The sequence below is a fragment of the Acomys russatus genome, chromosome 8 (genome assembly GCF_903995435.1).
Source record: "Acomys russatus chromosome 8, mAcoRus1.1, whole genome shotgun sequence".
NCBI lineage: Eukaryota > Metazoa > Chordata > Mammalia > Rodentia > Muridae > Acomys > Acomys russatus.
In genome coordinates, this window is record NC_067144.1 from 64,287,462 (window position 1) to 64,431,640 (window position 144,179).

At 39.2% G+C, this 144,179-nt stretch overlaps 1 protein-coding gene across 1 annotated transcript; it reads right to left on the bottom strand.

Moving 5' to 3' along the window:
* Positions 1-5,840: 5,840 nt before the first annotated feature.
* Positions 5,841-103,677, bottom strand: Cyyr1 (cysteine and tyrosine rich 1). The gene is made up of 4 exons (XM_051150166.1): positions 103,239-103,677; positions 97,445-97,547; positions 18,898-19,055; positions 5,841-6,903 (listed from the first exon to the last, which is right to left on the bottom strand). The coding sequence occupies exons 1-4, from the start codon at positions 103,309-103,311 to the stop codon at positions 6,734-6,736; spliced, it is 504 nt and encodes a 167-aa protein (XP_051006123.1). The 5' UTR covers positions 103,312-103,677; the 3' UTR covers positions 5,841-6,733.
* Between the last annotated feature and the right edge of the window lie 40,502 nt (positions 103,678-144,179).

Here is a 144,179-nt window from a genome sequence, read left to right on the forward strand (position 1 = left end):
TTTTCTTATACCCTCTCTAGAGTCCCCAAAATTAAACTATCTTCAGCTGGGAGAATCAGAGCATGCCAGAGCACACATGAGGCACATAGTCTGTTGCTGTGGACAATCTGAAGCAGCACCATTAAAACAAAAACATATTTACAGAACTGCGTTTCAAAGGAAGCCAAAACTCTCACTACAGTGGGCCTTCACTTCCACCGTAGAAGGAGTTTCAAAACCCTGTGATTCTCATCCTGTTGGCATTCTGTACTTTACTCTCATTTGCTTGCTTCATAGAGAAGCCCAGATAGTACAAAAGTGAAGGTGGCCGCTAGTCAATAGTCAGTATGCCTAAGAGATTCCTTATCCTAGTGTCTTTAAGGAACTCATTCATGTCAACAGCTATGCCTGGGAGAGATCTAGAAGCAGACTTCTTTAGTTGTGCATTGATTCAACTGCAGACTGGGCGATCTCCTGAGCCAGAACCTAGAGTCCTGATCTGGTAAAGTGGAGATATGAATCCTGTTTTATGCTATGTGTTTCATGTGATGTTTTGTTTCACAGCCATAGATAATTGTATCCTTGATTATGGAAGTAGCCCAGCTTTCAGAGGGGCACAAAGTTGGAAAGTAAATCTGTATATACATTAATGTCTGTGTGACAGTTGTCCTTCATGTATAGCTTGTAATAATGTAACAATACAGTAAGGGTGATATTCATCACATTTTGAAAGACAGTGGTGATATATGTATTTTCCACACATACAGAGACAGGGGCAGGGGGAGGCAGAGTTCAGAACATATAGTTAGAACATGGTCGAATCTGAAATAAAATCAAAGTATCTCCATCTTAAAGATGGTATCATTTCTCAACATGAGATGGACAGGGCTGAAAGTAGCCTGCCTGAGGATCTCTTTAGTCATCTAGATCACTTTTCTTTCTTGGAGATCCTGACAACTTAAAGCCTAACACAGTGGCATTGACCATCATGAAAATGTAGCCTTATACCTTACAGATGGTGTCTATAATCAGTTAATGAATATTTCACTTTCTAAGCAAGCCTGGATTAAGGTCCTGGCAATCCATACACACATCTGTGGTGATTAGCAAGGCCTCCTGTGACTTTATAATCTGGTGTTACATTGTTTCAATGAAGATAAAAAAATGAAACAACAAAATGCCATGGACAATGAATATATGCAACAAAAAATTAAAAACAAAGAGAAATAATAGCATATAGCACTCCAAACTTTGATATTGATATTGTCTCCTGGGTGTTAGACCTACATCATCTACAACCAAGCTTTGTCAAAGTGAGCTTTGCTAGAAAAAGACAAGATTGGAGTAGTGTAGATGTGGGACGTGTGTTGTTTTTGTTTGGTGGAAAGCAGCAGATTACAGAAACAGAAGGAACAATGTGGCATTGCACAAGGTAAGGCTGGCCTTGGATGTTCCTGTGGTGTGTAGAGCTGAGCTGGCAGTTGTAGAACTGATTTGACTCTGAGAAGAGACTGAGGTTGTCTGACCAACTCCTAAATGAGAGCCATAGTCTGTCTCTGGCCATCAGCCCATTAGCATTTGCAGTAGCATTCCCATCTTCATTGGAAGGAGTTGAGAAGGCATGGCTGCTCATGGGGCCCCTGAACAGTGCAGCCTGTTGGTATTGAAATACTATCCCAGCATTATCAAAGAGCAAAAGTTAACAAGCTCTCTAGTTGGAAGTGATTGAGTTCTTTAGAGTCTCCCTGTTACCATAGTTTTCATTGATCTTTCTAGTGCATTGTTGTCCAGAATGGCCAACAGCAACCACATCACTCGAGATGGGCTAGTGGCACTGAAGAAAAATTTTCACTTGACTTAATTTCAATAAATTTAATTCTAAAAGCACAGGTTTCGAGCTGCTATTTTATTACATCTCTTTAAAATTTAATTTTAGTTCATAAGGATAGGATATTTTCCAAGTCTCAGGCTCCAAACTAAAAAATTTTCACATATTCATCCAATTTTCAGAAAACCCATTGAGGCCCATTATATCGTTCACATTTCTTAGAGCAGAAATTTAGCCATGAGAGATAAAGTATCCTATCTCAAATCACATAGGTGAGAGTCAGGATTAAAAAGTCAGTGTGGCCCCAGACCTGTTTCCCTGTGCAAAGAAAAAGGCTTGTTCAGCAGCAATAGAACAGAAGAATAATGACACATGACAGTTAAAACACAGTTCTTGTTATAATAAGTTCTTTCATTTTATTGCTCATTGTAAACAATTTAGACATAGCAAATGTTAGTTCTTAAATAACCACAACCCAAATTTTTACATCAAATATTGTTTTCCTCTAATATATATCACTTGTGGAAATAATCAGTGAACTTAGACATCTATGATATATTCATTCATGTTATTACGACACTAATAAAATCAGTAAAATTGTTCATCTAATGTAAATATATAGATTTGTGCTATGCCTGAGGGGAAGCCATGAACGATGCAAAGACAGGTGGTGTGGACAGAAATGGCTCCCTTGCAGGCAATATTTATAGAATGTTGGAGGCATGTGGTGGATGTACATTAGTGTGAAGATGAGCATTCCATTTCAGCCGGACTTGCCTCTCTATTTTTCTTTAGGAACATTTAGTGCATTTGCAAACAGCATTCCCAAACCACAGAGACTTTGGCATTGTGCATTATAGCTGCAGCTTGGTGGAAACTAATCACATTTGCAGAAGAAAAATAAATTAAAGCCTTTACACTGTTAACACTATGCCGATAAATCATGTGGGGCAGGGAGCTTCTCGCTAGAATAGCCAGGACTCTTGAACGCATCCCATCTTCTATGCTAAGATTATCTTATCATTGTCTAAGCCTAGGACGTCACTCAAAACAAATCTTGCCTTGACATCTTCTGTAGACCACGTTCCATCGGAACCACACATTCCTAATGTAGATAACTGATACAGCAAATATCACTACTCACACGCATTAATCTTCTCAAATACAAGCACAGATTCCATAACTTATGCTGTAAGATATTTCTTTTGGCTATTTATCAACTTTCTTGGTGTCATTTTGGAATGCTCCTGAGTTACAGTCATGACATTAGATTGTGTGTTTCAGGTTTCCTTTTTAGCGTAACATAAAGGTCTTATCATCAATCTCTAGTGTTCAGCAGTTTTAAACTGCACAAAAGGACCAACATAAAAATATAAATGTTAAGGTCACTTGCAATAGAACATGACACATTTGAATTTTCTATTGACTGTCTTTCCATTTAAAGGTAATCTTTTCATACAAGTCTGTACTTGGGCGATAGGCAACAGGGGTGCTTTCTTAACTTGGCTGTTAATTACCTAACTGTAGAAAAGAATAGATTAGTTACAGTTTATAAAATGGAAAGAAATTGGCTATTACATTGGAGCATATTTATGTAGAAAGAAATCATATTTTATTTCCCTCTTAAAAATATCTGATGTACATAGTCAAATTATGGCATTTTATTACTCATCTAAAACCCTGGGAATATTTTGTTTCTCACTTTTTATTCCACAGTTGGAGCAACCTTCATCATACCTGTGACTAGGTTTATAGGAGTGGTTAGCAATGACTATGGGACTGTAGCTCCCAGAACCCGTTGAGTACCTTTGATCTTGTTTAAATAGTCAGATTAAATGAATAAGATTCATCTACTGCATTTGTTACTGGAGATACAGTTGGTCACTTCACACCTAGATGAAACATAAGCAAGAAATTGATGTTCAAAGGACTAATCTGTTATTCATTTTTAGGGCTTCTTTCTAGGATATTTCTTTAATACACAGCCCAATTTTGTTTGAATCTTGATGGAAAGGATCTTCACAACACTATAATGTGTATATTATAAACAGTAATGCTGCAACCATTTTTTTTAAACAGACATACTTTAGAAAAGGTGTGGGCTTGATGTTCTGTCCATACCAGTAGCATGTCGATGTCACCCATGAAGCGGCTTGGTTTTCTTGTAAATCCAATTTCACAAGAGAATCACATGGATACTTTTTGGTTTTCTAGGGCACATTAAAGTTTATATGTACTCCAGTTTATTAAGTGTCTTCAAAACAATGTATACACCTCATCAAAATAGTTTATTGCTGAAAAAATGACAACTAGCCCCAGGAGCTCTCAGCAGGTCTGGTGGTGATGGTGAGAGTTGCTTAGTGCTTAGGCTGGTGGCTGCTGAAGGAAGAAGACTGTTGATTCCTTAAAGGAAGATGACAGTGAAGCTGAATGGGTTGAAAATTTTCTTCATGAAAGGGTTCTCTGCAGCCTGTGATGTTCTTTGGTGGCTTTTAATGCACAGTATATCTTCCTTACAATTTGTAGTCATCACTGTTCCTGCTGCTGACTTATCAAGTCACCTAAAATGCTCTGAACTCTTTACTATTCTACCATTGCTGCCCACAGCTCCTTTCACTGGAAGTATATTTCACCTGAAGAAACCATTTTTCATTGTGCACCCATGAGACAAAATTGTTCATCTGGTAGTGGTGTTGTGAGGTGTAGCAATTGAGTTATACCTTGGAGTTCCTTCTCTAATTCTAGTTTTTTGGTGGGTCTACTATCTCTGTTGGTACCTCATCCACCAAAGCCTTAACACCGCCAAAGTTATGCATGAAGGTTGAAATCAACTTCTTCTAAATGCACATTAATATTGATAGCCTGACTTCTTTTCACTAATCATGTGTGGTCTTAATGGCATCAACAACAGTGAGTTCTTTCCAGGCTGCTTCCAATTTACTTCATCAGGCCCCAGAAGACCCCATGTTTGTGTCAGCCATGACCTTATAAAAGGCAGTTACTAAGAAGCACGTCTTGAAAGTTGAAGTTTACTGTAGTCTATGAGACACAGAGTGAGTTTGGGATCATTAGTAAACAGGAAAATATCTTTGTCTCTTTGTACATCTCCATCTGAACATTTGGTTGATCAGTGCAGTGTCAATAATCAGTAAGATTTTGAAAGAAACCTTGTTTTTTCCCTGAGCAATAATAGGTCTCAACACTTGGCTTAAAGCATTCATTAAACTCCATTGAAAATAGGCTTGGTTATTCTCCTTGTACACTACAGGCAGAGTAGATTTAGTAATTCTTAAGAAGACTTTTTGACTAGCAAATGAATATTGAACAATGGCTTCATGTGAAAGTCACCAGCTGTGTTATTGTTGGCACTAACAAAAAAGCCAGGCTGTCTTTTGAGGCTTTAGAGTAGGGATGGGTTCTTTTCTCTGGCTGCGGAAGTTCTAGAAGGCCATGTCTTTCATCAGTAGGGTCTTTCATTTATATCAAGACTCTGGTTTACTGCAGCCACCTTTATGTGTGATCCTAACTATGTCTTTGGGAGAATGGGCTGCAGCCCCAGAGTAAGGCCCACTGCTTCACTTTGTATTTTGATGCTATAGAGGTAGCTCCTTTCCCTCACTTCAGGACCTGATCTCCACTCCCTTCACATGTTGACATTTCTTGTACACCTCTACCAGCCTTCGAGGAATGAAGAGAATTAGGTCCCAGCTTAGGAGTGAGCTTTATGACTTGAGGAAATATGGCTGTTTTTATCTGCTCCCTACACTACTGAAGAGTCCTCCTTAGAGACTGTTGGGACCCTTCTCTCTTTCTTTTCTATCGTTCATGTGTTTGGAGAGAGCCATTTTTAGTTTCCTTCACAAAATCCTCATTTGTGTTTACAGCTTAATTTATGAGCTGGTATAAGAAGCCAGCCTTTCAGCCTGTCATGCCAGATTTGAACATGCCTTTTTCACGAAGATGAACTATCTCTAGCTTTGAGTTTAAAGCAATAGACACATGATTCTTTTTTCAGCTTGAATACTTGAAAGCATTGTTGGGCTATTAACTGGCCTAATCAATACTGTTCTTGGTATCGGGAGAACTGAGAGAGGAGGGGATGGAGTTTTTCAGTGGAGCAGACACAGTACACATGATATGTATCAATCTCCCAAGCTCACTGTTCTACTGTGAGCAGAGTTCATGACAACCCCAAACAAAAGACGGCTGTAACAACATCAACAATTACTGATCACAGATCACCATAACAGACATAATAACAACAATAAAAACCTTGAAATACTGTGATGATTACCAAAATGTGACACAAAGACAGGAAGTAAGCTTTTGCTGCTGAGGAAGATGACATTGTGTGGAGCAAGGTTATCACAAACCTTCAATTTGTAAAACGTACAACACCTGCAAAGTGCAAAAGAGCAAAGTGCAAGGAGGTGAGGTATGCCTGTGGCAAAGCCCAAGTTTTCTTCTGGCTACTTCCATCCAGCGCCCCAAGTGGTGCCAGGCACAGAGGGGCTTCTAAGGCACTTAATACATATTTGTGGACAAATGAAGCAATGACTTACTCTAGTCCTTCTAAAAGTATATGGAATAAAGCTTTTTCCTGATGTGGATCAGGCTGTTATCTGTTCTTTATTCCAGGTTCAATACTGAAATCTCCTTCAGCTAGTCCTAAAGCAGCATGCTTGTCAGATGGTCTGCCAAGTGCACTGCTTTAATCTGAGTGTGCTTGGGTGGATCAGTAGATCACTCAATATGTGACTTCCGGGAACCAAGCATAATTCTCTAAAAGGGAGGGTCAGTTCTGAGCAGGGTGGTAACCCGCTCCACATGGGCGTTCTGCATGAGATATTATCTGACTCTAACCAGTAGACAATTATTATTTTTTGCCTGTTTCTAAATTGAGACATTTTGTTCTGGGTAAAATTGCTAATCGGCACATATTCCATTCTGGGAGGAGGAATATTTCCTTAAATTGCCAGGATAAGGAGGGGGTGGAGAACGCTGGGCTGAAGCTTGTGGGGTTGGAGAGTATGGTGGAGGCAGGTCTGTACAGTATTCCATCTCGTGGTGGTCATAAGTATAGGGGGGAGGTGCCACTGAAAGAGAAAAGGAGAAAAAATCAGGCAATCAGTAAATATCTCAGTGACTGCATGAAGCCATTATTGCTAGATACTTGGAGAGGGGAAATACTTTTCGCTTGCAAAACAGTATTTGTTCAGAACGTGGGCAGGTATGACGGAACAGGTGAGTTCTCTGGAAGGCACTGCCCTGGATGAGGGTGCTCGGAGTTGGGGGATTAGGGAAAGTCCCTGGGAAGTATGATGCTGAAGGGACAGAAAGTGAAGAAGCAGAGTGGCTAAAAGTACAGAAATAGAACAGTTGTGTATTTCAGCAGGAAAAGTGGGGAAAAAGAGAAATGAAAAAGGAGACCGAGGACTTCCCCTTGGTGGGGAGGCCTGGTAGCACTCAGAGAAATAATAGGAAGGCTACCAAGATGAGACTTGATAGGCTGTGACCATATGGTGGGGGAGGAAGTCCCCTTCTGTCACAGACCTAGGGGAGGGGAATAGGGTGAAAGAGGGAAGGAGGGAGAAATGGGAGGAAACAAGCAAGGGGATAACAATTGAGATGTAATCTAAATAAACTAATTTAAAAAAGAAAAAAAAAAGGAAAAATATATACCAAGCTGAGAGAGAGAGAGAGAGAGAGAGAGAGAGAGAGAGAGAGAGAGAGAGAGAGAGAGAGAGAGAGAGAGAAGAGAGAAGAGAGAAGAGAGAAGAGAGAAGAGAGAAGAGAGAGGGGAGAGGGAGAGAAGAGAAAGAGAGAGGAAAAGAGAGAGAGGGAGAGACTAGGGAACTGGATTCCCTGTCACCATGCTGGGCTTGTTGTCATGGGTAGAGAAAATGACGTGGCATTCTTAGAAAAAAATTGTAAAATTTATTTCTTTAAAATGATTCATTGCATACGAACACAATGCTGTTTAGTTCATACAAATACACATTGCACATTGAGCAGGCTCTTCCCATAGGCTCTACCCTCCCCTTTTCCCCACCCATCATTATTCTCCCTCATTCTTTGTTTGATTTCTACTTTCATGTCATACATGATTTTAGGTATTTATATAAAATATAGGAACCACAAATGGGAGCACGATGTCTTTCTGAGACTGGCTGAATTCCCTTAGTGCGATGTTCTCCTGTCACACCCATTTTGCTACAAACAATGTAATCTCAAGCTCTTTTGTGATGGAAGATGATCCCATTGCATCTGGGCCACATTCTGTCCCCTTCTCTTTGCTGGACACAGGCTGGTTTCATAACTATTACTGTGAACAGTGCTGTAGTAAGCATCGGGCTGTACATAGCTTCCTGATACTTAGGAAAGTAGATTAGTAGTTGTGCTTTGGTGATAGTACTCTCTCAGCAGAGAGGACACAGGCAGACTGAAGATACGAGAGGTGATGGAGCAGCACACAAGAGTATTCAAGTACTCTCATGACAGCAAGGAAGGAATATTCATAAAACACCAAGTGGCTGAGTCTGTAAGCCACCGGAAAAGTAGAAAGGAATAAGAAGGTGAAAGGAGAGGTAAAATTATTGGGCATGCAGAAGGAAGGTTCTAGAATTTTCAGGATAAACAAAGTTTAGGAATAGAAATGGAGGATATCATTTTCTAAATCTTATTTGAAAAATCTGTCTTAATGTCATTTACTACTTGTCAGTGCATTTAATAGTCACATTGACTATACTTGATTGTGACTTCTCCTGGATACCTATTTTGCACTGATCCTAATTCTGTCTCTAGGGGAGGAGAGAGGCATCTGTGAGCTGAAATTCATCTATGTCTTCATGATGAAAATCCAGAAATAAAATCATCCTCAGGGTTCAAATCCTATTTGGGGAGTGACAGGCCTTAACTGGTCACCGCGAATGTAGCACGGATCCTAAGACTAACGTCACAATAATGTGACTAAATTGCCAAGTTTTCAACATTGCAATGACAGCAGAGAACAGCTAGCATTTCAACAAAGTATTCTTCCCCCAAGGGCCTAACAGTTCTGATAAAAACAGGCACATGCATGTATTAGGTCTAGACTACTACAAACAGAAACGATGTTTCTGCTAGATTTCTTTAGTGTGCCTCTCTTTACCAATACATGTTAAGAGTCACATACTGATCTCAGTATAGACAGAGGATGTGAAGAAAGAGATTAAGTAACCAGAGAAAAGAGAAATATGGATCCACCCTAGTGCAATTCAAGTTTCCAGAGAGCCCTGCTCTGCAGATAAGACACCTCTTAGTGGACCGAGGGGACCGATGTCTTTTGACAGGGACCTGGTCTATGTGAAGACATCAGCAGAGATGCTCACAGCTTCTTTAGCTCTCCTCTAGAGGTGCCTGACTTGTAAGATCTGTTTTCTGTGACAAAATGGAGTAACTCCTATGGAGGCATTCACATTCCCTCTGGATTTTGTGCCCAATTCCTGGGCTCTGTTAAATATAAGAGGGAAGACACAAATATTTACAAAGTGTTTCATGCATACCAAGAAAGGAGGGCCTACAGCCTTCACATGAAACTGGGACGTCCCAGCGGTCTGGGCTGCCCCACCACACTGGTTCTTGTAAACAGGTAATTCTACCTTGTTATTAAGCTTAAGTTTCTCCTGCCTCTGGCACGAAGAACCCAGACTAATTTCACCCACAGACAGCCTCCACCTCTTCCTTTTTCACAAACCTATGGTGTGCGTTTATGCATCCTTGACAATGCATTTAGGCTTGGCTCTGGCACGACTTGAGCACTGCTGCCAGACAGTTGGGTCAGAATCCTTGTTTCATGTTGCTGTGAGTTGAATTTCAGCTGTAAAACAATGGTCTTTCATTCGCAGATCCTTTGAACTCTGCTGAAATTGCAGTGATGCTGGAGAGTGGTGCTCTGAGGATTCCTCATCATGAAAGTGCTGTTTCTTTTGCAGTAGTGTCTCTGGAGGGCATGTCTGCAATAGCTCTGTATAGTGGACTGGGTTACGTTTCTTCGTGACAGTAAGGTCTCATAAGTAAATAGCTGTTCAAGGTATCAGTTTTGGAATTCCTGATTAACCCTAATTAGTTAAGGGGTTTTGTTCTTTTCAGTTGGGTACATAATTTCTGGAAGATGCATGGATGCCTTTCTAGAGAACTTGTGTATCTGATATTCCAGTTCTCTGATGTAAGAACTGCAAATATGCTGTTCATCTTCAATGGCAGATACATGTATCTATAATATTACAAGCCTGATGTTGGCCGTGATGGTGTACATTTGTAATCCCAGCGTTTGAGAGACTGAGGCAGGAGGATCTCGATTTTGGGGCCAGCCTGGAATATAAACTTAATTCCAGGTCCCCCCTATATCAAAAATGACTAAATGAGTGAGTGAGTAAATAAACAAACAAATAGATACTGAAAATATGAAATTCAGAGAAGAAATGCAAAGATTTCAACAAATTCAAGTACTGTTCCAAAATATGCAGAAAATATGGATGCAGAAAAAAATCATCCTGAGCTTTGTCATTTTGGTCTGTAGTCACCAGTCACGCCCATACCTCTGGTCATTTGTGCATTTACACTCTTGTAGCCACATATAATGGCATCATCTTCATCACTGCACAGGATAGTACTGCTTATATTTCTGTGTATTCTTCCTGAAATTTTATTATTACTGGGTATATTTTATTCTACTTTATATTTACTTACTCTGGGGTTACCACTTTTATTATTATAAACAACTGACAAATATGTTCTCACTGGAGACTTTATTGTTCTGACTGATTTGTTTGGAACAAAAATTTTAAAAATCTGTGTTAAACAGTGCTTAAGTGTTTTTATTTGTGGTGTGTTACATGGTGAGCCTATTTACAAAAGAATTATGAAAATTTCTACAGATACCAGTATGGCACAGGCAGGCTGTCATATTAGAAAATTCATAAATAAGAAAAGATAGTTATCTTATCCCATCATTTCTCTGATCAAGGCTGGGAGTTACAACATCTATATTCTGATTTGGTGCTTGAAATTCAGACTGGGTAATTTATGTGTTTATTCACTTTTGTTCCAGTCTGGTAACTTATAAATTGGACTCTTAAAGTTAATAATAAGTAAAGAAACAAGTCTATAAATTACATATTTTCATTTTAAGAATAGTTTGTCAGTTGGGTGTGATGGAACACACCTTTAATTTCAGTAGATAGAGACAAACAGATCTCTGTGAGGTTGAAGCCAACTTGTTCTACAAAACCAAACATCAAAAAAGAATAATTCATCATGGTTGCTCATTTTACTACATAATTTTGGACATTTCAAAGTTTAAAAGTTGTATATAACAATTTTTTCACCTTTATTGTTCTGCTCTTTGTAGATATAAAAATCAACCTTTTTTCACATATCTAATTCATAACCATTCTATTTCTGAGTTTACCCTCTCTTATTTTATATAATTATACTTTTTTGGATACAGGACATTGATATAAAGTATAGTATGATCAGAATCCTATCATGTAGCACAGATCCTTCTGGCTCAGTTCTCTGAGTACTGGGACTACCAAAGTGTGGGCCACAGTTTTGTATTTGGTAGATGTTGTAGTAAAGTTTAATTTTCTTCTAAAGTTTTAATCTTTACTAAGCCAAATATCTAAATGTAGCCTATTAAATAATACTCAAAGTTCATATTATTATGTTTCAGTTAGAAAATGGACTTGTTAATCTACTTGCTCTGTCCTGTGCACCAGGTATGTCTGTTTATACAGTAGCAGTTTATCTTATTTATTACTGATTTTAAATAGATTTAGTATCTTATTGGACTCTTCAATAGCATTGTGTGTGTGTGTATGTGTGTGTGTGAGAATATGTATGTATGCACATGTGCTGTCTATATGTGTGTATATGTTGCATTGTATGTATGTAAGTCATTTATGTACTCATGAAAACTTTTTACATACATTTTTTAGTTTTGTTGTTGTAAGCAAGTTCTACTTTACTCTGTGCTCCTGAGCCCTACCCAGATCAGAAAGTTTACACAGAAGCCCTGAGTGGCTGGCAGGATTTGCACTGCCCCACCCTCTGACGCACCACTCAAACACGGCTGTTTTTCTTCCACAAAAGGCCAAGGTGCTAAAACATATTAGAACTCTTTGTTCCTCTTCCTTTCTGATAACATCAGGACTAGTCGATCATGTCCTGCATCCTTGTGTCACTATTAGAAGGACAATCTCCTAGGACATCCTTCATTTTAGACTCATAACGAAGGACGGCTTTCAACTCTTAGTCTGCCTAATTTCCCAAGCTCCCTTGACTCAATTTGCTGCGGGCTAAGTGGAAAACAAAGCTGGCCTTAGCAAAGTCCCAGGTGTCTCCTGGTTCTTCAATCTTTCAGCTCCGTTCTTTTCTAACGTGTCTGCTTTGTGGTGTGTGCCTGCACCACTGTGGGTGTAGATCAACTAAAAGTGTCTCTTTCTCAGTCACTGAGACAGATTATTTTACTAGGACTGGAAACTCACCAGTGATTGGCCTAAGCTAGCTGGTTAGCTAGCCAGGTAGCCTAGCTTGGGATCTTAAATGTACCCTGCCATCGCCAGCCTTTTACCTGACTACTGGAGACTCAACTCGGTTCTTCCTGCTTGAGCAGCAAGCTCGCAGTCAACTGCCACATCCTGAGAGTGCCTCTTTCTCACAGAAACATGAGCCATGGAGAGTGTATTTGCTGTGGGATCAGAATGTTTTGTGTTTGGGGAAGGACGAGGAATGTGAGACTGCTATTTTAAGGAGATGGATATGAACAATAGCTTCACATTTGCATCTAATTAAAACTTCGACTTTTTTTTCCATTGATGAGATGGCTCAAGGAGATCAAGGTCACTACTCCATGAGCCTAGGAATTAAGTTTGATTCCCAGGACCCACAAAAAGCTGCAAAAATAGAATTAGCTGTGTGGAGTTGTTCTTTAGCATCCACATGTGAGCTGAGATACAAGCACCCACAAATGTCACACAAAAACCCACAGAAGTCATGGTGATGATAATAATAATATTAATAGTAATAATAAAATATTTAAAACATCTAATTTCTCTCCCAAAAGATGTCTTCCTCTGCCACACTATCAAACTAGAGTTATTTTCCTCCTGCTCCCTACAATCTGCGGGGCAGGGACACGTCAAAGCCATTCTTCAAACCATTATCTATTTCGTCTTGAAATGTCTGAATTCTTTTGTACCATACAAGCCATGGAATTCTATTTCTTGTATCTTATAGATATCTGTAACCCTTCCTGACCCAAATATGTATTCACCGAGGACTCAGGAGAGGGTCCACATTTATCTGTCCATCTCCAACATCAACTACCACTCCTGCTCACTAAAATGTCCACGTGAGCCTGCCTCACATGCCTATGACATTTATGCTTTGCTTTATCATTTCCTCCCCCTTGTAACGATCAATTATGGTAATATTTTGCAAATTTTTATCTTTAAAATATGATTCTTTTTATTTTTCTAGAATGATTCCCAACATATCGAGGGCAAATTAAACAACTGAAGTTTATGCCACCTCTTTTTTTTTTTTATCTTCCTGTCCTTTAGCACCTGGTATTTATGCATCATTATTGAAATTATTCCTTTGCATCTGTGTCCAGGCTCTTACATCTTTCTGTCCCTATGGTAACCATGGTGTGAGGATGGCTGAAGAGAAATATTTGTGGGTCTTCTTATGCTATCAGGCTGTCAGGATATGGAGCCCTAGGAATTGTAATTACCCCCCAGGAATCTCTTGCTGGAAGCACAAGGCTGAAGCCTGATCTCAGCCAGAAGAGGAACTTGTCTCTGTGGAGTCTGAGTGACAAATTGTGATGTCACCTTGCAGGAGAGACAGAGCCAAGACAAGAATGGGTCAGTGATGTGATGGGCAGGACCACACCTTGGCCAGGACTGCCCAGCTGTGTATACGTCTTGCCCTCTACTTATATCTAAGCCTCATGTCAGATGCCTAAAGATAGACTGAAGGGGACATGGGAGAGATCCCTGGCTCCCTTTATTTGTTCCTCTGCCCAGTGTGGTCACGACGGATAGATATTTTTGTTTTGCTTTTTGCTACTGTCTGCTTAATTGGCCCATTGAGGACTGGTGGCTGAGCATAGCTTGTTAGGGCTGCCAGGACAGGCAACTGCTCTGTACGTAACAACTCTAGCAACATGGCTGCCCAGCAGAGCCGCGGCTCTGATAAAACCTAACACTCTAACTACTCTGTATCTGTACCATGCAGACTGATCTCACTTTAAAGCACTGAGATGTGTTGTCAGTGGGTTGGTGTTGCTCAGAGAGCCTGTATCACACTAGGCATTTCACACATCCCACTTTCTGAGGTTGTTTTCTTCACTCTCCTTCACCTCAAGCATATCCTTATCTCTCGGAAGAAGATTGGGTGCTTATTTCACAGAGAGAATAGGAACAAACAGAAGAAAAGACTCTCATATCTGATGACCAAATCCAAGCCTCTAAGGGAAGGAAAGTAAACCACTCCACTTGTACATGGGATCGAACTCTGTCTCATGCTTAGACTCTGCTACCTAAAAAGTAAAGCCATCATGGTGTGTACAGGGTATGTATTTGAGCACACGTGTGCTAGAGCACTCACATGGAGGTCAGAGGACAGTTTACGGAGCCAGTTCTCTCCCAACTTTATGTGAGTTGAAGAGCTTAAATTCAGGTCCTCAAGCTCTTCACACACTAAGCCACCTCTCCATCCAAGACTTGGACCTTTGATAATGGCTCATGCCCTATATAGTCACCAGCTTCCTCTTTTTTATTTTATATATTAATTGCTAAAATACAAAACACCATGAACTACAGTTCTCTATGAAAAAAATGTTTTCTTGATCCATTTTAAAGTGAAAGTTAAAGAAAATTGTACTTACTTTTCTACTTCCTCACACAATATGTATGTGGTGGTTTGAATGAGACACCATTGTATATGCTGACAACATGATACAGAGTAGTTAGAGTGTTAGGTTTTATCAGAGCCGCGGCTCTGCTGGGCAGCCATGTTGCTAGAGTTGTTACGTACAGAGCAGTTGCCTGTCCTGGCAGCCCTAACAAGCTATGCTCAGCCACCAGTCCTCAATGGTTACAGGGAAGGTTTTTATTGTAGATATCAGAGAGAACATCCATAGGCATTTGGAAGAGTCTAGAGAGAGAAAGAAATAGACTGGACTGGCCAGCAGACTGGACATACCAGGGCTATCATTGATCAGAGAGAGAGAGCAGTAGGGGATAGAGAATAGAAAAGTCATAGTGAAAATAGCAGGAGCAGAAGCCTAGAGAACAGCAGGGTTATAAGAAAGTTGAGGAGCTGAGGAAGGGGGGGGGCAAGCTCATGAACTGGAGGGACTTTAGGGTAGAGGAGGAGGGGAGAAGTCTTAGGATGGTCACATGGACTTGAAAACACACAAGTACATGTTCATTGGTGAACTATATATCATTTTTGCTGGAGGTAAGGGGAATAACTCCTTTTGGTAGATGGCAACCAGCCTGACAATTTCCCAAGAAATGCTGCCTCTTATCTAACCAGCAGAAGTCCTCTGGTAATCCAGGCTGATCTGGGCCAAACTCAGTTTTGGACAGGTGAGAGAGTTTGCCCATTTTAAAGGGGTATACCTTGAAAATGACAATGTCCCTGTCCCCAACAGTTTCTGGCATTTGATTATGTGTTCTCCAGCTGTCTGAGAGGCTTAGAACATGTGGTCTTGCTGGAAGAAGTGTGTCACTGAGGGTAAGCTTTTGGGTTTCAAAGCTGCTTGTAGCTATCAGTACACTGTCTCTGCCTCTTGTTTGTTATTGCTGCCATGATTCCCTGATATGACGATGCACTCTTATACCTCTAAAACCATAGCCCCAAATAAGCCCATAGTGTTCTATCACCGAAATAGAACAAGTAACTATTACAACATACAACAAAAACTTCTATCTGCAGCATCGATTTTGTATGCGTAATTCACACAACAACAGAAGAAGTTTTGAATTCTGACTGCCAGGGTGGTATCTTGTTCATCACTGTGCCCATTTTGTTTTGTTTTGTTTTTTTTTCTAGTGTGAGTTGTATCTTTAAATTTACTATAGCACTATTTTATACAGCATATTTCCAGTATAAATTTTTAGCAGAGAACAAATTACTCTTTTCTTCAACATTACTTTTATCTATTTATTAGTGTTGTTGTTGATTAATTTTATAATGAAAATAATATAGTATATTATAATTTATTTTAAACATTATTATTACTGAGTGTGTGTCTGTCTGTGTGTGTGTGTGTGTGTGTGTCTGTGTGTGTGTCTGTGTGTATGCCATGGTACAGTACATGTAGAGGTCAGTTGGCAGCTTTCAGAAGCCTCTCTTGAAATTGAACTCAGATCACTGGGCTCATTTGGCCAATTCCTTCACCTACAGAGGCAGGTTGCCTGCCCAGAAAGTGCCTAAAATATGAGTGTGATTTCTAAGGAAGCATGGCAAGAACTCAACAGTCTTCCACATTCAGTGCACATGTCTGTAGCCTACCCTCAGTGTGAGTATAGAGGGACAGACACAGTGACTTCTTTTTCTTTCCTTTCAAAAATGTGTGCAGGTGTTTTGCCTGCATACATGAGAAACCACTGACTTTGGATCTTCAGTGAGGTAAATTATGTGCCTTTGGAAGATCCTTAGTACAAATGTGTGACATAATTCAACATCCACCTTTAAGGGAAAGTTGCTATGGCAACTTTTTTGAGAGTAGATACCAAGGGTCAAGCATTAGGTGCTGGGAGGTGTTAGGATACTGCTGTAGTTGTGGAGGTGAAAGCTAGCCACGTGACTCTGTCTTAGTTTCTTTTCTATTGCTGTGAAGAGACATCATGACCAAGGCAACTTATAGAAGAAAGAGTTTATTGGGCCCTACAATTTCAGAGGGAGAGTCCATGAGCATCACGGTTGCGAGGGGGACTATTGCAGCAGACAGGCAGGCATGGCACTGCAGCAGTAGATGAGAGCTTACATCCTTATTTGCAAGTTGGAGGCAGAGAGACAACTAACTGGGAATGGCTAGGCTTTTGAAACCTCAGAGCTCACATTTAATGATACACCTCCTCCATTGAGGTCATACCTCCTAATTCTTCCCAAATAGTTCCATTAACTGGGGACCCAGCCTTCAAATATATGAATCCTTGGGGTCCATTCTCATTCAACCCATCACAGACTTCCACCCAGGAAGTAACCACGTCTATCTTTATGAGAAGTAGTCAGATGCACAATATGTTTTAAAGGTGGTGCTGAGAACTGTTCCTTGCAGATGGCATGTAGCTTTAGGTCAGAGAGAAGAAACAAAGGTGACTCCAATGTGTTGGTCTGAGAGCTAGTAGACTAGAAAAGCTTCACCCTTTGTGACGAAGATTGTAACTGAGGAACAGAGCAAAGATGAACTATAGGTTGTGAGGGGAGAGAAGATGAGAAATGTAGCTTTAAGCATGTTCATTTCTACATAGTGACTAAATATTATGATGGAAATGTCCAATGAGTGCTGAGATAAAAATAAATCTTAAACTCCGAAAAGCAGTTTGGGAACAGCAGTATGTAACTCTGGGAAACATCCGCATACAATTTCTTCTTCTTCTTCTTCTTCTTCTTCTTCTTCTTCTTCTTCTTCTTCTTCTTCTTCTTCTTCTTCTTCTTCTTCTTCTTCTTCCTCTTCCTCCTCCTTCCTTCCTTCCTCCACCACCTCCTCCTCCTCCACTCCCTCCCTCCTCCATCTGTCTGTCTCTCTCTCTTTTCTCATGTGGGCAAAATGACACAGCCATAGAACAGTGGATACTATGTGGAAGAAGACTCAAGAGTGCGTGGATATGGGAGAAGACAGAACAAATGGAAAAATTTTTCTACACTCATCTGAAGTGTGTTTCTTCATGTTGAAGCAAATAAATATTAAAAAAGGAAGCATTGACAGTGGATGCACTTAGAAGTGTGTGTGTTGTTCCTTTTCTTATGGGACTGAGAGAAACAATGAGTATGGATGAGAAAACAATATCCTACAAAGTTATCAATTTAGAAATTGTTCATCATATCATTATTGTTGTGAATATTTTAATTTTCCATTATTTTTGAAATTTTCATACAGGTAGACAATAAAATATAATCTTATTTATCCCCTTTTATCACTTCAACTCACCTACAGCTTCCCAACAATTTCCCTCCAAAACATCAATTCTTTCTATTCTTTTCTGATAGTGTACTAAATTCCAGCTAGCTATGGCTATGGAAAAACTGAAAGTGGCCACATCCTCAAAGAGAATGTGTTTCCCTGTCTATCAACTCCCAATTGCTCCTTGGTAAGGGCAGGAGCCTGGAGATCATCTAGCCATCTGTGTGTCAGAATTTTCACTGATATTATCCAGATTTATTGCAGCTGCTGTGAGTTCATGATGCTGCTTACCTTTTATATGTTTTATGTTGCATACAGAAAGTGACATAGATTCTCTAACACAAGATGAAGGGTTTTTTATACAGAATTTCATGTATACATTCAATGTATGCATATGTAGAAGTTCTAGCAAATTTTCAGCATGTACTTGTCAAATTATTAATATATCACCTTTGCCCTTTGTTAAGAATTTTAATATTATGTGGAAGCTATATTTCTTGCTTAACAAGGGCTATAAGAACCATTTCCAATACTTCCCCAAGAGACATATGTACCTACTGCCTCAGAGGCCAGATTATTGAGATAGATTGCACACTTTCTCTATAATTACTTGTCAGAACTCATTGGTAGGTAGACACAACGAGTGTGAATTTTCTATTTATCTTCATTCTGGCTGACTGGTGATTGTAGCTAATGACACAGTTATTGAGAGTGTGACTATATACTAACATATTCTTTTTACCAAGATCTTTGTTCAAAGCTACAGCTTCAATCTATCCTTATTTGGGAATACTCTAGAAAATCGGGAACTATTTCAATGAGAGTTCTTTTACTGGCTCTTGAAGGAGTAGAGCCTGACTGACAAACCCATCTCATTTTTTGAACAGCAAACCATGTTGCTTACCAGGATAGGAGGAGATGGTGTTTACATGGGCTGTTCTGATGACTCCCACCCGGGTTCCCCGGTTGTTCTTCATGCACATACAGATGCATATGGCAATTCCTGCAATGACCCCCATGATGAACACGATTCCAAACACAATGCCTGCAATGGCAGTGCCCCTGAGGAGGAAAACAAAAGCACATCTGCGTCAAAGATCTGAAAGGAGTCTCAAACACAGCTCAAGGTTCTCAGCAAAGTGTGTCTTTGCCATCATGCTTAAAGGAAAGTGTTTATCTAGAGAACCCCTTGAATTAATAAAGCAAATGGGACTTTTTTGTTTTTAATTTTACATAAACTTTAATGTAAGGAAATACTTGTTTTGTCAAATTTATGTAAGAAAATATTAACTAAAGAAATAAAAAGAAATCATAGATAAAACAGTTAGCTGAATCTCTCTCTCTCTCTGTCTCTCTGTCTTTCTTTCTTTCTTTCTGTCTGTCTCTCTCTCTCTCCCTCTCTCTCTCTCTCTCTCTCTCTCTCTCTCTCTCTCTCTCTCTCTCTCTCTCTCTCTCTCTCACACACACACACACACACCTCACAAGAAACCAGAGTTATCTTTTGAAACAATGGTAAGGCCATTTATCAAAAGAGACAAACCACAAGATGAAAATGAAGCAACAGAAAAATTCAACTTCTCACAACCAAAACAATTATCACGTCCTTAAAAAAAATTTTTTTTTAGAAAAGCGTTGTCCAAGATATGTTTCTACCAGCTGTATCAATTCATCTCATTTGCCTGGATCTGCGACTTCCCAGTTCAGACTGACCAATGCAGTGCATGGTTCATGCATGTGTGCTCTCTGCAGTATCTGTTATATGTCAGTACACCAGAATAGACTTAATTCAGAAACTGCCTTTGTCAAACAAAATGAAGCATTATTTGCAGGAGAAGCACTACTGAGAGACTGCGAGCCCTGCTTCTTCCACTTTGGGGTTCAGCTACAAGACTGGAGTACAGCTTACAGACTTACATTGCCATTGAAGTCTTTGATGCCATAACTTTGAATTTTTATGTGTGAAAGAGTCATCGATTTGTTCAGGGGTAGGGAAGTGTTTACTAGGCATCTTGAGTTTATTTTGGTTCTTGGAAAGGGATGTCTTGATGGTCTAGAAGTGTGAGTTATCTCCTCACTGTGCAGAATCATCACAATGTGAACGACCAGATTCCACTTCACACCCCAGTCCTTTGCTGCTATCCACTGTGCTTCTTATGCATTAAAGCACATTTCATGCGTTTTCAATACTAAGTAAAGTTGAATGAAACTTAAAGAAATATAAGTTGCTATAACATTAAATGGTCCAGTTGAATAAACATGTATGGGATAAAACATTTACATATACACTGAAAAATGATTTTTAAAATCTCACACTTTAAAAGATTTTCTGAGAATTATGAATTGATAGTTGGTGCAAATGGTCTTTTGTATTTCAACAAGTAAGAAAAATTGAAAGCCTGTAGGGAATCTTTGTATAGTACATTGACAAACCCTCCATTCAGATTCTTGCTTTAAAATTTCATACAGTTGGAGATGGAGAGATGGCTCAGCAGTTAAGAGTGCATAATTCGAGGCGACCTGAGTTTGGTTTCTCGCACCCATGCAAGGAACCTCAGAGCCATCTGTAAGATCAGCACTCACAGACACCCACCCTGTTACAGACACACATGTACACACACACACACACACACACACACTTAAATTTTTTAATTCATAAATTTATATTAATCGTAATCTCCACCGATAAAATAGTGATCTAAAATAATAATATAAAACCATTTGGCTATGTACTTGAACAGCAAAAATATGCATATTGTGCAAGGAGAACATTTGTTTCAATGAGAAACCTCAAGTGCAACAATTAAAATGCTTCATATAATAAGGCAATTTCCCCCCATAAAACAAAGAAGACCAAATGCGCCATCTGTGCCCCTACCCCATACACACAGCGGCTAGAACAACAAATAAACATTCCCATTAAATCCAGGACTAATGTCAGCAAAGCCTCTATTTCCACGATGGCTAATGGTTTACCCGAGAAACCATTAGCTCATGCAACAAAAACAACTGAAAAATATTGCAGAAGATACTCAACATTACTTATGTACAACATGGTCTGTAGCATCAATTTTTTGTCAGTGGTTTTAGAAGTGGTTCATTTTTACCAAAGTGAAGAACCTGACTGGGCAGTGTCGTTTCTCACGGTGCTTCCCTGGAAACATAGCACAGTAATATGTGCACGAACAACACAACAAGGATGCTCACCGAAGTGACTGCAGTGCAAGGGGCATGATATTCAACATGTCTAACGTCCTAATGATATTGTGAAGAAGAACACAAGTATAAACATACAATATCAGCATTAGCAGGATAACTGCAGTTCCCTGGGAGGAGAAGCTGTATCTTCATGAACTAAGTTTTTAAATGCATAGCCTATGCATTAAAACCTATTAAATACATAACATAATGACTTGTAAATAAGGGACAATGAAAGCATTTTTCCATTTTCTAATTTGTGCATTGCACCAATAGCTACCATTTTCAACTTTAAGATTCTTTTCTGGAAATTATTGTAATCCTATTTCTCTTTATCATTTTAATTGATTTTTTTCAATTTTATCTATATATTGCACCCTTTGCATGCATATTTCCTTCATAATAATTATGTGTCGTTAAAATTGCTATCAATACTTATATCACCACTGACTGCAGTGTACCCTGCTGGGCCAAGTAGAGTACTGTGGTAAACTTAGATTTCTCTTACAAGCCATTTTAAGGAAGTTCTACTGGTTCCATTTCTCTGTGTATGTACCACTGTAATTCTTTCCCCTGCCCATGGTTCCTTGAAATCTTTCCTGCAATTAACATTAACTTTCACTTTCAAGCACAGTAAAAAATACTCATCGGGTTTGTTCTGTTTCCATGGAAATCTCCGAACCATTCCCGGGTCTAACTCAGGTCTTCTGAATCGAGAGCTTTTCCGTTTAGACCTGGATTTTATTTTTATTTATTTATTTATTTTTGCTTCTTTTTTTTTTTTTTTTTTTTTATTAATTTATTCTTGTTACATCTCAATGTTTATCCCATCCCTTGTATCCTCCCATTCCTCCCCCCCCCCCATTTTCCCATTATTCCCCTCCCCTATGACTGTTCCTGAGGGGGATTACGTCCCCCTATATATTCTCATAGGGTATCAAGTCTCTTCTTGGCTACTTGCTGTCCTTCCTCTGAGTGCCACCAGGTCTCCCCCTCCAGGGGACATGGTCAAATGTGAGGCACCAGAGTACGTGAGAAAGTCGTATCACACTCTCCACTCACCTGTGGAGAATATTCTGACCATTGGCTAGATCTGGGAAGGGGTTTAAAGTTTACCTCCTGTATTGTCCTTGGGTGGTGCCTTAGTTTGAGCGGGACCCCTGGGCCCAAATCTGCCTATCATATTGTTCTACTTGTAGATTTCTAGGACCCTCTGGATCCTTTTATTTTGCTGTTCTCCCATGCGTCTCTCATTTAGAGTCCCAATAGGATGCCTTCCCCTCTGTCCCAGTTTCCTGGTAAGTGAAGGCTTTCGTGGGACATGCCCCTTGGGCTAGTATGCAGATATAAGTGAGTATATACCATGTGATTCTTTCTGCTTCTGGCTTAACTCACTCATTATGATCATTTCTAGCTCAATCCATTTATCCACAAATTTCGGGAATTCCTTGTTTTTAATAGCTGAGTAGTATTCCATAGTGTATATGTACCACAGTTTCTTTATCCACTCTTCTACTGAGGGACACTTAGGCTGTTTCCATGTTCTGGCTATTATGAATAAGGCTGCTATGAACATGGTTGAGCAAATTTTCTTGTTGTGTGCTGGAGCATCTTCTGGGTATATTCCAAGGAGTGGAATAGCTGGGTCTTGAGGAAGCCCTGTTCCCATTTTTCTGAGATAGCACCAGATAGATTTCCAAAGTGGCTGTACTAGTTTGCATTCCCACCAGCAATGAAGGAGTGTTCCTCTCTCCCCACATCCTCGCCAGCATGTGGTGTCGCTTGAATTTTTGATCTTAGCCATTCTGATGGGTGTAAGATGGAATCTCAGAATTGTTTTGATTTGCATTTCCCTGATGACTAAGGAGGTTGAGCATTTCTTTAAGTGTTTCTCAGCCATTTGATACTCCTCTGCTGAGAATTCTCTGTTTAGTTCCAAGCCCCATTTCTCAATTGGGTTATTCGGTTTGGTGGTGTTTAATTTCTTGAGTTCTTTATATATTTTGGATATTAGACCTTTGTCAGATGTAGGGTTGGTGAAGATTTTTTCCCAGTCTGTAGGCTGTCGCTTTGTTCTCTTGACAGTGTCTCCCGCCTTACAGAAGCTTCTCAGCCTCATGAGGTCCCATTTATTAATGGTTGACATTAAGGCCTGGGCCGTTGGTGTTCTGTTCAGGAAGTTGTCTCCTGTGCCAATATGTTCCAGGCTCTTTCCCACTTTTTCTTCTAAGTGGCTTAGTGTCTCTGGTTTTATGTTGAGGTCTTTAATCCACTTGGATTTGAGTTTTGTGCAAGGTGACAAATATGGGTCCAGTTTCATTTTTTTACACATAGACCTCCAGTTAGACCAGCACCATTTGTTGAAGATGCTATCCTTTTCCATTGAATGGATTTGGCTTCTTTGTCAAAAATCAAGTGACCATATGTGTGTGAATTCATATCTGGGTCTTCGATTCGATTCCACTGATCAACCAGCCTGTTGCTGTGCCAGTACCATGCTGTTTTAAGTACTATTGCTTTATAGTACAGTTTGAGATCAGGTATGGAGATTCCTCCGGAGCATCTTTTATTGTACAAGATTGTTTTAGCTATTCTGGGTTTTTTGTTTTTCCATATGAAGTTCAGAATTGAACTTTCAATGTCTTTAAAAAATTGTGTAGTTATTTTGATAGGGATTGCATTGAATCTGTAGATTGCTTTTGGTAGGATGGCCATTTTTACTATGTTAATTCTCCCGATCCATGAGCAAGGAAGATCACGCCATCTTCTCAGGTCATCTTCAATCTCTTTCTTCAGAGTTTTGAAATTTTTTTCATACAAGTCCTTCACTTGCTTAGTTAGGGTAACTCCTAGATATTTTATATTGCTTGTGGCTAATGTGAAGGGTGTGGTTTTCCTAATTTCTTCCTCTGCAAGCTTGTCATTTGTGTATAGGAAGGCTACAGACTTTTTTGAGTTAATTTTGTATCCAGCCAATTTGCTGAAGGTGTTTATCAGCTTTAGGAGTTCTCTGGTGGAGTTTTGAGGGTCACTTATGTACACTATCATATCATCTGCAAACAGGGATAATTTGACTTCCTCCTTTCCCATTTGGATACCCTTGATCTCCTTTTGTTGTCTTGTTGCTCTGGCTAGAACTTCGAGTACTATATTGAAGAGATATGGAGAGAGTGGGCAGCCTTGCCTTGTTCCCGATTTGAGAGGAATTTCCTTGAGTATCTCACCATTTACTTTGATTTTGGCTATTGGCTTGCTGTATATAGCCTTTATTATGTTGAGGAAAGTGCCTTGTATCCCCGATCTCTCTAAAACTTTAAACATGAATGGGTGTTGAATTTTATCAAATGCTTTCTCTGCATCCAAGGAGATGATCATGTGGTTTTTTATTTTCAGTTTGTTTATATGGTGGATTACATTGATGGATTTCCGTATATTAAACCATCCCTGCATGCCTGGAATGAAGCCTACTTGGTCATGATGAATGATATCTTTGATGTGCTCTTGTATTCGTTTTGCAAGTATTTTATTTAGTATTTTTGCATCTATGTTCATAAGAGAAATTGGTCTGAAATTCTCTTTCTTTGTTGAGTCTTTGTGAGGTTTAGGTATCAATGAGACTATGGCCTCATAGAATGAATTTGGTAATTTTCCATCCATTTCTATCTTTTGGAGTAGCTTGAAGAGTATCGGTATTAGCTCGCCCTTAAAGGTCTGGTAGAATTCTGCACTGAAACCATCTGGCCCTGGGCTTTTTTTGGTTGGGAGACCATCGATGATTGCTTCTATTTCTGTAGGGGAAATGGGACTATTTAACTTGTTTATCTGTTCTTCATTCAACTTTGGCAAGTGAACTTGATCAAGAAAATCGTCCATTTCCCTTAGATTTTCAAATTTTGTGGCGTATATGCCTTCAAAGTAGGATCTTATGATTCTTTGAATTTCTTCAGTGTCTGTTGTTATGTCTCCCTTTTCATTTCTGATTTTGTTGATTTCAATACTGTCTCTCTGCCTTTTAGTTAGTTTGGCTAATGGTCTGTCTATCTTGTTGATTTTCTCAAAGAACCAGCTTTTGGTTTTGTTGATTCTTTGGACTGTTTTCTTAGTTTCTAATTTGTTAATTTCAGCCCTGAGTTTGATTATTTCCAGGCGTCTACTCCTCTTGGTGTTTCTGCTTCTTTTTTTTCTAGGGCTTCCAGTTGTGTTGTTAAGATGCTTATGTGCGATGTTTCCAATTTCTTTTTAAAGGCACTTAGTGCTATGAATTTTCCTCTTAGCACTGCTTTCAATGTATCCCACAAATTTGGGTATGTTTGTTTCTTCATTTTCATTGAATTTCAGAAACTCCTTGATTTCTTTCTTTATTTCTTCCCTGACCCAGGTGTCATTTAGCAGAGAGGTGTTTAGTTTCCACAAACGTGTAGGCTTTTTGTTATTTCTGTTGTTGTTGAATTGCAGCCTAAGAGCATGGTGATCTGATAGGATACAAGGTATTATTTCAATCCTCTTGTATCTGTTGAGGCTTGCTTTGTGACCTACGATGTGATCAATTTTGGAGAAGGTTCCATGGGGTGCAGAGAAAGAAGGTGTATTCTTTCTTGTTTGGGTGAAAGGTTCTATAGATATCTGTTAGATCCATTTGACCCATGGCATTGGTTAATGATGTTATTTCTCGGCTTAGTTTCTGTTTCAATGACTTATCCTTCAGTGAGAGTGGGGTGTTGAAGTCTCCCACTATTATTGTGTGGGGATCGATGTGTGGTTTAAGCTTTTTTAGGAGATCTTTTACATATGTGGGTGCCCTTGTATTGGGAGCATAGATGTTCAGAATTGTGATGTCATCTTGGTTGACTTTACCTTTGATGAGTATGAAGTGTCCTTCCTCATCCCTTTTGATTAATTTTGGTTGAAAGTCTATTTTGTTCGATACTAAAATGGCTACACCTGCTTGCTTCTTGTGACCATTTGCTTGGAATATTTTTTTCCAACCTTTTACCCTGAGGTAATGCCTTTCATTATGGGTGAGATGTGTTTCTTGGATGCAGAAGAATGTTGGGTCTTGTTTATGTACCCATTCAGTTAGTCTGTGTCTTTTTATTGGAGAATTGAGGCCGTTGATGTTGAGAGATATTAATGACCAGTGACTGTTAAGAGTCTTAATTTTGATGTTGTTTCCAGTCGAGCGTTTGTGTAGTTGTGTTTTTGCCATGGGATAGTTATCTATTTCCTGGGTAGTTTGGTTGTAGCTTGACCCTTTGGGATGGAGTTTTCCTTCTAGTGCCTTCTGTAAAGCTGGGTTTGTGGATAGGTACTGTTTGAATTTGTTTTTGTCATGGAATATTTTGTTTTCTCCATCAATGGTTATTGATAATTTTGCTGGGTAAAGTAGTCTGGCCTGGCATCTGTGTTCTCTTAGGGTTTTGCAGGATCTCTGTCCAGGCCCTTCTGGCTTTTATGGTCTCTGCTGAGAAGTCAGGTGTAATTCTGATAGGTTACCATTAAATGTTATTTGGCCCTTTTCCCTTGCAGCTTTTAATATTTTTTCTTTGTTCTGCATGTTTTGTGTTTTGATTATTATGTGGCGGGCAGTTTTTCTTTTCTGGTCAATTCTATTTGGTGTTCTGTAGGCCTCGTGTATGTTTATAGGCATCTCTTTCTTTAGATTGGGGAAATTTTCTTCTGTGATTTTGTTGAGAATAGTTTTCTGGGCCCTGGAGTCTGATGTCTTCTCTTTCTTCAATGCCTATTATCCTCAGATTTCTTCTTTTCATGGTGTCCTTAATTTCTTGGATGTTTTGTGTCAGGAGTTTTCCAGATTTGGCATTTCTTTAATGGTTGATTCAATATCTGTGATTGTATCTTCTAGCCCTGAGATTCGTTCTTCCATCTCTTGGATTCTGTTAGAAAAGCTCACCTCTGTGTTGCTCGCCTTCTTCTCTGAGGTCTCACGTTCTCGTTTTTCTTCTGTCTGTGTGTTTATCATTGAATCCATTTTCATTTTCAGATCTTGAACTGATTTTTTGATTTCTTTCATCTGATTTTTTGTATATTCCTGAGTTTCTTCCATTGCCTCTTTATAGGTCTTCAGAGCTTGAACCGTTTTAGTTATTTCTTTCATCTGGTTGTTTGCATTTTCCTGCAATTTTTCCAGTTCCACTCTGTGTGCTTCTTTTATGTCTCTCACCTGTTTGTCTGCGTCTTCCTGCATTTGATTACGAATTTTTATTTGTTTCCTCCATGATCATCCTCATTACTAAGGATTTGAGGTCATTTTCTTGTATTTCCGTTGTATTTGAGGTCTCTCTGGGTGGTTTTTCTTTGGATAGCTGGAAACTGGAGACGCCATGTTGTTTTGGGGTTTTTTGCGTATGCTTTTTCATTGTCCTTTAGACATCTTGCCGTCTTTTTTTTTTGTTGGGTAGCTTCTCCAGAGTGAATGGAGGGTGGTCTGACAATAGATTCACTTGTTTTCTTACGATTTCCCTAGGCTGGCGAGCTCAAAGCTTCACTGGTGTGGATTGTTAGGAGGTTAGCCCTGTTGTTCTGGTCTCTCACAGCCAGTGATCCTCAGTCCCCCTCTGCTGTGGATCTGCAATTGGTTCTGGGTCTCTGAATGAGCGTTGGGTCAGGCCAAGGTATCCACAGCCTTCTGTGTTCCCTGCCAAGTCCAGCCAGGAGCACTGGGACCGAACCACGGGCAGAACTCAGCTAGATTCCTCAGGGCCTGAACCACTGCAAGCTCAGCTAGGGATTTTGGGCCCAAAATGCACACAGGGGTCCAGCCAGAATTTTTGGGCTGGGACTACGCACCAAGCTCCACTAGGGCCTTTTGGCCCAAAGTGCGTGCTGTGGTCAGTTATTGACTCAGGGCCCGAACTGACCACCAATCTCAGCCAGGAATTCTGGATTCAAACTGCACACTGTGTCCAACCAGAGTCTTAGAGCTGGTGGAACCGAGAGCTCTGTCCCAGCCTGTGCCACAGCAGGAGAACTGCGACTGCTCTGAGTTAGCGCCAGTGGTGGAACAAGTGCTCCACCCGGACTTGTGTCACCGCAGGGGGAGCTGCCGCTGAGCTGAGGTGGTGCCTAGTGTGGAGCAGGCGTGCTCAACTAAGCCTGCGCCACAGCAGGGGAGCTATGGCCACGCTGAGTTAGTGCCTCAGGCAGAATTGTTTGCTGGGCCGGGCCAATACCCGGGACTCTGGGGCCGAACTGTCCGCCGAGTCCAGTCTGGGTCCAAAGGCTCCACGTGACCCAAATCCTGCCCCGAGTCCCCTCTCCCGCAGCAATTCCCACCAACCACCACACCAATCGCCTCCACCGGAAGGCTATGAGCTGCAAACCTCAGCCGCCGCTGCTGGTGCTGCTGGTGCTGCCGCCTCTGCCGCTGCCGCTCCGATCAGAGAAAAACCACACTCCTCCCATGTGCAGGGGCACGCAGGTCCTCCGCACCCTGGTCCCTCCGAACCGTGGAGCACTCCTGCTGCCGTGATGTTTGGACCTCGGTGTTCCCGGCTCAGAAATCTGTGCAATTCCCTGAATTGTTCACTGGAGCCTCCAAACGCGGTCCACACTGCTCGCCGCCATCTTGGATCCTCTAGACCTGGATTTTAAGTTCTCAGTTTCAGGACCACATTCCTGAGTGGCTTCTTATGGAGGGACTCAAAAGGAGGGTTGGGTGGCTGAAAATGGCTTTATAGTATACCTTCCCTGGGGCAAAGGTAGAGGCAAAGAAGTTGTTCACCTTATGGCAGCCAGAAAGCAAAGTGAAGAGAAAGCAGAAGAGGTTAGAGGGCTCTTTTGATTGCTTAATTTGATCTCTCATGTTTAGTGTTCCACTCAATGGTCTGGTCATCCATGAATCCTCCCAGCTTTGTTTTGGATGTGGCAACAGTGTTACCGAAAGGCACGTGAAAGGGTACGTGTGCTGGGAGCTTGGCCACTACTGTGGGATGTGAGGAAGTAAAAGGAGGATCCTTGTGGGAGGTGGTTACGTCTTTGAAGGTGTACCCAAAGATAGGATTCATGGAGGTTCAGCTCCCTCGGGATTCATCTTGTTTCTTCCTGTAATTGTTCCCTCGCGTGCGTTCTCGTCAGAGTTTCAGTCACCCTAATGTGACAGACACAGCCAGATGGGGTCTTGATAAAGGTAAAGCCGTACTGTTCAGACTTCTGGCTTTTAAAACTGTAAGATAAACAAGCCTTTGTCTGTCTGTTTGTTTGTTTCTTCTTCCTTTTCTTTCTTTTATAAAAGCATTTGTGTTTTGTTATAGAAATAGAGACTGATGAACTCCTCTACTTTAAAAAAAAAAAAAAAGGCTTCTAAGCTTAGTGTGCAAGGCTGGAATTTGACAAGTGAGACATGTAAACTCAGTTTTTGTGTCTTTTTCTTGATTTGCTTTTTCCTCAGAAAACAGTTTTTTTTTTCTGTTTGTTGTTGAAGAAGATGAATCTGACTAAAAACATTCCCTAAAGCTTTAATTTTTTTTTTTTTTTTTTTTTTTTTTTTTTTTTTTTTTTTTTTTTTTTTTTTTGCTAAAAAGGCTTGAACTTTCACAGAGTCCTCAAGCTTTTGTTCCAGAGACCCTATCTTTTGCTCTAACCTGATTGCTGCCTTTTAGGTTTAAAAACCACGTTTTCTAGCTACCTTCTAACTGCAGCTTGGTACCTCAGATGAAGTGTATAGCCTCTCTTTGCCTCAGTTTTGTCATTCTCAAAATGACAGGCAGCTAGGTACTTATCAGCCTTTTCTGCCAGATTTCTTGTCAGGAATTTGTGTTCACAAACTCATTTGCCAGATAAGTAGATTCCTACAGCCAGCGTGCTTTGAGAACTTATCACACATCTTCTATGATTACCTCATAATTTCCACCTCCAAGCAGGTATCCCACAAACCAAAAAAGTTCGAATATCGATACATGTGTGGCGTAGTGTATGTCAGTATCAGAGACAGCCTTGTGTCCTGAGAATATGGATGTTTCTACAGTGGGGATGCTAATATCTCCAGGTTACCCAGAGACCAGTAAAAAGCCCTGGTTGCTTCAAGCCTGTTCTTGCACTAATTGACTCTCATCTGCATTTCTGAAATCCTTAAATGCTCTGAAAAGTGAAAGTGCAGACAACGGACCTAAACTTGTGTTACTCAAAGACACTCTGTCTGTAAGATTCTCCCCAACTCACTTCAATGCCACCGAGGTGTCCAACACACTCTTATTTCTTACAGGAACTTTTCACTTTGTTCTTGAGTTATGAAGACTGAATGGGAGGCAGCTCTGGAAATTTTCCTATTAGCAATTAAAAACGGTAGCGTTTAGTCATTTATTTCTCTGCAAAGAGAAAGATTTGTCAGAGGAGGTAATCTGAAGGAAGATATGAAAAGTTATCTGGAAATCTCCTTTGTATTATAATTTTCCAGTTTTAAATATGATTAACCTGCAGGGTTTAATTTATGCTCCTGAAATAATCAATGGCTCAATTATTTAAGCATAGAGTTCCAAAGTCTGCATTTTTGCAAGCTGTTAAGATATCAAATTGGGGCAAATTTATATTCATTAGTCATTCTTTTTTAAACAGAAGAAAGTGGGAAATGAGTTGCATTCTGTCTTTTTGTTGACAGCTCTGGCAAAAGTGCATCCTCCTAAGGTCCCGTGGGTTGCAGTAGTATGCTAAATGAGGTTGGTGAATTTTTCTAGATTAAATCATGATTTTAGTGTCCTTGATCCTTTGCTACCCATTAGCAATTGTAAATGTGCCTAAGACACATTAAGGATAAAATTTATAACACCACTTATTTTGCTATTAATTAAAAGAAAGAATAAACACGCAGCACTTTTCTGTATCTAAAAACTTGGTCAGGAAAGAGAGAAGCTTTAAGCCTGGGAAGTTCAGCATCACTGTGCCTTGAAGAAACATTTAGGAAAGTTTTTTTCTTGTAAAATTGTTTGGCAAGGTAGGCATATTTCTTGCTCCTTTAAATTTTTATTTTGGAATAATTATAAATCCAGGGAAATTGTAAAACTGATAGAGAGGTTTGGTGTGAGCTTCACTCACACACACATATCATATATGCATATATATGATTAAAAAATTTAAATGACAAGAAAGCAGAGAAAGAACTATTTGGAAAGAGAAAAGGAGGCAGTAGGAGTGGAAAAAGGATGATGGAGGGTGATGAGGGTGGATGTGGCAGCATATATACATTGTATATATCATATATACATTGATATGTACGAAGGATACCTCAAACACGAAAGATGCTCTGAAAGTGCCACCTCTCCTCCCTAACACTTTGCTTTCTGCATCTTTCATCTGACTCTTTCTGGTAATAACCAATAACAACAGCACACACTAACAACAGCAGGTAAGTGTTCTCTTGAGTCCTGTGAGCTGTTCCCACAAATGCCCAAGCCCCACGGTGGGAGAGTAGGATGCTTCCATTTTGTAGTCCAGGCACAGTCAGGGCTGGTAACCTGAGGACTGGAAATTTGCACCTGACATCTGAGGTGGGGAAACGTTTATGGGACTGAGTATTTACCCCGGGGAACCAGAAGCTAATTCTGATTAGTTAATATTGCAGTGGAGTGACATGGTAAGACAACAGGGAATGGTGGCACATGGCCCCCTCCACATCTAGAGTGGAGGCTGAGGCAGGAGGAGGATCAAAGGGCAGGGCCTGCCTGTGCTGCATAGATGAGTGAAGGCAGCCTGGCTGACCTCGTGAGACTTGTAAGCAAAAGGCAGCACTTGGGCAAGCTCAGGGAAACAATTCCTTAGCACGTGTGAGGCCCTGAGTTTACTTCCCAGTAGTGTGTGTATGTGTGCGTGAATGTGTGTGTATGTGCATATGTGTGTGTGAAAGCAGAATAGAAATGCTTACACTTCTTTTTTTATTTATGTTAAAATGAATCTTTGTACATTCAAGTAAGTATCAAGCACCTGTGCCGTATTTCTATCAGTAGACGCCATTTATTGATAATGAAAGGAAAAAAAAAAAAAACAAAACAAAAAAAAACAAAACCAAAAACCTAGAACAAAATAATTGATTAAAAGTTTGTAACAAATGACAATTCATAATCAAGACCATAAATGTATTTTAGTGGCTCTGATTATAATAGAAAATTTGTTTATAACAAGCTTAGAGATGATGCTTCTTACTCCCAAAATAGCTTTCTCTGTATATAATAAAATTGGATAATACATTGTTGTGATAATAGTTACAGTATACTTTCTTTTCCAAGCTCAGCTTCACCACAGCAATTTAGTATAGATACCTTGACACAATTTTTCTATTAAGTGATATTTATGTAAAATAGTAAATATAAAAAATTGTGTAATATTTTCTTCCCTCTCTGACATGACTCAATTTGCAGATACATATTATAATACAGCATAATTCAGTATTTATGGTTATTCTGTGTAGTAATTTAATGACATCAATCACAATGAGGCAGGAAAGTAAAACAAGAAGCCATAGAGAAGTAAAGGCCTACACGACAATATGAAGGATCAGAAATGATTTCTGTTAGGAGGAACCTTTCACATAAACATAAGAATTTCGAAGACCTCCACAGCTGTTGTGAGAATCTTTTCTAGGAGTGTAAGCTGCGTGTGGAAGGAGGCGGTGGCAAGGTCGGGGGCTAGACAAAAATCTACCTTCCTTCCTAAGTCCCCGTGACAAACCACATAACAATCTGCCCAGAGTTCACTGGGAGAATCAGTGTGTTTATAGAATTATTCCTAGCGCAATGAGTGAGGGGCTGGGGATGGGAGCATGGGAGACTGTCAAGCAGCCACATGGGAGGCTCTGAATCCAGCGTGATTGACAGCGCCCCTGTGGCTGGGCATACAGAGCTCTTTCCCTTGTTCTTCCCAGCCTGTTTACTTCTCTTCCCTCTCAGAGACCACGTGCCTTCACCTGATTTGACAAAGGGCTGTATATATGGATCAGGTTCCTTGACTCTTCCAATCTGTCCTCCTATGAGGGAAAGCCGAGAGTTAAGAAGCCTAGCTGCGCCGTCCCTTTTCGAGAGGGCATACCCGAACCCATGACGATGGTGACACTGTGTCTGGAGGATAGTCTGTATAATGACAGCAGGAGATACATTTTTTTTTTTTTTTTTGAAGAGATTGCTTGCTGGAAAAAGCAACCAAATTTACAAAAGAATGAATTTAAAATGAGTCCATTTCTTATTATAATATAACAAATTAAAGGTGAATCAAATTGTTTAATCTTTTCTTGGGGAAAGGAATATTAAATGTCCCAACTTATTTATGGTAATCTATATATGATGTGACAGGATAATAAAAAATCTTATTTGGACATTAGAAGGAAGTAAGATATACACATAAAAGGAATGAAGTATGACAAAACTCCCCATTAGAATAGTTTAATTCCCCAATGATTTGGGGTTTTGAGCAAAGCATTGCTGTAATATCCTTCAAAGCTAATGCTTTAGCAGAATATTTTAGCAAAGTATAATAAGGAGTAAAATTTAAGAAGATTTCAGCTTGTGTAATTTAAAAGGGATGAACACATTGTATTCTATGATGTTTTACTAAATCATCACGGCATTGTAAGGATAGGAAAACAACTGGCTGGAGTTATAACTCCTCAGTCAAGAGCACTGGTTTAGTTCCGAGCACCCACAAGTGATCGCAACTCTAGTGTTAAGGAATCCTCTTCTGTTCTCCATGGGCCCCTTCATGAATGTGGTGGACAAATACTCACGCAAGCACATGCCCACAGGAAAACAAGACAATGAAGAATAGTTTTTAGTCCTAAGAGCATTAACTTGCATAACTTTCAATAATAACTCTAGGGCCTCAGAACTACATTCTTATTCTTTTTTCTATATCTTGTTAGATAGCCACATGACTATTATATTAGGACTGTGATGTTATAATACTGTTTTCTTATCACTACTATTCTGTGGATAAAGCATTAGTCTATGCTAGAGACACAAACATACACATTTTCCCCAATTTTATTAGCCTAGGAATAATAAATTCCCTATGAGTGAAGTGCTAAGTGAAATCATTAAAGGGATTTTTCAGAAGAAAAATCATCGTTATCTTGGCATATCTGGATTTCCACTGACTGCAGGGTGGGGAATTTCAAATCCACATGCAGCTTCACAGCCATTGCCCCGACAGAGTAGCAGCTGGCTTCCATGGCCCAGCGCTGCAAGGTCTAACAAGGTCCACAGGCCTGGCTTGTCACAGGAGGGTGGAAGCCCTCCTGACAGAACTGCAGGAGCAGATGACAGAGCTTTATGAGAAAATGAGCCTATGAGCCCAGTTTGCTTATATGGCTCTGATGACAGAACAACTATACATGCAAACCTGGCCTCTCTCCTGAACTATTGTGATGCTTTTTCTGGACGCTGCCTGTGCCTAAAAAAACCTGTGACTGATCACTGTCTACTGAGGCTGTATCTTGCCTATGGGTTGCCTGGCTCTGACATTTTTCCTCTGGGTGCCACTCTTATGAGCTGGAGCTGCTCAGACCTGGCAGCTGTTGCCTTGTTGCACTTCTATCCGGGTCTTTGTTGCACACAGCCTCACCTGTGCCAGCCTGCTGTGATGGACTGGAGAGGGCACATTTTGGCTTCTTCCTAGAATTTAGTTTCAGTCTCATTAAAGTTGGTCATAAACAACCTACTCTTCCCAGTCCACTGTTTCATTTTCTCTCAGGATACATGGCTACATCTATAGCCAAATTGATCTTCAGTTTCTATCTTATTATTATCTACTTGAAAAAAAATTCACTTTTATCTTGTCTCATCTCAATAGGAAACAGTTCCAGTGAAGGAATGTGACTAGCTATCTAGGGACAGAGAATAATCTGTATCAATACTTTCATCCAAGGCCAGGGTTATTCTGAGTGAGCCAGCATAGGTTAGTTATCTGTCCTCAGACCTGCTACTTGTAACCACAGAGGGAAAACATATGTCATATGACACAGTGCAAGGGGGTTGGCAGGCGAAGGCATAAATATTCACACACACTGTAGATTTCTGTAGTTGGTAATACCAACACTCCAGGCTGGCTTTGGGTGGGAAGATTACAATGGTCTTCAGTGACATCTTAAAGGATGTGAGACTAGGAAGGATAAGAAAGAAGGGGAGAGCTCCACATGTGGTGCAGAGTGTAGGCTCTGGATGGGAGATCACACCCAGGACATTTAGTAAAAGAATTGTGCAGTGCCCTTGGAGAAGAATAAAGAAGACTCAGCATGACCATGGCATTATGCCAGGGGAGAGATTGAGGAAGGCCTGCCAAAGCAGAAAATTCACCAATGGCTGTCTTTGAGTCATCAAATCAAACTCCCCCAAATCTTTTGTAACCACCTGCTATTCTCCAGAACTCAAAGCATTTGAATAATTCCAGTACTTAAACATTACTAAGGCCACGTGTATCTTATGTACACGTGAAACAGAATGTTAAGATGCTCCTGTGGGACATAATGTTTTAGGATGAATTTAGTCTATCGGAACTCTCATATCTCCCAATGAAGAGTGCTCTGCAGAACAGGTGTTCTGACCTTTTATAGGAAAAGCAAGAATGGTCAGACTAAGGAAGGGATCACAGTGAGACTAGGGCACAGGCTTGTCCATCTTGTTGCTTACTGGTCTGATTTTAATCAAGTGTATTTTCCAAACTTGATCATGTGTTTAGAAGACACAGCAATATTTTAACTGTATTCAGTAGAGTTTTAAGATGACAAATGTGTACCAATAGGAATTTTGCTTTGGTCCTCTAATCAATGACCTCTTAAGTGACCTCTCAAAATGTGCTTATACTTCTGCGAATCATAAATGAGAAAGTAGTCTTTGAGCTATAATTAGAAAATGCCATGCAGTCTGATCTTGCTGCCCAGATCTTTGTTCAGTTAGAATCTAATTGGTTTAGAGATGTTTGGGGTTCCCTCCAGCTCCCCAGAACCATGCCTAATTAACAGAAATTCTACTTTAGTAACATGGTTGCTGCAGGTCAGCAAAGGAAAGAAAAGCAGATGAAATCTTAACTTAATGAATGCTAAAAAAAGATTGGAACAGAATTAAATTACAGTGTGATTATTAATTGTAGAGCAAGAGGAACAAAATTCAATGTACATTGACTAGTTGTAGCTCAAACTGTATTTAATCACACAATTTTTTGGCAATATCATCTCCAATTCTGGGAGGGAAAATCTTTTTCCAATAATTCTTACCTCACTTATTCTCAAAGTAAGAAACAATCTTGTGATGGAACTGTGATAAACATATAGGAAATAATAAACATTTCATATAAGTAATTATAATTGTATGTTGTCATATTGTCTAGCCAGTGCTTTAATCCTTTGTCTGTCTGTCTGTCTGTCTGTCTGTCTGTCTCTCTCTCTCTTTCACACACACACACACACACATACACACACACACAAATGCTCATGTGCACACACACACACAAATGCTGTCTGTCTGTCTGTCTCTCTCTTTCACACACACACACACACATACACACACACACAAATGCTCATGTGCACACACACACATAGACACACAGAGTCTGAGCATGTAGTTCAGGCTGGCACCAAGTTCAGAATCATTATGCCTGTGCTTCCTAAATACTGGAATTACAGGTAGGTGGCACCATGCTTATTACCAAGACGCTTCTTAAATTATGATGTTCACTTTAAAAAGATATAGCTTTATCTCAAAGATATTGGAAAAAACGCAACAACTACTCTATGATGGCAGGTATTACACATGGCTTCTTTTTTCTTAAGAGAATTAAAGAGCCAATATATCATTTAGCACTATTTTCTCTTTCTACAGTGTATGTATGTACAGACCCACACACACATATATACACACACACACACACACACACACACACACACTTACTGTAAACACGTACATTATTTTTTTCTCATTTGTCAAATAAGAGGATTGGAGAAAAAGGTGGGGTCTACTCTTTCCTTAAGAGCAGAACATGTTTCTTTGTAGTCTTCAAACTTTACATAGGCCAGAGACTTCTCATTTCTATGGCTTCACAATTCACTGAATGAAATTTATTCCTGATGTTTGCAAGAACATCACTTTGTGTTTTTGTGTCTTAAGTGTCAAGAAATCTTCACTCTGTTCCTGTATTAATACAGGCAACAGGGAGGAGGAGGAGCCTGAGGAGCGATGGTCTTCCCTCCAGCAGAGAGGAGAATTAGTATATGCTGTATTGACAAACTGTCGGTATATCACAAAAGTCGACAGGCTATAGACAGTAGAAGAAGGGATGCTGCAGTTGGATTTCTTTCTACTGACTGAAGATGGCTCTGGTCAAATTAATGAAGAGTGGGCAGAGAGGAGAACCCAACAAGGATAACTCCACCTGCATGTGATAAGAAGGTGATATTTTCAGTCTCACCGGTTCAACGTAGTAAGAGAGATGGCAGCAAATGCAGGAGACATTTATGTCTCACCTGTAGCAGAACTCTACTCTCCATCTTTCCCACTTCCCATGCTCCTTAGAAGGGCCATATTGCTCATTCTTCCCCAAGGGCTATGAATGTGTCACTCCCTGTCAACATGAGCAAGAGTCAGTTAATGTCTCTTCAATTACTTCACAATTGTATCCCCAGCCTGTGTAAGAGGAAACAAAGGATCCTGGGATGGACAGTGGAGGCTGAGTCATCCAGTCACAGCTTCAAGGAGGGACACACAGATAAGCTGGTGTGCTAATGAAGCAGTTAGGGGTGCTAAGTCACTGGCATTACAGACTTTCTGACGCATGATCTTCAGGATTTGGGTTAAGCACATAACATCTAAGGTTTGAAACCATTCAGTTGTCTCTACTAAAGGGCTCTATGACTTGACCACTCTGATCTCCAGTCTGGGGAGGGAGAGTGAGGATCATGTTCCAAGGAAAGACTGCTAGAAAGGTTTCAGCTCAGGGCAGTATAGTGGTGAGTGCCGGAAGCGCTACCTTCAGAGGTACACAAGGAAGACATGTAAGGTTTTCCTTTGGCCTCTACACTCACACATCCATGTAATAGCTGTTCTCTCTCTCTTTTCCTCCCTCCCTCCCCACTCTTTCTCAGAAAAAAAAAACCTGAAGGATTCTATGACCATTTCTCTTGTAATCATATTTCCCTTAGTTTTTTGTTGATTTACTTTTTAAAATGATATTGGGCAGCAAGATGGCTCAGTGGCTAAAGGTGCTTGCTGCTCATCCTGATGACATGGATTTAATCATTGGGATATAAAGGATGGAGGGGATACCCACAACTTGTCCTCTGACCTCCACATGCATATTATTGCATGCCCCTCCCAGAAATAAACAAATATAATAGAAATTTTAATAGCTTTGTCATTCCTGTACAATCAAGTCCAAATTTTTGTTAGTTTATCCTGTATACTGTGGCTTAAATAATACAGTATTGATAAATCAGTCTTTGAAATTATATACTGTTGAATTGACTGGCATCGTGCAGACATTTAAATATTCCAACAAATATCTTTCATTACTAGGTGATACTTTTGAATCTTTCCCTACTAGAACTTAGTGGTCCAGTGTCAACTATGCTCATAGGGCTACACAAGAGAGGTGTAACAGACAAAAGAGGAGAAAGCTGCATGATCATAGTCAGCTAAGTGTGCTTTAACAAGTCTCAATATGGACCAAAGAATGACATCAACTCCAGAAACCAGACATCTTGGCTAGAGATAGCTAGAGGGTGTGGGGTCTGTTCGACATCTGTTTTGAGGATTCTGGTCCTCAGAGATTCTGAAACATATTTCTGATGCTTAAAAAAAGAAAGACTTCTTTATGGCAATTTGTTATGGCAGCAACATGTAGGTAGTATTATAAGAAGGCAGAGGAAATGGCGGGAGGAAAGAGTCAGTGCAGGCAAGTGGGGATTCTGAGTCAGTCCTGTGGAGAAGGACACTACTGCATGCATGAGTGAGGAGTGGGCATGCAGGTGCTATGTTTGTGAAAAGGTGCTGGGTCCAACTGCTTCTGTGGATCTGACTGGGTCCGATCAGCATGTGGATTAGATTGGCTAAAGGAAAGAGATGTTTTCTGAGCAGTAGAAAGCAAAATCAGAAAGGGAACAAAAATAAGGAGAACACAGTATTTTCTTGAAAGAGTAGGAGTCTACAGCACTATAGTAAGAGATTCCACCATAGAACAGGTAGAATTTATACCTTGTACAAATGAAGCAATGCCACAATCAGCTTGGGTAGCTATAACTAAATCCACATGCAAAGATTAAACAGGAGATATTTGTATCTTACAGTTCTGTAGGCTACAAAATTCAAGTTTAAGATGCCTACTTGCAGGCGGTTCCTTTATAAGTCTTCATATGCCAGGGAGAGGAATCTTTGATGTGTTATTCTATCCCTATATTCATCCATCTTACAATGTGGTTCCACCTTTCTATTCTCATTTAAATCTGTCAAAATCTTCCACATTCTAATATCATCATATTGATTCTACTTTGCCAGCTACATTTTTATGAAGAGGCAAATATTCAATTTATAATGAGGAATTTGATGACCTATGGTTCAAGTGTTTATCACACAATATTAGTATGTGGGGCAGGTTCTGAGATAACTATCTGAAAAAATAACAAGACTGCTCCAGGACAGCCTGTCTATGTGGAATGGCTGGTGGAAGTCCAACAATTGGTGCATGGATGAAAGGACAGGTATCACTTGTAGATGTCAGCAAGCTCATGCATGCAGTAGAGTAGAGGCGGTGTAGCTAAAGGCAGCTATAAAAGAGACTGAGCAGCCAAGAAAAGTGTGTGAAGAGCTGAGCCACAGCTCCATGCCATCTTCTGCTCTTCTTTTCACTTCCACCTCAGCTCTCACAGTGCTGGCCAGCAACAGAGTTACCAGCATCTCTCTTTTCAAAAGCATGTGGCCCATCAACTGCTGGATTTGGGTGGCAGATGGGGAGGAGCTTCACATAATATCTGAAATGTTTGCTGACATTGTAGATGAGATGCTTAAAATCATTTAAAAATCAAAATGACATCTTGAGACTTACAAGACTTATAGGTTAAACATGAGTCAAAAAGTTCTGCTACATTTGAGCTCCCAGATGAGAAAAGCTTCCTGCAAACAGGTGATGGGCTAGCTACGGCTTGCTCCTCTAATAAGCTTCATGTTTGTTCTATGTGCATAGACACTGAAAGCACAGGACAGACATTTCCTGCAAATGAGTTCCAGGAGAGAAACCTTTGTTTAGAAGAAAATCAACAAGGTGGCAAAGGTCCTTTCTGCATGGGTGCTTTCCCATTCCTTGGTGCTGCACCAAAAATATGCAAATCACAGGGTGCAGTGTATGTGGTCCATCTCCTTTGATTGTGCCAGGGAGCTTCACACAGAGATTTCATTTGCTTTCCCATGCCAAGGGAGAAGTCTGTAACTAACCAGGTACACACAATGACCCAGGATGGAGAACTGGGATTGAAAGCCTTTGCGACTTCATTTGCACATGCTCTGTCATTCTCATCATTTCACAGCTAACTATCTCAGCCTCATTTTCTTCACCTGTGTACAGGGGTGATAATGAATCCCAATTTCATGTCGTTATCTCGATGGGAGGGTCCCCACAGTTAGACTACATAAAAGTCTTATATACCTCCCTAAAGTATTGTAAGAATTAGTGACAGTATACTTAAGGATGCACTGAGATGGGGGAGGGAAAGAGGGAGAAGGGAAGGATAGAGGAGGGAGGGAGGGGGATGGGTAGTATTAATAAGCACCAAGGGATAAACATTTTAATGAACGTGGTAAGAAACCACACTGCAGAGGGCTTTGTCTTGTTTGGCCCAATGTCTCAATGCCTCAGGATAGAACAGACTATGTGTAACAATAACTAAAAAGACAAAAGCAGTTACAAACTGCGACAATGCAAGGCATCAATAGTGCATTGTTCTTTGCATCCTGAACAAGGAGCATTAAGATTTTTAAACCACAGCATTGGTTTATACACTCAGACTGAAATAAAGCAGGCAGCATGCCTGGATGATTTAGAATTATCTGCAATAGGAAAGTAATACTCAGAAGCAGAAAAAAGATAAAAGACTTCAGGGCTATCCTGCTGCTCTGGATTCAAAACCCGCCACGGGCTGTATTAATTGATCATGGCCTTTGTTTTTAATCACACAAAATGCGATGAGATAAGGATATGTATAGTGATTTGCTAGAAAGATACTCAAGGAGCATATATAATGCAGAGCAAATTGGGCAGGCTGAAATTGCAGAGCAATAATAGTGTAATAAGAGAATATGAATATTTGTGAATTTTATTTGTGAATGGTATTTGTGAATTTAGACAGTTGTCAAAAAGTAAAAGTCAGGGGGTCCTTCTTATTTCAGGCTGCAACCTCCCCGAAAAGAATAATGAGGTGCTCTGCCCTTGACGTTCTCTTGCTCTACTCGTACACAGGGGTAAGAGATCAATGTCTACTTTGTCTTCTTTTAGAATAACTCCTTGTGTACACACAACAGGTATCCATGCGTGCAGGTAGCCCTAAGTGTGTTTTGTATTTTACATTGCTTGTAGGTGGCAATACACCCGTGAGTTGTGCTGAATGTTAAAGAGCAGTGTGTCTTAAATCCTTTCTTCTTCAGGAACAGGTGGGGGTCTGCCACCATTGATGAATATTTTAATGATGATTTTTTTCTTTTTATTCCTATATGCATATGGCAGTTTATTTTTATCAAGATATTTATGGCCTGCCCTATAGATACATGCTGAGTATATTTGCTGCAGTTAAAAACATCTATTTGATAATTAATTCTGAAGGCAAGTGAGCCAAGGAAAATGAGAGTGGACAGAAATGAGAGTGGGAAGCTTAATGTTATCTTTTCCTTGTCTTCAGAAGACTCAGGTTTTGCAGCTTTATGGGATTCCGCACACATAAAAAAAAATCATTCACTATGACAACAGTTCTAATTTCAGGATAGTAATTTAACACTGTTAATGGTTCTTTGAGGTTCTAATATAAAAAGGCAATTTATGAAGCATTAATTTTTTTCTAGAGCATTTTGAATCTGTTCTTTAGTTGGGAGGGGGCTACTCTTAAATATTTAAATTCTGTGGATTTTAACCACTTCTCACAGGACTGAAAAAAATCTATTAAAACTGTTTTATAATCAAATTCAATCGAACTTCTATTTGGAAAAATATTAGATTATTATATATTTTTATAAAAGTAAAATACTATTAAACAAATAACTTCACATCTCACAATTGACATTAAGAGCTTAATTAAAAAAACAAAATCTTTCTTTTTAATTTTTTTCTTCAAGTCATGTATACACATACAAATGTGTACATGCATGCATATATATGTATGTGTATTTTGCTCTTCCTTTTCCAATTTTGCTATGTCTCATATTATTTCTGCTCACTTTGGCTCTCAGCATGATGTGCCTGGAAACTCTGTTGCCAGGAGACACTGCTGAAGACCGTCAACTGCTGCTTCCAACAGGGAATCAGAACAAGTATTGCTTAGTTCCTGAGCACACAACAGTATTTTAAAAGAAATAATAAAATTTTGTCTGGATATTAGTGATACAGGTAATCATATATAATAAGTAAAGTTGAAGCTGTAAGGAGGGGCAAGAAATTTTAAAAATCTTCATTGCATCCATGTACATGAGAGAAAGAGAGAGAGAAAGAGAGAGAGAGAGAGAGAGAGAGAGAGAGAGAGAGAGAGAGAGAGAGAGAGAGAGAGCTAGCAGTTAGAAGCCTATGTTGCAAATAAAGATAAGCTTCAGCATAAGAACTGAGAGATGCTGTTTCCAGGGAGCTAAAGATGAAGCTATAATGACCTCAGTTCTGCTGCATGTCACGGTGCAGCCTCACCTACTTTCACAGTTTCTTTGAATGGAAGAAAAAGAACCCTAGCATAACTGTCTTCTGGGGAGCTGATGGAAACAGATACAGGGTCCCACAGACAAACTTTAGGCTGAGCTTGGGGAGTTTTGTGGAGGAGTGGGAGCAAGGATAGAGAGAGCTGCAGAGGTCAAGGAAACCTCTAGAAGACCTACAGAGTAAACTAACCTGGGCCCATGGGGACTCACAGAGACTGAACCACCCACCGAAGAGCCTAGACACATATGTAGCAGATGTGTAGCATGGTGTTCATGTGGGTCACCTAGCAACGGGAGCAGGGACTAACTGTGACTTTGTTGCCGGCCTTTGGATCCCTTTCCCCTAGCTGGGTTGCCTTGTGTGAGAGGATGCACCTGTTCTGCCATGACTTGATGTGAGAGGGTGGGTTATTACCCATGGGAGGCCTCCCCTTTTCTGAAGAGAAGGAGGGAATGGGGGTAGGTGAGTGGGGACTGGGAGGAGAGGGCGGGCTGTGATCAGGATGTAAAGTGAACAAATGAATTAATTAATTAAAAAAGCCAATGTGAAGATGATGACAATAACAACAAAAGCAAAAGCAAAAAAAAAAAAAAAAAAAAGACATGTTCTTAATGTTCACTTATGAGGATATTACAAGAATTAAATGAGAATATGTGTGAAAGCGGAATTCCTGACGTATCACAAATGCTTGGTATACATTAGCTATGATCATTAGAGTTATGTTTTGGTTAATTAAGATGCTAAGACCAGGAGCTTCTGATACAGAGATTGCTCAGGGCAGCCATGGGGCCAAGCTACTCATGAACTTCTAAGAAAAGGAAAGGAAATTACTATATAACTCTATAGATGGAAGGAGGGCTTCCCTCCTGGAGAATATAGGTTAATAAGAAAACAGAACATGACAACAAAGTCTGTAACTGTTTGTCGTCATGAGGGAGAACCAACGTGAGACCACATTAAGGAACTCTTCATTCGTCGAATTAGATGAAATCAAGGTTCTTCCCTTCTAAACTCTTCAAGTGCTGTTTATTTATTTTTTAACATGATCAAGCTACTATCATCCTGATGATTATAGCACTAATTGATATTATGCTGTTACTGCTTTTAATAGTACCTGAGTATTAAATAGGCTGCTTGCTGAATTTTCGGGATTTGAATATCTGCCTACGGAACTGTTATCACAGCCCTTCAGTTCACTGTCAGTAGCCCCACTGTCTACTCCCAAAGGGGGATCACTTCTGTTGATTATTTCAGAGTTTATGTTTTGTCCTTAAGAAAAGGACCTTTAATCCCAGCACTCGGGAGGCAGAGGCAGGCGGATTGCTGTGAGTTCGAGGACAGCCTGGTCTACAAAGTGAGTCCAGGATGGCCAAGGCTACACAGAGAAACCCTGTCTCGAAAAACCAAAAAAAAAAAAAAAAAAACAAAAAACAAAAAACAAAAAAACAAACCAAAAAAACAAAAAAACAAAACAAAACAAAACAAAAAAACCAAAAATCAAAAAACAAAAAAACAAAAAACTTTTAGTCTTCATCTATTAATCTTACTTTATTTTCCCTCTCCTAGATCACCTTGGCACTATGCTGACATTATCCTCTTTCCAGGGGGCTCCTAGTTTTTCTGCTTGATGGTACTTTCATTAAACTATTAGTTACTAAGGTTTAGTGTTACCATAGTTTTGGATTTATAAACTCTATGAATATTATTTAACCATATTATGCAATAGAAAACAACTCAGACAAAGGCTTAGTAAGAGTTCAGAGAAAGTAGATTTTGAGAAGACACAAAGGCAAACAGTAGGGACAGCTAGCCTTTTTGTTTGTTTGTTTGTTTTAAGACAGGGTTTCTCTGTGTAAGACAGCCCTTCCTGGACTCACTTTGCAGACCAGGCTGGGCTCAAATTTACAGAAATCTGCTTGCCTCTTTCCCCTGAGTGCGGGGATTAAAGGCATGTGCCACCACACCCGGCTAACTCCGCTTTTCTAATGAAGGTCTAGTTTCAGTTTGGGAGTAAAAATCACCAGTGTGCTTAGCATTCTTGATAGAATGTTACCATCCATTTCAAGGTATCCAGTGTGCCTGATCTTACCCTGGAGATCTGACCCACATGCCCATGTTGTGAATTTTTCCATTCTAGAAAGAGAAACAGCCTTAATTAAAACATTGTTTGGACTCCTGTTGGGTTCTTACCCAATGTAGGTGGATGCCCATTTGGTAAATAACTCTGGCCTCTCATTTGACTACTTGCTCACATTTGCTTGGTAAATAAATGCAGCTCTTGTTAGTAAGAGCAGATCAATATTTATAGCTGATCACAGAGAAATTTTCCATTTTTCATCACAGAACTGGTAAGCCTGGAGCTTGGAATTTTTCTATGCACTGCATGAAAGGATTGAGAATAGAGTGAAACTGCAGTCTTCAAAAAGTCACAGTGGCTCTGAAAATGCTCAGCCCACAAGTTGCAGCAATCTTCACTTGAATCTGCTTGGGGGGGGGGGCGGTTTCTTTTTACTTTCATCTTTCAGATTCACACTCTATCTTGACACATGAGACATATGTCTCAATTTCTTACAGCACCAACCATGTGAAAACAGATGACTCAACCATCACTATAAAAGCATGTTATTGCCGTAGCCAACCTTATGCTGACTAGAGAGAAGCTTCAAGTTGATGAGGCAAAAAACAGCAATGTCCTATCCCAGAACATATGCTACCCTGTAATAAAAAACACAGGGCTAAATATAAATACCAAACAATGTTGCACTGCTGAAGTTAAGCATCTTTATGTTCATTACTTGATCATTGCTTCTGGGACAGCTCCCTTAAATGAATCATTCTTCGCACACATTTCGTGATTGAGGGGCTGATTTTTTTTCAACCATTTTCTCTTTTTTAGTCAAAGAATCAGACAGTAAAATGAGGTCAGCCATCGGAGAATTTACACTGCAAGCCAATGAGAATTTCGAAGATTATTCTTGGGCATCAAGATGCCAAACAAATAAAAAATATCTACAAAACCCTACTCTGTGAAAGACCAACTTTGCTATTAAAATTCTATTCAGTTTTAAGTTATCCAATAAACTACTGAAATAAACGCCCATTTTCCTTAAGGCAGTGTGTGAGAACACAGTTCTCTTTTCTGTCTCTTGGGCCTCATTGTTTGTGTGTTGAGATGCACTTGCCACATTCTCGTAGATATGTCAGCACCCATCTGTGGGGAGTTTTGTATTTAGAGTCGGACCATGACTGAGCATCTACTATTTGCCTTCGCTTCAGAGGATTGACATCCAAGAGTTGTCTTGTGGTGCTGATGTAAGTAAGTTCAAAGTCACTGCTGATCTAGAGAGTCCTGAAGGCGAAGTCAGGGGAACCTTCACAAATGTTTTGACATACAAATAAGGGCTGAAAGCAATAGGAAATGGCGAGCAAGATAAGATGTGAAAACCTTCCATTGGAGGGCACAGTTTTGTAAAGTCACAGATGTGTGAAATAGCTTATAACATTTGGAAAACAAGCGACATTATATGGCTGCAGCAGCCACCGCAGTCTAGGAGTGGCAAAGGATGCAGCTAAAAATACAGTCAGGAATTCGGTCATGAGGGAGTCATTAAGCCCAAGAAGAGGGAGGAACCAGTGATAGCCTAAGTTAATCTGGTTTTGGAAAGACTCTGTCTTCAACAGTGTGCAAAAAGATGAAGAGCCAGGGATGCTCCCAGGGAGCCTTTCTACAATTTACATGCCAGGAAACAAGAACTAAGTCTGAGGCTGTGCTATGTTCCAGAAAATGGGATTGGAGAGAGAAAAGAAAAACCTTCTACTAATGTCTGAGGATCCTGATTGAGGAAATCTGGAGAATTTTCTGCACTGAGAAAATCAACACAACGGTTCTAAAGCCTGGACTTCTTTGAGTATTCATATAGGAATGTCACAGCAAACCATGAGATTAGTAAGCCTCTGTAATGACCTAGGACACACCAAGTGATTGCTTTGTGTGCTATGGAATTTTATTTTCTGATGATGTTTTTTACTTTCTGAAAGATAGGTAATGACTCTTGCAAAGATCTCTTTGACAGCTGTTTGGCAAATATTTCAAACCAGAGAACTGCACCTGAGGGTATAGGGAAGTTAGACAGCTAGCTTTCTGAACTAACCAATAGCATAGGTTTGCTAGAATTACTTCTGGGTTGGGTATTCCATGATGGATGACAGCATTACAATGTTGTAGTAACTGATGCAGCTAACTGTTCAGGATCACGAGTACAGTTTTAAAAACTGCTGTTGTGTTTTTGTAGGGTTTTCTTGTGGGTTTGTTTTTTATTTTGTTTGTCTGTTTTTAAAGAGAGAAAAGAACATAAAGTTGAGTGAGTCGGGAGGTGAGGAGGATCTGGGAGGTTTTGGGGGAGGGGAAACATGATCAAAGTATATTGCATAAATTTTATCCAATAAAAATACTCTCGGGTGAAGGAAGTCTAAATTCAAGGAAGTTACCACATTGCACTGTATCTTTCATTGGCTTACAATTTTACTCAAGACAAGGGCAAAAGATCTCATAGTTGCCTGAAAGACTTTCCATGATGTGCCACACACACATTACCTCTCTGACCTTAACACATGTATATAATATAGACACACAGTCAGATCAAGATGGTAGGACTGGCCACCCCCTTCTCATATTCATTACTCCTCTGTGTTAAGAACATTCAGAATCCACTTTACAAGCTGTTTAGAAGTGCACAATTGATTCAACATTATACCCTCGAGTCCATCTAATTACACTCTTTTTCTCTCCCCTCCTTGATGCCATTCCCAGGTTCTTATAATTAATATTCTACTTTTTACTTCTTAGAGATGAACTTATGAGCCTCTGCATGTAAGTTAGAACATGTAGCATTTGTCTGCTTTGTTCTTGGTTTATTTTAGTTAAAATGTCCTCTGGTTTCATCTGTATTGTTGCAAATGACAGAAATTTATTCTTTTCCAGGGTGAATGATATTCAATATTTTCTTTAGCTATTATTCCATTCCTAAAAGCCTAGGTTGAATCCATATTTTGTCAGTTGTGAATAATATCCTTATTTCATTATCTTTGGATAGCTACCTTCTAGGGTATTTCTGAGTCATATCAAAACCGTGTTTTCAGACTTTTTGGGGCACCTTCAATACTGTCTCCAGTAGTAGCTACACTACAATATATGCCCAGAAACCCTGTTTGAGAACTGCCTTTCCTCTTAGCTTTATAGCATTTGCTTGCTTGTTTGCTCTCTGTCTTTGATAACAGCCACTTTAACGTGGATGAAACAATAACTTATCATAGCTTAGATCTACACCAGGCTGATGTCCATAAGTTGCAGTGTGGCACAATGCTGTGAGCCAAGGAGGAGGAAGCACCAGGGGTGGGCAGAACTCCTGGATAAGCCAACTACTAGTCATGTGGGATAAATAAAACTCAAGTATCAGTTCCTGTATTCTGCTACCAAATTAAAAAAAAAAAAAAAAAAAAAAGGAGAAACAACATATGACCTGTTCACACTTCAGGCATTGCAAATGATGAATAAACCCTGATGTTTATAAATGGAGAGCTGGGGAGAAGGCTGTTACTAAAACGCTGGTGTCCAAGCACAAACAACTGAATTCTGATCCCTAGTAATGTAAAAAAGCTGTGCCAGTTACATAACCCTGTAATCCCAGCTTTGGGGGAAGCAGAAATGGGCAGATTCCTGAAGTTTATTGGCCAGCACAAGAAGTTAGCTTACTGTTAGGATCATAGTGGATGTTACTGTTTTCAGGTCTGAGGGATTCCTTCAGCACTGAAATAAGTATCTGTTTATGAATTGGCATTAGATTATTTTATATTTATGGAGCACGAAGAAGATTAATTAAAGAATGTAAAAGCATAAATTTGTAAACTAAGAGCTTAGCGACACTTCTCTGCAGTGCTTCTGACCCTCAGTGCACTGGATGGTCAGCATGGGAGTTCTGCAGAGGGGATCTCTGCCCTGGATAGGCTGATACATTGTATAACCAACTGCTCATGATTTGCATCCTTTTAGCACGAGGTGTGATGATAACCAAATATCAGGGATTTGAAGTCTTATTAGGCTGTATTAAAAATATGACAAAATCCTTTAGTGGCATTACCTTTTATAAATTTAGATGTCTAATGGACACATTTCTTGCCCAGTTTCAAAGTAAATAAATGTAAACCTCAAGGTGGTTGTTGATGGTAAAGGGTTAGTATTAATAACAGCAGTAATGATAGCCAATCGATCAGGTTTCTACATTTGAAAAGGTATTTTAAACTACAAAAAGAATCTCTTAGGTACATTCAATTTAAACTATATAAACATGTGTATATAAGTTATCTATTCTGATTACTAACAAAGTGAACAAATGGTCTGTATGAACACTCCATCTGTTCACTGTGGTAGGCCATTTCTTATGTAGGAGAAAGGTCATTCTGTTTGTGTGCATCTGTATCCAGCAGCAAGTACTTCATATAAAGAGCTGATGGCTCTGTAGAAGGTCCACCAGTTACTGGAATAAATGATGTTCCTGTTGCTAGTGGCTGTATTGTATATACTAAACAGCAGGGATATCTTCAAAGTCACTCAAGGGCCACAAATAGAGAGCTAAAAGTATTAGAGATTATAAACTAGCAGTATTAGGGTAAGCAACACACAGAATACAGATGAGAATCTTCTAAATAAATCTCGTCATTAAACTTCCTGTTTTCTTATTGGTCTACATAGCTCAGCTGTGCTGTTCAAAAGAGGATGGATTTAGCCAAGCCAGACATCAATAGACACCCCCAGCCGGACACTGGAAGTCAGATGATACATGAATAATGAGACAAGGCCTTCTACAGGGTCACTGCACCAGCACGCTGAAGCATACCAAGTGCCGGCCTGCAAAGCAAAGTGACAGAGCCCAGTGCAGTGTGCCTCACGGGGTGTTTCTATGGTGCAACAATGGCTTGTTGCAAAGTGGCTGCTTCTTTGTTTTAACTTGCTGAAAGCATATTCTACTGTCCTCACTCAAGGATGTGAGCTGCTCCCCTATGTAAAGGTTCGTAACCTTGAGGATGATTGCTTTTCTTCTTTTATTCTCTTTAGAATGCTTCTACCATCCTCTACGATGAAAACACAATACTCAGCCAGATGGCTACTGAACCAAGCTGAGGGCAGGGTGTGAGGAGTGTTTAGAATAAAAAGATTAGGAATGTGGCTATGTAAAAAATAGAAAGCCCAGATCCACCCTCCTCACACATGCACACCACACACATACATACACATCACATACACCATACACACACCATAGTACACACCAGACACTGTGCATACATACTACACACACACTATAAACATACTACACACAACACACACACTACAGATGCCTCACATCTCACACACACACCCCTTACACACACACCCCTTACACACACACCCCTTACACACACCCCTTACACACACACCCCTTACACACACACCCCTTACACACACACCCCTTACACACAAAACACCACACACCCCTTACACACACACCCCTTACACACACACCCCTTACACACACACCCCTTACACACACACCCCTTACACACACACCCCTTACACACACACCCCTTACACACACACCCCTTACACACACACCCCTACACACACACCCCTTACACACACACCCCTCACACACACACCCCTCACACACACACCCCTCACACACACACCCCTTACACACACACCCCTTACACACACACCCCTTACACACACACCCCATACAAACATACACGTCCTAATACACACCACACATCCTAGATACACACAAGATACATTATATATGCATATCACACACACACACACACCATATGCACATATCATAATACATACCACACACACCACACACCCTATACACACTCACCCCATACATACTCATCCCACATACACACACCATTCACACACCACACCATATGCCCACACCTCATATACAACCGCCTAACACATACCGTATACACCCGCCACCCAACAACAGCTTGAATAATGGGATCAGCGTAACTTGTTTCCTTTCTCATCTCTCGCCTTTTCCTGTTAGTCTTTACAATTCTAGTTGTATCATTTACACTGAGCCTGTATCAGGATTCGCCAAAGTACAGTCCAAGGGCCAGAATTTTGGCATGCTGCCTGTTGCTGAATGTCCAGCTAGCTATCAACATCATATTCTTCATATTGTTAGTAGTTGTGCTCATTTAATTCACAATAATACTTTTACAAATTAAATGTGAGTGTTTATACATAAACTTTGGGGATGCATTTTATCTTTTACTCATGCATTGATTATAGCTTTTTTTTTTTTTTTTTTTTGGAGCTACAAGGACTGAATAATTGCACCCTAGAATACACAAACTCCACAGCTTAAAGTGTCTGCTAGTTGGACACATAATACACAAAAATAGTCAAGCCCAAGTGTATATGAGCAATGCCCCTGATGTTGGCAATGTGTGGCTGTGTGCCACAGTCCTCCCCGCTGGCATCTGTTTTTCTAAGTGTTATTTTCCTCACCCAAGCATTCTTAGTTTACCAGAATCTGGACCAGTTGAGAATCTCTTTATTCACGTTTCCACTCGCCACTTATTTATTCTTCCCTTGGTACCACTCTACTAGCCCTGTCTCTGATCATGTTACTCTGCTCTTTACCTACTGATACTTAACACTGAAAATGAGGCTCAGGTATCACTTTCATTGTGGTAGTTCACACATAGGTCAAGCTAATGCGACTTCCTGCTTTGAGGAATTTACATGCTACTTTGAACTCCCCTGACACGTTCTTTATCCTGTCTTGTACAGCCATTTGTCACACACTCAGCTCCTATCTACTAGCGGATCATATAGTACTTAAGTGTTTGGACTGTACTCAGTCATCTTTGCATATTTAAGGCTGTTTTCATGTGTGTGCAGGTCATGTACAGTTTCCATAAGCTGAGACTCAGTCTAGGCATCAAGCCAGCCCTCAATGAAACCACAGTTCTATCCTTAAGTTGAAGGTCCCCATGAAATCTACTGGCATAGTAACAGGCACATTAGTGGTATAATACAGGTGTGGTGGGCAGGCTGAGCTCTATAAGAAACAAAGAGTTTGGAAAGGCATGAGCCTAGATGTGAATCCAGCAGATATGACCCTGAAGACCAGCTGGACTCTAAAAATATGAGATCAGATCATGAGTTAGAGAGAAACCTACAGAAACTGATTAGAATGGAACTCAAAACTCTGAGGATTCCTTAAATTACTCCTCCTTCTTCTCCATAGAACAGAGGCTGGAGATTAGAGAAACTGATGAAGACAGAAAAATGTCCCTAGCTTTGGTGGATATTCATATTCACAGAGGAGAGAAGCAAGCAGAAGGTAGAGAGGACCAAGTGCGAGAAGCTGACTTGAGCACTAACTGTTTATCAGAGCCCATGATACTATTACGATTTCTCAGGACGCATGCGCAAAGACTCTGCAAGGAAGCTGAATTTACTTGTCTGTAGACGAAGAAGTGCAGGCTAATAGAGATTAATTAAATGGTGGAACTGAAAACTAAGGGCAGGCATACATGAATCTAAACTAATTCTGCTATTTGTCTCCCTCCACAATATTATTCTTTATTGATGAATACTATTAAATGAATAAGAAAGATTTAAAAAATACTTAAGAATGAATAGGTTGCAAGGGCCCTACATGGAATGCCTGATAGTGTTACTACTTTCCTCACCGTGTTTCCATAAGTTTTTATTTGTTAGATAGCTCGTACCTCCTCTATAGCTGGCCCATGATGATTACAACTCATGTGGACTCGGTCATACGTTCCCTAAAACACAAGAGTAATTAAAAAATACTGGGGCTGGGCATGGTGCTATGATCCCAGTACTCAGGAAGCTGATGCAGAAAGAGCGTGAGTTCAAGGCCAACCTGGGATGTAGAAGGACATCCTGTCTGAACAAGCAAACAAAGAAGTAATAAAGAAAACAAAACAAAAGAATGTAATTAGTTCTTGGGGGACTGCTTTGGATCCCTGGCCATCCAACTCTTGGACAGAGGAGCTACATTGAGTTTCAAGGCTTATGCATTTTCTCCGTTCACCTTAGGCTCTTCTCAGTCAACCACTGTCATTGAAAGTCAGGTCTTCAGTGGATTCCACTCCTGTATCTGAAGTCATAAATAATCTTTCTTCCTTCTCCAGCTATGTTCTCCTCTATTATTCTATGATGCTGTACTTGATCTTAAACAGCACTTGTACAGATGCTACAAACTTCAAGAAGTGTGCTGTAAACATAGAATAATTTGGACTTGTTTTTTCAAATCTTACGTAAGTGTGTTGTGTTGCTACTTATATAAAACCAGTGCTTCAAAAGTGGTGAGTACTGTATTTGACCGCGTCCCCTGGATGGGGAGGCCTGGTGGCACTCAGAGGAAGGACAGCAGGCCACCAAGAAGAGATTTGATACCCTATGAGCATATACAGGGGGAGGAGGTCCCTCTCAGTCACAGTCATAGGGGAGGGGAGTGAGGGGAAAATGGGAGGGAGGGAGGAATGGGAGGATACAAGCGATGGGGTAACCACTGTGATGTAATATGAATAAATTAATAAAAAATTTTGAAAACAAAAACAAAAAATAACAATAAATGAAAAGGAAGAAAAAATTCTAAAAAAAAAAAAAAAAAAGTGGTGAGTACTAAGAATAATGCATATAGGAAATACCACTTTCTTAGGCCCTGTGGAGGGTTTAATGAAATGCCCCCCATATTCTTGGGCATTTGAGTAATTGATGCCCAATTGGTGGCTCTATTTTGATAGGTTTAAGAATATGGCCTTGGTGGAGGAATTATGCCACTAGGGGTGGGCTGTTAGGTTTAGAGGTCATGTGCTGTTCCCAGTGCTCTTTGCTTCCTGTTTGTGGTTTGTTGTCAGCTTGCTGCTCTAGCTGCCATGCCCGCCTATTGCCAGGCCTTTTTCCTTTGATGCTGATGCATTCTTATCTCTCTGGAACAGTAAGCACCGAATAAACCCTCTCTTCTCTGAGTTACTTTGGTTGTGGTCTCTTATTATTGCAATAGAAAAGTAACTAATACAGGCCCCTTCATAGTTTCAAGTTTTCCTTCAAAGGTTGATCTGGAAAGAAATTATCATGGGATCATGAGGATGTTGGTTTCATTTCACTCCTCTTTTCTGACTCCATTACTTACAAGTTGTGCTATTCTTTCTTCTGACTAGAATTCTGTGGACTGAAGCAGTTCTAAGAAATGGAGTAAGTTGTCATGACTGAATCCCTTCTTCCCTTTCTCTTCCTTCTTTTCTAACTTTCTTTTCAGTGATGTAAGATCTCACTGTGTAGCTTGGAATGATTCTCTTATTTTAGCCTCCAGAGTGCAGAGATCTTGGAAGATCTGAGTTAAGCAAGCACTTCGCACTGCCTGTATGTGTAGTGCCATTGGCATGCAACCTTATTTTCAGTCTTTAACAAAACTCTACCCTGATTTGCATCCTGGGTTCAGGGAGACTGCCAAGAAGTTCTATTCAAATGCCTGCATAATTTCTTCTAGTACATAATTTACATTGCTGCAAACAGTCTGGGAGCTTGAAAGGCAGTTTGAACTGAAGGGCAAGCCATATTGAAGATGTTTTAAACTGTTAAAAGAGATTTTCCTTCTCACTTGATAAATATTAATGTTGTTATTAATAGGTGACAACTGAGTACTAGATTATAAAAAATTATCTTCATTTTCAGTGCCTACAAGAATATGTACCACAATATTTAGAACATCCTTCTAAAAGTTACATTTGAAGAAACACTGATGGCAAAATACCAGACCCAGATATTTTGCCAGGTGATAAGTTCTTTATTTTTGATAGATTTACAGAGGTTTCCCAAAATAAAATCAATTTTAATTATATGCCTAACTAGGCAATAGTAGCATTCTATATCGTGCATTGTAGTGTTCAAAGTCAAAGACACATTGCCCACTAGAGTGGCATGCATTTGAGGCAATATGTACTCCAAAATATTTTCTTTTACTTAATATTAAAATCATATGCAAGCTGAAAGTTAATGAAGGAGTCCTAGAAAATAAGAGGAACAAGGTTTCTCCAGGATTAAGAATTTACTAGGAAAATTTATCCAACTATAACTTTGACTATAATCAAGCTTAAAAAATAACGCCCCCGCCCCATAAAGTGAATTACTGTGGAAGAAAAACAACCTTGTACTAGGAATGTCCAAATCTTTTCCTTCTAGAATCCATTTTCAGTTTCATGTTATTATATATAGTTTTAATAATATTTTAAGTACCCTGTCAGATAAATTTAATCATTTCTTAGATGTTTGCAAGTGAAAGAAAATTGCAGGAGAACATTTAGTCATTCATCTAGATATATTTAGTTCATATAAAAACATTATTTTGTTAAAGCAATAGAGTCATGGGAAATCAGACATATGTTTAATGCTTTTAGAAGGGACAGGAGGGCCCTAAGATTTGAGATAATGTAGACAGAACATTTTTTATTGAACTTTCAGGAAACTCCACATGGCATTCACATAATCACACACAGGCATTTCTTCGGGACTCCAGCATTTGCTTGTGACCTGCAAGTGTGTTATTGTCACTCTCATGAGGCCGAATGTCCTGACTCATTTACCAGTGAATCTCAGCACTTACAGTGATTGAAAACATTCAGCCACAGTACAAAGGCTACATCTTAGTAAAAGACAGATTGATTTCATTAAGATGGATGGGGTCACTCTTTTTTTTTTCTCGAGGCAGGGTTTCTCTGTGTAGCCTTGGCTATCCAGGACTCACTTTGTAGACCAGACTGGCCTCGAACTCACAGCAATCCACCTGCCTCTGCCTCCTGAGTGCTGGGATTAAAGGTATGTGCCACCACTATGGCACCAGTGGAACCTGTGGAAGTCAATACAGCTTCTTATAGTAAGATAGACCTTGATTTATTTCAATTAATGTTTGATGTAGAGCAACCACTCTACACTGGTGGTAGGATGCTGCTACAGTGATGAAGAAGGAGGAGGGTGAGGAAGAGGAGGGAGAGGAGAAGAAAAAGAAGAAGAGGAAGAGGAAGAAGAGGATGAAGAAGAAGAAGAAGAAGAAGAAGAAGAAGAAGAAGAAGAAGAAGAAGAAGAAGAAGAAGAAGAAGAAGAAGAAGAAAGAGCAGGTATCATCAGAGGAGATTCAGACACAGCTAATGATCATATGCCAGGAAAATTCCTTTAAGGAAGCAAAATGAATGACAGTTTAATTCCTAGCATAACCAATGTTAGCTGGAGATTTAAGTGGAACTGGAAAGCTAGAGAGGTTTTTACAGACCTAGAAAAGAATCAAGTGTTCTGGGCACAAAAAGAGTTACATGTAGTTACCATATTGGAGCTGGCAGAAATAGAATTGTCATCACTGCAGAGGGGCCTGGCAAGTGGCAAATTGGTGAATGAACATCCGAGAAGGCTGCCATCTACCTCAGCTTCGTGGCATTATTAGGACCTACTTGTTTCACAAAGATCAATTAAAGCCCCATTTTTTATTTATATAAGGGAAATGAAAGAAAATTATAAGGAAGGAAGGCATGAAACTACAGTTGTAATAATATAGTTGCCTTTAAGGTATGAATAGGCACCTATGGCTAATATTTATTTTTGTTTGTGTGTATATATGTGTGTGTTAGTGTGAGTGAGGAGACCGGAAGAGTGTGCCACATTTATTAGAGATGGAGTTACAGGCACCTGGGTGCCTGATGTGGGTGCTGAGGATGGAACTCTGGTCTTCTGCAAGAATAGCAAGTGCTCTTAACTGATGAACTCCAGCCGTCAGTGTCCAATTATTAACAACTGGGTTGTATATGCCCCTGAAGTTCACATACTGAAGCTCTGATTTTTAGTGTGATGGTATTTAGAAGTGGGCCTGTGGGAAGAAACTAAAGACAGACAAAGTTAGAGATTGGTGACCAAAGTATGAAATTAGTGTTCTTATATTAAAAAAACAAAGAAGAAGAAGAAGAAGAAGAAGAAGAAGAAGAAGAAGAAGAAGAAGAAGAAGAAGAAGAAGAAGAAGAAGCAAGATCAATGTCTTTTGTGTCTGCCAGGTGACAAGACTAGAGTCTCTGTAAGCCAATAAGGCTGCCCTCACCTTTAACTCAGTCATCCAGCACCTCACCGTGGTGTACTTCCAGACCACATACTGTTGAGAAAGGCATGTTGACTGGTAGCTTGCTAAAGTAGCCCGAGTGATGAAGAGAAGACAATAAATTTTGTACAACACACTTTGCTTTGTTTTGACTAGGGAGAACCACAGCCTGGTTAGCCATGCTGAGTGAGTGTGTGAAAACAGCATTTTCCCCATTCTGTGGACATTCAGGGAGAGACAGAGAACCTCACACTGGTCATCAGAGGAGAACGCGGGTGGGGGGGTGGGGGGGGGGGAGAAGAAACAAGAGCAAACGAGAAAAAAAAGAACCACTTGGTCCCTCTAAGAGTGTTTAAGAGAAGATTAATATCCAATTTTCTCAGTTGGCACTAGGGCTATTCTCACATAAGAACAAAAAAAGAATGGAGAATTTTGATAATTTTCTAGTTGGATTAATGAGATTTTGTGAGATATCTTGGCAAACTAGGATTACATAATTTATATTAAAAGCATGCATGGTGACACACGCCTACAATCCCAGCACTCAGGAGGCAGAGGAACGCGGATCTCTGTGACTTCGAGGCTACACAGAGAAACCCTGTCTCGGAAAACAAACAAACAAACAAACAAAATTAAAAAGTATGTTCTAAGATTTAAGTTGACATTTAAGACAAATGCACGCGCCTGCTTACTGATTCCTTTTGCGGGCTAGAGGGTGCTTACGTTTCTTATGCTTAAATTTGGAATATCCAAATTGGTCACTGTTTCCACCAGCCCAACAACTCCAAACAGCTCACTCGGAATGTTTGGGCCACTCCAGTCAAAGTTGGTGTTGAGGAAAAGAAAAAATAGGTTTGATTCATGCACATATGGAATCTTAATCCTCTTTTCTCAGCAACAGACTCTAGAAGGCAGCCTAAAATAAACTGTCTTGGAGTCAAAGTAGAGGCTTAAGGGGCTTTAGCTGATATAGTGGAGCCAGGATGCCTAGAAAGTGAAGCTGCTGCTCTATTACCAACTCTCTCTCTCTCTCTCTCTCTCTCTCTCTCTCTCTCTCTCTCTCTATATATATATATATATATATATATATATATATATATATATATATATATATATATATATGTAATTTATTTATTCTTGTTACATGTCAATGGTTATCCCATCCCTTGTATCCTCCCATTTTTCCCTCCCTCCCATTTTCCCCTTATTCCCCTCCCCTATGACTGTTCCTGAGGGGGATTTCCTCCCTCTGTATATGGTCATAGGGTATCAAGTCTCTTCTTGGTAACCTGCTGTTCTTCCTCTGAGTGCCACCAGGTCTCCCCCTCCAGGGGACATGGTCAAATATGAGGCACCAGAGTAAGTGTGAAAGTCATACCCCACTCTCCACTCAACTGTGGAGAATGTTCTGCCCATTGGCTAGATCTGGGTAGGGGTTTAAAGTTTACTGGATGTATTGTCCTTGGCTGGTGCCTTAGTTTGAGCGGGACCCCTGGGCCCAAATCTGCCTATCATAATGTTCTACTTGTAGGTTTCTAGGACCCTCTGGGTCCTTCTACTTTGCTATTCTCCCATGCTTCTTTCATCTAGAGTCCCAGTAGGATGTCCTCCCCTCTGTCCCAGTTTCCTGGTAAGTGAAGGCTTTCATGGGACATGCCCCTTGGGCTAGTATGCAGATATAAGTGAGTATATACCATTTGATTCTTTCTGCTTCTGGGTTAACTCACTCATTATGATCATTTCTAGCTCAATCCATTTATCCACAAATTTCGGGAATTCCTTGTTTTTAATAGCTGAGTAGTATTCCATAGTGTATATGTACCACAGTTTCTTTATCCACTCTTCTACTGAGAGACACTTAGGCTGTTTCCATGTTCTGGCTATTATGAATAAGGCTGCTATGAACATGGTTGAGCAAATTTTCTTGTTGTGTGCTGGAGCATCATCTGGGTATATTCCAAGGAGTGGAATAGCTGGGTCTTGAGGAAGCCCTATTCCCAGTTTTCTGAGATGGCACCAGATAGATTTCCAAAGTGGCTGTACTAGTTTTCATTCCCACCAGCAATGAAGGAGTGTTCCTCTCTCCCCACATCCTCGCCAGCATGTGGTGTCACTTGAATTTTTTATCTGAGCCATTCTGATGGGTGTAAGATGGAATCTCAGAGTTGTTTTGATTTGCATTTCCCTGATGACTAAGGAGGTTGAGCATTTCTTTAAGTGTTTCTCAGCCATCTGATATTCTTCTGTTGAGGATTCTCTGTTTAGTTCCAAGCCCCATTTCTCAATTGGGTTATTTGGTTTGGTGGTGTTTAATTTCTTGAGTTCTTTATATATTTTGGATATTAGACCTTTGTCAGATGTAGGGTTGGTGAAGATCTTTTCCCAGTCTGTAGGCTGTCGCTTTGTTCTCTTGACAGTGTCTCCTGCTTTACAGAAGCTTCTCAGCCTCATGAGGTCCCATTTATTAATTGTTGACATTAAGGCCTGGGCTGTTGGTGGTCTGTTCAGGAAGGTGTCTCCTGTGCCAATATGTTCCAGGCTCTTCCCCACTTTTTCTTCTAAGTGACTTAGTGTCTCTGGTTTTATGTTGAGGTCTTTAATCCACTTGGCTTTGAGTTTTGTGCAAGGTGACAAATATGGGTCCAGTTGCATTTTTTTACACATAAACATCCAGTTAGACCAGCACCATTTGTTGAAGATGCTAGCTTTCAAAAGATGTTTTTATAACATCTTGTGGTAGTATTTTAACTGTCCTGGTGAGTTTAGGATTTAATTTAATTTTAGTTTGGTTGGGTTGTATGATACCACTTTCTACCTCCTATTTAAATTTCTGTGTTGTTCTACTTTATAAATGTTCCATGTGTTCTTGAAAGAAATGTAAATTTCCTCCCCCCCCTTTTTTTGGCAGCATTTTTGAGTAAAATTCTTACTTGTGCCCTGTTTCTTTAAATGGCTAATATTTACCTAGGTATTTGTCTTTTGGTGTCTGAGACAACTCCTAACATGCATCAAGGTTGTTTGGGGCCTTTACTTGTTCCTCCTTAAAATTCTGTCAACTCTTGCTTCATTTCAGTCTAAGCAGGGGTTCTGGTTGCACGGGGTTAGGATTGCATCTTTGCAAAGATAGCTGTAGTCTTGGTTTGTGCCTTTCTCCTGCAGCTAAGAGTTATATTATAACATAGTGCACCTTCCCTCAATTTTGCCTCATAGTGGTTTTATTGTTGTTGCTTTCACACAGGTGTTTTGCCAAGCTTTCTTTTGGTTAATGTTTGCATGGTATCTCTTTCACTCTCTTACCGTCAACATTTTTTATATAATTTTTTTCTTTTATCATAAAAGAATTCAGTAGTTAGATAGAATCTATCTTAGATAATTCTGGATTCTAATGTGTGTTAATTGGTTTATTTTTATTGTAATTATGATAAAATGGAATCCTATACATTTGTGTGTGTGTGTCTGTGTGTCTGTGTCTGTGTACAAGGATATTTGTTGTTATTGGGCAGTGCAATTTCGTAATTAAAATGACATTCCTATTATTTGTCTATGAGCTATTTAAGGAATTTATAGCAGCATACTAAATGGAAGCCTTTCTGCTTCCTGAAAGATTCTTTCGTTAATGAAAGGTGTGATTGGCTTTGTGACCTCTCTGAGCCACTATAATCATGGCTTACCTTTACGTCATTTCACTGATTGTCTATGTATGTAGCCCCACTGATTAAAGAATTCATCTCCTCCCAATTTTCTTCTTTTTATAAATAATTTCTAGTTTACTATCACATATTTTTAAAAAGCATATATTTTAAATGTCTTTTGAGCACATAACAGCTATTTAAATTGCCTGAAGAGATATGATACAACTATGCTTAAAATGAAGGGAAGGTTTCCAACACCAGCTAAAGGCCTCCAAGAGCACATGGTTCTCCCTTGGGACCTTGGTGCAGAATCCCCCCAAACCCTAAGTTTCAGTCTGGAGCCGTTTATTAGTTAAGTGCCTTTGAACACTTCATAAGCCTCCTTCACCCCTTTAATTCTTGATTTACATTTTTTTTCATCTTTACAGTTGTAGAATAATTCCCATCCTTGCTTCAGGGTCCTAGGTATCAAAGGAAATAAGGAAGCTACAGGCGTCTTCAAATTCAGGGGACACTGTGGCTTTGTTAATGCTTTCAGCCCGAGAACATACACTCTTTCTGCATAAGAGGGGCCAAGATTGTGTGCCAGTCACTGAAAATGCAACAGAAGATAAAGTGAGCAGACTCTGAAAGTGAAGTGTCTTTGCAAGAACACTTCACCTCCCAAAATCTGCTCTAATTCATCATGTGACCACTCAGAAGTCAGCTGGTGCCTACCCTCTTGTAACTGTGCTTCAGAGGAAATAAAAAGAGCAATTTAGACATTTGGGACTAGCTAAAACCAGATAGAAGATAGGAGTTCAAAAGCAGTGAGAGGTGCTCCCCTTTCTTTTTTAATTCCCCACAGACCAAAATACCATGAAAGTAAAAATCTTGTCAATAAATGAGGGGTTGGGATTTATTTACTTATTTATTACTTTGAAAATAAATTTGCCATTATTTTTCTCTCTTTTTTTTACTTTTTAAAAATTAATTCATTCATATTACATCTCAATTGTTAACCCATCCCTTGTTTCTTCCCGTTCCTTCCTCCCTCTCGTTTTGTTTTCACCCTATTCCCCTCCCCTATGTCTGTGACTGAGGGGGACCTCCTTCCCCTCTATATGATCATAGGGTATCAAGTCTTTTGTTGCTAGCCTGTTATCCTTACTCTGAGTGCCACCAGGCCTCCCCATCAAGGGGACATGGTCAAATATTTATAACCAGCCAGCTTAACTTCTGAAGTTCTCTCATGCTCCCTCCCAGCATGATGTTGGATATACTTGATAAACTGTAATTATGTAACATAATCCCAGCTACACATCTAACAAATAAAGTCCTTTCACTTTAATTTTCACTCAGTGGCTGTTACATAAACCTCAAAAGTTAGAAAGTTGACCAGAAAGAAAAAGCCTAACAGAAGCTTTTCACATTCTTCCTGGATTTGGACATCTTTTATTATATAGGCAATTACTAAGAGTTGAATAGATTTGTTTTCATCATCAAGTAAAGGCGGCCTGTGTTTGCGTGGGCATGCTTCATTTCATTGTTGTAGTTGTGCATCCCTTTATTTTGCATGAATATGGCTAGATGACTTCTATAATAAATAAGGCAGTGGAGCTGCTCTGGAACAGGCTATTTCAATAGAGTCTGCTGCTAAATTCAAGTTCAAAGCATCAGAATCATTTCCAGGTATCAGGAGAATACTTTGTTCAAATGACACAACAAACAGCTCAGCCATCACTTGGTCCTTTCACTCATTGTGTCTCTAGAAAATCCCACAAAGCCAGGGCTATTGAAGGTGAACATGGCATCATTCCTTTTGTTGTTTAATGCTTAGACAAAGATGTGAACTCATAAAAGTAGCACAGAAGCTTCAGGAAGCAAAGTCTAATTCTGTGACTGAAGCAGTTCTGTAAACAAAGGAAAGGGTTTAGCAAAATTTCCAATGACTGAAAAATCCAGAGACACACTCTGCTAGAAAGCGTAGCAGGTGCCAATCAGTGAAGGAGCAAGGTGATGAATTACAGAAACAGAGTTGAAATAAATGTTGATTTTATTGCACTAACATATTATCATTTGTTAATAAATGAAGTTTTGCTTTAGTTCCAAACTTTTCTTTTAAATGTTTTTATTAATATTTTTGGAAATATATTAATGTATTGGAAGAAATAAGTGTATAAGATTTAAGATTCAGAGGGGCATTTCCTTTTTTTTTTTAAATTAATTTATTCTTGTTACATCTCAATGTTTATCCCATCCCTGTATCCTCCCATTCTTCCCTCTCCCCCCCCCCCATTTTCCCATTATTCTCCTCCTCTATGACTGTTTCTGAGGAGGATTACCTCCCTCTGTATGTGCTCATAGGGTATCAAGTCTCTTCTTGGTAACCTGCTATCCTTCCTCTGAGTGCCACCAGGTCTCCCCCTCCAGGGGACATGGTCAAATATGAGGCACTAGAGTAAGTGTGAAAGTCATACCCCACTCTCCACTCAACTGTGGAGAATGTTCTGTCCATTGGCTAGATCTGGGTAGGGGTTTAAAGTTTACCAGTCATAGGGGAGGGGAATAAGGGGAAAATGGGAGGGAGGGAAGAATGGGAGGATACAAGGGATGGGATAACCATTGAGATGCAACAAGAATAAATTAATAAAAATTTTTTTAAAAGTCTGAAACATAAAAAAAAAAAAAAAAAAAAAAAAAGATTTAAGATTCAGTTCAGTCTGTCGGGGTGGTACTATCTTTTAAGCTAAGAGTAGGATCATTTCCGGATCAGAAGTCAATTTCCTTACTCTCCTAAGGACCCTGGCTGGAGACTGCAGGTGGGAATCAGTGAAGAGGAATGAAAGAGGAGGAGCATCTCTTTAAAGCCTAAGCAAAGGTTTCCCCAGAGTGGGCGGCTGAGCTAAGCCTGTAGGATTCTGCTGTTTACTGTTTACTCTCCACAAACATAGCCCATTATAGGCAGCAAGGAAAGGGCCTTAGGTATGACGGAAATAAATACTGAGTCCTTCTCGGCAGTTGTTCCAAGTGCTTCTCCACAGCACCTGCATACTTTATACATGCTCCTTACGTCATGGAACAACTGTGTAGTTGCAAGTCGTCACTGCTGTCAAATGTACAGGGAAAGTCAGGTTCAAAAGAGTTTAGTAGTTTGCCTACGGTAACACAGGAAATGCCTAATGAAGCATTTTGGTTTTTAGTATGTGTAGTCCAGCGTCCATTTTGTTTCCAGCACACTAAGTATGTTCATTTTGCCTATTCTAAGGGAGATGTGCAGTACTTTAAGAAATAATTGAGCTACTTGGAAACTAGAGAAAGTAACTATTTGGAATCTAGATCCTTTAACATATACTGGAGATACTCATTAGATGCCAGGCATTACATTCACAAAGTACTCAGCTCCTGAAGAATACTGCCCTACATGGGTATTCAGTAGGTCTTAAACGCTAGAGAATCTTCTCGGCTTTGGCTAGGATGAACTAAATCTGTAGAAGTTTGTAGGAGCAGCCATTATCATGGTGTCAGAAGATGTTCCCCACTGTCTAGAACTGGAGGCTGGCTCAATCAATATGGCATGTAGAAACAGATCCTGAAGTCACAGACAAGCAAGGTTTGTAATAGCCAAGGACAATGTCATCAATCCTAATTTAATTTAAATTACAGTTACCAGCTGTGGGCAATGCTGCTTTTGACAAAGGTCCCCACAGTTCACTGCAATCAGGTTTTATCTTATTAAGCACTTGGCTGTTTGCTACAATAATTAAGAGGCTAAAGGTACATTTAGAGCTTGAGTTGGCACTTAGATTTGGGTGATAACAGAAATCTGGTCTTCAATGGCTCCCGTATTGTATTGATAATTTCAAGTTACTGCTGTCCAGCCCATCTTCTAGTGACAGTGGTGAATCGTGACCCCTAAAGTCCAAGGACAAAAGATCGGACCAAATACAGCAAAATTGCTCTCCCTCTGCCCCTTTGTTCTGGCTGAGGCCTCAATGGGTGAAATCATGCTCCCTTACATTAGCAAGACTGACCATGTAATCTGCATCAGGATTTAAATGCTAGTCTCGTCCGTAAGTTTCATCACAGCTCACTCTGATTTCCCTTAGCTGTCAAGCTGGCACACAGTATTGACATTCACGATCAGCTTGTTGACATTACCACTACTGTTGGCGGTGGTGTGTGCGCATGCATGTGTGTGTGTGTGTGTGTGTGTGTGTGTGTCCATGCACGCACACTGATCAGTTCTTGACATCATAAGAAAACTAAAACATTAATTCTAGAAACCACTATTTTAAATCCATATAGGTGTAATGATGCACACCTGAGCACTAGTTCAATCACTGAGAGGTGGAGGCAGGATAATCAGGAACTCAAACACAGCCTTAACTACATAACAAGTGCAAGGCCAGCCTGGACTACAGTGAGATCCTCTCTTAAAACCAGTGCAACCAATCTAAACCAAAGTCAACATACCAAGAGTAAAAAAAAAAAAACCCACCATTTTATATACTAACCAAGGTCACAATATTTCATGGCAAGTATCTGGAAGCTTTTGTTTGCAATTTAGAGTTCAGATACACAGAAGGGTGATTCAAAACATTAAATTCAGTATCAAAGCCAAAGTGTACCAGGGGCATAAAATTGCAAGTACATATGACATGTCACATCCTAACATGTCACATTCTACCATTTCTAGCTTCATGCCAACACTCATTTCTAATTTGTTTAAGTAATTTAATTGGTCAACAATAAGCTAAAAACAAAAACAAAAACAAAAACAACCAACCAACCAAGAACATCAAAACACTTTGTTGACCATTAGGAAACATTTCTATGAATTTTTCATCACAGCAATCTTGGCTCTGCCATTTCCTTTGTTTCCCATAGTGTCTACATTCTGTCTTCTCTTCCTTGCCTATAAACATCCTGCATCAGTGGCCTCCCTCAGCATCCCATCCTCCAAGGCTTCTTCAATGTCCTCACCAGACTTAAGAACAGGAGAAAGCTGACTCCAGAATAAGAGTCCAGAATAGGAGTGCAGACACCTATTCAGCATGCCCTCTCCATGCAGAAGCAGGAAATTTATGCATCCTTTGGCATTAACTGATAAGCTTCCAGGGAAGCTTTAGAAAGAGGATTGGTAACACATCATGGGACTAGAGCCCTGCTTCCATGAAAGATGCCTTAATATGGTTTTAACAAATGGACATCTGACTGACGTGGGTGAAGACAGAGTGCACAGGATCAAAGGATGGAGATGGCAAATTATACCATTTTCACATCAGGAGTGCCAGCAACTGAAGAGTTCTTTTTTAGAAGGTGTAAGTCACGTTGGTCCACCTTGAACACTGTTTCCTGCAAAGCTCAGAGGTTTTCATGTTTGAAAGGCATGGTGGGAGTCACTCTGATGTGATAAGCAAGGCCCTGAAGCTTGCTTTAAAAATTCAACATTCAGGTGGAAAGAAAATGGAAACTTTTTTTTTCACTTTGATTTTTCACTCTCTATTTTTATAACTCTAGCCACCTGAGATGCTGGAAGAAAGTGTGTCTGCTCTATGACATTACCCAAGCATCACTGCCTGGCAATTCTTTAGTTGCTTTCATCTGGTCCAGAATCTTTATTTCTTCATTCCTTAAGCCACAGCATTTCTGTATTTTTTTAGAGTTATTCTAAGGTTTTTTTTAATGCTCCATTTGCTTGCTCATTCATTCACTAAGGACTTACTGTGCAGAAACCCACATGATGATTTTGATTCCTGAATATGACCATTCCAGACAAGTCCAAGATATGACAGCATGAGTGACTTGGCTTTCCAATGCTGTCAATCTTTGAGGGCCGAAGTTCAATCTCTGGGACCCACATGGCAGAGAGTGGACCCCCTCAAGTTGTTCTCTGACTTTATCATGTATTGTGGCATGTATGCTCACAAATAAAGGTAATTTTAAAACTTTCCAAAAGGAGTAATTATTAAGACTAGTCAGATTTGTAAATGAAATTACATTATAGATTTTCTTTGTAATTAATTTTTCTTTTAAAATTATGAGTATTTTATGTGTATGTATGTATGTGTACAACATGTGTACAGTGCCCATGAAGGCCATGTGTGTTGACTGAATTTACAGATGGTGATGAGCCAACATGTGGATGCTAGGAATCAAACCTAGATCTTCTGGAAAAAAACAGGCAATGCTCTTAACTGCTGAGCCATGTCTCCAGCCCACATTGTAGGGGTTTAAATAAAGGAAGCTTCCTTAATGAGCAGAGTCCAGAGGCATTGTATGGACAGAGATACCCCAAAGAGAATAGTAACTAGTGAATATAAGTTAACTGAGAAATAGAAAGGGATAACAATCAAGGTGTAATATGAATAAATTATAATGAAGAAAATAGAAAGAGATAGAAGAAAGATGTTCTAGGTAGGAGTTTATCAGAGAGAACAGGTAAAGTCTAAAGGGCTCATTCATTCTGTGAACGGTGCTGAAATATGCTACGTTTGACTTACAGTTTCTAGACTCCAACTAACAAATGTATAAGGTAAAGGCTCAGGCAGAAAGAGATTGTGGGTTTGCTCTCTGCTAGTCTTCTGCTGAAGCAACTCACCTTGGTTTAAGTCTTGATCTATTTTCTGTTGCTATATTAAAAGGAGGAGGAGGAAGAGGAGGAGGAAGGAAAAGAAGAAGAAGAAGAAGAAGAAGAAGAAGAAGAAGAAGAAGAAGAAGAAGAAGAAGAAGAAGAAGAAGAAGAACCCTTGAGAGCATGGCATTTATATTGAATTTTATTTTGCTCTGAGGTTTAGAATCTCACAAGTCTAGCCACTTCTGTCCAGCATCTGCTGAGGGCTTTCTTGTTGTATCATAACATAGCATAGGAGCATAACGTGGTGAGACCCAGCAAGGCAGCTCCTGTCTCTCACTCTTTCATTTGCAACTCACCAATGCCATTGTAAAAGCCCCACCCTTATGAATTCATCTCATCTCAATGTCTGTAAAATATTAGCTTCATATCCTAATATTTTCCTATGCAATTGGGTGTTGGTTTCTAATAGGAATTTGAAGGTGGGGCACGTTCATAGCTCAGAACCTAAAAGAAAACAAGTGCATGGGAACAGGTGATTGTTCTTATGTAACACAAGCAGTCTTGAGCTTTCACTGTGGATACAAGTAAGGTCTATCTATTGTTCAAGCTTTACGTACAACCCGAGCCTGCAAAAAAGGAGGGTGTTGTCCCTCCATTGTCACATGGCAATTCAGCCTGGAAGAGGATCCTCACCCATGGCAGAGAACAGGCTGTGCTAGTCCAGACTGTGAACGAGTATTTCTTGAGGAGCACTGTGCATTTGCTGGCTGCTGTGGCTTGGATGTGAAATGATGCTCCCGGGTTTACACACTTGGTCCCCAGATGAAGGAGGGTCCCAGGGAAAAGCATAGCTGCTGGCAGGGGGTCACTAAGGATGGACGTTGGGGTTTCTTAGTCCAGCCTTACTTCTAGTTCTCCCTCTGGTTCCTGTCAGTGAAGGCATGTGATTAGCCACCTCATGCCTTCCCTGCCTTAATGCCCTGTATCTCTGCATAATCTGTGAGCAAAATTAAATTCTTTTACCCTTAACTTTTTTCTTATCAGGGCTTTGGTCACAGCAATGAAAAAAGTAAGTAATATAGTGGCCAAAAGCAAACCGAGGCAATGTTCAGGGTACGGTCAGGTGGAGCTATTAACCGGAAAGCTGGACCTATACAGCAAGTGTTAGATCCAGGGCTTATTAAGCCCCCTGATTCATGCTGATAACTAGTCCCTGATGTGATGTTATTAGGAGTCAGTCTTTGAGGAGGTTTATAAAGGCTGAGCCATCATCAAGGATGGATTCAGTGCACTTAGAGGTCCAGGAAGCTCTGTAGCCCCTTCCACCACGTAGGCATAGTGAAAAGACACCACGTGTATGAAATCAGTCCCTCTTTAGACATGGCATCTGCCCATGCCTTGATCTTGGATCACCCAGCTTCCAAGGCTGCGCTAAAAAAGTTTCTGTTGTCTGTATCGTATCCAGTTGATGGTATTTGTTATTGTAGCCTAAATGGACCGAATCAGTGAGTAATAGTAGCAACTACCACAGAGATGAGCATTTCCTTTGTCAGATATTGATGTTTCCATAAAGAACAAATTGCTGCTACTGATGCGCTGTCTGTATCCAAGCCATTTAGGGACCTCTCTTTACTTCTGACCACCTGTTTTTAACTATACATAGAGGGAAAGGGTATTGTACAGAAGTGGAGGTCAGAAGGTGTTTACTGGGGTGCATAATGTTTTATGGATATAAAATAAGCATAATTCACAAAATGACATTCCATTTCTTTGCTCCATTTTCTACGTCAAGAATAATTTTGTCTTAAATATTACTTTCCAGTCATTCGCTGGATTTTTAACCAAAGCTATACACTTCAATCCCAACAGCTACTTACTGCTCTTTGTTCTTTTGTGTGTGTCATCCTGGTTTTCTTTTATGGATGCAATGTAGTTTTCCCTTTCTTGTAGGACAGTAACTGTTAAATTTTTGTTAGCAGTTTACTTATCTACCGCTTTGTCTGTATTCTCTTTGCTTTTGTTTGATTCTTATCAGTTCTGTTTCTAACTTTCACAGCAAGGCTTTCCTCAAAGGCCAGCTCTCTCTCTCTGTTTTTTTAATTGAAAAATAAAATCATTCATATTACATCTCAATTGCTATCTCAACCCCTGTATCCTCCCATTCCTCCCTCCCTCTCGCTTTGCTGTCACCCCATTCCCCTTCCCTATGACTGTGACTTAGAGGGACCTCCTCCCCTTGAATATGATGCTAGGGTATCAAGTCTCTTCTTGGTAGTCTGCTATCCTTCCTCCCAGTGCCACTGGGCCTCCCCATCAAGGGGACATGGCCAAATAAGGGGCTGTCTCTTATATGGCAAATTATATTTAAAAAACACGCCTCAATCCAGGCCTGCTTGTGCATTGCTCTTATCCCAGCAACTCGGAAGGTTGAGGCAGGGGGATTGCAAGTTCAAGGCCCACATGAGCAATTTAGTAAATAGATGAATAAACAAATGAAAGTCAGCAGAAAAGCTCCATGGTAGATTACTGGTCTAGCCTGTAAGCGGTCAGTGCTCTTTCCTCAGGGTAACAGGAAGAAGGGGAGAAAGATCCCAAGGACTTTCCGAAGCCTGAGTGTGGTCACCAGTTTATCAGTCCCCCTGTATGTTTGTCACAGTAGAAACACTGTTTTGATAGGGGGCACTCTAATACTGTGTCTATTGTTCAAAGGCCGTTTGGTGCTAAGGCACTCAGGTGAAGCTCACGGTCTCCCTGTCAGCGTTATATATTCAGATTGCTGTAATTTATAAATAATGGTGTAATTTTGAAAAATAGAGGATGAGTCCTACAGGAGGGAAAAAAATAGCTGTGATTCTTACTTGTCACAGAGTCCCCAGGTGTGATTATGTAATGACGGCCTGCTGCTTACATTAGATATGAGGGAAATGTGTGCTTTCAGAGAGGCTGGTGAAAACGGGGACGAATTACTGTTCTCATTTAGGATCAATCACTGCTGCATTTCAGGGTGCACACTGCTGGAGTTTACTTCAGGGTGGATCGATTTTCCTAGAAACAGGCACCAACCTCCAGCCTATCTTGACCTGCGCAGAGAATTCACCTCTGCTCACTGCGAAGGTTTTTCCTAGTGACCCTCACATCGCACTCCGTCTCCGTACGTTAGCTGTGTCCACGTTCAGAGACTGTGTGATGATGAGACGCCTCTAAGAACTGGCTCCAGATTTCTCCCTGGTGCAGCAGAGGTGCAGAGCATACCCGGGAAGCCCAGTTTCTCCTTGATCTTTCAGCACCACTTTAATTTCTAGTTCCAATTTTTTGAGAGGAGGGGCACACCTGCTTGCAAAGAACCCATGGGCTCTAGTCTGCACAGTTCTGGGGGTTTATACGGAGAAAATAGGCTTTTAGCTTTCTGTCTCATTGTACTCTACTTTGTGAGGTGTTTTGTTGTTGTTGTTGTTGTTGTTGTTTTTTTTTTTTTTTTTTTTTAATATTTTATCATCATAGCTTTGGAAGATTCAGGGGGAATTATAGGTAGACATTTGTTTGCATTCAGTCTACAAAATAGCCGAAGCCTGGTATGTTTATAAGTAGCTTCCCCTCCTCCTCCTAGTCCTCCTCCTCTTCTATCTTCTTCTTTTATTTATTTATTTTACTCATACCTGAAATTTATCCCTCTCCTGAAAAGCAGCTTATCTCTTCTTCTGTGGTTTGGCAAAAATTAAATAGGAAACAGGCACATTAAAAAGAAGCTATTTTGCGTCTTAGAAAACTGTTTCCTGAAAGGACTTTCTTAGACATCTGCCTGTGGGTGTTTGCATCATCTCTGTTCAGGGCATTAGCATGTGTTGTTCTTCAAAAGTGATGGCTAGGGTGTGGCTAGTTCTTTTATGAGAAAAATACTGATTGTATCCTTCCTGTGGGTAAATCCTGCCACAAATCGCAACTATGAACTCTTGACAAAATATGAAAGTAACTCCAAGATGTCACTGTAGGAAACCAAACTCAGGAGCAACCTTGAAGTTGCTCAGGATAATCTACAAGCATTTTCTTTCTTTTTGAAAATTGCCATGTTTTAATTAACTCTTTGAGAAATGTATATGAGCATATGATCAACCTTCATGCTGGGACTTTTACTGGCTTGATCTTGCTCTGGTATTGTGCCAACAACTGCTTGAGTTCATGAGTGCATTGACACAAACAGCAGACACCCTTTGCCCTGGTCTGTCCTGGCTCCCACATGCTATCTGCATCCTCTTCCTTAATGGTCACTAAGCACTGGAAAGGAAGTGTGACACGGATGCACTTTCAAAAGGAAAAATGAATGACATTAACAGTACACCATTCCTAAAAGAAGAGCTAATACACATCTTTCAAGAAAGAGGAAAATTGTACCGGTTAAAAATTCAGCTTTTTTTCTCTCCTGGGGCTTGAACATTACACATTCTGTGAGAGTGTTTATCTACTAGGCTACATTCACAATCTCAAAATATATATCTTCATTTCTCTAACACACTTATGCCTGCTTAAATTTAAATGATAACATGGATAGCACATTATGTAAAAAAAATTGTATGTATTACAGAGAAGGTGTAAAAGATTTATAAGAAAGTTGTTATGCTTTACAATAAATCATAAACCATTAACTTTCAATATAGAGAAAAATTAATAGTACTATATTATAATTTATATATCATTACTGACATAATCAAGGAAATAAATAATATAGAAAGGCAATTGGTGAAATGAAATTCCCAAATCAATTTCAACAATTTCAAAAGTGGTAGGAGAAAGGCAACCAGAAAACATGAAGCAAACAGAAAATATATAGTGAACCAGTGAATCCAATTAGACTGACTGGAAATTAAATACTTCAATCAAAATGTATGGAGTGTCAGAACAACTTTTTGTTTGTTTGTGTTTTTGTTCTGTTTTTTTTTGTTTGTTTTGTTTTGCTTTTTTAAATTTTTTATTAATTTATTCTTGTTACATCTCAATGATTATCCCATCCCTTATATCCTCCCATTCTTCCCTCCCTCCCATTTTCCCCTTATTCCCCTCGCCTATGACTGTTCCTGAGGGGGCTTGTTTTTGTTTTGCAAAGACAAGACAAAGGCTTCTCTGTTCACAGAGCCCTGGATGTCCCAGACTCTCACTGTAGAATAAGGCTGGGCTAGAACTCACAGAGATCCACCTGCCTCTGCTTCTGCCTCCCAAGTGTTAGGATTAATGACATGCACCTTTTAAAAGCACAAATTACTTACTCTCTACATGCCTGGTACTTTGAAGACAGAAACTCAGGGATCTGCACTCTGAATACAAAGACTCATTTGGAAGCTGGAAAGATACAATGTCACTCCCTACCACAAAAGTAGGATAAGGCATGCGTGTGTGTGTGTGTGTGTGTGTGTGTGTGTGTGTGTGTGTGTGAGAGAGAGAGAGAGAGAGAGAGAGAGAGAGAGAGAGAGAGAGAGAGAGAGAGACACAGACAGAGAGACAGAGAGAGACAAAGAGACAGAGACACAGAGAGAGACAGAGAGACAGAGAAACAGAGAGACAGAGACAGTGAGATAGAGACAGAGACAGAGAGGGGAAGAAAGAGGAAAGGTGGAGTTGGAGGGGGTAAAGGGGGAAGGGAGCAGAGAGAGGATGAGGGGAAGAACGTTTTCCTAGTAATGCAAGAGTGATGTAAATTTTGAGCATCAACCATTTAAAGCACTTTTCAATCGATGCAAAGAGGCACTCCATCCCTTAGAAGAGGCTCAGGGCATTAGGTACAGGAGTTAGATGCAGAAGATAATTCCCTCTGTCCAATAAAGAGGTTAAGGTCACACTGAGCTTTGTCCCTGGGTTCCAGAACAAGATAAATAGTCTTATATAACAACTTCAATACAATAGCTTCAACATGTCCAAATTATTAGAAGACAAAAAAAAAAAAAAAAAAAAAAAAAAAAACCCGAAAAGAAATACATTAGAAAATAGAAGTAAAATCCTATTTTATGTGAAATATATTACACAGACTATATATGCATAGTATAAGATACATACATATTGCATAGAAAATCTTAACCAATATACGAAAATCCTTCATCAAAGTACAAAGTGAATTTAATAAGGTTGGAGCCACAATAATTAAAAATCATGCAATTTTATGATCTAACGGCAAACATTAGGAAGCACTGAAGACAGTTCTCTGTATTAACATATTAAGAAACAAATTAATATGCCCAATTAGTAATGCAAATGTTTGTTTTTATGTTGTAGTTTAAAATTTACATTTAAATTTTAAAATAAGAACTTCACAAGAAAATGACAACTTAGCATAAAACAAAAAGGGGAAGGCTGAGTTACTCATACAATGAGTATCGGAGTAAAGAAGAACGTACTCAGCTAATTTATTAAAAGATCAATATTGTTTCTTTCTTATGAAAGAAATTAAAAGTTTGCTTTAAAATTTAGAAGTTGTGTGGCGGAGAGACAGCTCAGTCAGTAGAGTGCCTGCCTTGAAGGATGAGGATTTGATTTTGGTCTTCAAGACTCAAATAAAAAAGAGGTCGTTGTGGAGTGGTCTATAATTCCAGTGCTGGGTAGGTGGCCGTAGAAGGATCTGGAGAATACAGGCCAGCCAGTGTAGTCTAATTGGCAAAATCTAGGCCACTGAGAGACCCAGTACCTACAGAATGATAGTCAAGGTTGACTTCCGTTCTCAACACACATGCACACTATGCACATGTACACTTGCACCCAAATGATCTCCCCTTTCCTCTCTCTTGTATCCTCTCTCATTTACTCATCCAGGCATTACATAAACATTCCAGACTTTAAAAAGGGCACTCTGAGTTAGTGACTCAGGTTTTTCCATTTGTACCATTGGATTTTGCAGGCTGGACAGAATAGGGACTGATGTTACCCATGATCAGCATTCACAAACCATTGGCTGAGAGTTGGTCAAACATACGCCCCAAGTTAAGAAGGTAGGTGGGGTGCTTATTCAGGGACATCAGGGTGGTACTAAATTTCTATTAAATGAAGATGATAGATTGAATGTTAGGAAACAATCAGGTTTCTGACTCAAGCAATGACTGACTAGAAGACCCAATCAGGAAGAAGTTTAATAGAAAATGAAAACTGAAAATATTTTCAACCATTGGCATTGTCAGTGGGTTGGTAGCTCGTTTTTACTAACCCATCAGAAAACAGAGAAAGTTCCTTTTTGCTGTCTGTTTGTTGCGGTGGTCTGATTTGTCTTCTTTTCAGGAGACAAGAGCTCACACTGCAGCTGAAGCTAGTCTGAAACCCTTTACCCAGTGCAATCTAGCCTGTGACAACCCTCCTGACTCGCCTTTTTGAGTGCTGGTGTGACAAGCTTAAGTCACCATACCTGTCTTCATTTGGTGTCTTTATTTACCACTGGAACTGCATGCGGATGACCAGGTGTTTTTTTTTTTTTTTTCCTTCCAACCTCTTAAATAAAAACACATGAGACTCAATGCTAGGTGCTGATCATCTAGAAAGTCAAAAACCTGCTGAGCAGGATTTATGAATTACATGCTAAAACAGAAATCGTAGAGTAAGATTTGTGCCTGTATAGATTTTTGTATACTGACTCATAAATCAACCACTGAAATCCCAAGGGCAATGGAAACATTTATAACCCCAAGCTTACTTGGGATTTACTGCCTGGGTGACTATCATGGGGATGCTATGTTTATAAATCTCTTTTCAATTTAGGAAACTAGATTTTTATACACTCTGGCCACCCTTGATGAGGATACCTTCCAATCCTTTTTGGTGATACTTGGAACACACTGATTAAGGATAGTGTTAGAAGGGAAGTCATTTGCCTTAAATTATTTACATGATATATAACATTGTATAATAAAATAGCACATACCAATATTTTAAAGAGCAATTTCATAATAAAACGTGTCTGTTTGATATACACTGATTAAGATAAAATATTATATGAACATGAAATGACATGTAAATATTCATTGAACTAAATGCCAAAAACATCTGAGAGCATGTTAAATGATTCAGAGCACATTAAGTGGCAAAATCTATCTGCTATGTATTATGGCCCGTGTTTAAATTTTAATTAGACAAACATTTTCTAATATTAAAATGATGCATTTTGCTATGAATATAAAGTGTTCAAGTTGATTTCATAACCCATCTGGTAAAAAGTATTCTAATGAGACACTTGTCTCTCAACAGACTATCAGATTGTTAAAACAATGGGCTCCACAGAAATGGGAATTTCTCCAGAACTTTATGCTGGGAGAAAAGCACCCTGCAGGTAATTTGTCTCTCTTCAAGCAAGAGATTTCAGACTATTCTAACAACTTGCCAGACCACTACAGGATCAGACTGAAACCCAGATCAGATGGGCCAGTGGCGAGTGGGACCACATCCTGACTGGGACTGATTAGAAGCTATCCTGGCCTCTCTTCCATTTCGACTTTGATCCTACTGCAGAACTCTGAAGACTGACCTGAGGGCTCGCTGGATCTCTTTGCCTCTCTTCCTAATATGGCCACATTGAATAAATCTCCTTTTTCTGCTCTCCACTATTAATTTGCCTCTCTTTGTTAGCTATTGAGGACCAGTGGCTAGACTTGACTTGGGACACAAATTATGACCCCTCTGGATCAATACAAAACAGAGCCTGTTAAATGATAAAACATTTACAGTCTATCCTAATCTGTGTTCAAATTTTAGTTAGGCAAATGCATTTACTAATATTAAAATCCTGATTTTTATTGCCAGTATTAAAAGGTTTTGCTGTTTTGAGAAACCACATTTCCCAAACTCTGTTTTTTCAAATGTGCGGGACAGAGCTCCACAGTCTTTGTCCTCAGAATCCCTCCTGAGGAGACTCTTCCTGCTCAGCTTGAGGAAACTCATAATGCTCAACAAGTGCCTTCATTTTTCTGTCCAGAATCTGAGGATTTACCTCTTGCATGTACAATGGTATTATTCAAAGCATTCTTCCATCTTCTGTTCTTTTTTGTTTTGTTTTGCTTTTGTTTTTGTTTTTTTGAGGCAGGATTTCTCTGTGTAATAGACCTGGTTGTCCTGAAACTCTGTTTGTAGACCAGGCTGGCCTTGAACTTACAGAGGTCCGCCTGCCTCTGCCTCCGAGTGCTGAGATCAGTGGCATACACCACCACCACCACCACCACGACTATCACAGCCAGCTCCATCCTCAGCTCCTGTGCCAGTATTCTCTCCTTTCTTTACAGGAGATGCTAATAAACAACTCAAAAGTTTATGTGCAAGATCGCAGAGTTGTACCTGCTCCTATCTCCTGACTAACATGATAGCTTTACATATATTTATTTAATAAAAAATACAAAGTTGTGTTCATAATTAAATAACATATTACTATATAGTAAAATTAAACATAGTTTATATTGTTTACTTGTAAGCAATGTAAGCAATGCAAAACACAATATAAATTGACATACAAATTATGTATTTTCTTAGGAAATGGATCTTACTATCCAGGTTAGATAGCAGATATTTCTTAAAACATGTTTTCATAGTTTTTGAACTTGAATGTGAGTTAAGTAAATGTTTCAGGAAATCAGTAGTTTGTAATTGTTTGGATAAGAAATGCTTCTCTTTCCCACATGCTCATGTGTTGAAGTCTGGTCCCCAGATGGGAGGCCGTTCTAAAACTTTCAATGTATAGGAGCTAACTGGAGGAAACCGCTCACCGGGGTCAGGTCTCTTGGAATATATTGTGCATGGCTCTCTTCTCAGTCCTTCCTCTGCGGCAAGGTGTTACCACTGTGGGGCTCTGCATGGTACCAAGTACCAGGAGTCAAAAAGAAACCCATGAGCCAAAGTCCTTTATGTTGTTTCTGTGAGGTGTTTGGCTTTGGCAATGAGAAAAGTAACCTGTAAAATATGATTCTTTGCATTTTTGAAAAAAATTAAAATAGTATTTCTGTGGGCTTCAATCTGTTAAATAGAATGCTAGAATACACACACACACACACACACACACACACACACACACACACACACACACACACACAAACACATTATACCACAAAGGCCCAACATTTTAGAGTATCATGAACTTTAAAAAACAGAAATTAAAAGAAAATAAAATTTGAGGCAAAATATTTAGAACCACTGAAACTTGCTTATCGGAACGCGTAGTGAATCTGTTTCCATTCCGACGCTTTCAAAGAATTGGAAACTCTCTTAAAGAAGAATAACACATTTGTTTTACTACAGTCTGAACCTGGCAGCACAAATTCCTACATATTTCATTATATTTGCCTGTAATCATTCTGACCTCATCTTCATGTACAACTTTGTAATATCTATATCCAAGATGAGAAGATTGTTGTACTATAATATGGGTTGGAATTTGCTTTTAGCTTCTGATTTTGATTTAATATATAATATAATAAATATAAATTATATATGTTTATATATTACAAAAATGTAAATATACAAAATATTCCATATGTATTTATATATACTGTATTCTATATAAATGTTATATATATTTTAGCTGCTGATTTTGATTTAATTAAAGTATTATATATTTATAAAATATATATTTTTATACATATATAAATGTATTATATTTAATATTTTAACATATAATATAGTGTTTATGTATGTATAAATATATAAATTAAAACAAAATAAGCGGCAAAAAGTAAATTCATATATATATGCATATATATAATCATTTGGGGGAGCTATTTTTAACTGGAATGTCCATCAACAACTTAGCTACACATGGAAGTGACTATCACCCACATGAATACATTCTAAACTCAGACTAAATGTAACTACAAATCCTCTTCCCCCAGTAGGGTACCCTAAATCATGTCACCATTCCAAGACATTTGAAGAAAGAGGAATTGAAGATTAATGAACCAATGCTCTGGAAGCAATGATTAAAAAACATCTTTATCAAGTGCTGCAAAGATCATAGAAAGTACAGTCTTAGTAACAAAGAACAAAGCTGTTCCGAGTTGGATTTGGGCTTGACCCACAAAGGCTCAAGCATGCTGTATAGCAATTCCTCAGAGTTGAAACATTCCATCCCAGAAGCAAGCTCACCAAGACTCTGGAAATTCTTCTAAAGGTTGCTTTTTAAAATTCAAGAAATAAACAGCACAAGTCTCAGAAAATCCCTGAAAGTAAGCAAATGCATAAGATTTCTCATCTTCTTCAAGGTTATAGAAGCAGTTAGAACTGCTGGGGACACTCAAAGAGGCTTCTCTTGGAAGAGAGTCTCAGTACCTGCCTAGCTGTCTGGATGTCCTCCCACAAGCCCCATGGTTCCATTTTGTAATTTGTCACTCATGCTGGAGTGGGTTTTAGTGATGCAGCAACTTTTGAGGGTACCATGATTCTCTAAGTACCTCCTCACCAATACTCCTGTAACTGACTCTAAAAAAACTCATTGGTTTACTAAATTGGACTTTGGTGGTATTGCAACTTTGGTCTTTGGGGAGCATGGCTTTCCAAGAAAGGTGTCACACACAATGTGGTAGACGCTTGGTTCCCTCTTGTAGTTTCAATGAGATATAACCCCCAGAGTGTGTATTTAAGCATCTTTCCTCATGTTGGTGGTGCTATTTGGCACGGTTATGGAACCTTTGGAACATGGATCTTTGTTATAGAAAGTATGCCACTGGGAGTAGGTTCTGAGAACTGATAGCCTCACCTCATTTCTAGCTCCCTCTTTGCTTTCTACATATGAATGGAGATGTGATCTCTCATCTCCTTGCTCTGCTGTCAGCTACCACAAATCCCCCAGCATTATGGACTCCTCCTCTGGAACGCTATGTCAAAATAAACTCTCCTTCTTTAGATTGCTTTTGGACATGGTGTTGTGTGACAGCAGCAAGGACATAACAATGCCACCATAGCAGTGTTGTGGTCATATGTCTTCAAAAGATGGGGATTAGCTTTTTAAGAGAAATTAATTTTAATCTCATTGAGGTGACTTAAGACTCACAAGAAGTTGTTCCTATACCAAAGAACTACGTTCTTCAATATTTTTTTCACAGAAACACACACCAGACAAAGATAGGCCCTAAGGAGTGCAGGAGCCCTGAAGGGAAAGATCGATCTATGTCTCATGAGACTCTTACCCTTTAGGACCTGAGTACCACAGCAACAGTAATATTTACCTCAGGAAGTAACTTGTAGGTGCTGGGAGGAAGCTCATAGGACCTGAAGCAGCCTCGAAGGAGATTTAAATGACATAAATAATCAAGTAGAAATATCAGCTTTGGGGCATCATGATACTAGGAATGGAAGTAGCCCTTGCTAATGAGTTATTCTAGTACCAATTCTTGACATGCTCAGCAGATGTGGTACTTTCTCATCACCGTGACCAACTTTTGTGACTCTGCAAAAATGGAAACGTTTGTTTTGCTTTATAGTCCCTGAAAGATTATAGTCCACCAAAGCAGAGAAGGGGTGTTGGTGGGAGAGCTTCTGTCTATGGATACAAGATCACTAAGCTCTTGTTCCTTACATTATAGGCAGGAAACAAACCAGAAACAGAAACGGGTATATCCTTCAAGGCTTGCCCGCCTCTGGTAACCGACTCCTGCTGCCCAAAGCTCAATTCCTGAAGTCTCCACAACCTTTAAATTTGTACCACAATCTGGAGACTGGTCGTTCAAAGCATAAGCCCATGAGGGACATTTTAGATTCAAACCGTAACACCCATCATGTATTAGCCGATAAGCTTAAAGCATAATGTGCGAATGACCTCGTGGTAGTTAATAAAGGCTGAGCACCAGCTCCTACTCTTGACTCATTTAATCCTGTAGGAACCAATGAGGCGGGTTCTAATGACATCACCGTTTTATGTCCCTCGCTTTAGTAGAGTCAGGGCTTAAAAAATTTGGCCTTTTCAGAGCTTCTGAGAACACACTGCTATCCTTCCTCTATTCAGCCACTTTAACAAAACAGAAATGAATCTTTGTATTTCATTTTCAGTACTCTTCAATATAGTTGCCATAGTAATTTGAGATAATTCTTCAGGGTCAGTCTATTTAATTATAAAGAAGTTATGGCTTAGGAAACGACTATTTAATTTCATATCATAATTTGGTAAATAACTAGATTAATAGGACTTCAAAATGAAGTGATTTTTGATATACGTTATTTAGACTAACATGTTCCCAGGACCATTTATTCCAGGATTGTCCTGTGAGGAGATGTGGTAGAAACATATTTGCTGCATCTATATTTGCCCTACTGGATCTGAATGTCTACACTAAGTCCCAAGAAAATGTATTTTTAAAAGACACTCCCAGGAGAGTTTCATTAATATTAGCTTTTCGAAACTTGTACTTTAAACTAACTTAAATGCTGTTAATCTCTGACTTAGTTTTTGCTGAATAAATGTAATGAAGACTCATGTACTTAAATAGCATATGTTTTAAGAAATGGATACATTTGATAAAGGTTTTCTATTTTTCTTACATGTGGATACCAGTTTAAAGCGTTATTGATGCTGTGCAGGAAAAAAAAGTAGCTTGCATGGTTTTCTAGCTCTTTAAATCCGATCACTGATTAATTGAGACACCTGGGGGTTGGTCTGCCTAATGGCATAAGCTGAAAAGCAGAAAAAAATTTTACTGGCTTTGAAAAAAAAAATCATTCCAGGATAAGCTTTTTTCCTGTGAGAACTATTTTTCTCCATCCAGAAATGCATGAATTTGGGGAGCCTCCTCGGTTCAGTGTGAGCTCTCAAATATTTAGGCTACAAGAAAAAGACTTCATTGAATTTTTAAAAATGTATGAGCATAGTTTGGAAAGCTTGCCAATGATTAAAAAGTCTTAATTTTCATATTGATGTCTTTCTTCCCAAGTCACAATGAGACATTTCATGAAACATTATATTCACTCAATAAACCTATTAATGTCATTTTAACTTATTTCCCTCATGAATTTAGTTATTAACATCCTTAGTGTTTTGTTTTTCATGTCCTTATCTGTATTCCATGTTACCTATGGGCTCCCTTTCCACAAAGCATATGAAGTCAGTATTTTAACCATTAATGTAGTGGGCTTTTGGTGAACTGTGAATGTACCAGCCTGCCAAGACTGCAGTTATTAACTGAGGTACTCGCCCATATATGAAATGATAAGAAGTGTTTAGGCTTTAAGCTGAAGTAGAAAAGCAGAGATACAAGTTGCTCACTATTATTTATAATCCATCAGCATAACCATCAATTGAAATGAAAAATGTAATAGACAGGGTTGGGTGTGACGGCACACACCCTTTAATCCCCACACTACAGAGGCAGAGGCAGGAAGATCTCTGAGTTTGAGGCCATCCTGATATATAAAGAAAGTTCCAAGACAGCCAGGACAACACAGTGAAACACTGTCTGAAAAAAACAAAAATAACAACACCAACAACACAAAATGATTTGGGGGGGGGGGAGAGAGAGAAACAGACAGATAGGGAGGGATGGAGGGAGGGAGGGAGGGAGAGAAGGGGAGAGGGATAATCACATGTAGGCCCACAGGAACTTCACCATAGCTCTATCGTTCTTTTTCCCTTGGAAGATGATTTCAAAACATAAGGGTTTTCATTTGCTGCTCATCAAATCCAGCATCAAAACTGTGCACTTCTCCTTTATTCTTTTACTAGAAAGGGAATCATGACTCCTTCATTAAGCATTTCTCCCACAGTATTCTCCCTGTGAGGCTTGGTGTTCTTGGTGGGCAGTGGATAGCTCAGCCTTTCTTCTCTTGGAAAACTTTTAAGTCTTATGAGCTGTGGGCTAACAAAACGGGTCCATTCACTTCCCAGACAAATGTAATAGTTCCATCTACTTGTCCCCTTACACTAACAAAGGATGATTTGTCAATACATCTCATGAGAGCCACACATTTCAGCAACTCCTAAGAGAGAAATTTTGGTGAAATATAAGCAACTGTTTTTAGATACTCCTCATAAATAAATTTGCACCAACATGGGATGCATGGGTCTTATGTTATAATGAGTCATATAATAATCGAGCATTTCAATGCCCCATGAGCATGAGGTCTTAGTCCAGTGTAAACAATTGCTGTTAGATATTCTTTGCAAATATGTTATACTATCTCCAAAAAAGCTTAAAGGATTTTTTTCTAAATGCATGTACACTGCAGAGCTACTTAGAAGCCTGGCCATGTCCTGTTACAGATCAGGGTTTCTCAGTCTTGCCACCACTGACATTTTGAATGAAGCCATTCTTTGTTGTGAATTCTGGCCAGTGGCTTAGAGGATGTTTAGCAGCATGTCTGACTTCATCCCACTGGATGTCAGGGACACTCCTTTTCTTAAACATTACTAAAAGGCATTTTCAGGTATCCACTGTAGGGGAAAAATCTCACTGGTTGAAAACCACTACTTTAGATACGTTAGGATTTTTATCTTTCTCATTCAAGTTCACCTAATTTCACTCCTATGATACATCTTTGGTATGGCTTACCCTGAGTCCCTTGATGAACCCTTTTCCTCAAAATTTCATATTCTTTCATCTCACACAGAAAACACTTTTATACCCAACTCCAGGATGTGTACATGTGTAACTGAAATGCATATATTACAGTATCATGCATGTTCATTATAACACTGATAGATGTACATTATACAGCGAGGAGATAAAAATGGTCATAAATTCTATAGTTTCCTGCTAACATCTCATGGCTCATCTCCACAGATCTTGGTTGAACACAGTTGGGGAAGCACACTTGTTAGCTCATAGCTCTATACTTTTTAATAAAAACATGTCATGGGTGACGGGGCCCAACAAGTAAGCACACACTCTATCATGTCTACAGGTGCTACTGTTGTTTAGACTTTACAGGCTATTTCAATTTCATGTTACAACGTCCTCCCAGGCGAGATGAAATGGAGAGTTAGGGAAGTAAATGAAATTGCCCTTTTAGCAGATACTACAGAGCCAGGAGGGGACCTGGCTTTGCTGCTCTCCATAGCTCTTTCTCTTTGGGTCTTACAAGTGAAGATTTGTTTGTTTCTTTAAGTTGGTAAATGTGTGGTCAGCAGGTGGCCTTTTATCACACTCTGAACTGTCAAGGGACTGGATGTCACACTGTGAAAGAAAAGGATGTAAAAAAAAATGAATATAGCATGTAGTTTCCTTTTAGGCATTCACAATTAAGTAGAGATACCCCAGCTGGCACAGACACAAATGTCAAAATGGAAAGGAGAAATGTTGGAAGAATTGAGAGAATAGATTGCTTGAAAAATCCAGAGAAAGGGATTAAATGATTATTTATTGGCTAGGTGAGCAGAAAATTGTTAAGAATGAGGAAGAATTGATATATATGTCCCTTGATTTAAATTCATTCTGCAGCTTGACATTTCTTCAGTTTATGGTTATTTATCATAACTGCAGAAGGGACACATTATGATAGATAACTTAGATATTTTACTCTTTTCTGACACTGGTAATTTATGTCTCTCCCCTTGTTCTCAGTGTTCCTAGAAGCTTGTCAATTCTATTGATATTTTCAAAGGATACGCGTTTGGCTTCATTACTTTTCCCGCAATTCTTTTGTTTTCAAGCTCATTGATTTTTGCATTGGATTTATTTTCTTTGTCTTTTCCTGGCTTCTAAAGATGGAAGCAGCTTATTGATTTCAAAAAACTCTTTTCTTAGTATAAGTTTTAATGCTACATAATTCTTTTCAGACACTATATATCATTCCTTATTTCTTAATTTCGGTTTAAAGCCTCCATTTTGTTTTAATTGGCCTTGTGAGTTCTTCTTAAGCCACGTGTTTTATAAGTAGGCTGATTTTCAAGAGTTTCCTTCATCAAGCTTTCTCTTACCTTTCTGCTTCCTGATTTCCAGTGTAATCATGTTATTGAAAGATTACATACTTCATTCTTTTGCATTCTAAGTGTGTGCATGACCACGGATGTGGTCTATCCTAACACACGTTTAGTGAAAGCACTTGCAAATAACGCAGGCTTCGGTTGGCTAGAGAATCCTACACATTAGTTCACAATGTAGGTCAAGTCATCCAAATCTTTGCTTGTTTTCCTCTCTCGTAATTCTTTATTTTGAGAGGGGATCCTCCCTAAGTATAGGCTTGTCTTTTGTTCACCCCAGTTCTTCCAGTTTCTAATTTTACAAACTGTTGTTCTTTATTCTTAGCTGCATGTTCACTTAGGATGGCCACATATTCTTAATTAATTGGCCACTGTATCATTATGCAAGCTCCTACCTTATCTTTGTTATTTCATATGCTCTGAAGTTCACCGTACTAAGTTAATATAGCCACACCCATTTCTTTCAGTAACTGTTTCCATGGTGTATCATTTCTAATCCTCTTGATTTTTAATAAATCTAAACTGTTATACTTCAGATGTGTTTCATATTAGTATCTTACATTTTAAGAAGCCACTAGTTATCATTTATTAGGTATGGTTAGACTATTAATGTAATTATTACTAATTTTGAGTTTACCTCTACAATTTTACGATTCACACTGTCTCGTCCATCTATTTTTTCTTTCATTTTATTCCCTTTCATGCCTTCATTTTTGGTTATATGATCATGTGTTTGTGTATTAGGTCCTTCCCTTCACTAACTGAGTCAGGCAGCTTAGGTATTTATTTTTATTTGTGGCAGGGGGGTGCAGCCCATCATAATGGGGAAGGCCTGGAGGCAAGTGGGAATGAGGGAAATAATCAATCATACTGCACCTGCAGGACAGATGAGCAGCATTCTTCATCTTCTTGTTCAGTCCAGGACCCCTGCCCTAAGCATGGACCACGCTCTCCTCTCAGTATTACCTCTCTGGGAACAGACTCACTCAGAAGTATACTGCTAGGTGAGCCTAAGTCAAGTTCACATGAAAATTGAACATCGTCATTAGATTCCATTTTAATCTATGGATTGTGAATTTTAATACATTATGCTACAGATAAATAAAACTGTTTTTGTTGTTGATGATGTTGGTGGTGGTGGTGTTTTTTTGTTTTTGTTTTTGTTTTTTTAGTGGATGCTCAAGGAGATGCTAGAAGGCAGGCCCATCTTCACTTTGATGAATTTGGTCTCATTTTCACAGGAAACTGCCATTTCAACTCTCCCACTTTGCTCCTAGTTGCATTGGCTACTGTGCCTGTAACACAACAGTGCCCATTGTCGGCTCATTATAGCAGCCCTGCCTTTCCATGTGACCATCAACTTTATTTTAAAGACTACGAGGAGGCAAAAAAGCAGACTGGTACTTACAAGCCCCAGGCCAGAATTTCTTAATCTCATTTGCTTTCCCATATTCCACCTCTCTTTCCAGCACCATCTGCTTTATTTCTTAACTTCCATTAGCAACCCTTTTAGGTCAGATCTGCTGGCCCAATGCTGTCATGGCTTTTCTTAGTTTTTCTTAATCTCAAAATGGTTTTCTTTGGTAAGGGATATTTTTACTGGGTATAGAAAACATGAATTCCCTGTAGTAGTGTCCTTTCAATATATTTTCCTTAGTTCTGTTTTTGTTGTTGTTGTTGTTAGGATTTTCCTGTGTGTGAGTTTATTTGAGATTTTCTAATTTGGGTTTGGCAGAGATTCTTGAACATATAGATTCTTTCATTAAACTGATGTTTTTTCCTCCTGTCACCCTCTTCCCACTGTATTCTGTGACTCTGATGACACAGTCATGTCTGATATGACCCCACAGGCACTCAAGGTTTGGACCATTTGCTTTTCAGTATTTCATTTTGTTGGGGAATTATCTGGCTGGATACCTTCTATTGGTCTGTCTTCAGGTGCACATATTCTTTTACTCCATCATCTCTACTTTGTCACAGAGGACGTCTAAAGAATTTATTTAACCAGGGTGGTTGTGCCATTTGCTCTAAATATTTAATCCTGTTCACTGCATTTTGAGCACTTAAAAAAAAAAAAAAAGAAGAAGAAGAAGAAGTCAGTCTCCTCACCAATTTCAATTAGTATTTGTTCTTTTTGTATCCTGTTTACAGAATGTTCCCTGCATTCTCTGCCAGATTATCTCCACATGCCTGCCATGTTGTGATTGCCTTCTCCCTTGTGATATGACCTTTTCTTAACCCTCTGGATGTGGGGTATGATGCACTGTACCTGGGACTTTCCTAAGTCCATGTCAGGAGACAGGATTCACTTACAGAAAGTGGCATGGGGGTGTGCTTTCCCCATCTTGCTCAGAATTGGAACCAAGGTATCCAGTAAAAAAGTAAGGAGACAAAAACTACCATGAACACGGCACATGTTTTATGATATGAATAAAAAGTTAATCATATAAAGCCAAAAGATGAATGAAAAGAAATTGTTTTAGAATTCATAGACCAAGTCGTTGGAATAATCAGTGGCTTTGGTTTGGCAAACAAACTGGCTTTATCTGGTTCCACTGAAAATGCTTGCAGTCTGGAGTCTGCTATGATCATAGGTTATGTCTAATATCTTCAAGGCAAGCTGTTGTCCTTAATAGTCCTGTAAGTTTTAAAAGCACAGACTTGTATTGAGAGAACTGCTAATTAGTGCAGTTTTTTGAAAAGCCCAATCAAGGCGATCCTAAACTGCTGCATATGAAGGCACACTCATATCTGTAGATCACTGTGATCCTGCTGCTGAAATACACAGCTCTCAGAACACTGCTGTGTACATTAATTATTCATATCCCAATAGAGAAGTGCCAGATATGTTCAAAACAGATGCCAGAAATCTCATGAATTAAACTTTGAAAAGGGAATGAATTATAATTATATAATGAATGTTTGTGTAGCAAATCATTACCTCTTGGCTTTTGTCATTATGGGTACTATTTCTTTTTCATGAATAAGAGTTATGCAACCTCATTTAGACCTTTTTTGGTTTTGGGTCCATATTCTAATGCCCTGGGTAGCCTGTGATAACATGGCAGATGCATAAACCTGAGGTGCATGACTTTGGGGGTGGTGACACACTTTTTTGGCAATCACTGAACAGAGGAATATGCCTGCCCTGCCTTTTAGTCAGAGGCTATAATCACATTTGATGGAGAAGGTGGGTTGCTGCCCTGAGGCTGAGGGTGCTCCCTGAAGCTAAAATGCTCCCTATTAGCAGGTAGCTGTTGTGAGTATTGCTCTTCTGCTGGCATCCCAGAGGGCTAGGGAAAGTACCTGACCAGGAATGGCACCCTGTATGGCACAGTCTCGAGCTTTCCACATGATCTTGGAGAAGCCACTGTATTCCGCACTTGTTTCCTTTTTTCTTTTAGTCTCAATATTTTCAAAACCTGATATGTTTACTAATGACATGAAAAAATGCATAAACCCTTTCTGAGTGCTTTCGTGTATGAATATGTCATCCAGCTGCTTTAAGACCCGGAAGCAAATTGCTCCCATTATTCTCTTTTAACCATTTTCAAAAGAGATCCAATGAGGTTAAGAAAACTAAGAAAATTCCACATCTTTTTCTGAATCCAAACACTCATGATCTTTCTTCTATACTTTCCCTTCATTACAATTATTATGAAGTATAAGATGTCTTCTGTTATGTAGCAAAGGGTGACACCTCTCTAATCAGTGTGTGAATGAACATTTTTTGATGTTACAATCTTAGAGTCGAGGATTTAGATAATTAATTAATTCTAATCATTAGCTGAAATGAAGATATGAAATCAGCCTAGGTACCCATCCAAAGACCCATCAATGAATGGATGGGTGGGCTGATGAATGAAAAAGTAATGATTACATGTCACAGAACACTATTAAGCTATATATATATATAAAAGAACAGAATACTGTCATTTGTACAGAAATAAATGGAACTAGGAGGATATAATCGAAGTGAACCAGAAACAAAAATATCACATTTATATGTAGAAACTACAAGAAATGTATCTTTAGTATAGACTAGCAATAGCATATGCTGGGAGTGGAAGGTAGATTGATAGAGGGAGGTTGGATTTGATCACTATTAGTCTTCTGTATATATCAATCACTGGACTCCGTAAACTTGTGCAATTAATATATTATCATCAAAAGTAAATTTAGAAAAATAAAAATGTAGAAACTCTGGAATTTTCTGTCAGTAATAGCTGGGGGCCTGATCTTGCGTTGTTTCTGAAGTCTGTGAGAGAAGAATGCATTTCCACCATTTCAGACTTGGCTCTCTGCAGCCCCGGGTAGTTATTGTTTTTGCAAAATGTAGCATAGAGAGATCCTGATCTGCTGACCTCTTGCCAGTGCGAATGTGAACAGAAATATGTTCGAAGTAATTTGTGATGTCTTCGGTATTTTTATGTGATGTGCACCAAGGCATTCTTCTCCTTACAGGTAAGCTCTAATTCCGTCTGCCTCTTTCCACTACAATGGTATAGAAACCACAAATTCCGTTTGTCTTGAGTCACACAGCTTCTGTGGGTTAAATAGCGCATACTTCTACCCGAGGCACTTCAGATGGAATCCTATTAGACTTTATGAGGTTATCTTTATTTGCCTGCAGAAATTTTCATTAGTTATGAAGTGTGTTCTTCCTAACATTCTGCAGTTGGGAGACAGCTGGGAGAGGTTGTATTCTGGTTTACAGCTGTCTGCCAGAATTCTTCAGATACAATGGAGTAAAGAAAAAGAAACCACTCTCTTTACATAATTTCTTCCTCCTCAATAAACCATTTTATCTCCCCCAATTATGGAAGTGAATAAAGATGCATAGGAGCCCATTGCCATAACAGTCTGCGGCTGGTGGATCACTTTGCCTCATTGAGGGAGCACACCCGCCAGGAAACACAGAAGTTAAATCATCATAATCAAATCAGCGTTTCAGCTCCAGTCCCTCTCATCTAATTCTAATTTATCATAAACAGTGTGATTAGGAAGTGATGAGTGACTCTCATCCCTTTGCTCTGATGGTACCTAATTTGTATTCCACAGAAAGATAGTCTCAGAAGCCAATAACATATTCAAATTGTGATTTGAGTTTTCTAAATAAATATTTATCCAGATGATGCATGTTAATAATTTAATGCCCACACACTCTCAAGGTGTTCATGCTTTGAGGGAGAATTGACTCACATTAAAATGATATGCTATTGATTCTCTAGAGCCAAGAGCTTCAGTGGTGGCTTGGCCAACTGGCAGGTTGGCCATGCAGGTCTGGAGCATAGAAAGGCAAACAGTGTCCTTAGGAACTGATGAATAATAATAGGGTGGAGAAAGGGCTGTCTTATCATAGCAAAGAGAAGAGCATTTAGTCCAGCTATTGAGGATAAGAAAAGGGATCTTCTCAGGTACAGTGTTAAGGTCCTGCTAGTGACAGTGATGTATCATGTTCATTCACCTCATCTTGAGACCTTCATAGAAAGTTGAATGCCTACAGCCTATAGAACTGCACTGATCTTAAGTGAAACCTATATACTTACATTAATCTAGAATTAGCTAAAATTATTTTAGACAAAGCCCCTCCCCATTTAAAAAAAAAAAAAAAGCAAGGCCTGACTATGTCACACACAGAGAGACGGGCACTTTGAAGGCATAGTGGAATGTGAAGACACAATTGGGTCTGGAATGGCCCCAAAGTCCATGTGGTAAAAGCTCGTTCCTCAGCTTGATGCTGTTTTGACTTGTGAGACGTTTTAGAGGTAGGAGTCAATAGGAGGAGCTTGGGAGTGTACTCTTGAAGACAGTGCTGTGACCCTGAGCACTTCCTGTCTCCCTCTTTCCTTCCTGGGTACCATGTGGTAAGAGACCTTCTTATGTACACATCCCAGTAATGCCTCAGGCTCAAAGTAACCATTTTGAATGGAAATCTCAGAAATGATAGATCACAACAAACTTTTTCTTTTGCTGAATTGCATTTTCCAGGTTTTTGCTACAGCAATGGGCTCTGACTAACACATAAAATACAGGAAACACTGGGACATGGTGCCCTGTGCAGCATCAGGTGCTTCAGCTGTGACCATGGGCTTTATTAGGAGTGGGTCTACTAGAAAATTTCTAAGCCCTATAGTCATTTGATCCATAATTCAGTAACACACAAGTTATTTTCTATTAAGTATATTTTATTTTTAAAATGATGACAGTGATGATGGTAGTGGTGGTGATGATGATTATTGGTGGTGGTGGCAGTGCTTGTGCATGTTGTATGATGTGTGTGTTTGTGTGTGTGTGTATGTGTGTGTGTGATGTGTGTGCATGTATGTGATGTGTGTTATGAGAGCCATGTGTGTGTGTGTGTGTGTGTGTGTGTGTGTGTGTGTGTGTGATAGAGCAGCACATGTGGAGATCAAAGAACAAATCTAAAGAGGTTGTTCTCTTTTTCACTGTAGATTCTAGGAACCAAACTCAGGTTGCTAGCCTTGCTCAGCCAGCACATTTACCTACAGAGACACCTCACAGGTACTCTTTTCCCTTTGGAGACAGGCTCTAACTATGTGGCCCTGGCTAGCCTTGGATTCATGTTCACTCAGCCTCAAGCCCCTGAGTAACTGGGATCATAGGGGTATGGTAAATATTCATATCTATCATGTCTATGGGGAATGTCTGTTCTCTGTGCTTTTATTACAACCATTTTCAGTCTCCTAAGATCTTTATCACACATAAACCCTAGGCACAGTTTTCCAAATGCAATAAAAAAGCTGCTCTAAGGGTTTTTGACTGAAATAGATTGGAATTGACAGATAGTGATGGAAGAACTGGCAGGGTTTAGTATTGACACATCCCATGCACAGAATGATGCCGGCCTCTCTTTTCCATTCATTTTGATATGATCTGGATAAAAATAGTTTCATAGTTACATATGTAAGAGGCTAGATCCCTAGGGTGTGGTGCTGTTTTGGTAAGTTTAGGAAATGTGAGGAGGTGAGGTTGAGCTGGAGGAAGGAGGCCACTAGACGCAGGTCCGTGGGAATATACTATCCATGACCATTTCCTGTCTCTGCTCTACTTCCTGCCAGCAACAGTGAGGAAGGTCCTTTGCCACACACTCCCTTCTACTTGCGAGATTTTGCCCAAGCATAATGGGTCACACAGCCTGGTGTTTTGGTCCCACTAACACAAAAGTAAATAATACTATTGATTTTTTATGCATTCGTATTGCTCCGTAAATGTCAGGCATATATGGAACTACTTACTATTTACTTTGAGTATTTTGGGGGGTGAGAGGATGATGGGGATGAAAGCCAGGAAATTCTGCATATAAGCCAAGGACGCTCATCTTCTTATGGCCCTTAGGTGGTTTATTTGCATACACATTAGGTTTCCTAATATGTGTTGCTTGCATATAGCAATCCACTAATTTTGTTACATGGATGGTATATGCTTCCTGTTTGGTGAAATTTTCTTATTCGTTTAAAAGGTATTTGTTTTAAAATCACATCATTTATAAATGACAAGAGTTTAGTTTTTGCCTTTCCAATTATTTTACCTTCTTTATACTATCTGTGGGTCATGCTAGTTGAGATTTTCAGTACAGTGACAGACAGGCTTATCTACTGCTGGTTTTAAAAGAAGGCATCTAACTGCACGCCACTAAATGTGGTAATAAATGCACAGTGATTTGACCTTATTAAGATGATCTAGTAACCTAAAATTTCCCCTCTATCAGTAGTTTTCTAGATGTTTTAGGAATGTGGAATATATTTTATCAGTTCCTTTTGAGATTTTCTTATTTATGACAGAGTCTCCTGCAGCTAGGATAGTTCTGAATGCTTCATAGTTAAGGAAGGTTTTCGAACTCCTATCCCTATCCCCCGCTGCCTCCAACTTCCAAATGCTGGCATTACAGGCTTGTGCCACCACACTCGGATTAGGCAGTGCTGGAGGTCCAAGATAGATCCTTGTGAATGTTAGGCAAGCTCTTCAGCAATTATGTGATGTGCCCAGCTCTTCAGTTTGATTTTAGAATATCTCCTCTTCAAGAAGCCATTGAGGATGCTCAGGACAGAGTGAGGCTTGCTCTTTTTTGGTTTTGCCAGGTTGTCAGCCCCACCAACCAGAGCAAGCTAAGCAACCTGTTCAGTTAGAGCTCTCTGCTACCCACGTGCTCCTAAAAAGCACATGAGCAGATCTGTGCTTTATTGATGGCTTCATCCCACAGCAGTTGGTATAGACCTCTGAAGAGTTGGAGTGCATTTGTACAAATAATCTGTTGAGACTATGTCCTAGAAACTTCACTTACTTTTTCTCAAAACAAATTATAGTTATGTTAAGTAGACTTCATTTATAAAGGCAATTAGAGTAGAAAATGAATTTGTCTGAAGAGCTTCATTTATGAACTCATTTATATTTGCTGTTAATGAAATAATCCCTAATATATAATGTCTTCTGAGAGAAACACCCACTCTTTTCTTTGATAAAACAGAAGTTATTGTTATAATTTCAATTAAGTTCACCTTTGTTTTAGTATCATCTTTTTTGTTGCGGTGGCTCATCACGGTGCTATTAGTAAAACAAAAATGAGACCTTCACTATTTTTGTTATATTTGTTAGTATTTTTTATAATCAATGCAACAAAAAGTAGAGTCACCTAGAAACTTTAAGTGTGGAACTGCCTCCAATAGACTGGCCAATATTTTGTAGACTAACGGTTCATGGGGAAAAGCCACACCTACTAGGGATGGTGTCACTTCTGGATTAGTGTTCCTGGGTTGTAAAAGAAAGCAAGCCAAGCCAGCTGTGGGAAGCAAAGCCATGCCTTTATGGTTACTGTTTCAGTACTTGACTCTTGGTTCCTGTCTTTGCTTTTCTCTGTGATGGACTGTGTAAGCACAACCCTTTCCTCCCCGTAGGTGTTTCTGGTTGTGGGGTTTATCACAGGAATAGGAAACAATCTAGAACTCCCACAAACATTGATGTGCCCAGTGCTCACTTTTCAGAGCTTTTTTTTTTAATTTCTGAAACAAAAATAATTTTATTTCCATTTAAATGCTGTTCTTAACTGAAGCAAATGTCTTTTGAGTTTAACTAGCATCCTCAACTACTTTGTGACCATAGGGTCACATATGTCATCTGAAAATGTAAAACCTTTATCTTCTAACTTTGTTTTGCTTCCCTACATAGCATGGCTCTAAAATCATGGTAGTGATATTTATTAGCTGTCTTCCCAAAAACTGTGGATACTACATCTTTCACATTTCATTGAGGAAAAAAAAAAACTGAATCCCACCAGGATCTCCATTATTAGTCCTTCCTCTTGATTTCTTCCTGTGGGGATGTTTTTTGCTGTCAGATGATGTGCTTGGCTTGATCTACATTTTACAGTGGCAGACCGGAAAAAGTCTGTTTTTGAGTTAGGGAATTAAGTTCTACAACTGATGGTCTGTCTCACATGATCTCCCAGCCAGTCTGGCTCACATTTAAGACTGTGCAGTGGCTTCTGACTTGGTAGAGTGTCCATACTTTCTGTAAGGTCATGTTTTCGTTTGTTCCAGTGGATAACAATAAATAGTAACTCTGTAACACCCCGTATCCCCTTGGATTCTACCAGTTCTAAAGAGTACAAATCACAGCTTTATGTGGGGTCCACTTCTAGGGAATGCCAGTCAGTTTCCACCAACAGCCTAAGTGCAGGTGTCTCTTTACATATATATCCGTCAGGGTACCATCTTCTCTGTAGAAGAGTTGCTGAATAACGACTGTAAATCAATCTGGTCATAAATTTCTTATTTATCAAATTAAATCAAATTCTCCTTTTTTTTTTAAGTGTGGGGAGGCTTCTAAACTTCAAGTGGTTGTTCATATTATTAGAAGTCCTTAAATATAGAAATAATTATCAGGTCATGTAGTCTACCTAAAGTGTTCCAAGTGATGCCCTGTCTCAGAGTGGCCCTCATTATCTACGGAATACGCTAAATCTCCATTTGGGGGTTCCTTGCTCTCTATGTTATTAGTGCTATCTAAGACTATGTCCACACTACATGGACTCAAATATGGAATTATTTCATTTTAATTCTGGGAGGCGTGACCAGTGAGAGTCTATTAATACCAATCAACCTTTTGTCTGACCCATGTTTTTCCATCTCTGACTCTGTTTAATGTTCCCCTCCTGCTGCTTTGAACAAGATGGATCTTGTCATAAGATCATTTCCTTGCTTCTATCTTTGGCTGCGTGTGCAGGAGTCTCTCTGTCTGCAAGGAATTTCCCCTCTTTCACTGGTCATTTGTGTAAACATGTACCCTTCCTTCAAAACTCTTATCAAATGCCATTTGTGAAGCTTTCTCTAAACATCTCATTGTAAACACACACACACACACACACACACACACACACACACACACACACACACACACACGTCTTAAAACAAGCAACATACCTCTCCTCAGCTATGATCACTGTTGAGGCTGACAGAGGGAGCCCCTGTAGATCTCACTTAACCAACTTACAGATATTACAGAATGCCCTGTTTTATAATTTGAGCTCTTCATCACTTTTTATTTTGTTTTGTTTTTCAAGTTTTCTTTGCTTTACTTTTTTTCATATACATTTATGTCATTACACATACATACAATAAACTCCCTACAGCAAGAAGAACCAGGAAACAATCAAGAATTATATAAATGTTACATTCATAGTGTTTGAGGCTATTTGTATTTGGCAGCCTTGAAGAGAACACGTAGTTCGTCTAAAACTAAGGCAACATTTTTATTTTGAAAACAAACCATGAGATAAAACCAATTTATAAAATTATTCAGTACAATCTTTTATTGTCTCCGTTGCTTTTGTTTTTGCTACTTTTATGATTACGTGAAAGCTTAACTTGCTGTTAAGATGTTTCCAATGTTTAATGAATGCACCCAGGGGCTTGAGAAAAAGGAAGTATAGTTTCTGAATTCCAAACCAGCAAAACTGGGAAACATGTGCAGAAAAAAACACTTGTGAGCATTCTTAGAATTGATTTTTTCCCCTCCCCTATTGCACTCACTACAACATAACAGAAAAAAAGCTTGGGTGGAGTTGAGAACTCTTTTCAAATGTTAAACAATCACTGGAAATCCTGAAAATGTATCCTCCTCCATCCAATGGGAAAAACATTTTAATGTTTTTTTTTCCCCTAAGAATTGTTTAGCAAGAGATTTACTCAGAAGTTTCTATTTTTGACAGAAAGTTCAGTTTTAACTGCCTGAAATATAATGCCATCTGTGTTTACTTTTCCCTTCTAAAACACAATTCCTTTTCGCCTGGGTGCATAACAAGTACATGGATCTAATAACCCAGATAACTGTGTTGTTCAGAAAGGTGTAAATTTCATTTTTTAATCTAAGCCACAAAAAGTATACCTTCAAATTAAAAAATTTAAGGTATGATGGTTAATAGTTACATCCACAATATTTATTTCCCACTGAGGGAGAGTGGGGAGTTAAGAAATTGGGCACAATGCACCCTGAAATGTAATGAGTGCACAGATAAAGGCACCAAGGGCGTTGGATCAGAAAATCCCAAACTCACTCATTCATATCCATCACTGCTTCCACACACATATCTACTGGAGCAATAACACATGGCATTCAGAAATCAATTAAAAATGTACTTTACTAATCAGAAGATTTTAATCATCTTATGTTTAGATAAGTGATCTATAATCATAAAAGTCATTATAGATTTATATTTAAGGTACTGCATTCCTGTAAAAAATATGCTGATAGGCAACTCATTGCTCTCCTATTGAATCTTCCATAGGGGAAAATTCAGAAAATTTACTTAATTTATATTTCACTGAATATTTAATTTCCAATTAAAATTAATACTCTTTCATTTAAAAAATTTATCCTGTCTTTTCTTTCATCCTCAAGAGTACCCCAAGCCATATTTTTGGGGAGTGAGGTCTATAGTCAAACATATCTCTAATATCAGGTCTAACATGGGTCCCAGAGAGTTTCTGTATGGCAGGTCTCCCTTTTGAGAATCTGAGGATTCTGTTCCCAGGCATCTCAATGGACATGTTCCTGGAGCAGCTGGGCCATTGGACCAATCCTAACACTTTCTGTCTCCTCTTGTGCCATCAGAAGGCAGAAGTTAAAGCAGAACCACATGGGAATGGAAGAGTTTGCACCCATCCCTGTGCACATGGAGGAGGGAAGCAGAAGAGGACAGAGGCTGGACCAGTGCTCACAACTGAGCAGCAAGGAGACCAGTGGAAGTGAGACCCTTCCAATCTTGCTTTTCACTTCTCAAATCAATAGGCAGAGGAGCTGGAAGACCACACTCACATGGGCTTAGTAGAACTACAAAAGAATTTTCTAAGCTTTCAACCTAAAGACAGGTATCGCCTCCATTGTCCTTTGCTGAGAAGCAGGAATAAGATATATTCTTACTCCAATACGGCACCTACTTAATACAGTCTGCATTTCTGCGTGTGGGGTGGGATTACACATTACTCACACCTACCTTCTCTTGAGTTTTAAATTATTTCTCTGAGTTGTCTTATATGCATTATGTAAATAACAGATTTCATATTACAATTGTTTTATTTGTTTATAGTCTCTCATTTTCCTTAGCTAATGGATGTATTAGAAAATTTAGGGTATGGTTGGTAAAATAAGCTGACCATAATTAAACAACAAATGTGACTTTATACATTCTTCAACAAAGGAGACAAAAGCATTTCATGAAAGAATTATCAATAATATTACTACTTAATACACAAAAGAAACAACGAAAGGACTTTTTTTAAAAACTCCCTTTAATAAAGGCAACTTTATTAATGTACACATCTGTCTAGTAAAACTATATAGAAGATATTGGCGAGCACTTAAATTTTGAGTAAAGATTTTATATCCATAACCAATCTTTTGCTTCTGTGTGTGTGTGTGTGTGTGTGTGTGTATGTGTGTGTGTGTGTGTGTAATGAAATCTCATGCAATAGCCTAGACTGGACTGGAAATAATTAGGCTGGCTTTAAATTCTTGGTAATCTCTCTGACTCTGTCTCCCAGTGCTGGAATTACAGACTTGAGCCACCATCTCCTCCACAATCATCACTCTCTTGTCTGCACTAGTAACCTAGTGTTTCTTGAAAGAGTAACTGGATCAAAGGAAGATGAGCACTGTCAAGTTTGAGCACTACTCACGAGAGAATGTTCCCGATGTAGGCGTAGTAGGAGCAACAGTAGGGTGTACTTCCATCGCAGCAGTAAGATCTGCAGTCTTTGCCACACTGAGCAAGGCAATTCTCTACAAAGTAAAAATAATTGCAGTGGAAGTTGTGACATCACAGTTTAAGTAAAAATTATTCTGTTCACGTCCAAATCAGCCAACCAGTTTTTAGCATGTTCACTTTCACACTCTAAATTCCAAAAATGTTTCTAAAGGTCTACACTGGTCTTTCTCTCCAATTAGACTAGGTGGGTGGACAGAAAGCCATTCTTCCCAAGTCTTCTCTCTGAACACTGCAGTTGTAGTTGGCTTTGGGTGAACACGATTATCGCGTACAGAATGTATCAACTCATCAGTCATTAAAGTTGCCAACATTGTTCATATAATAACTTCTATACAAGAAGGTTTCCTGACTTTAGAGTGTTTATTCTCTATTGACTACAATTAATGGAAAGTGTTATTGACATGAGTTATACCAACAGTGATAATTGAAAACTAATGTGTACATTTGCATGATAATTTATTCATACTTCTCTTTTTATGTCATTATTTTTACCCCCATAATTACAGTTCCTATATATACAATTATATAATTGAGTCTGCATACTGTTGATCTATTGGACTTGGAAGGTAATGAGCTGGTTACAGAAGATGTTCATGTAAATAACTTGTAAATTGACAGTTTACTAAATATTATATTGAAGAATCAACAAAGTATAATGCAGCAGAATGTGAAGCAGGTAATTTCCATTTTAAACAATATAATGGATCTAATATGACCACACTGCTTTTCTCTATGTGCTTTTCAACAAGAAAATGCATTGAAAAATATTTAATAAGAATCACATTGGGGGTTGGAGAGATGGCTCAGAGGTTAAGAGCACTGTCTGCTCTTCCAGAGGTCCTGAGTTCAAATTCCCAGCAACCACATGGTGGCTCACAACCATCTGTAATGTGATTTGATGATGCCCTTTTCTGGCCTGCAGGTGTACATGCAGGCAGAGCACTGTATGCATAATAATAAATAAATAAATATTAAAAAAAGAATTATATTGTCCTTAAACAACTCTTTCCTCCACCTAAATGATTTATTTTATAGTATAGGGTTATCATTAAACTTTAACAAGCAGTATAAGTCAGGTATATATTTAAAAAGCACAATTTATATTCTATATTCTAGAATTTCAAAATAAGCCATTTTCAACTCAGCTCCTGAAAGGAATGTGAATTGTATGCTATAAATTATGTGAAGTGTTTATTTCCTACCAAAGTTAAAGTATTGAAAGTACAAGACATTATATTTATGGGCGCATGTTCTTTTATTGCTTTTTCTAAAAAAGGAAATTAGGGAGCTTTCAAACTGGGTCTTCCTATGACATGATGCAAGCAAAGCAGCCTGTTTGGTTGTGTTAATTAATGTGGGGTTTGTGGGAAAAGTGAGAAAGGTCATATTTTCTTCCCCTTTGTTTGATTTCTATGTCACAGATAAACAAAAAGAACTTTCAGAGGTTCCACTTGGCTGGAGAGGGAAATTATTTTTGTTATTCTACTTAAATCCACATGAGAAACATAATCAATCACATAGCTCCAAGAGAGAAGCTACTACATTGACAATAGTATTTTCAAAAATATACATCCTATTTTTGTTTGTTGATTTATTTTGTAGATATACCTTGCTGTAGCCCAGGCTGGACTGGCTTCATGAGCACTGAAGATGACCTTTAATGTCAGATCTCTGGACTTTACTGTCAATGTATATGCCACCACCCCCCAGCAACAGTGTTCTTCGTGACTTTCTCGAGCTCCATTTCTTGTTGCTCAGTGGATTCAAGCATTTAGTCAAGTGAGTCATCTCCAGAGCTTAGCAGGGATGTGTTTTGTTCTTTTTTAAAATATATTTTATTAATTTATTCATATTACTTCTCAATTGTTATCCCATCCCTTGTGTCCTCCCATTCCTCCCTCCCTCTCATTTTCCCCTTACTCCCCTCCCCTATGACTGTGACTGAGGGGGACTTCTTCCCCCTGTATATGCTCATAGGGTATCAAGTCTCTTCTTGGTAGCTTGCTATCCTTCCTCTGAGTGCCACCAGGCCTCCCCATCCAGGGGACGTGGTCAAATATGGGGCACCAGAGTTCATGTGAAAGTCAGTCCCTACTCTCCACTCAACTGTGGAGAATGTCCTGTCCATTGGCTAGATCTGGGTAGGGGTTCGAAGTTTACTGCACGTATTGTCCTTGGCTGGTGCCATAGTTTGAGCATGGACCCTGGGCCTAGATCTGCCCATCATAATGTTCTTCTTGTAGGTTTCTAGGACCCTCTGGATCCTTCTTTTTTCCTATTCTCCCATGCTTCTCTCATCTAGAGTCCCAGTAGGATGTCCTCCCCTCTGTCCCACTTTCCTGGTAAGTGAAGACTTTCATGGGACAAGAGCTACTGAGATCATGAAGCCCCCATTACTTGTGGTGCTGGCCAGGAACAGTGCCATCCAATTAAGCTTCCCATGAATTCAATGACTCAGCTGCCCCATTGCACTCATTGCTGTTACTGCTGACACGAGGACATGGTGTTATCAAAATACTGTGAGCCAACTTTACAGGAAACCAAGCCCCAAATTTTCTAGCCAAGAACCAGGATAATTCTTGCAGCAAACATCCATGTCATGTCACACACTGTTCATTATTTTTATGGCATTTTCGATCACTATTGTTTAGTTCCCGGAATTAAGCAACAGAAAAGTGTGAATTTAGCAGCCTGACGAGTGTATTCACAATCATAGCCCTTCCTACCTGAGGCTTCAACCAGACTCCAAAGCCTATACTACTATCACGGTTAGTTAGTTAGTTAGTTAGTTAGTTAGTTTCTCACATCTTGAGAATAGTATGGTAGAGATCATAGTTCAGACTCCACAGAGCTGTTTCTCCTTTGTGAAATAATGGAACAGTCCAATTGCCCTCTGAAGATCAACAACATCACTTCTAATATCCAAATTAATGTTTCTGAAAAAAAATGAGTTAAAAATGTCTTCAAGTGCTTTTTGATGAAAGGTGTGATCTAGAAGGTTCCTCCAGCATACTTGCCCATTCCACCATCAAGAATGTAATACAGGTTAGTGCTATCTGGCTCGAAGCCCTTGCTCAGAAATGCTTTCGGCAAGCTACCGAGGCTGTGAGGAAGGAAAAGGAGGGGCAGAAGGGACAGGCACCGGAAGGTAAAACCTTGGTGGAATCCTGTCTTTGTAGCCTGCAGTGGGGGGTGGACAATAATATAAACACTTCATTTGGATCTCTTTCCAAAAGTTACTCCATTAAAAAAAAAACACAATGCATTAAGCTTAGAAAAATTTACTATTTGTTTAATCAAATAGAACATGAACGTGTTGCAATATGTCTAGGCCATCATCAATGTATCCGCTTAGGGGTTTTCTGTATTGTGAAACGAGCAATTCACTTATTAGAGTGTTCAGGCATTTAAGCACAACTCATGTGTTCAGTTACACCTCTTGGTCTACTCAAATTAAACTATCCATTGTTGGTATTACCCATCTTACTACGCAGTCTGTCTTAATACTATATCCTAATGCTTTCTTCATCCAGGGCCTTCCTGGTCTCTAAATGTCTTGTTCTCCCATGCTTTCCTCATTCAGATTTCCTAAGTGCACATGGACCGACCTCTTCTGTAGTCTAATAACCTTGCCTGCCTGTAAGGTTATTTTGCTGAACATAATAAGCATTACCCAAAGAGCAACTAGCCAAAGGGGTTGCTTACTCTCTTGAAACAACATGCCTTTCTTCTCTGATACCTCTAGTCCAAGATTGTATCTGTTCCTATGATGCATGCTTTCCCACATTAGATTGTGTTAGCTCACCTTATCACTTACTGAAAACTCAGAGCATGATCTCTGCTCTAGTACCAACAAGCCTCTGAAATACGAGGTTCAGGAATTTTCACCAAGGAACTCATCAATTCATCATTTCTTACCCAAGCCAGACTAGTGTTGGCTTGCAACTACTCTGCAGCTTATTAGATAGGAATTTGAGTAAGAAAAGTTTAAAAACTACCTATGGAAACCAACCCCACTAAATGCTGCCCGTTGCTGTTGGTTTCCTGAACACTGGAGGAGCTATGCACTTAGTCCTGAGAGTGGGAAAAGGATGAAAGCCAGAGTGCGAAGTTGAAGCCTTTTAGCCTACCACAGGGAAAAAACTCAGAACAAGGAAATTGTGTCTCCGTGACGTTTCTGTGTCAAGGCAGTCACTAAAGCTACATTGTTCTCTGGTCTTTGCTTGTGTTTGTGTTACTTGGAGAAGCTGAAGAGGTGGGAAATCATTATTGCTTTCATGAAACGAAAAGGAACATGTTGATATGCGATAAAGAGGAATAGAGTTGGTACTTAGTGCCTCTGAATGTGAAAAATGTATACTATCTAAACAGCAGGAATGATACAATTACTAGAATTGGGACTTTCTTCAAGTGAGAAAGTTCTACTTCTATTAATATCCTTTATACTATGTTTAACATGATAACTTTCAGATACTTACTAATTTGCTTTTTAAAATGTGGTTATTTTTGAGATAGGGTCTCAGATATGCCAGAGTGGGGGGAGGAGACCCTCAAGCTAACCACGTAGCTGACAATGGAACTTCTGATCCTGCCTCCATCTCCCCACTGCTGGGTTTACAGAAGTGGGCCACCACAGCTGGTTAATGCAGTGCAGGGGATTAAACCACCAGATCCTTTATGTTTGTTTATGGTAGGCTAGGACTTGACCAACTGTGCTCAGCCCCAGGCCCTAGTTTGCATCCTAATAGATTAGATTTGTCTCCCAGCGAGGACCCATTCCTGGCAGAGCAGGGTGAGGAATTCAATCCTTCTGATTCAATGATGCTATTCAATTCTTTTTGCTGTAACTGACAGGGTTGAAGAACATCTTCATCTCAGAGCCAGCATCTTGACAAGTGTGGGGAAGGGAAGGGCTCTGCAGACTCCTGGGTCAGCTTCTGACTTCATTGTCTTTTAAAGTTAGAAATGCAAAATGGTTTAAAGCCTGCACTGCCTGTGAAGCAGGAGCGTGCGTGTAATTAACTTTATACTTGAATAAGCAGGGAAAGGCCATATGAGGCTCCCTATCAATCACAGAGCAAGAAAATCACTCTGCTTCATTAATTATTAGCATTTGCCACTAAGAATAATTATAAGGAAGAAAATGAGGGGCCTCTCACAAACAGATGTTTAACCGCATTTTCAAAAGAAAGTTGTGTTGGCCTAACTAGTTGAAATCCTAACTTGTCCAAACCATATAGCTCAGAGCATAGGATTCTTGCTCAGCCTATTTTGTGGCTTCTAAAAAAAAAAAATACGGAAATAATGTCTAAAGTAAGTGACTCTAAAAGGGTTATTCGAAACGTAAGCAGCCTGAGATAAAAATGCTCAAGCCACTAACGCGTTTATTCTGAATAATTTTACCTTTAAATTTCAAGTATTTTAAAGAGTCTCTGCCAGTGCCCAACCAAAGTTCACTTAAATCCTGGATGTATTTTCACACTAGCCAGATTAAAATGCCCTAAATGCAGTTTCTGAGATTTTTTTTTCCCAAACAACAACAACAACAAAAAAGCAAAACAGCCTATCAGTAATGTTAAAGGAGAGACAGGGGTTCGAGCGTGTGGATGTCTGGTGTTGCCTCCTAAGGGAACCGCCAGCCATTTACATTCCTGCGTTGGCCCCACGACCCTGGACACTATATCCCTGTTCCGGCTACCACTGACCTGCGTAGACAAAGAGCAGAACCAACTTCGGAAGCAGTACCCCTGGACTCCGGGGCAGCCTCAGAGCATCCATCCAAGCCGGTGGCTCCAAGCTGCTCTGTAGCACAGACGGGTAGACCTGGCGGAGGTTGGAGTGAGGGGACAGCCAGGAATCCCAGCAGCGATGCGGAGGAGGATACGGGGCGGTCAGGTGGACAGGGCTGTGCTCCGGAGAGCAGGATCCAAAGCCATCCTGGCCATGATCCCAGCCAGAGCCCACGGGAGGGAAGCCGGGTGACTGCGGAGCTGGGCGCCGGTGGTGGTCTTTGCCTGGCTGAGCTGTGCACCAGGGGCTTTGTTCCGACCAAAGGTGCTCTGACTTGGCAAGCAAAAAGCAGTCTCACTGGCGTCCCTGGCCACCCAGGCTCACATTTCATCTGCGAGGGTGGCACCAAAGTGGGATGGGGGTGGGGAGGTGACAGACTCCTCCTCACTTTGCTAAGTTTTTCTTTATAAGATGACAGAGTGCTTGGCTCAGGAAGGAACTTGCGAGTTGTTTGGCTTTTACTACAGTTTAGCCAACCCCTGAGGTCTATTGTCCCATCTGGATCACAAAACTCCCCCACTCCACACTGAAGCAATGGACCAAGACTTAAGTTTCCTGTCTAAACAAATGAAGATGGGAGTTTTCTGATTTAAAAAGCAATTGCACAAAGAATAACAGTGACAGCAGCCCAAAGTGTCAAACTACATGGAAACTCTGCTGAGAGGAGTTGAAATATATATATATACACATACATACATACACACACACATATACACACACACACATTTATCCATCAAGTACTTGAAGCATTTCAAGCAAATTCGGAGGGAAAAAAATGAAACGAGGTTTCTGGCAGTCATGATTGCTCTGTAGTTACTGTCCTACGCAATTAGATAAGAGAAAGAAAAAAAAACTGGAAACAGAAATATTAGCCAATAAGGTGTTCATATAAGGGGAAAATCAATCACCACTGAAGCTCTTTTCTAAAAAAGAACTCAGGAGTTTTTTCTTTATAAATGAAAATCAGAAAATGCTCAATACTATGCAGAAAGAGAATCAAAGAGGAAAATAAAAGGAAATACTTCTCTTTACTAAGAAAAGCCAGTAAAAATAACGTGTACCCCACTTATTCTGAAATTTTGAGAATAAAATAGATTTTAATATAATTAGATATAAATAAATATAAATAGATTTTAATATAATTACTAACTTGAAGCTTTTTAGGTAAATTGGATTCTAAAGTTTGTACAGAAAATGAATATGTAAGGGCAGCAAGACTGCTAACAGAAACCTGGATATATTTACAAACAACTCATTACGTTGTCACCATTTTTATTTTCTTTAATATTAAATTGATTGGAAGACATTGTTGTGAAGTATGAAACCAAGTTCTTAAAATACTTAAAAATAGAAAAGCAACACACACTTCAAAAGCTAAAATATCTGCACCTGAATTTAGTCCATCTTCTTTGAAGAATTTTCACCATGTCCACGGGACAAAGGCAATAGGGTGTGAGTATAGAGCACCTCTAACTATAGTTAATGCCTGAAGAAGATCCAGTCGTCCACTTCTCCAAAGGAAGCCTCATCAATTCCACCCTCAATGTCAGCCCAACACAGTGAACTTTAGTGACACCATTCATGTCTATTTGAATCTGGAAAAAACACATTTAACTTATTTATGGGAGGGGTGCTATGGGGAGACCCCAGGACAACCTTCTATTCTTCCATCATGTGGCTCTGAGAGACCAAGTGTAGCTTGTCCAGCCCTTCAGCAAGCACTTAGCCAACTGAACCCTCTGTTCTGATGCTAGCTTCTGTTTCTAGCTGACTCTAGACTTTTACAGTTTTTATTAGAAGCATCCTCTGCCCCAGAAATAATTGCCCCACTAAAAAGTACAGCATTCCTCCCCTGCTTCCAGGTCTAACACCTGCAGTGTTACTATAATTGTCCCATAGCTTAAAATGTGGTGTTGAGGGTGTGCATCCAGATTATCTGCAGGCACTTAGACTAGAGGTCAGTGAATCGCAGCAGTCCCAGATCAGGGGGTCAGAGGAGGCAGACAGGAGAATCTGCATTTCCAACACATTCCCTACTGGGGATCCTGCTGTGTTAGCACCACAGTGAGGGCCACAGCTCAGAGCAGTCTGGCCCAAGCACTATGGCTCCTGCATCTAACTACTCAGGAGATGAACAGCTGTGTTTTTAAAAAATAATATTTTAATTGATTCACACACGTTTGGGGTATAGTGTAGTATTTTGATCAAATTGTTTAACATCCCTATCCTTGTAAGCATGTATAAAGTCTTTGTGGTAAAATACATTCTTTTGTAGCTGGTTCTGACTATACAGTGTTGCTGGCTGTAGATGTCACCCTACTGTGCAGTAGAGCCTGAGAGAGCCAACTCCTGGCACCTAACTGTCTAGGCCGTTCCCCTCCTTCCTCTCTGCCCTCTGCAGTGGCTGGTAACAACTGATCTCTACTCCCACGGGATCAGATGCTTTAAACTCCCATGTAAGTAAGGAGAGTGTTGTCTCAGTGGGTTTGACTTGCTCCACTTAGCAGAGTACTCTCCAGGCTCACTCACGTTGCTGTGAATGACAGAATTTCTAGAATTTCCATTGAATGTATATACTACATTTCCCTTGCCCATTTGTCCACCGGTGGGCATGTTGACGACTGTGAGCTATACTACAGTGAATACTGCAGTGTTAAAGTCAGGAAAACACAGTTTTGAACCCATGATTCTGTTTCTGGCTGCATGTCTGTTTGAGTGGGCTGCTGTGTCACTGTGTTTTGCTATTGTCAGCCTTGAAAGTTATATTCTAAGTATATTTATTTTTATATTTCAAAAACACTGATGAGTAGCACAGAATTAAAAGTAGGCTTTGAGAGTTTATGGCTTTCCCCATTCAATGTGGCCACCTAAGCTTTGCTCAAAGAACTATGAAAAGAATATATGTTTATATTTGTCTGTGATAACAATTTATACTCAAATAATATGCTTTGAAATAGTAATTTAGTTTTTAAACATAAACTAAATTAATTACTTTAATTAAAAAATCGATTTAAGGGGCTAGAGAGATGGCTGAGAGGTTACGTGAATGGACTGCTCCTACAGAGGTCCTGAGTTCAATTCCCAGCAACCACATGGTGGCTCACAATCATCTATAATGTGATCAGATGCCCTCTGCTGGCCTGGACGTGTACATGCAGGCAGAGCACTATATACATAGTAAATAAATAAATATTTTAAAATCAATTTGAATTTTCAGAATTTTAAATTTAGTTTTAAAAGTACGTAGGAAATCTTTCTGCAATTCACTTTGAGTGATATTATATGTCTTAAACATTGTCATTTAAAGACTTTATATTTATAGAAAAATGCTATTTTTGCTAAGCACTGTATGTAAGCAATTTTATATAATTATTTCAACCATACAATTCATAATTTTTGTATTTATGAAGATACTCCAAAATTTAAGTAAAACAAAGAAAGAAGACAACACAGCAGTTTTATTATATGAATATTTTATTTATTTATTTTTTAAGACAGGGATTCTTTGTGTAGTCCTGGCTATCCTGGATTCACATTGTAGACCAGGCTAGCCTCGAACTCACAAAGATCCACCTGCCTTTGCCTCCCAAGTGCTGGGATTACAGTCATGCGCTACCATTCCTGGCCTTTTATGGTACTTTATTTTGAACATTTTTTTGCTATCAACCCTGACACTTGCAAACACTCAAGATGATTGCAAAAATTGCTTCTTATATGCTTGTCTTTTAAACTTTTTAAAACATAATATCATCCTGAGCAATTTCAAGAGTAATAACAAGATACAACACTTTCTACCTGATTCTCTTGTTTTCAGAACCTCACCCCATTTATTTTCTACCATTCTTTCCCTAGCCCTGTACACACACAATTTTTCTGAACTATTCAAAGAAAAGCCTGGTTATTGAGTTGAAGGGTAAATGCATCAATAGTTTTTAAAGCATTGTCACATTTCTCTTTAGGAGGGGCTGTTATATTTTGTTTCTACAATGAAAAGCCGTCTTCTTTTAAAAGTATGAACAGTATCCCATTGTGGACAGCTTTTGGTTTTGGGTTTTTAGTTTTACCAGTTTAATGGGAGAAATTATATTTCACGTATTTCTATAGTTATGGGTGAAATTGAACATTTTCACAGGCCTGCTACTGCTGACATTCTGCGGCTTTTTATTGTCATTGTCTATTTTCTATATGATTTTGGATCCTTAATTAAAAAGATCTTTGTATGTCATAGGTAATAGATCTCTTGTAATATGTTTTCAATTACTTTATAGAAAATATGTACATTGTCTTTGCATTTCATGTAGATGCCATACAAGTAACTATGACTTTTTTGTGGTCAATTGATTGATTGTGTGTGAGTGTGTGTGTGTGTGTGTGTGTGTGTGTGTGTGTATGTGTGTGTGTGTGTGTGTGTGTACAAGCATGTCACAGAACACATGTAGAGGTCAAAGGACAACTTTTCAGGAGTTGGTTCTCTGGATCAAACGTGTGCTGTTAGACTTGGTGGTATGTGTCTTACCCACTGAACCATCTTGCCAGCCCAAACTTTAATTTTGTCTTAATACAAAGCACATTTTACTCTGTAGTGATAATCACAAATATAATTATTGCCAGGACTTTAGAGAGAACTCCTGTATTTAATTAGAACCAGTTTCCCAATCTGTATTACAAAATGTCACATTAATTCAAAAATTGAAAAGAAAATCGGCATCCATTCTCCTATGGTATTTCTTCTTTATTCTTGTTTCTGCTAAGTATGTGGTCACAGCAAGCAAAAACATAAACAATATATCTTTACAACATGATGCTGTCACCTGTGCCTTTTGATTCCAACCCTCCTTTTCCATTTAGATATACTATTTTATCCATTTGCTTTGTGCATATAGCTTTCTGCATGACAATATGTATCTTCTTTTTTAGTTAACATTGCATTGTGAGTGCGGTGGTTTGAGCAGGAATGGTCCCCGTAGGCTCATATATTTGAGTAGGTGTGATATTATTGTGGGAGGAAGTATGTCACTAGGGGTGAGCTTTGGGGTTTTAAATGCCTAAGCCAAGCCCAGTGTATCTTTCTTTCGGCTGCCTGCTGACCCAGATGTAGACGTCTCAGCTACCTCTCCAATAACATGTTCGCTGCATGTCACCATGCTTCCCGCCATGACATTGGTCTAAATCTCTGACTGTAAGCAAGTCCCAGAGTCGCTGTGGTCATGGTGTCTTTTCTCAGCAATAGAACATTCCAAAGGCAATGAAGTTTTCCCAAATTAAAACAGTGCTCACAGTGATTAGCTTCAATAGCTGCCTTGTCCTTGGGAGGTTGTTTTAGCATCCTTTATGTAGCCTTTCGTTTATTGTGACAGTAGTCTTCCTGTGTGTCAATTTTCACTCTTCATCAGTTCTAAACAGCTTTCTGTATGCTAGCTGCCAATTCTTTTGAAAAGTGGAAATATACCCAAATAACCTGCTAACGGAAACTCTTTTATGAGGTCTCTTTGGAATTTGAATATAATTTCAATTCTTGGTGTGACTTTGCATCATGGATAACTTGTGTTGCATCTAACTCTCTGTCTTCTTGTTGGACTGACCTGACAACCTAAGCCTCCTTGAAGTTGCCCAGAAGAGCTGATAATTTCCTGTCCACATGTGATTCCATCTTTTTATAGCTATTCTTCCTTCAAAATAAGGATCACTCCTGAATTATGATTTTCTCAGAGCTCATTTCTTTGCTAACTCTTCACTATCAAGATGATCAAGCACCTTAGAGCTTTAAAATAAGTTCCAGGTAATTCTGACGCCTATTAATTTTTGAAAACTACTGATCTGTAAAATTGCTGCCCAGTAAAAATATGTGAACCACATATGTAATTAATTTTTATAGCTACATTTTCGAAGTAAAATAAATTTAGTAATAGTTTTTGTTTAACCTAATCAATCCCAAACATCATTTCAATCTATAAGTAATATAAATAATCATTTATGGCACATTTTATAATGTCTTTTAGTATAATGTTTTCAAAATCCTCTGTGCATTATGTTTATAACCCATCTCAATTTTGGTTTTAAATTTTCATCAGAGATATCCAATCAATAGTTAGAATACCTGTGCAGTAGTAAAGATAGAGTTACATACCAAATTCCATTCTAATATACTTAACATTTTCTGGTAACTGAAGGAATTAGTTTTAGGCCAAAACTTAAATTAATTAAAATGAGATGAAGTAAGCAATTTAACTCATTAGTTACCCTAGCTTTGTTTTACGTAGGCTGCAGATTTGTTCCTGTTCCTTTTTATCAGGATCTGTAAATGTGGTTTGTCTCATTGGGATGTGCAGTAAGTTTTGGTTTAAAAGATGATGTTATTCTTCCTCTGAGTGCCACCAGGCCTCCCCATCCAGGAAATGTGGTCAAATATGGGTTCGTGTGAAAGTCAGACCCTACTCTCCACTCAACTGTGAAGAATGTCCTGTCCATTGGCTAGATCTGGGTAGGGTTTTGAAGTTTACTGCACGTATTGTCCTTGGCTGGTGCCATAGTTTGTGATAGCAGGCTACCAAGAAGAGACTTGATACCCTATGAGCATATACAGGGGGAGGAGGTCCCCCTCAGTCACAGTCATAAGGGAGGGGAGTAGGGGAAAATGGGAGGGAGGGAGGAATGGGAGGATACAAGGGATGGGATAACCATTGAGATATAATATGAATAAATTAATAAATACATTTTTAAAATTATCTATAAATAAAGGAAATAAGTAAGAAGAAAAAAGAAAAGAAAAGATGATGTTATGATTCACAGAAGAAAAGTGAAACCAAAAAATATAAAACATAGTTGCTTCACTGTCTGGGGAAACTCTGTTTCAGTCTTATCATCTTGGTAGGAAGAAGTGTGTTTGTCTCTTTATGTCCAACCTTTGCTACTGCCAAGACTGATGCACTAACGTCTTCCAGGAATTTTCCTAGAAGACAAATTAAAAATGGGACATAGATGATAGCAGAGTTGAAGGATAGAGTGCTTCAGTACGTAGCCAGGGATGCTTGGCTGGCCATCTCTGAAACTTCTTTACCCACACTCTTTAAGGGAAGCTGACATGACCGTAGGCACATAAAGGGGCACACGTGGGGAACTACAAGTGGACAAAATTTATGGTACCAACTGACCGTTTCTCTCATAGCTTTGTTGTTTAGATTAAGAAAGGATATCAGATGTGAATACTCATTTCCTAGGCTGCCAAACAGCTTTTAGCATTGCTTTGGGTGGTGCTTCACATGAAATGACCCCCACAGTTCCAGGCGTTTGAAGGCTTGCTGTTCAGTTGGAAGCTCTGCTAGGGGAGGCTTAGGAAGCGTGGCCTTGTTGGAGGACATGTGTCACTGGAGGCTGGCTCTGAGATCTTAAAGCCTTGAGACACTTTCAGTGTTCACTCTGCCTCAACACTGTAGTTCAAGATGTCAGCCCTCAGCTTCCTGTCCCAGTCTCTATACCTGCTACATCTCCATCACAACTGACTGTACTATCTTCTCCTTCTGGAACTGCAAACAAAATAATCTCTTCCCTTTACAAGTTGCCTTGGTCGTGATGTTTCATCACAGCAATAGAAAACTAACCAATCCACTTGGGGAAGAAGGAAGAGCGACACTGGATCGTGATACATTAGAATTCAGATTAGAAAAATGCCTAAATAATGAGTCACATAGTGAAGCATGAGATGCAGGATATTGCATTAGGACAGAGTACCCACCCGAAAAAAGCTATTTTTATGTCTAAATTAATGGAGGATCAAATGCATATAAATGGAAGACATGAAGTAGAGAAGTTAATTTACATGGATGATATATACATACACATATTTATGGATCCACACATACAGTGTAGATTTTCCTTTATGGGGAATGTTCTTCTAAGTTGAAACTTTTTTTGAAAACTTTTAATTATGTCCTTTAATGGTCTTTGGGATTTTGCGTCAGATGTAGTTAGAGTCGTGAGCTTCTTTTCTCCTGACAGCACCGTCTAACTTTACCACCTTCTCTTCTTCCCACCCTGTTGTCCTTCGTCTCCCACACACTTTGTTAACATCTATGTAGCACTGACCACCATCTGTATTTCCTCGTATATTGATCACTGTTTCCTATTGATTCCTCCTTGTGAAAAATAAGAACTTTGAAATCAGAAGTATAAATCTTATATAAATATACTGAACAAAAAATATTCCTTATGGTGAAAAATTAGCTTTGTTAAAAGAGTCATTGGAAAGTAGAAAATTACACATGCCATATGTAATTGAAATTCTAGAGTCCTAAAGAATTTCAAAGGTCTGTGGAGATGCTGAATGCTGTAAATTATAGTGGAAAACATGTTAAGACTGAAGAATCCCGTGCTGAGGCTCATAGGTCCCTCTTGGACTTAAAAACAAAAACAAAAACAAAAACAAAACAAAACAAAAAAAAAAAACATCTGATTCCACAGACCAAAAAAAGAATCTTCAACCCAAATAGCTGCAAAAGTTACTACCATGTGGATATGTAGCTTCCAGAGGGTTAAGACAGTAAATATATATATTTTGAAACCTGGTTTATGATATTGGGCTGAGGCACTCCTAGGAAATCCTATTGGTGTTATTCACAGCAAAGTCCTTGCTGAAGTTATTAAAGGGAAGACTACCTAGGGAGAAAACTTGGCTAAGAAATGAAACGTGTAGAAGGTGCTCAAAATGTGGGTTCTATGGGGTTGGAACAGTCTAGCTGGTTTGGGATGCTAGTGGCCACTGAGAGCTTCCTGGCAAAGATGGACTTGTGACATCTGACCTAGACCCTCTGAGTCTAGTATCTTGCTTACACCTACATTCCTTTCACTGATTCATGCTAGCGCTGACTATTAGAATACCTGGGAGAGTCAGCAAATGTGTGTGGAGTTACTTTCATTGCTTGTTAAGGAGTTCACTGACCTATCTAATTATTTTTAATAAACAACACCAGAACCTTAAACTTGATCAGAGGACTTTGCTATCTTGCCACTGTCAAGGTTGTGCTAGCCTCTGCAAATGAGCACAGGAGACCATATCCGGTTTAATATGTCTTAGTCTTTATGGTCTCTGTCATTTGTACCAGAGACCGAATAGATAACTTCCTTTCAGTATGGGACATTGAGAAGGAAACCCTGTCTTGCATCTGCAGAAATGAATGTCTCTACTCCACAGTCATTAGACATGCATTTAGGGCCTCTTAATTATAAAGAAGATATATATATATGAACACACTTTTGCAATCCTCTCTTTCTCTATGAGCACACATTTTCTAGTTCTGTATCCTAAAATGAGAATTAGGCAGAGTTATAGTAGTTCTTCCATATTATATGAATAATTCAAATCTGGGGGGGGTAGACAGTATTTTTAACATATATTTTATTATTAATTTAGAATTTCACTTGAGTACTGTATTTAAATATTCCTTACCCCTTCCCTTTCCCTCTAACTCTCTCCATGCTCTCTACTCTCTTTCAGCTTCATAGTGTCTTCTTTAACTATTATTGCTACATGTATATATACACATATGTGTCTATAAAAACTACTAGTTGAATCAATTTAGTGTGTGTGTTTAGGGTTGACCAGTAGGGATTGGATAACCTATCAGGGGCTCGTACCTCCAGAAGACTAATTCTCCCTCTCCTACCAGCCAATAATTGTCTGTAGCTATTCTTCCAGAAATGGCACCTTTTAGGATGTTCCCCGTCTACTTTGTTAATGTCTTGTTTAGACAGACATTAAGATTTCACGCATGCAGCCTCCTCCCTGTCATAGATACAAGCCACTGTCCTGTGAAACCCTGGTTCTCTGGCTCTTTTCATCCTCTCTTCTGTGATATCACCTGAGCTTTATGGATGGGTTATGTGTAGGTTGGCTAGTGGATGTATCAGCTGGGGATGGGCACCCCTTAGTGACCTGTTCCTTGCATTTTGACTAGTTGTGAATTTTTATGATAGTCTCTGTGATGGCTACTCTTGACTGTCAACCTGACTCCATCTGGACTTAACTAAAATCCAAACATTTCAGTACACTTGTGAGGGATTTTTCTTGATTGACTCATTTGAAGTGAGGAGACTCATCCTAAATCCACGACCTTTGAGGTGATAACATCTATCTTTAGTCTGGGTCTTACTTTCTGGTGGCAGAAGGAGACAGAAGAAGGAAGCTCTCTCTCTCTCTCTCTCTCTCTCTCTCTCTGCTTGCCCTCGTTCTCACTGGCATGTTCGATTTCATTTTTTTACTAGCTTTAAAGCCTATTTCTTTTGGGTGCTGAAGTATACTGAAGACCAGCTGATAAATCCAATCTCATCAACTGAACAACTGCTGGATTCTTGGACTTTTAATTGGCTGGCAAGTCATTGTTGGACTAGCGGGACCACAGCCTGTAAGCTACTATAATAAATCCCTTTTACATGTATACTTTCATTCTATCAGCTCTATTTTTCTAAACAATCCTGACAAATATAGTTTCCATCTATTGCAAGTAATAAGGAAGAGGGAAAGCTACATTTAAGTATGGCTATGGGGATAGAAATCCAGAATAATAATTGAAAATTATAGTGGTTTAGAGAAAGTGTCAATAGCAGGTTCTTCTCTTGGACCCATGACCTCACCAGCCATAAGTAGTCGGCTAGGCTTACAATGCCAAGCAATGATTCTTTCTTATCAAGTGAGCTGTAAGTCTAATTAGCTGTCTGTTGCTTATCCCCACAGTATGAGTGCCACTATGGCAGCATTGGACATATATAGCTGTGTTGGTAATTGGGATTTGTAGACATTATAGCTTGTATCGCTTTCAATTATTTTTCTCCTTTGACAGCTTGTGTGGTAACTTGGGATGCAATGGGAGCTAGTCAGTTCCAGCTTAGTTCCATAGATTCCTGAGTCTGAAATGTGTGGCAGCCGGGAGACAACTAAAGGCAACAGCAGTATCCTACGTTGTCCTGTGAGTTGCTTGGACACCTCTGACCAATGACTCACATGCCTGGCATGTGTTCTTGCAAGGGAGCGTTATCACCTCAAGTGGCATAACTTCATTTAAGATGCTTACATATATGTGCATATTCTTATGTACATATGTATTTTTATGTAAAAAATAAAAGAATATGTTTTCCTATGGCTTTTTTTCAGCTACCCTTAGTCTTCTTTATCCCTCGTCTCTCTATTTTTCCTAGTATTGACCTTTCTTTCTCCTCCTCCTCCCCTATTTTTACCATATCCCCATCACAGCACCTATATCCTACTACCCTCCTCTCTAGAGCTTTCTTTCCTACCCCCATGTTCTCTTTGTTACTTTCCTGTTTTCTTCAGTTGCTCAAAGTAGGATACTCATATCTGGAGATTTGGAGCTAGGACTCACAGTTGAGGGAGAACCTGTGCCATTTGCCTTTCTGGGCCTAGGCTACCTCACTCGGTGGACAGTCTTATTTTTTCAACAACTTAAGACTTAATTGTGTAACTTTAAGAAATCTAATCCTTTATCATGTCTGTTCTCTGCACTGTACTATAGATTTCAATTTTAGATTAGAATCTTTTTCTAGATTTCAACTCGCAAGTCAAGGTCAGCATTTTCTCCGTTCCAAGGTTAATCCACCTACCTATGTTTTGACTTTTACCTCCTAATTATTATGTCTCCAAAAGATTTGCTTTCTCTATGCATCTCTTAGTCTGCATTTTTGGCACATCTTTCTTTCTATCTGGCTATTTTCCTCAGTATAGAAATATGACTGCAGATGTTATAAACTGAAAAGTTTATATAGCCTCTTTGGTAATTTTAACTGTTATGCATAAGTTTTTGGCAAAACTATGTATCCACAGATTTTGTTACTCCTTGGAGAGGAGTTCTGTTTTATGAATATATTTATATTGTAATATGCTTATATGCTGTAATTTATTCTTGGAGTTTTTATGACTTCTTAATTGAACAGGCATTTTCTGGAATAAGGCTCCTCGTTCCAGGTAAGGAGAACTTCAAGAGAATGGTCTAAACATGATTTCCAGCCGACATCAGAAAGAAACAGAAAAGCAAGGGCATTTGTTTTCAGATAGCATAGACACTTTGTTCCTCAGTCTTGCCTAAAACCAAATAACTTAGATACTTGGAATTAACTTCATCGAGAGCTCCTGTGCTCAGAGATGACTGTCCCGTTGAGACAGAATGAAAGGCTACAACCTTCTGAGGGTGAGGCCTTTCCTTCACAGAGCTGCTCTCTTCATCCACTGGGAAAACTGAAGAAGCCATGAAATAAAGCCAACCTCAGAACGGGTCAAAGCAGAACTTTTCCTTTAGTTGGAGTCTCTTAGGATAGTGAGCTTTCGTTCTGCCATTGCACTTGGGACAAATATACCCCGAAAATTCCTCTGGGTTCTTAGCTTCATCATCGATGTTATAGACTCTTAGTCTGGGCAGGATTTTATTAGGTAACATTAGCAGTTAATAAACATGCAGGTAACTGACATTGTAAGAAGGTTAGCCAGGTATCTGCCTTTGGGGTTTCCTTTTTTTAAACACCCATTTCCCTTTTACACTGTATATCTTACTTGCCATCAGCAAGTAAATGAGGAAATGAAACAAATTTTAATATTACCAATATCATGCAAAGCAAAACATAGTTACAAAAACGTGTAAAGAATTGAAAAGCTGAGATCCCTGTTAGTACATTTCAAAGCTCAGTAGAAAATGAGTTTTTAATTATATGCTCATGAGTTATGTGCTATAGCCTCCCAAGAGAGGTGCCTATTCAAATCCAGACACTGACCTCAATAGTGCATTACTATACCCCTGAGTGATATAAAAGGAAGTAAAATTATTCTTCTCCCTTTTCCCCTTTCATCTTCATCTGGGACTGGGGAGAACGTGGTAAGAATATGACCCTCAGTGTTACTAGGCCGACATCCATTCCCCTTCCCAAAGGCCTACTCCACGTGGGAGGTATTGAGTAGGGAAAGCTATCCTAATGAAGCCTACCTTGTATAGAGTTTCAACATTCCTCCTGCTTGGAATCCAATCTTCCTTGCACACTCCTGAAGCCTTTTTATTGTCCTGTGGGCTTCATTGGTCCCCAGCCTTTTCTGGCAACTAAGTCCATTATTACACAAATACCTGTTTTGTGCATTTTAAACTTACATTGCTTGACCTGATTTTGCCTTTACTGCTCTCCATCCTCACAAGATTATGACTTCTACTTCTTTATTTTTTATTTTTGATACCATTTTGCTGAGATTCCTCAAGGCAAGAGTAGGAAGGTGTTTCCATGCAATCTACCACTCTGGAATTGAGAGTGTTTTGAAACAGAGAGAAATAATCTTTGCATTCTCCCACTCTTTCAGGGTACTTCCTCCTCGCTCTTTGAGAGCACTTATAGGAGTCTGAAATGACTGTCAGTTCATGTCCATCGAGGAATTAACTGGTAGAAGTTTAAAGAATTAGCCTATGTAAGGAGCATTACACATAGAATTTTCTATCCCCCAAAAGTAATGCATTTTCTCAGCAAGCACAATGATTCAGAGGCACACAGAAGTAGTGAAGTGTTTTTAATGGGAACTCAAGCAAACAAGAAGCAGACCAACATAACTAGGCAATCTGTAACTCATGACTGAGATTTCAGGCTGCGCCTATTGCTTAGAGATGCAGTGTTACCATCAAGTATCCAGATTAACCTGGAGCAATTCAAACGAAGTGCTTCCCACCGAGCTTCAAGCAGCTGCTATGATACTGAACAAAAATGTCCCATTGTAGATAAACAACTGTGAGTAAAGGAATGAAAGTTCATATAAAGAAACACTTGTTTTCTAAAGCATTACATTAAAAAAAAGAAATGTCATACTAATTCTGTTTTTTAATCGGTTAACTAGATAACATTTCTAAATAATGGCCGTAGCCCAGAAAGATTAGGGTAAAAATATCTTTTCTAAATGTCTGAGAATTGTGAAAAGACACCTTTAAAAAGTAATTTTAGTTATGAGAATCACATGGGGAAAGCGAACAACTCATTAGTCAGTTATCTGACAAGTTAACTTATGTTACCATGTAGGTAGTATCATACTTCATAATATGGTGTTTGGAGAAGTACTGGAATGAATATAAGGTCTAAGGTATTGCATATATCCATCAAGCCTTGAGAAAATAATTTTTGGACACATTATTTCTCCATAAAGTACACCCAAATGAAGCAAACCTCCTAAATCCCAAGGAAAAAATAAGCAGTAATTAAAAATCTATTATTAATCAGTTAAGAGCAGCAAAAACACACTTTTATGGCTGTGTGTAATAACGGAGGTATTTGGTAGAGCTATATGTGTAATAATATTTACAACTAGCCAGCTCAGTCCACAGACTGTTCCCAAATGAAAACTTGGGAAATTTCAGCTGATATTAAATCCTTACCAAAAAAGCTGACATAGTCATACAGTTAAGACCTCCTTGGCATACCAGAATTTTCAGACATTTATTCTATTTTCATCTTAAAAAGAACTTTCTAGTCTAGATTTCTGTTTTAAAATTGAGCTGGAGTCGGAGCCCCTGCAGACTGGCCCTTTCCCTCACCTCTGTTTACCTTTTCTACCAGCACTGTCTTGTTAGTCTTCATGGGAACCAAAACCACCCTTTGTTTTAGGTTGCTGTGTCTGAAGCCCATATAGAAATGATCAGTCTGTGAGTGTTAATACTGTGTTGAAAGATTTTAAAATGGATGGGGACAGACATGTTGACCCAGTTTCTTTACCAGCTGTTGATGCAACACTTAAGGTACGGTGGTGGTGCACGAACTACGAAGCTCACCCACTCTTCTCTTAATGTGGACAAGGAAGAGCAAACAGACAGTATTCCAGTTTGAGGCCACAAATTCCTGAAACAGGGCACATGTTTCTGGACCTGTTGCCTTTGAAAGCCATTTGTACATCAAGTGCTTATTTGAAGCTACGGTTGCTGCCAATAGAAGAGTAAGGGGAAATTCCTGCAATCTGTAAAATCTTTATCATCAAAACTGACTTAATTGAAGAGGAAACAGCCCAGGGGCACAAAGAACCTATGGTACATTGCTTTCCAGCGGTGAACATTAGTCAGAAAGCAGTCACATGGATGGCCCCAAATCCACCATATCAGCACAGCGTTATCCTCCCAGCATGTGGAGCACGAAAACTGATTCCAAACCTATGGCTGAGAATTTCTTCCAATAACTAAAAGTTTTTCTTTGCTTTTCTCTGAGTAAGTCTGAACTGTGGGTTCTCTCTACAAAGTGGCCTTTTGGACTTTCCCTCTTTGTGGGAAGCTATTCTGCTTGCTTTATTGTCCAGTTAGCCTCAGCAGGCTTCTAAATGAAACAACTTACAAAACATGTTTGAAATAGAATTGACAAAACATGAGTTGAAAATGAGAAAGGCTACTTGAAGCAAATATCCCTAGCTGGGTGCTAGGAATGCTCTTAAACTCTGAGAGTCAGCTAAGCTGTGTCTTTGCTATTTGAGCAAATTATAGATAGCAGGGATCCTTCAGCAGAATCTGAAAATATGTTGGTTTTGTTTAAAATTTTTATTAATTTTTCATAATGGATATACGACATCCTGATTTATCTCTCCTCATGTTCTCCCCTCCCCCACCTTTATCAATGCCCTCTTTACAAGTCTTCACTTCTCCCTTACAACTTTTTTTTGGGGGGGGCCAGGGGGGACTTATATAGTTGAACCAAACCATTATTTTTGAACTATGTATTGGAGCCTGCTGTGGTCACTATGGGTACACAACTGAAAGTAACGACTTCCCCTCTTCCTGGATATATCAGTGACAGATATTCCAGTTATAAGGATTGAGCCTCCTGAGCCTCCACTCCATACGTATGTGACTAGTGATGAGCCCACTCTTGTGCAGAGCCAGTGCAGGCATCCTCAACAATGAACTTGAGATTTTAATGGCTATGTCTCAGGCAGAAGGTAACAGTTCTCAGCCTCCGTACCTATTTTACAGCTCGTAGCTTCTTTCTGACCCCTTTCTACCACGCTCACCAGGCCTTAAAGCAGATGGTTATAGATGCTTTGTTTAGGGCTGAGCACCTATCAATCATTTGTTCCGAGCACCTTGTGCAGCCACAAGTCTCTGTTCACCACCATTCACTGGAAAGTGAAGGTTTTAATATGAGAAGCGCCTCTGACTAATGTGAGGGCAGCATTTGCCTATAGTTATAAACATAGCTATTTGAAAGGCAGTTTTTAAATCTCAATATATCTATAGAGTATTTTGTTCTTTCCCTAGGCCCTATGACACCTTAACCTTGGATTTTTGGCCAGGTTTACAATACTAAATATGTACTCCTTCCTATGGATCAGGTCTTAAGTCCAATCAGAATGTTGGCTTTGCCTATATTGGTGATAAACCTTATTGAAAGGGCCAAAATGAGCCAATTCAAGAAAAATTCAAGTATATAAATGCTTGAATTTATATACTTTATATTTATAAATTTATAAATATATATATATTTGGAGCAGCTCTTGGCCACCATGGAGAGGGGGTGGGTGTTGGGGGAGGAAAGAGAAAGAAGAAGAGGAGAGAGGAAACACGGAAAGAAGGAAGAGATAATGAGGGAGAGAAAAGAGAGATGGGAAACCCAAATGTCTGGATTATATAGTGAAGAGCCTCTGGAGAAGGAAAAGCCCTGTCCCTGGCATGGGGAGATAAGGATAGAGGGCAGGCTATGCCAGCCACGCCCCAATCAAGGGGAGGGATGCTGGGGGAGTCTGGAGTTCAGGTCCGCCTTTGTTGAAAAGGCACCTCATCTGCTTGAAGACTTTCGTTGGTAATAAATGAATAAGCGGTGGCGTATTCCTCTAGGATTGCTTCCTGCTAATGTTAGGCTTCGCTGTTGGGGAAGGGGGATCCAAAAACTGCAACGTCGGCTAAGTCTTGGAAGAGCTGGCTGTTTTACTTGCTGTCCAGGATCTGTGGGACCACCTGCCGCTTGGAAAGTGCAGATGCAGCTGAAGAATAGATCCCACCCTCAGGCACAGTCAGATAGGAAAACAGGCTGTTGGTTGATGGTGCTTATATGGAATCCATTTGACCCGTGGGAAGTGGATTCTAGTGGATTCTGAGGGCAGAGTACGCCACCCATGCTCTGCAGCAATCAGGGACTGAGGGGTGCTGGGAGAACCTGGAGGTCAGGTCTGAGTTGGTTGAAAAGACACCTCAGCCACTTTTCTGGGTTCGAAGCCCAACAATTAGTGTCACCATTTCACAAGTTGGCACATCTTACCTGGCGTTAAGATTTCGTAGTTGGTGGTATCTGTAGCTGGTAAGATCGTTGAGGTTTTTTCTCACCTAGCTGCCTGCTGGGGCTAGGAAATCTAACCAGGATATTTCTAGCTTACTTCCAACTTCATTTTTCTTTATCATGAAAACTAAGTATGGGCTATCGTTATCAGTCTTGTCTTATCATCTGGCTTTGGTAGATACCCAAGAGATACAGGAAGAACCAGGATTGCTTTAGGTCCCACTGAGTCTCCCTACACAAGAACTCTGAAGGAGCTACCCTACTCCTGACACTGAGATTTTTGCTTAACAACTTGTGGCTTCTAGGAGCAGCTTTTTTTTTTTTTTCTAGCAATGGAAGATATCTTCTTTCAACTTCTTAAAAAATAATATTAAAAACTAGTTTTAAGAGATGAGGATTGCATTGAATTGAGATTGCTTTTGGTAAGATGGCCATTTTTACTATGTTAATCCTAGTGATCCAGGAGCATGGGAGATCTTCCCATCTTCTGATATTTTCTTAAATTTCTGTCTTCAAAGACTTGATGCTTTTGTTATATAAATCTTTAACTTGCCTGGTTAGAATTACAACAAGATATTGATATCTTATAATAATGGAAGCTATTATGAAAGGTCTTATTTCCCTGATTTCTTTTTCATTTGTATATAGGAGGGCTACTGATTTTTGTGAGTTAATATTGTACTCATCCACATTGATGAAAGTGTTTATCAACCATAGGAGTTCCCTGGTGGTCTTTTTGGGTCACTTAAGTATACTATTATATATCTGCAAATAATGATCCTTTGATTTCTTTCTTTCCAATTTGTATCCCCTTGATCTCTTTCAGTTGTTTTATTGCTCTAGATAGAACTTCAAGTACTATATTAAGTAGATATGGAGAGAGAGTGGATAACTTTGTCTTGTTCCTGATTTTCATAGAGTTGCCTTGAGTTTCTCTTCATTTAATATGATGTTGGTTGTAGGTTGCTGTGCATTGACTTTATTTTGTCTAGGTATGTCCCATGTATCCATAATCCCTCTAGAAATTTTATTATGAATGGGTGTTGGATTTTATCAAAGGCCTTTTCTTTATCTAATGAGATAATCATAGGTTTTCCCCTTCATTTTGATTATGTGATGAATTATATTAATTGATTTTGTGTATTGGCCCAGTCATTCCTGCATGTCTCAGATAAACCCTATTTGATCACAGTAGATGATAGTTTGGATGTGCTCTTGGATTAAGTTTATAAGTATTTTATTGAGTGGTTTTGCATCTTTGTTCATAAGTGAAATTATCTTTGTTGGGTATCAAGGTAACTGTGGTATCATAAAATAAACTGTGCAATGTTTCTTCTGTTTCTATTTTACAGAATAATTTGAGGAGTATTAAAGTTAACTCTTCTTTGAAAATGTGGTATAATTTTGTGCTCAAACTATTTGGCCCTAGCCTTTGTTGTTGTTACTGTTGTTGTTGTTACTGCTGTTGTTGTTGCTGTTGTTGTGAGACTTAATGGCTGCTTCTTTTTCTCTAGGGGTATAGATCTATTTACATTGTTTATATTTTGTTGATTTGAGTCTGGAAAGTGGTACCAATTGAGAAAATTATTCATTTCTTTTAGTTTTTCTAGTTTGGTGGAGTATAGGTTTTAAAGCATGTCCTTGGATTTCCTCCATGTCTGATGTTATATTACCCTATTTGTTTCTGATTTCACTAATTTGAATATTCTCTGTTCATCTTTTCATTAGTTTGGATAAGAATTTGCCTATATTGCTGATTTTCTCAAAGAACCAATTCTTTGTTCTATTGGTTCTTTGTATTGCTCTATTTGTTTCTATTTTATTGATTTTAGCTTTCAGTTTGATTATTTCTTGTCACCCATTCTTCTTGGCTGTATTTAGTTCTTTTTGAAGTAAACCTTTCAGGTGTGTCATTACATTTCTAGTATGAGATCGCTCCATGTTTTTAAAACCTATGCACTTATGAACATTAATCTTAGCATCACTTCCATTGTGTGGCATAAGTCGGGTGTGCTGTGTATTCATTTTAATTGACTCCTGGAGAATCTATAGCTCCTTCAACTTGAATACCACAAATTAGAGATCCAAACCTAGGATCCACATAAGAGGGAAGAATATGGCATGTGTTTCTCTGATCTTGAGTTGCCTCACTCATTTTTTCAAATTTTATCCATTTGCCCTTAATTTTCATATTTCCTTTGTCTTTACATATGAATAAAATTTCATTATGGACATGTACCACAGTTTTATTATCTATTCATAAATTGATTGGAATCTAGGATGATTCCATTTCTTCACTTCTGTGAATAGGATGGCAATGAACAGGGATGACCAAGTATCTCTGCGGCAGGATATTTGCCCACGTTTATGGGAAGAGAACTGAGTCACTTGGTAGTTTTATTTCTGAGTTTTTGTGGAATGCCCAAACTGACTTCAATGGCAGCTGTGCCAGTCAGCACTCCCACTACCAGTGAATAAGAATTTCCTTACAAATATCCTGCCAAACAATTGTTGTCTTACAATGACAAACACATATAGAAAGGAATCTAGGAAAATTATATCCATACTATCCACAATAAACCAAACAACAACAATACTATCAGAACAAACCTAACTAGGAAGTTGAAGACCTCCACAGTGAAAAATTTTAAACTCTCAATAAGGAAATTATGAAAGACAGGAAGCCTGCCCATGTCATAGAATATTGTAAATGTGCTGATACTACACAAAACAAATTATGATATAGTTCCATTCAAAATCTCCATGCTCTTTATACAATCAAAAATATAATTGGAGACACAAAAGACCCTGGATAGCGAAGTCAAATTTGAGCAAAAAGAAAAGTGCTCAAGACATTACCATACTCAATCACAACTTATTCTACATATCCATATTATAAAATCAATGTGTTACAGACATGGAAATAGACATGTAGTCAAAGAGATAAAATAGATGACCCAGATTCAAGTTTATGCAATTTCAACTACCCTATTTTCAACAAAGGCTCCAAAAATACATACCAGAGAAAAGAGCAGCTTTGACACATGGTACTGGAAAAACTGGAAATCCATATTGATAAGAATGAAATGAGATCCTTATCCCTCAACCTGCACACAAATCAACTCCAAACGCATCAAAGACAGTTGGCATAAAACTTGGCACTCAGAGACTTCTAGAACAGAAGGGCAGAAGAATAGTGCAACATCTAAGCACAGATAAGGATTCTTAAACTTGAGCTCTGGTCATCAAGAAATAAGGCCAACAATAAATAAGTGGGATGCCATGAGACTTAAAGTCTGTGTAGCTAAGAAGACAGTCAAGAAAGTAGATCATGTGAAGAAATCTTTACCAATTATATATCTGCGAGAGCATTAGTATCTAGAATACATAAAAAATTTAAAAAAACCCAAACAACTCAATAAAAAATGGACTATATATCTGGGTGGAGAATTATCAAGAGAAAAAACGTACTTACCCAGTAAACACTTTAAAAAGTGTTGAAACATCCATAGTTGCCAGGAAAATCAAAGTAAAACTACTTTGACATTTCATCTTTCCCAGTCAGAATAGCTATCAAGGCATCAAATGTTTCTAAGCTTTTAATCTTCTCAGCTGTGGATACATTCCTCATAGACTCAGTTTAAATGTTTGTGGACATAAATGTAAGTAAAAATTGCTTAAAATTTAAATTAAAAGAAACATTTAAGAAATTTGAACACTGAGTACCATCATGCCATAGTTGTAGGTGACCAAGATGTTGAACTAAAGGCAATGACACATTTAAAATGTTATTTAACCATAGATATTCCAACACTGAGAATGCAGTATTACTATGAAACATCTTTTGATCTCTACATGATTAAACACATGTAGACTCAGTTCTGAATGGGTTTAATGGAACATCTGGAATGCTAATCTCTGTTTTCAGAAAAATATTAAAACCATAGACACTTGATTTATGCTCCTGTTAAGCAGGCAGTATTGTAGGTTGAATTGTTTTTAAAAACTCAGAGATGGAGACAGACATGGTGGCATATGCCTATAATCTCAGCAAGCTGGAAGGCAGATGCAGGTGGATCTCTCTGAGTTCGAGGCCAGCCTGGTCTACAAAGTGAGTCCAGGACAGCCAAGGCTACACAGAGAAAACCTGTCTCAAACAACAACAGCAGCAGCAACAAAAACAACTACAACAAACAACCAACGAACCAACCAACCAAGCAACCAAACAAAAAACTTCAAAACAAAACAAAATTCAGTGATAGGGAGAAGAGGTAGGAGAACTCTAAAATTTCTAAGTAAATAGAGACAGCTGTTATGAAGCCTCTGAAATGCTTTGACACAATTCTGGCCATTCTTAGATGACTAGTTGATGATATCCAGTGTCCATACATTTTATCATGGGTAAAATAATAAAATCATCTCTGCAAAGAGCACGCTGTACACCAGTTTCTTAGCATTCATGAAGCAATGCATAGAGAACATGACATGGCCAATACAAAGAAGCAGTAAGAAATGGGTTTGCAGCCCCGACACTGAGTTTAGGAATGTGAAAGGAAATTTCCCAAATGAGATATTATATGCAGGTTTTGATTCAAGGTTTTCATAGTAATCTAGAGGTGTAACCACCTGGAAACTTTGGTTCCCATATGAATACGGTCTCTTATGTGCTGCAAACCAAATCAAGAATTACTTTGAACAAATGTCATTATGTATAAAATTTATGTTCATGGAGGTCTCTGTGTTTGAAATGTAACTGAGTCTTTGCTTTTGTCATCATCTACCCTCCCTATGCACATTTTGCCAGGGTATTGCAGCTTTCTACTCGAAAGGCTTTTTACCCTTTAATTTCTTCTCAGAGGTCATAATGACTGTCTGTGCCCTTTTTACTCCTAATAGCACACAGACTGCAGAAGTGGGTTATTGATGTCTTTCCCTTACCTCCTTCATCTCCTTTGTAGTTGATGTAGAGTAGAGAGAAGTTTAATATACAAATGTTTTCTACCTCTTGGGTGGCCCAGTTGTAAATTTAGGCTGTATAATCATACAAGGAACTTTGTCAGAAAAAAATAGTAGGCTAGAACTTGATTCAATCCTTTCTCTGTCATTAACTTCATCTGGAAACATGGGGAGGGATTTTTAATACCTCTTGGTCTCATTCATTATTTATAAAATAGTTTTAGATTACATAATGTTTTCTAGTAAGATCTCTGTAAAAGTTAAAACTGGGCTGGGATTGCCTATGATCACCCAGTTTTCTTATTCTCTAGATGAACCCTCTGTTTATCTTTATAATATTCATATTTCAGCAGTTCCCTTTACCTGAAGGGCTGTGCTCTGTGGGTTTACTGTGAACCGTATTGAGGCCTATGCATATGCTCTGCTTCCTGTATGTCCAGACTGAACCAGAGTCAGTGTGTTCCTCCATGTTTTATGCCCTGGCACCTTCTTGGCTTCACTGTCTCATGCTTTGAGGCAATTGCTAAGTAAAATAAGAATTCCTCAAACAAAAGCATTGTAATAACATGGCAATTGACCTGAGTATAACGATGGCCACCAACTAGCCAGCATATGGTGGATACAGCATATGTATACATGGAGAAAAGGCATGAATCATGTCCTAAAAAGAACAGATTATGACTCAATGAGATTCCATGACATGATTCAGAAGATTTCTGAATGGCTGATTTCTGGAAATTTCCATTTAATATTTCAGAGTAAAGTTGGTACCAGTAACTAAAGTCATGGCCAGTAAAGCTAGAGCCAAGGGAGAGTCACTGTGCTGCACACAGGTAGTTTGGGTATACAATGAAATGTGAAGAAATAATGCTTTGGCTTTTGTTAAATTCAACTCCAACTCAAAAGCATAGTAGTGATCCATCATTTGCATGTATAAACTCATCTTATAAAATGAAATCGTTTCATTCTCTTCCATAATTGATCAGGTATTTTCATCCACCATCTATCATTACTGTGGTCAAGAATGGTTAAAAATCCTTGTCTGGAATTGGCCCCCTGGTTGGCCATCCTGTCTTGAGAGGAAAGACAGCACACATGTTCTCGTGAGAGGTGGTGATCCTTAGCCGGGTGTAAATTGTGTGTCCTCGAGTCTGAAGTCAGACTCCTGCCTGCCTGTTCAGAGATACTCCTGCCTGCTGTAGTAGAGCACGTATCCCTGGAAAATGCAGATCATATTATGATCTAATATTTCTCTTCTGTTAATGGCACTAGAGAGGTACTTTCTCTTTGAGTTTTGTGTTAGAGGTGCGGTCCTCATTCTGGTCCTTAGATGTATATATTTTCTGGACACTTTCTCATGAATAATTGGTGGTCTTTACTAGCTGGGCATCTCCTTCTGCATTTCCAACAGTGAAGACACCAAAGAGTCTTCACTGCTTATTTTATCTAGAATCTTCTGCTCACCAACTTTCACTGCAGCAAGGCTCCTCAGTTTATCTTGCTGTGTTAAAATCGGTGCCGGTCTAATGTGTCTATAAGTGGATGCCTGACCTCCTGTGCATTCTTTCTCCACTTTTTTCTCAGGTGCTAGCCTGTGCCTATATTTTCCTTACTTTGTTTTTCATTGGGTAAGTGTTTCTCATTTGTATATTTTGTCCTCCAGCTTTCCATTTTCCACAAAGGCCTGTTTGCTACCAATCATGAAGGCATTTTGAATTGATATTTGGAACACCCCTTCTACTGAAGCATAGTCAACTCAAAATGAGAAGAGACTTGATACCCTATGAGCATATACAGGGGGAGGTAATCCCCTTCAGGAACAGTCATAGGGGAGGAGAATAAGGGGAAAAGGGGAGGGAGGGAAGAATGGGAGGACACAAGGGATGGGATAACCATTGAGATGTAACAAGAATAAATTAATAATAAAAAAAATTAAAAAAAGAAAAAACCAAAAAAAGAGAAAAAAAAAGAGATTGAAATTATTAAAAATTAAAAAGATATTCTATCACAAAAAAAGAAAGAAACATGAATTGTTGTAATTTGTATGAAAGAGAAGAGAAAATATTTGGTGGGTCCCTTTAAACTAATGATAGTATAGGACATATCAAGGGAATGTGTTCTGATCCACTTTTTGGGTAGCCTGTGAGGTGTTGGCCTTCAGTGGGACAGGGAGGGGATTTTACAGTTATTTCAAGGAAAGCATTTTGCCATTTGGACCTTTTGAAGAGTTAGGATCGATTTTCCTTGAACTTTCTCTGGCCGACTGTAATGTTCTTTGGTTCCTCTGGTGAATCCCAGGAGGAGAATTATTGAGGCCTTGGGGGCAGCGCGCTTCAAACTGTGTGTTGTGACCCATTAGTGAGTTGTGAAATCCATTTAATAGATCTTGAACAGTACTTAGAAAATGTGATAGAGGCCAGACTGGAAAGGAAAATATCAGAGTTCATAGCCCATGGTAAGGGCAACAGTTATTAAAACTAGTTTGTTTTGTTCAGCATCGTTTGTTGTGTGCTGTTTTAACATTAAAATGAGTCATTTAGTGAGATCTAAAGCCCTGTATTTTGAAAATCACTTCTCCAAGGATTTTTTGGGCAATGTCATGCCTGTGTGGTCAAACAACACATTTTCTTTAAAAGAACAGCAAATGTCTTTGGACTTGGCAATGGGATCTGAAATGATGGCAACACGTGAGGAGACCTCATTGCTCATCACCAACTGCATGCCATCTGATCAGCATTTGATAAATTAGGGTCTTCCCAGCACCATTGTACTGTCAAGCGCCAGTGGCAGGATGAAATCAGATGGCTACAAATCCAGAGCCTACAAAGAAAAGGTGATGATGAGTCTTGCTTTACTTCCTTCCCAGCAGGCAGTCTGCCACCTTCCCTGCTGTCCACAGCTAAAGTCCCAAAAAGAACTCTAATGAAATCCTTAACTCATTCTAGAGAGTGAAATCCTAATCCAGGATTTCACAAGAACTACCTTGTCCCTTCTGTGGGCAAGCCTCCCATGACTTTCCACTAGGTTTTAACTCTTTAAGGGTTCACTACTCAACCCTTCCATAATTAGCACTTTGGGATGACATGCCACATCCAAACCGTAGCACCTGCCGAAGTTCTACCACTTGTAGGTGATAGTGTACTCACTGGTACTCTCTCTAATGTGGAACCGTATGGAGTGAGTGACTGCTTTGAACTTTTCCGATCATAAAAAGAAACATTCTTTCCTAGTTGGCTTGTGCTCTTACCTAAATCTGGATATTTTACTTCTTCTAATGCAACAAATACTCTTATTGTTCCATTTATTGGATATGTACTTAAAAGCTTCCTCATTTACCATATGCACTATTCAACTTAACCTACTAGTTTATTTTATGATTAAAAAAAAAAAAGAAATGTAGATAAAGCCTCATCAGAGTCACTAATTTTATCATGTATTCTCTAAGTTGGAAGCTTAACCCTCCAAGTACAAAGGGGGAAAAGCACAGCATTGTGACCTAGTTTCAGCCCAATTGGTGGATAATTTTTGCGGGCCACAGTATGAAGCCTTCACTTACAGATGCAGCTGAGTCTCTCACTGCCTGAATGAACCCATTCTGAGAGCAGGAGATGGAAGTGAATTTAACAGTTTCCATCATGACAAAATGCCATTTCCATCACCGAAATCTGAAGTGTTTGGGCTTAGAAAGTTTAGAAAGTGAGGAATAATTGACTTCATCAAGAGATGCACTAGTTCCTTCACACTTAGAGTAAGAAAAAGAGGGAGGAACTTGGATGTGAAAGCTCAGTAAAGTGGCACGGGAACTGTGTACTGTCATCTGTATGAACTGATTATTCAAATGTGTCTTGGAAGGGGAACAGGTTACTTGTTAAACTCAAATTCAGAGCTTCACGCAACACTAAGACCTGGTCTCCAATATAAACCTGGGAACCTCAGTAGGCCACCATCACTGACCACTCTCCCTTTAATTCCCACCTTCAGTCTTTGCTGAAAACAAGTTCATTAGGCTTTTCAGGCAAAACTATGATATCTATAGAATGGATTTTGGTTAGACTTAACATTAAATAATAAATATAAAGAGATAAGTATCACCATCCCCTTCTCTTTCTAGGTTAAGTCACCCCAGAAAAACACTGTCACTTCTTTGCTTTCCCTTTTCTTCCTCTCTCAAGGCCAGGGAGGATTGCCTGGACACAAGGCACGAGACACTACAAGACACTTCACATAGCATGTTAAAAGGCAGGATCTTGTTTGATTTTTATGGAAATATCAAAATGCATTTCATTTAAAGAGGACTTCTTTGTTGTTATGATGTTGAAAGAAACCTCTGTGAAAGGATTAATTGGCAGATAAGAGATGTAAACTGTTGTTCAAAGGAGAGAGAGAGATGTTGGGTGCCAGCTGGAAGAAGCATGCAGGCTTGCAGCACATGGGGCTGAGAGGAAGGCCATTCCAGGAAAGCAAGAGACATTGGAAAGGCTGGGAACTAGCAGTAGGAATAAACTAAGGTAGTAAGTTTCTGTGTGCACAGTAAAAGTTTATTTGGGTCAATGATTTAAAGGAACTTAGAGGATTTTCAGCAACACACTTGCTTTAAAGGTCAAAAGACGCCGGGCATAGTGGCGCATGCCTTTAATCCCAGTACTTGTGAGGAAGAGGCAGGTGGATCGCTGTGAGTTCGAGGCCAGCCTGGTCTACAAAGTGAGTCCAGGACAGCCAAGGCTACACAGAGAAACCCTGTCTTGAAAAAACAACAAACAAACAAACAAAGGTCAAAAGACATAATTATCATCATAGCAATATATTCTGGAACCACATATTGATAATGTATATGAAAGATTATATTTATTTAATGAATATATTAAAACAACAGATACATATACAACATAATGCCAAGAGGTGGTAGAAAGATTGTAGGAGACATGGACCAGGACTGCTGTGAGCTTGTCTCCTAGAAATGTCAGGGAATCTATGCCCATACAGCAACAATTTGACTGTCTAAGCAAAACATGAACAATACCAATACCAATAGACAAGCTGAACTGGAAGGGAGAAATCTCACAGAGTCCCATCCCTAGATAAGAAACAACACAGGTAGCTACTGAATGTGGAGAGATGGCCAAGTGGTCTTTCCCAGGGATGAGCCCCCTTACTAGTTACCCAATACCAAGGGGTCAGGCCTGGAATCATCAACACACACAGCAATGCAGGTTGTGTGTGACTGACTGTAATAATCAAAGAAAAATCAGCCATCTGTTGTGAGGGAGGGCTAACGTGGGAGGGGCTGGAAGTAGGGAATATAGAGGAGTTGGAGGAAGGATATGTGGGATGGGCTGGAGAGAGCAACGGGAAGGGAAGAGGTGATGCAATTGTATCTTAGTTTAAAAAATCAAAACATAACATTTGATTATCGTAATTCTTTTATTAAAGTGTAATATGTAAATATTTCATATTCAAACAAAAAAGACCATCAAAAATAAAACTTGACATATTTTAGCATCCTTTCATAATTGTAATAATTGTTATAATTTTGCTATACTCACTCAAATGGCTTTGTATCTACTTGAAAATGTTAGACATTTGCCAAATTGGCTATACTTCATTAGAACTGGCTATTTCTTTTTAAATTTTTTATTTAATTAATTTATTCAGATTATTTAATTAATTTATTCAGATTACATGTCAATGGTTATCCCATCCTTTGTATCCTCCCGTTCCTCCCTCCCTCCCACTTTCCCACAGTCCCCTGCCCTAGGTCTGTGACCAGGGGGACCTGCTCCCCCACTAAATGGTCATAGGCTATCAAATCTCATCTTGGTAGCCTTCTTATTCTTTCTCTGAATGCTACCAGGCCTTGTTATCCAGGGGATTGGTCAAATTTAGGGCACTAGAGTTCGCATCCCAGTCAGTCCTTGCTCTCCACTCAACTGTAGAGAATGTCTTGTCCATTGGCTAGATCTGAGAAGGGGTTCGATGTTTACTCCAAGTATTGTCCTTGCTTGGTGCAGTAGTTTGAGCAGAACCTCTGGGTCTAGATATGCCTGTCATGATGTTCTTGTAGGTTTCTATGACCCTCTGGATCTTTCTGTTTCCCCATTCTCTCATACTTCTCTCACCTAAAGTCCCAATAGGATGTTCCCACAACTATCCCAATCTCCTGTTAAGTGAAGACTATCATGTGACATGCCCCTTGGGCTAGTGTGCAGTTATAAGTGAGTATATACCATGTGAGTCTTTCTGCTTCTGGGTTAGCTCACTCATTATGATCATTTCTAGTTCCATCCATTTGTCCACAAATTTCGGAATTTTCTTGTTTTTTTATAGCTGAGTAGTATTTCATAGTATAAATGTACCACAGTTTCTTTATCCATTCTTCTACTGAGGGACACTTAGGCTGTTTCCATGTTCTGGCTATTATGAATAAGGCTGCTATGAACATGGTTAAGCATATGTCCTTGTTGTGTGCTGGAGCATCTTCTGGGTATATTCCAAGGAGTGGAATAACTGGGTCTTGAGGAAGCCCTATTCCCAGTTTTCTGAGAAAGCGCTATATAGATTTCCAAAGTGGTTGCACAAGTTTGCATTCCCACCAGCAATGAAGGAGTGTTTCCATTTCTCCACATCCTCGCCAGCATGTGCTGTCACTTAATGTTTTTGATCTTAGCCATTCTGATGGGTATAAAATGGATTATCAGAGTCATTTTGATTTGCATTTCTCTGATGACTAAAGACGTTGAGCATTTCTTTAAGTGTTTCTCAACCATTTGATAATCCTCTGTTGAGAATTCTCTGTTTAGTTATGAGCCCCATTTCTTAATTGGGTTATTGGGTTTGGTGGTGTTTAATTTCTTAAGTTCTTTATATATTAGATATTAGCCCTTTGTCAGATGTAGAGTTGGTGAAGATCTTTTCCTAGTCTGTAGGCTGTCGCTTTGTTCTCTTGACAGTGTTTCCTTCCTTACAGAAGCTTCTCAGCCTCATAAGGTCCCATTTATTGATTGTTGATGTTAAGGCCTGGGCTGTTGGTAAGAACCAGCTATTTCTTAACCCAAAGGTTTTCCAATCAGTAAAATATTCTTTATAGACAAATTAATTTAGCTTTTTGTAGGAAAGTATTTTCCTGGCTTGGAAGCTGTATTTTATACCCAAAAACTACATAATTGTCACTACTCTCCCTAATAAGACACATTAAATTAATTTCTATAACTATCAATTACCTTTTCTCTGATTAGCTCTATAATTATGAAGCAAGTTGAAGAAAGGAAAATACACTATATTGAAGGAGATATTAAGGTTGACACTATAGATCTGCTTTATTTTTCACCTCCTCTTCTGAGTTTTTGTTATTGTGATTGATACAAATTAATTTCAGAATCCTTTCAAACAGAATGGAAATACTACAGAAAATTACTTGTTTAACTAGTAGCATTGAGTGTTCTCATTAGTATCTCTTGATTCACCTGATATGTGCTGTAATTGCCTTGAACTCAACCTCAGGAAATCTCGTACCTAGTTATGAACTTAGTCAATGGGCCATGGAGGCTCTGAAGAGGCTCCTTCCAGTTTATTGACTACACAGGCATTTATTCATGATGGATTTATGCCAATCTCAGGGGTGAAAACTTATTTTAGAGTTTTTCCTCATAATCTTTAAAAATATTTATATGGTTGTAATAAAATTATAATAGCAAAAGATGCATTTTAAGCATTCAATCCAAAGGGGGATAGCCAGGGAAGAGCCAACGTAAAAAATAAGTAAACATTTTTCCTTCATCTAGCAAAATAATGCTACCAACTGTCCCTTCCAGTTCTTCCTCAATCATTATCATTTAAGATAATTGCAGAGTGGGGAAGTTGCTTAGAAGTTAAGAGCTTGTATATCTTTTGCTGAGGACCCGAGTTCCTTCCCAGAGCCCCTGTCAGCAGCTCACAGCCTCCTGTAATTCCATCTCTAGAGCATCCAGTACTCTCTCCAAGCCTCCTTAGGCATCTGCGCTTACTGCACCTGCCTATAAGCACATTCACACACTCTTACTTAAAGAAATCAAATACAATAAAGTTTATAAGTGATCTCCTTCAAACTTGATCCTTAAAGAAAACAAGAAACACTGGGAGGTCAAGTGTTTGCCTGTGCGGCTGAATTATAAAGCTGGATTTTATTAGGCCCTTAAACAGAACCCTTTTGTTGAATTTACACAGTCAAGCTTAAATAACTAGTTCCCAAGTTCTCAGAGTTAAGGTCAAATAATATGACTCTAATTTCAGGAGTAGTTTCCCTTAGATTTTTCTAAGTCCTCCAATGTTATTTTCCAATAAGAAATTTTGTTCTGGGTCTTATTCCCCTTAAATCCAGTGTGATCCTTTATGCCGAACGAGCTCTTTGTGAATGAAGATGGAGGTGTATAGATGCAGAGGACAAATGGGAGATGGGAAAGTGGTGATAATCTAACCTGCAGATTCTCTATTAAAAAATATAAATTGTAGCATTTCTATGTAGTGGGGAAGGGATGTTGCTATGGCGACTGCCTTTATGAATCCAGCGAAACTGATGTTAGCAATAGTCCTCTGATTTCAGCTGCAGGTGAGTTAAGGTTGCTCAGCCTCTAAGGCTTTCTGTTGGTTGTTGAATATGTATCTCCAGAGCTGCAGAGCAAAGCATGTAGATATCTGTAGAAACTCATCTTTTCCCATAACAAAATAGGCAGTGGGAGATAAGACACCAAAACTGTCAGAGAAAAAGATGTGTGTTCTCACTACATTCAGAATACCCATGAAGGTGCATTTCATATATTTATTGCAAACCTACAAAAATAAAATATGCATTTTGTATATATATACATATATATGTAGTGTGTGTGTGCGTGTGTGTGTGTGTGTGTGTGTGTGTGTGTGTGTGTGTGTGTGTGTGTAAAGTCATCAAGTTTAGAGGCAAATGCCTTTACTTGCATGTGGAACTATCTCATCTCATTGGCCCCTTCTTATTACTTTATAGTTTGGATACAGACCCTTGTTAAATTGTCCATGCTGACCTTGTACTTGGGATCTTTATGACTAAACTGTGCTATCAAGCTTGATTCTGAAAATTATTATTGTGCTTTATAAGACATAACTATATAAATGAAATATTTCCACAAACAACGTTTGCAATCCTTAATTTGATTCATTGGCATACAAGAAATACAGCTGTTTCCAATGAAGATTTTTCAGTAACATTGTATCCAATCGACAACAGTAACATATACTCTGCTTTGATTCTTAGTATGGAAAACACAGTTTCTTTTTCTGAATGTTACTGCAATTCTGGTTTGATTGTTTAGAGAGATAGAGGCTAAATTCAAGTGCACTGAAACCACACTAAAATAATCACGAATTTCTTAACGTAAAAACTCAATGGCTATGCTGAGAAAGAGTAAAGTATTTTTTCTTGGCAAGGAGTTGTTTGATAATGTCAGGATTTAATTAACAGAGGGTTACTTTCTAGCACATTGTCCCCTTTAGAGATGATGGTTTATTAGCATGGACCTTTCACTCTACACCGCCCACCATCTGCTCGTACCTTGTGCCTTCTATTAAAATACCAATTTACGTGAGTTTTTTTACGCATGTTTTTCTCACACCATAAGACCTTAGGGTGTTGGATATCTTCTTTCACTCTGTCATTCTACAACAAATAAACATATAGTGTCTGACATGAAAACCCTGGAGTATTTGTTAAGAAAATATAAGCCAGCTGGCCATGGTGGGGGATACCTGTAATCCCAGAATTTAGAGAGGCAGAGACAGGTAGATCTCTGTGAGGTTGAGGCCAGCCTGGTCTAGAAAGTGAGTCCAAGGCAGGGAAATCCTGTCTCAAAAACAAAAGCAAACAAAGTAAGAAAAAAAAAGAAAGAGAAGAGAAGAGAAGATGATTTAGGTACAAAATTTTAGACTCACCTAGATAGGATTGATAGTATTTTCTTCAAAGTTGCCAAATACACAAATATACAAATAAATGGCTTTCTTGATTGTTTTATAACTGTTCTTACTGTATGTAGTTTATTATAAATAAAGTTCATGTGCATTTGGGAAAAAAAAAAGAAATATATGCCATACCCTGCTGAAGAGCTAGCAAATTCACCCCATTCTTAGTTTGAAAAGATTAATAGAAATGTTTGGTTTTGTTGTTTAGTTGAATGTATGTCTTAAATGCTGTTTTTTCCCCCTTAGTCTTGAGATGGATTTTTGTTACAGGTGAGACTGTATTGGGGACTGGACAGATGTTAAGAAAGCCTATCACTTACCTTTAACAGCAATAAGTGCTATACATCAGTTTCCTCTGTGATTCAAACAGTCCTGTATGGAAGCTCCTTAAGACAAAAGCAAACAGCTCAAAATAGTTCCAGGTTCCTGAAACCAGTGTCTGAAGAGTAGACAATAAAGACTTCTGAGAGTCACTCTCGGATAAGCCAAGCTACAAAAAAGATTGTGAGTCTGGACTGGACCAGCTGCCAAGAAGAAGCAGAAATCAGCCCAACTGCCTGGAAGAGCATTAGACCAGCCAAGCTGTCAGAAAAGGGCACCTACTGAGCTGTCTGCAGGCTGTGCAGTGTGCTCTAAGTTCCTAGCTTTTGTCAACTGTTACCCATACTAGGGTTGGCTATGATGACTCAAGTGTCTGTGAATAATTTCTGCTCCTGTAAGTAAGCCCAGTGAAACCCATTGGTTCACCAAGTTGGACTTTGTGTGTATCTGTCTTTTGGTCTATTGTGGACTCCCTATCTGGGGTGAGTAAATGTGTTTGTAGCATCTACCCAGGGAAAATTTTGTCACACAACAATAAGACATTTTAGAGTAGTTGAAAAACAAAGCAGCCTCTGCTGGTCACATAGAAAATAAGCTTTTTAAAAACATGGTGCTCTGCCTCAGGTAGTGCTGCCCAAACTGATGCACCAACCAAGGACAATGCATTCAGAGAACCTAGAACCCCTGTTCAGATGCAGCCAATTGACAGGTAATTCTCCATGGGGGGGGGAGTGAGGGGGCTACCTCTGACATGCACTCTGGTGCAGGCACACAGAAGAAGGGGAAAGCAGGCTTTCTGGATGAGACCTGATAGGCTGTGGTCAGACGGTGGGAAAGGAGGTCCTCCTCTGTCAGAGGTCTAGGGGAGGGGGATAGGGCAGAAGAGGGAGAGATGGTGGAAAAAGGAAGATCAGAACGAGGGGATAACAATTGGGATGTAATATGAATAAATCATACTAAGTAAAAATGAAAATAAATAGATAATACCTGCAAAAAATAAATAAAATAAAAATATGCTGCTGCACATGCTCTGGGAGATGTACTGTAAGGGTCAGATGAGTGCTATTTGTCTCCAATAAGTTAATACCATCTTTGCAGATCTTTTACAAACATGAGAGATATCATGCTTTGTTTTAGTGTGAGGTGTCATTGGATTTATGGAATCAATTGCTTAATGTTTCTCTTCTCCTAGAGTTGATCAGAACCCCTCTCCTCTGTTTTTAATTATTTTCATATTCTATTTCTTTCACGTGTTGACTGTCCCAGGGTTTTGTCTAACTCCCTTTCCTTTAGCCCCAAATTCTGTGGAAAGAGCTGCACCCATTTGTTTTCTAAAATATAATTGGAGTCCCTCAGAATCTGCCATTTGGAATCACCATCTGCTCCTAAAGGTTTTTACATTTTCTGTTTCAGAATCTCTCTCTCTCTCTGTCTCTCTCTGTCTCTGTCTCTCTGTCTCTCTCTCTGTCTCTGTCTCTCTCTGTCCATTCTCCACACAAACATGAACGAAGAAAGCCATCTTAGTCTTAGCCTTCTCCACTAACCTACACACCTTGGATCCTCCAAATTCATATCCCTAAATATTTCTGGAGTCTTGGCCTTACTCACCAACTCTCTTGCTTGACATTCTCTGATTGTCTCTCACCCTATACTGTCAATGGCCTCCCATTTTTCAAATTTGACCTTTTGGAAATCCATTCACCATATTGAAAATAATCTATCCAAAATAAAACTGACCTTTAGGGAAAAAAACCATCATAGAATGCTCACTTACAAGACCCAGCCTTGCCCATCTCAAGAGCTTTATTTTCCTAATCTGTGCCTGACATTTTCCTCTTTTCACTGGTTACCCAGCTATAGAATTTATGTTCTCAGACATCATTGGCTTATTCTTTCTGCCAGCAGAGTGTTCTTGAGTAGAAAACTTTTTGACTTATTTTCTTGTTGAGCCATCCACTGAAGCATTGCCATAATTCTGAAGTCTCATGTCACGACTTTCTTGGCATAGTCTTTCTCTTCAGAGTTCACATACTTTACCAAAAATTATAAGATTATATAGAAGTTATGTTTAACTGTGTCCCACCAGATACTGAATTTCTCGAGAGACCAAATTATTTCCTCTTCCTCCTCCCCAGTTTTTAATGTATAGTCAGAGTCATGCACATGGGATTAAACAGAGCTGAGACAAAGACAAGGAAAACTTGTTGTATTCAAATTTGTCATTACAAGCTGGAAATTTCTGTCAATTGCTAGTACAAAAAAGACCACTATGTTTTTATATCATCTTCATCACATAATATTGATTGACATTGTACTAGATTCTAAACATAATCTGTTAACTCCTTTTACACCATAAAGCCAAGGAAAGTAATCTCTCAGAAATGATTGCAAAGATGAAGAGGGAAATGCACAATATCATTCATTGAACTAATAAGAGATGGAGTGAACTGTTCTCATAAATTCTCACCAATATCGCCTTAAGTATGGCAAGATAACCTCATGTCCAAGCTTTAAGTTAAGTCAGCCATCTTCATGAAAGAGGGGTTTATGAACACAGGTGTGCTGTGACAGTAGTGTGGGGATTACTTGTGTACTTAATGAAATTTGAAAATGAAAACACACTGCTTCTCCTCAAAGGTGAACTTTCTCAAAAATATATGACATAAGGGGTCCCTAGGGATCATATGGAGCACCAAAGCCATTTGGCATGTGCTTCTGTGGTTATTTGAATGACTTCTATCCTCCCATGGAAATTTTCTGTAATAACCTTAGGCTAATGACCTTTTATGCTTAGTAAGCTCCCAGGATGAAAATGTCTGACAATTTAGGAGCCTGGAAACCTTGGCAAAGAAGATGATGTTCTGTCAATGACACTTCTCTTTGTATCTTTAGAAAATGATTTTGATTTTTGTGGCCTATCTTTAGGAAAATGAAAATGACAATAGAAAAACATAATCATTATTCTATATGTTATGCCCCTCCCAATGTTACCCCTCCTTTTCAGAGCAACTAAATCAAGCTAGTGCGGCTCATATGTAATGGGTCTGGGGCTGTCCACTGGAGCCAGGGAAGAGGAATCAGTTTTTTATGATAGGCTCTATCTTTAAAGAACATTTTGCAAAGCATTCAAGACCTTATCTGTTGAAGACAACAGACTTTAGTCCAGAGTGTCTTTTCTTATCAATGTTGTATTTATATTCTGTGCTGTTGTGCTTCCACACATGAACTCAGGTGGCAATCGTTCCAGGAGTTAACAGAATGCCACTAGCATGGACATGATTCAGATCACTGGTGGGATATTAGCGGTGAGTATTAATCTGAATGCCAAATCTTGGTACTGTTCTGCACACGCAGGTCTTGTTGTTTTTTAAGATCTCAAAAATAGAAAAATGTAAAGTAGAAGGCATGCATGCAAAGGCTTTCCCTCCATCTCAGTCTTCAGTTGCCAGTCCCATCCATCCGGCCAGTGGCTTCCCATTTGGTTATGCCATTCTCCAGGGAAGAAGAGTCAAAGTGATTCCTTGTTTGTCTGACTGCTTCCAGTTCATAAAGATCAATATGTTTAAAGATTCATAATACTTTCCATGCTATTGATTATCTGATGTTTTGCAGGTTTATCTATATGTAGTCTTAGAAAGGCTCTAATTTGTTGCAAGTATTAAAATGCAGTTTATTAAAATAAAGGTTTCTACTGAGTATTAACAGAAAATATCTTTTATACTAGATTATTATTTTTCAGGTACTCACTAGTTTTTCTTCTAGTTAAATTATTTACTTACTTATACTTTTATGTACATAATTCTATTATTTTTTAAACTGGTTTCTTCACTTTAATCGTATTTCCTTATCTTGACTGATGACTTTAGCTGACAGTGCTAAAGGCAGGATGACCTAAGGATGCCCACTCAGTCATATAGTTCATGTTTTATTTTTCTGAGTGCTACTGCAAGTCACTTTACTTTTTAAATTTACTAAGAAAAGGACATCACCCTGGCTTTCTATCTCCCTAAAGTGCGCCAAATAAACAGATCAATTTCCTTTGAAAGAACCCTAGAAACTGATCAAAACCATACAGCTGAGAAAACATCACAGTGAGTAAGAAATCTGAGACACATTCAGACCACATGCATGCATAAGCCCAGGGTTTGATGCTCTGTACAGAATAAAGTATTTATGGGAATACCAGGGACAGGGTGTATCTATGTGATATATGTAAAATCAGAACTTGTGAAGAGAGAAAAGAAAATTAGAAGTTCAAGATCATCATAGGCTTCTTAGCAAACCCGAGGCCAACAGAACCTCTCCCCGCTCTGACAAAAACCCACAAAACAATATTCAAAGTATGTAGGAAGCCAGGGAGACATGAGATGGCTCATTAGATGAAGCTTTTATTGCCAAGCTAACAGCCTACCTGAGTTTGATCTTTGGAACTCTTATGGTAGATGGAGTTAACCAACTCCTGAAAGTTATTTTCTGACTTCTATACCCACACTGTGGTACATGCACACTTGCGCGCGCGCACACACACACACACACACACACACACACACACACACACAACACATACACCACACATACACACACACGTAAATAACAATAATTAAATTCAAAAACATAATTTAAAAAAGAATAAAGTGCTCAAGACTTAATGTACCGAAAGACTGAAAAATCTTGTTGCAGAAACTAAAATATTGACGAGAGAAGTTGAAGAAATTGTATTTAAATAGAAAAAGGTTCACTCATGTATCCAAAAGCAATGATGTTAAAGTGCCCTTGTTACCTATTATAATACATTTATGTTTGTGTAAAAGGAGCTGTGCAGCTTATTAAGAAAGAGGTAATTTGTCTAGTCCTTTCTGGTGGCTGGATGGTCCAGGTGGCTTTTTGCCAGTGTCCTAGTTTTGGGAAAGGTGGCTGCACAATAGCCTGGTAAAATCAAGGGAAAACCAACTATAAGAACAAAGGACATGAATATGAGCTGGGATATAAGAACATGTACAGACTAGGTTCACTCTTTCATTTATTATTTATTTATTTAATGTATATGGGTGTTTTGTCTTTGCCTAAATGTATTTTTGTCCACCATATTTGTGCCTGGTGTAAGTGGGGCCAGAAGAGGCTATGGGATGCATGGGACCAGAGTCATGAGCTTATTTGTTGACTACAAAAATTAAACCCAGTTTTTCTTTTCTTTTTTTTTTTTACGCATTTTTATTGAAAGATAAAATAATTCATATTACATCTCATTTTCTATCCCATCCCATACATCCTCCCATTCCTCCCTCCCTCCCACTTTCACCCCAACCCCCCTTCTCTATGACTGTGACCAAGGGGGACCTCCTCCCCCTGAATATGGTGCTAGGGTATCAAGTCTCTTCTTGGTAGTCTGCTATCCTTCCTCCGAGTGCCATTGGGCCTCCCCAACAAAGGGACATGGCCAAATATGGGGCACCAGAGATCCTGTGAAAGTCAGTCCCCAGTCTCCACTTAACTGTGGAAAATGTTCTGTCCCTTGGTTAGATCTAAACCCAGTTTTTCTTGAAGCTATTAACCACGGAGCAATTTCTATAGTGTTTAGTCATTTAAAAATTAAATTTTATTTGTGTGGGTGTTTTCCTGGTTTGACACTCACTGTAGTACCACTTGTGTGGCCCTGGAGTCCAGAGAAGATATTAGGGCAGCTGAAACTAGATTTACAGATGGCTATGAACCATAATGTGGATGTGAAAACTGAACGTGGATTCTCTGTAGGAATAGCTAGCTCACTTAACCACTAAAGTATCTCTTCAGGCTCCAGGTTCACACTTTGTATAATAGTCCACTCTCACAAAAACAAATCTACACTTAGTAGGCCTGACCTACTCTAAGAGGCAAAATTTTAATATATTTAAGATGATGATGGAGCCCTGACCTTCTTTTCTTCCAGTGGAGCCCATGCCTGGAGGCTCTAGCATGCCAGCACACAGCCACTCTTAGGTCCAAGCCGCAATTTTGGAACCTCTGGGGAATAAACCATATGCCAGCTAGAGCAATAGCCTGATTATTTACATATTAGAGCAATCCCAAATTAAATCCCAATAATGTTTTAGCAGATTTAAAATCTTTTTAAATTACTTTGAACCACAAAACAATTGAGTCAACAGAGCACCTTCTTGGAAGTATTATTTTTTAAATTGTACTTATTAGTTCACTTTACATCCTGGTTTTAACCCCCTCCCGCCTCTCCTCTCAGTCTCATCCCATTGCTCTTTCTCCTTCCCCTATTCTTGAGATAAGGGGAGACACCCCCCCACACACACACACCCACCTCAGGACATCAAGTTGCATGAGAACTGAGTGTGCCATTCTTCCCTGTGGCCTGAACAGAGCACTTTTATAAAAGAGCATACTTCCCCTCATTCAATTTATATTACAGCATAGTATTCAACAGTCCCCACATAAAGTTAAATGCATGGAATAGCCCATACAAAAATTAAAGCTTATGTCATCAAATAATCTTGTCTACCGTACACAATAGAAAAGGATATTACCTTCAATAGATGGTTCTTGTAAAACTGAATACACAGAACCAAACAAAAAAGTGTATCCCTTTTCCACCATACACAAAATTAAAACAGGTTAAACATTTGTATATTAGATTTGAACATATAAAACTCTTAGAAAAAAATGGAAGCAAATTGAAGACCCAGGAATAAATCTACACACATATGGACTCTTGATTTTTGACAAAGAAACTAAATCTATTCAATGGAAAAAAGATAGCATCTTCAACAAATGGTTCTGGTCTAATTGAATGTCTACATGTAGAAAAAATGAAAATGGACCCATATTTATCACCATGCACAAAACTCAAGTCCAAGTGGATTAAAGACCTCAACATAAAACCAGAGACACTAAATCTGTTAGAAGAAAAAATGGGGAAGAGCCTGGAACTCATTGGCACAGGAGATAACTTCCTGAATAGAACTCCAACAGACCAGGCCTTAAGGTCAGCAATTAATAAATGGGACCTCATGAGGCTGAGAAGCTTCTGTAAGGCAGATGACACTATAAACAGAACAAAGCGACAGCCTACAGATTGGGAAAAGATCTTCACCAACCCTACATCTGACAAAGGTCTAATATCAAAAATGTGTAAAGAGTTCAAGAAATTAAACAACACCACACCAAATAACCCAATTAAGAAATGGGGCTCAGAGGGTCCTAGAAACCTACAAGAAGAACATTATGACCTTCAGATCTGGGCCCACAGGTCCTGCTCAAACTATGGCTAGCCAAGGGCAATACGTGCAGTAAACTTCGAAGTCCTACCCAGATCTAGCCAATGGACAGGACATTCTTTACAGTTGAGTGGAGAGTGGGGACTGACTTTCACACTAACTCTGGTGCCCCATATCTGACCACGTCCCCTGGATGGGGAGTCCTGGTGGCAGGCTACCAAGAAGAGACTTGATACCCTATGAGCATATACAGGAGTAGGAGGTCCCCCTCAGTCGCAGTCATAGGGGAGGGGAGTAGGGGGTAAGCGGGAGGGAGGGAGGAATGGGAGGATACAAAGGATGGGATAACAATTTAGATGTAATATGAATAAATTAATAAAATATATTTAAAAAAGAAATGGGGCTCAGAATTAAACAGAATTCTCAACAGAGGAATATCAAATGGCTGAGAAACAATTAAGAAATGCTCAACATACTTAGTCATCAGAGAAAGGAAAATCAAAACAACTCTGAGAATCCATCTTATACCCATTAGAATGCCTAAGATAAAAAAACTCAAGTGACAGCACATGCTGGCAAGGATGTGGAGAAAGGGGAGCACTCTTTCATTGCTGGTGTGAGTGCAAACTTGTGCAACCACTTTGGAAATCAATATGGTGCTTTCTCAAAAAACTGGGAATAGGGCTTCCTCAAGACCCAGATATTCCACTCCTTGGAATATATCCAGAAGATACTCCAGCACACAACAAGGACATATGCTCAACCATATTCATAGCAGCCTTATTCATAAAGCCAGAATCTGGAAACAGCCTAAATGTCCATCAGTCGAAAAATGGATAAAGAAACTGTGGTGCATTTACACTATGGAATACTACTCAGTTATTAAAAACAAGGAAATCCTGAAAATTGCAGACAAATAGATGGAACTAGAAATGATCATCCTGAGTGAGTTAACCCAGAAGCAGAAAGACTCACGTGGTATATACCACTTATAATTGAACACTAGCTCAAAAGGAATGTCTCATGAAAGTCTTCACTTACAAGGAGATTGGGATAGATGCTGTGACTTCCTATTGGGACTCTAGGTGAGAGCAGTATGGAAGAACAGGGAAATAGAAGAATCCA

Excerpts from the sequence above, each read along its gene's own strand:
- Cyyr1 (XM_051150166.1), bottom strand. The coding sequence starts at position 103,311 with ATGGATGCTCTGAGGCTGCCCCGGAGTCCAGGGGTACTGCTTCCGAAG. Across the intron at positions 19,056-97,444 it reads TACATCGGGAACATTCTCTC|GGGCACTGCCATTGCAGGCA; the intron begins GTGAGTAGTGCT and ends TTTCCTCCTCAG. Across the intron at positions 6,904-18,897 it reads CACCATCTCCTCCTATCCTG|TGGCACCTCCCCCCTATACT; the intron begins GTAAGCAACATG and ends TTTCTCTTTCAG.